We start from the raw sequence: 144,179 nt of genomic DNA on the forward strand, positions 1-144,179 counted from the left end.
AGTTACTAATTATCGGCTTATTAGTTTATGTAATATCACTTATAAGATTATATCATAAATCTTTTCTAATAGATAAAAGCCCATCCCTTATTCTTTAATTCATGCTACGCAAGCTGTATTTTTTTTTTGTCATTCTATCATTGAATTTATTTTAATTGCTCAAGAAATTATGTATCTTTTGATGTATGCTTTTAGGACTAAGAGTTTAATGGCTTTTTTTTGGCACAATTCAATGGCCCTTAAATTGGATATATAAAAAGTTTTTGGTTGTGTTAATTAGATTTTTTTGTCTCGTGCGCTATGATATTTGGGTGTTCACCCTCATTTTATTTAATAGATTTTTTTTGTATTATTAATACAATATTTTCTTCTTTTTAATGGTATGCTAATTTTTTGGTTTCCTATTATGATAGGTTGCATCAAAATTACTCATTATCTTCTTATTTTATGTTTTAATATTTTTTCTACTCTTCTTCAATTAGCTATTCAGCATCAAATTTTTTGTTCCTACCACCCATCTAGTACCAACCCCACTTTAACTCATATCTTTTTTGCTTATCACTATTTTCTCATTGCTCGGGCAATTGTTTCTGATTGTTTAGCTTTTAAGCTTATTCTAGATCTATATTGTAGACTCCCCAGGCAAGCAATTAATATATGACAAGTCTGACATCGCTTTTAGTTTTTTTTGACAAGCAAAGGAGCATAGAGCTTTCATTAATAAGATAGTTAACAAAGATACAGGCCTACACACTTTAGTCTATATAAAGTAAAACAGATACATGAGAAGATAAAGATAATCAACTAACCCAACAAACCCAAGTCAAGACAGCAAGTGGCAATTCATGCATGAATCAGAAAGAAGTAGAAATAATATTTTCAACCAGCAAAAGTAGAAAGCCACAAATAGCAAAGCAAGTCTCCGCAAAAGAAAGCTGGTTAGGTAAATAACTTTAAAGAGCACCAAAAGGTAGGGCACTAGTAGAGCCAAAATTTTACTCTCCTTTCCCACAACAAAACTTTGCATCATCTTACACAATAAGGAGAAGTTGTTCATGAATAGGATCACCAGGATCTCAAGTGAAAGGGCCATTTAAAGTAGACTTGACAATAAAATCTGCAGCTTTGTTTACATTTCTTCGAACATGAGATAAAGTAAAACTCTGACAATTAGATTTTCAATAAAGAATATCTTGAAGAACAGGAATATTAGAGGGCTTATGTAAAGAACTGTTGGCTATAGTTATAATAACTGCTAGTGCATCACCTTCCAACCAAATTGAGGAAGCATTTTTAGCTTTTGGCAAGCAACATGTAAACCCAACCAAGCTGCTTATAATTCTGCAAAGAAGACAGTTGAAGTATAGAGAGTCTTATCATCAGCTTTAATGATTTTACCCCTACAATCTCTGATTATATAACCAGCAGCAGCTTTATTTTTTGAGAGAGCAGCATCAAAGTTTACTTTCAATACTTCTGTGGGAGGGGGCAGCCAAGAGCAAGAGTCAGTTTGAAAGCTATCCTCACTTGACAGCATACAATTACCCCAATATCAGAATGGAGGATTGAAAGATACAGATATGCTAGTTATATGTTAAGGAATAAGATAATAGGGAGCTCTTCAAATTAACTGGATTGGGAAAGAAATAGCAGATTGAAAAATTCTTTCATTTTCGACAGTCCATATCAGCCAAGCCGCTATAGCAATAAGAGCCTCATGATCATTAACAAGAATTTTTTAGTAGAGATATAGCTTAGCAAATTAGACAGAGAAGAAAGAATATAAGAAATAGTAGTGTAAGTGGTTAGATGTTGCCAAAAGCTAGCAGCATAAGGACAGCCAACCAAAACATGATTTAGATCCTCAGTGATATTATGGCATTGATCACACATGCTAGTAGATGGATCAATAATACTTTTTCTAAAAAGATATAGCTTACAAGGCAATTTATTCCACTGTAATTTTCATTGAAAAATTTTAATTCAGGGTGCAACTCTCAAATTTCAAATCCATTTGAAGGATGGTGGAGATGTAGAAAGATTTGTAGAGTTAAAAAAAATGATAAAAATCTTTGATTAAGATCTATTTTGACATGGTGGGGCCCCAAGCAAGCTGATCAGGCTGGGGATGAAATGCAATTGGCACATTATGCACCTGGGTCATTATTTCAGCATTAAACAGAGTCTGAAGAATACTGAAGTTTCATCCTCGAGATGAATTCAAAGGTCACTTACTTAAAGATCAACCATCTGTGAATCCATATTTATGAATGTGGGCAAAGCTGAAAGAGGAATAGTTGATAGCCATGGATCATTCAATACATTAACCGATGAACCAGTCCCAATGTACCAGATGAAGTTATTTTGAATGTGGAAACTGTAACTACAAATTTTCTCCCAAATTTGGGAGCATCTTCGAGGTTTGGAGTAAGAAATCCAAGAGCTAGTGAAAGAATATTTAGCTGAAAATACACGGGCCTAAAGAGAGTTTGGATGCAAAACAAGTTGAGCAGCTAGTTTACACAAGTAAGCTTTTCGGATGTTATAAATGGATTTAATACCCAAGCCACCTTAATTGCGAGGCATACAAACATTTTTTTCAAAAAACAAGATGTAAACCGTGATGATTAGCATCATGTCCCCAAAGGAAAGACCTATACTCCTTATCGATCTTATTCAATAAGCCAACTGAAATATGGATACAAGACATGCTGTAAAGGGATATAGAGGATAAACCAATCTTAAGCAAGGTAGCCCTACACAATATAGATAGAGCCTTCCATTGTCAGTTAACAATTCTTTTCGATATCCTCTCATGAATAAAAAAAAGGTCACGAGCAGATAGAGGGCCACCAGAAAGAGATACTCCCAAATATTTTCAAATCCCATTATATTCAGAAATAGAGATAATGCTTCTAATCTAAGCTTTTATGAAATTTGGGATTGAGGGGCTAATTTAAATAAATGACTTAAAAAGATTGATAGCTTGTTCTGATAGAGTGCAATAAGTATCAATTATAGCTTTAAGACAACAAACATCACTCACAGTGGCATTGGCAACAAGCAAGCAATCATCTGCAAAAAGAACATGGGTCATATTAGGGTCCCCTCTTGGCAATTTAAAATCTTTAAGAAGACTGCAGCTCACAGCATAGTTGAGAAATCTAGATAGAATCTTTGAGCAAATTATAAACAGATAATGAGATAAGGGGCATCCTTGTCGGAGTCCTCTAATGGGCTGAAACCAAGAGGTAGCTACACCATTGATCAAAAGAGCAAACTCAGGATTCATGATGCATAATTTTAGCCAAGTAATAAAGATTGGATGAAGATCAAGTTGGGTCAAAATCTGAAAAAGAAAAGGCCAGTGAACACGATCGAAAACCTTTTCCATATCCAACTTCATAAGAAGAAATCCTCTAGTAGAAGGAGCTTTTTGAAGGGAGTGCATAATTTTCTTGAGCCACCAGAATATTTTCAGCAATATTACAATCAGGAACAAAAGCTCCTTGCTTACGCGATATGATATGGAAAAGAAGAGGCTTTAACCTATTAGCCAAAACTTTCACCGCAATCTAATAAACAGTATGGCACAAGCTTATAGGATGACAATCCGTGACGGCAGTAGGATTATTATTCTTGAGAATGAGAGCTATGAATGTGCGTTTCCAAGCATTGGGCATCATTAAATGAGAAAAGAAATATTGAATGGTTTGAATAACATCGCTTTTAGTTCGTCTGATGCTTCTCAAACGATAAATTCATCATCTTATATCTATTCATTCAAAAGCTAACACTTAGATGTAGCTTGGTATGCCTATTACTAGTCACACTTTGAGACATTCTGACTTTACTCATCTGATAGGTAGGATAGACGCCAAATTTGAAAGCTAGCAATCAAAGGATCTTTTCTTTATAGGAAGAGCAACCTTGCTGCAATCAGTGCTGACTTCTCTCCCACTCTATATGATAGCTTCTCTTTATATTCCTTCTTCCATCTTGTAAAAGATTGAGAAGCAGTTTTCAGCCTTTCTTTGGGGCCATTCTATTGATCGTCGTGGCTTGCACTTGATTTCTTAGCATATAGTTTGTGCACCAAAGTCCACTACGGTTCTTGGTATTCATTTGTTCCACTTAAAGTAGCAATACATGTTGGGGAAGCTTGCTTCTCGGCTTATCTTGCACCCCCAATCTCTTTGGGCCCAATTGGCCAGCTCTAAATATCATTTTTTTTGAGTTTTGGGGTCACTATATTCCACCATGCAGATCTTCTTCCATTTGGTGTAAAATTGTTACCAATGCTGCTCCTATCGCATACCACTTTCAATGGGCTCTTTTAGATGGGTCTTAAGTCAATTTTATGATGGATCCATGGATATCTTCTCTTCCAATAACAAATCAGCCAACTTATTTCAATATTCAAGCTGATGTTCAGGGGAAGCAGCTCTCTGCTTTTATTACACAATCTCACTCTTGGAACATCGATGCCCTTTAAACTGTGTTCTTGGATGAAATAATGTCTATCATATCCAATATTTCCATCTCTGCTGGGTCCGGACCTGATCAGTTATGTTGGAGCACTACTGGGGCACGCAAGGTTACCTTGCATGACATCTCAGCTGCATTGTCCCCCTCTACTTCTGTCTCGGCCTCAGATCCACTGTATTTGGCGGCTTTCCATTCCTATGAATTCTAAATCCTTTTTGTTGGAAACTGCTTTGGTCCAGACTTCCAACTAGGGAATATTTGGTATGCCAACATGCCTTGCCGCAGTAGTTAGTGTCTATTGTGACTTATGTCATGGTCGGCAGGAAGAATTAGAGCATGCATTCATTACCTGCCACTTCCCATTCCGATGCTAGCCGTTTGTTGCACATCTTATGCAATATAGCCTTAGCCTCAGCTCTTTGCCGGCACTAGTCGATACTTTCACTGGTGCCTTAAGCAGAGAAACGAGTTAAGGTTATGTTGGCATATACTTGCGGCTGATTTGGTTGGCACGCTGTTAGGGTAGATCCTCGGCCCTTACCCGACTATCCTTCTTCCTCGCCTCCCGACCGATCAAGCACGTCGTGCCGACTAGTTTGCTGTGGTCCGACCCGACTTGGATTGGTGGGTCATGCCCCGATCGGCGCCAAGATCGACGATACTTCACCAACTAAAGGCAATGGGCTTAGCCAAGTCGGTACCAAGCCGACTTGGATCGACATGCAGTGTACATACGATCTTCGGCTAGCTAACGACATTCGATGCATAGCCGACTACTTCCTCGATGTCCTACCGACTATTCAGTCAAGCAGCACTAGTTCGCAGAGTCACTCATCTGACTTTTGGACCTCCGGCCACGGGCATCAGTCGAGCAGCCGAATACTGAACATGTCTGCCATGCTATCCCATCAGATCACATCAAGTCATGTCGCCCAAAAGCCATATCCTGGGCTGGCTGCGCGCTATGATGGAAAGCCACGAGCTCATTAATTATGCCACATGTGCGGTAGCGTCCGCCGCTGCGGTCACCTGCACGCCGAAGATAAGGTACACCCTCCATCAGGATCATTTAAGGATGCCCCATGCACCTCCGTGCGATGGGACATGCTCGGAATGATCGTCCATCCTTCCGTCATTGACTTTGTTCCCTCTATAAATAGAGATAAGCGGAGACTCCTCCAGATATATATGTCTCACGCGCTCACGCTTGAGATCCTAACGCCAAAACTCTGCTCCACTCTCTATCGAGCAATATCTCTAATTTGTACGTCAGAGGATCCGACGAGATTTTTCTTGCAGGTCTCACACCCACAGCATCGAATGGAGTTCATCATCGGCACTCGCCACCATCCCTTGCTTTCACTCTCGACTTCTTGGACTATGCACCCATCTTCGGCAATTAGACATCCTCTTCGGGTTTTTTGCCGTCCGATACTTAGGTGCAGCGGCTCGGCCCTCGGCCGAGCACCCCACTGGAGACGGGCCGCAACACAAGCGGTGAACGCATCTTTTAAGGTACAGTATCTACTCGTAATCCCTTGTTTGGGCAAACAACTGCTCTGTTTCCTTCACGATGGCCCCCATATGCGGCGCTCTCAAGCTTTAACAATCGGTATATAGGGGTGCTGGGGTTTCTCCAATTCCGTTTCCTCATCTTCACCATCAGGTAGGTTTGTTTGCCAGATGGCTTTCCCCTCCCCTCGGTCTTGTTAAAGGTTAACTTTGATGGTTCAGTTAAGCTGGGAAGAGCGTTAGCAGGTTATGTAATTCGAAATTATCGTGGTACACCTTTGTATCCTGCATCTATCAGACTAAATTATACCTCTGTTCCTCTTATCGAATTGGTTGGTGCTCGAGCTGGACTCAAAGCTGCTACACTCACTTTTGAAAAGGATCAGATTTTGCCGGAAGGAGATTCTGCCACTGTTATTGCTTGGATTGTCTCGCCTTCTTCCTCCAAGTGTACACGGCATCTACTCTTTCATGTGATATTTAGCATTCGTCTCAAGCTCTTATTGTTTTCTCAGCTGGTCATGTGTTCCGTGAAGCTTACCATGGTTGCTGATTGGAGTGCTGGGTGTGCTTAGGACCATGAAGTTCCTTTTGATCCCTTGCACCCACTCTCGTTTGAATTGCAATATCTTTTGCAGGCTGGTTCGTCAAGTACTGCATGTTATCGCACTTTCTGTCCTATTCCTTGTTTTTCTTTTTCACTCCTACAGGCCTACCTCTTGGATACATTCTTCTGCATGCTCTCTCAGACTGACCGATCAGACGGTTCCTAGTTCTCAGCCTCACTGTGCCATGCGGGTCCTTCTATTATGTTTTCACCAACTTTTAAGCTGGATGCCGGCTGCTGCTTTTCTACGCATACTTTAATGCCTATAATCTTGTATTTGTCCTGCGTTGCTCCATTACTCTTCACTCATCATGTATCAGGTCTCAGCATCCAGGAATACGTGCATGGTTCAGGTGCTGGTTACAACACCTTCTCTCATGTTGCCCTGGCAACACCATCTATCATTCTGTTTCAGTACCCCTATGCCGCACGGCGTTCTGCTTCAGGACTTCTGATTTGTCGCATTCTCATGTCCATCCTGCTTCATCAGTCGCATCGTCATGCCTGTACTGGATTGCTGTTTGGCTGATTCAATACTCCGACCTCAGCAAGCATCGGATCCTTGGCGCAGCTCTCAGCCTATCACTTTCTTACTTACACTTATTTGGGCATCTTCTTGGGCCTCTCTTCAATATCATGCTCATCCGTGGATCAATTTTGTTGCTACTTTCCTGTTCCCTAGTTTGTGTACTAAATTGTTCACTTTGTTGAGTTTACTTTCTCATCTTTGGGTCCAATGGCATATGTTCTATGTAATTTTTTCTTCCTTGTGCTTTTGCAAGGGTCTTAATTTGCGCTTATCGGTAACGGACGTATGCTCCCTTACCTTTTTGGTTGTAAAAGCTCTGTTGCCTTTTTTTATTAATACAGCTTATGCTCCTTGTTCTTTACCCAACCACCAAAAAAAAAGAAACAAACTGCAGTCATAGTTAATGAAAATATTTGATTTTAAGATGCATATTTTAGCTGATTTGAATGCCAAACATAATGAAAGGGTACAAATTTTAGTTGTAAATGAAACCGGCCATAGCCATATGTGGATACCGTAGTGACGATACAAGGGTGACGCTCTCTTCAAAAAATACACTGGATTCCCCAGGATCCTCTTCTCACCAAATGGAATGGATTCCCTCAAGGTACAGCAGCCCAAAGGACAAGCAGCGTGCCATCACTTCCGCATTACAGTCCTACCCAGTAAGAACGGCCATTGCTGTTGTGAACAGATGATGGAGAAGGTGATGTCACGCACCACTCATACCAGACCTAAAAGCGAGGGAAACAAAGGGTGGTTAGAATTCAAGCAGAAAATGATTTTTAAAAATCAAACCCCAAATGAAAATAACAATAACAATAACAATAACAATAATAAACCTTTGTAGCAGCACAGCATCGCCAAAAGTGGACTTCTATGGGAGATCCCATAGGCACATGCAGAGGCGTCCGTAGCGGGAAAAAGATTGGGAACCTGAACAACAGGAAGGGAATCATCATTGAAGGCAGTATTGTTATAACAATCTCAAGGAGCCGATGAGATCCAAGCAATACCAGCTAAACATATTTGGTGTAGCCATAGATGGTTCGATACCGAGATGAACATCTTTATATAAGGTAGCATCAAAATAACCAGCAAACCCTGGTAAGAGAACGATGGACATAAGACGAATGAAAGCAGAGCGTGGATGATATATAGATCTTGGTTCAAATGCCTGAGCGCAAAAGCATAACATATGAGCATGATGCATGATCATGTATATGTGCAAGACAGAAAGTAACATTCTTTCTATAGTTTCTGCTTGATTTCCTAATTTTCATGAGAGTTGCTACGTATAAAGCTACTTCAGAGTTTGAAATGGCATCCAATACCACATGGCCACCGCTTGAGGGGAAAGACGGGGGCTTGGGGGGAAAGAAGTAGATGCACCATGCTAGAAAAGAGAGAATGGGAAATTTTGGCTGCATACCGTGCACCATAGCTGATCCTGTATCCAAGGGTATCTCAAAACGCAGCTTTTTGTACCTCTGGTTGCTCTTCTTTACGGAATATTCCGGATGTTTAAATGAGAACAACTGATAAAGTACAAACAATTTGAAGACGTTAAATCTGAAGGAAGAAAAGATCTAAATTAAGCAAGCAGACTTGAATAGTGGAACGATTAACTTTAATCAGATCACCATCATAAAATCAACATGAATCCGCAACATGATCACTATGCATATCTGAAAAGGCAACAGAATAAAAAATTCTAACTCCTCACAGGTTGAGAAGGAGCAAGCCTTGCTACTCTGTGTAATTTGACCACGTATGCAGTTTCATAATGTGCAAGATCTCTGTGTGATTTAACCTGCAACAGAAAAGCCCATACCAACCCAGTGACTTACTAATTCACGTAGAAAGGGTGATTTTGAGCTTATAGATGGCATACATCATTGTACAACTTTGCTGCTGTTACCGGCTGAATAAAACTTGTATATCTGGCCAGACAATCCATAGATTATTAACAAGTTTTGTGAGCCAAATGTTTGGCAAAGGAAACCTAAGCTAAAAGAGTAAGGTGCTTGTATTGTAAAAAGAGGGCATACGACGATGGAATAGAAATGCCATCTGGTTTTAAAAATCTTTGTGCTCCATCAAGACACTCGGGAGAAAGTTCATTGTCACCAAAGGAACCCAGCAACTCACTCACCTAATTAAACAAGGCAAACCATATCAATACTTACAAATGAATAATGAAATATCTGGGCAGAATACTAGTCAGGTAGCTCACATACCAAGATATCCGCTTTCTCAGGGGCATCCCAGCAACGCATGTCACTTGAAACTATGGTGACCATGACCTCCCAGCCTTCCAATTTAATCAGGCTCTGTCCAAAGAATATAATGAATCAATAGTTAAATATATATACTTTACCAATGAGACTACCTGAGCACAAAACTGCTATCAGAAGGAAGAAAAACCTACCACCTTTCAACTATTGATCACCTGTGATGTTTTCTATGGCTTACTAAATTTGAATTTCTCAATATTGTAAATGGTATAAAGACTTCTATTGAATGCATGCATAAGCAGATATCCTTATGAAGGTTGGGCCAATTTAACTGAATTCAGGGAATTAGGATCATAACTTGTACAAATGCTAAATACAAAGGAATTTGAGACATATCCTTGCATCTGTGCACTTCCCCATGCCACTGTCTCATTCTTGTGAAAACTAATGAAATGATTTGAATTCATTAGTTAGTGACCCAGAATAAGAACCAACAACTCACATGCAGTGTCACCACAGCATTTGGATTCTTCTCCACAGCATAAACTTTCAACTTGCGACCTGTTTCTTCCGCTGCCTGCATATCCTCCAATTTAGGAGGCATAAGATGATGCTCAGAAATTTGCCAGTATGGTCAACTCCATATTAAGATTTAGTTCCATGGCACATATTATGATAATAGTAACAATATGATTATCCTAACTAATTTAACCTGTCAAGACCACTAATGATGCATAAGCATGGTAATGTCCTGTGTACTACCAGCACATGAATGCATGTATAAAATGTAGACGCACCAATTCTCATGAATTAAGAAAATAACAAGAAAAGGCATGTTTAGATAAGTTTTGAAACATCCGCTGAAGGTTTTTCCCCCCTTTTTTTTCAAAGAGATGGACTGGGGGCTACTGAAACTCAAACAAAATTAGTATTAGTGGCCCCTCCATCAATACATGCTATGTGAAAGATGGGCTTTTCTGGGTAATGTTTAATTGTTGTGCATAAAAGAACAGAAAATCTTGGGCACTGATATGACCAATGAAGTTCTCCAATAAATATAACTTAATTAGAAAAAAAAAGCTAAAAGCTTTCTTTTTATACAATTTTGGGGCAGAGAGGGCACTTTCAAAAGACGCTTCACCTGCACATTTGTAAGGTGGATATTGAGAGCAATTCAGTCTTGGTGAAGTGCGAAACCACATGCACTGTCAGTTTCAAGGAATCCTACTAGAGCAGAGTAACATAATTTATTGTGTTAGAGATCATATGTGATGTCTATACCTGACATAGTGGGAAGGACTGATTTATGCATATCATGTTGCAATTAAGTGTTTTCTCCTCCACACCTTTTTCTTAACCTGTTAGAGCACAACAATGGTTCATAGTTTTAATATGTCTATGCAATAATGCATGGATCGTGAAGGCTACATTCCTGGTGGGCTACTTCCTCTTGTTGGCAGAAAGGCTCCCTGACTATGGTTACCCAAAGAACAGGTTTTCTTTTGTCCTTGAAATGACAGTGTGTTGAGAAATCAAAGTTCTATCTGTTGTGAGACAGATGATGGTGAGTGATCAAATTTTTAGCCTTTGTTTATCTTGAATGATATTGCGCATCGTCTACCAGGATGGTAAGCTCTTGGAGTAAGAAGCATGGAACAATTTTGGATATTAGAAATAGAAAAAGCAAACTAATGCATTAAGGGTTTAGTATCTTTTTTTCATAGTCGCAAAAGGCATGACACTTTAATTTCGATAGAGATGAACACATACAAGTGATTGGATTCCTTTCACTTGTTTGTTCTTCATAGTAAGTTGGGCTGAAAATTGAAAATCTCGTGCACTACGAATGCTTAAAGTCAACCATGGCTGCTTTTCTGGAAATATAGGACCCTCCAGTTTTAATAATGTGATCTGGGACCATTATATTGGTGTTCTCCAAATATATGGATGAAAATCTTAAATAAAGCAGAATACTTATAAAAATCTACCAACATTTCACAAATTGTTTCATACACCATTCATAGTGTACTAGGATTTGTGGCTAAACGAGAGGGCCTTGGAACAATGGTAAGATTGCTCCCTTGTGACCTAGTGTCATAATTCAGAACACAGAAATAGCCTCTCTACATGCAAGGGTAAGACTGCATACATCTGACCCTCCCTAAACTCCATAGTGGCAGGAGCCTCATGCATTAGGATGCCCTTTTTTTTGGCTAAAAGAGGTTTTCACATCAAAGCTTGGATTAGGTATAATATCGCTAGAAGGCATGGAGTCTTTTACTCATCCAAGAAACAAGTACATTAACAAGGAATAGGAGTCGAACAATCTAAAAATAAGGTAATGGAGAACTTATTGAGAATAATACGACCCTTTAAGGGCTCTAAGAAGGATTCATAAAACTGATCCCAAACAGTCGTGAGTTAGGAATCTGAAGGCTTCATATTTATGGTTCTCTCATCTTTTGCAACCTCCCCCCCTCTTTAATAAGATCTGCCAATTATACAAAACATAATTGAGCTATTGGCACTATCCAACCTGCACAATCAACTACACAGACAAGTCAACGTTTGTTAACATGCCAGTTAGTACTAACAACTTCCAAAAAATGGAAAAACCATCAGTACTAACTGGCATGTTAAAGTACGATACCACCAGTACACATAAGTACATACCAATACAGACTGGTACAGTCAACACATACTGGTCAGCATTCAGGCACCTGCACCGGTGCTGGTATCATGCCGGAATTTTTGTGAAACCATGATATGCACATAACAATTAGTAGGCTGCGAGAGTGTGGTATCCGAAGTTTTCCAAATGGTCCCATTTCAACTCTTTCTTAAGATTCGAAACCTTCATCAAATATCATCACTACAAAAGACAACAGGACAAACCTGCAAAGATGCTCTCACTAATGGTCCTCGTCCAGCTCCTACCACCATTAGTACCTTTTTGCAGAAAGATGAGAACATGTCAATTCTAAGGAATTAAAGGAGTGTTAGAATAAAGCTAGTAAGTCTTATTGCATCCATGCTGATCATTATACCATTGCAGTAATAAATTTTTGAATCACACATCCCACACTCATTGACATCAGAAAAAGTGAAGAGACTGAACTGCCTAACTCACCGTCCTCGTTGTTAAAGCTTCCTCATCTGGGACTCTGTCAAGCAAAGCTTTACAAATTGCTCTTTGGTACTGTCCAAGTAAAACAAACAATGTAAGCTCTGGAAAGTGTCACATTAGGTGAGCAAGTTTATAAAGTGAGGAGAAGTAGTTACTCAATATAGAATATAGACTGGGTCATTTGCTAATAAATCTGACTAAATGTTTAATTATAAGCTTATATATTATAAATCTGGCTTAAAAAATCGTACATCCTGGGTTACTATTAGCATGGTATATAGAAGAGCACTTTTCAAAATAAAATAATATTTGACGAACATAAGCACCAAGAAATTTTGAAATACTTGTAGTTTACACAATTAATCAACAAGGGAAGCCTGACAATAACTAAAGCCATAGCTGACAAACCTTATGCCATGCAATTCAGGGGCTTAATAGAAAGTTTCAGAAAATAACTACCACAATGATGAAACAGACCTGGTTATATTTAACTGTGTCTTTCTCAAATGTCTCATAAGTTTGGGCCTCCAGATTATCCATAAGAGGCTGCTCCAAATAGACATGTCAACAACAAGGTTACACTTTTTAGTATAGGATTTTACTGTAGCGAAAGGCAAGAGCAGCATTAACAAGATCCAGAAACAGAGTGAAGCTTTTAGCTAATAGCTTAAGACTGAAGATACAGCAGAATCAAGTTACCTGTAAAGGAGACTGCAAGAAATCCCTGTAACCGAGCTGCAATAATAATTGTATTTACAAGTCAAAAAGAAATGTGAGTAGCAGAAATAAGACTAAATCACCATAATTCTAAAAGGAAAGCTACCTCAAAACGCTCTTGCTCAGGCAGCGGATCAATCCTTTGGTATAGGTATGCAACATAATCCAGGTAAGGCCTCAACAGATGCCGGCCAGGCATGTCTGAACCACATATATATACAAGACTTCAGAAACTCTATCTAGTTAATAATTGTGTGAGAAGCAAAACAATTAACAACTCCAAGCAGCACAAAGCATAGGTCATTTGTATATTCCAATTGGCTAGAACCCACCACCTGCATACCTTACCTTCAATATGATTATCATGACTGTTAGAAGACAAATCTTCATAACCTTCCTGAGGTACATTATGAACCAAGCTCCCAGAAATTACTATCTGAAACATCAAAAAGCATAATAACATGATTAGAGGAAGTATGGACAAATACATTCCATGGATGAAGTGGACAATATCAGCTTTCAGATATTAAAAACATAAAACAAAAACTACTCAAAAATTATTACATCCAAGAAAACTTAGTTGATAAACAAATTAGCAAACATCACCAATACAGCAAAACACATCAAAAAACAAAAAAAGAATATCAATATAAGAAAATTTACCTGAACAGAATGATTAAAAAGCCCCATAATCAATTTCTGATGTCGCTTAGATAGACAAGGGTATCCTCTCGCATTTGTTAAGAAGGACTATTAAATCAAAAATGCCATTTATCAGAACTTTAAAATGTCCACAGAACTGCACAAAAAAATTCTAAATTTACATGTCCAAATTTTGAAAATATTCACATTGGTATGAATTATGGCCGCTCGAACTGGCTCCCCGAACCAACGTGCAAGAGAGTTAACAGATGGCAGTGTACTCCTGATGAGCAAGTATTGAAACAATTAAACATTTTTTGTTTTTTGAAGCAATTGAAACATAGTGTTCAACTTTCAGCCCTGTAACCTTTACCTGGCACTGGGGAACTTGCATGGAGAAAAAGGAGAAAAAGCTAATAAAAGTGAATAGAATACATAGTGGCACTTTTCACTTACAAAACATCAACAGCTACGCACAGCTGAGTGTGATGCTCACATAGCAATCGAAATGAATTCCACAATTCCCATGCATCAAACAATCTTCCACTCTGCAGGAAGCAGCAAATGACAATGTATATTTGATTTACTTGCCAATATATTTTTAGTGGTCAACTTCACCTCAGTACAATGCTTTAAATGATATGTTAGTGCCAAATATCAGTCACCATAAGGCTGACAAGCTAATAGAGTTCTTCTAAAGAAAATATCCACTTAGGCCATTTTTGGATCCTCCGACAACTTGTCCATGAAATTAACCAAATGTGGCTAAAGATTTAAAAGTTTTGAGTAGGAGATATGCAATGAGGAGGGAGAGTTTTGACAAGATAAGAATTTTAAGTCATATAAACAGAGACAATATAAATCACCTTTAGAGAGGAACATAGTAACCAATATTCTGGGGAAAGGAACCTAGTAAACAATATTTTGGGGAACAGGGACAATATAAATCACCTTTTGAGAGAAACCTAATAACAAATATTTTTGGGCTTACACAATTTGGGGACTTTCCCAAAGCATAAGCGACCTGCTCGAAGATCTTATCAGACTGATAAAATCTTCCAGTATCCAAACAGCCCTTTAACAGCCACGATCAAATAGCTAAAAGCCTAAAACTGACATAACATCATGTAAAGCACAGACGATCAAACTGTCATATAGCCAAGTAACCTGATACTACACTTACTTGAAGATCATTGTTAGCATTCACAGAATCATCATCCATGAGTTCAGACTTCTCCAATGGTACCCTAAGCCACAACTTTAAAAGGAAAAGGATCATAAGAAATGATACATCTCAAGAAATGATATATAATTAATTATAAGAATAGTACCCTCATAATGCAAATATGAGATTGGGCTGCAGGAGGATACCTGCATATTGTTTATACCTTGCAAGATCTGATTCACGCATCTTGCATAATTACCACAAGAAGCACTCCTAGGTGGAGGAAGAAGACAAGCCTGCAATATACATTTCAAGATACAAGGTTTATCAGATTTACTTGAGATATAGTCTGCAGGTAGGCTGAGTGAAAAATTATAACCCCAGCTCCCACCTGCAGAGGCAAACAGGAGGGGGAGTGAAAAATTATAGACCAAACCAATGTGTTGCATGTTAATTCAGTCCAATGATATGAGAAAACAATCCACATTTCAGTTTGAGCACAAACAGGAGACTGAAACAAAACACTAATTGAAAGACACATAAACACATAACCCTTGATCTGATAGAAGGAATCATTTCACGAAGTCCATATCACAGTTTTATAACCTAAAAGTCCTCCATGACAATTTTATAAAGATAATAGAGATAGACGATATAGTATTTGTAGAAAATTAGGAGTTACCAGTAAATCCCTTTCAATTTCATTTTTTAGTATGGCATAGAAATTAGTGACCTATTCAATAACAAATTAACACATTCCATTTCAATATTGTGCATGTATAAGACTCAGCTAAGAAGCCTAAGATTGATAAAGAAATTGACATACCAAGCAAATGCATTTTCTCTATCAGGTAATTTGAGTGAACCACTGTCTAGGAACTCTAGGAATCCAATGTAATGCCTTTATGCTTCATTGATTCTTATAGAACTAAGATGAGATAAACGAATATTTCAAAGTTCAGAGCAAGAAGGCAAGCAACCTACACTCATATAGACATAATGGTAAATTACATAGAACAGGCATCTGTGTGTGCCTGCATACATGAACATCCAGGGAGTGACAGAAATAGATAAATGGAAGAAGGAAATTAAGCACTACTTCAACAAGCTACTTAAAACGTACAAGCAAATGCACGCAGCTAATGCTAAAGATTTTAGACATAAGACAAATCAACTTTAGCATTGATTAGGAGCTAATATGCCTTCCTCACGTGATTGTTTAAGATTCGCTATGGTATATTCCATTATTAATCTAGATAAGCTTAAGTTTTGCACTGACCAACAAATCACTGTGGTTTAGATTTGGGGGATCCAAGGCTCTTATTGTGCACAGAGACATGGAAATCCCAGCTTGAGGAGAGCCTTCCCTATGGACATTGACCCGGAGTACAACAATATCCAGATCCCTTTTATCAAGGTTTAGCATGCTTTGAAAAGGAACAAATCTAATTAGGGCTATTATGGGAATTGAAAAGTTGGGAAATATAGCTGCATTTGTGTAGTGTTAGTATTTTAACTTCAAATGCAAACTGGAACTATGATAAAAACATAAAATATGTGAAATCAGTTCAAAAACCTGCAAGGAGAGATGTGATGCCCATGCAATCTCTTGCTTCAAAGTAATTTCAGAATCCAGCCGAAGTTCTTCATCTTCTGAATCTAAGTCAATCCATGAGCTAATCTTTCCTGAGCAAAACAAGGAACACTTTGGTCAAGCTTACAAAAAGAACCACAATGGACTAGGTTGCAGCACAGGTTAAAATGATGCATAAAGCTAGAAAAAACAAGTAATACTTAATAACTCAGAAAACTTGGCCCTTAAAATACTGAGCCTACCCCCTCCCCTTCTCTCTCTTTCTAAGTGGAGTGCATGACAACTCCATAGCAAAAAAGAAGAGTTCTAGTACCAATACAACATTAATGATTGCAGGAAAAGGACATTAAATTTTTTGCACATAAGTTTGAGAAGATAGAGCTAAGATTTACCATACTTGAACTAAAAATAAACAAGATCTTCTGGTGTTGATGACAAATTGCCACTGCAATGAAAAGATAAGCAGTTCACGAAAAAAAAAATAGAAGGGGACAACCTATAGCCCAGAAAGTTCCATCCAGCCACAACAGAGTCTTAAGAAGAAAAAATATTCGACAATGATATTCTCAGTAGATATTGGATGTCCATTAAATTCTTTGCAGTCATCACAGATACTCCTCATACTCATAGCATAATGCACTTGTTCTCTTAGCTCATAGTCTAGTATCACTGCAAAGTTGATATCTGAAGCACAGGTTGGAAGGTCTCTCTCTGGGTGCAGGGTTTGGCTTCAGGAGTGCAGAAATATGGCGGGTTTTTTTAAGAAAAAGGAAAAGAAAAAGAGCAGCACATAATGGAAAACATGACCAACACAATTTAAAATTCTCAGCATGGTAACATAGCTCTTCCCCTCCTAAATCCTTCATTTAAGATTTGATTAACAAAGAGGTACTTAGAAATTTTCCTTCACAGAATGAACTCGGTGTCATATATTGCATAAAAATTATCAATCATGTACAGTGACCGAACAATGAATATTTTCATGGTAAAGAACACAAAAATTGGACTTAGTATAGTTGTGAACATAGTAGATTCTACACTGAAAATGGTCAGAAGATTCCAGGAGTAGCAGCAGGATTCTAGAGCTGATAATGGATATTCCAGCAACTGAAGCATACAAAAGATAATATCTATTTTTATGAAGTTGTTCGGTGGCCTGATGATATGATGGTAGGCTAAAATTCAGATCCACCCTTTTCGCTGTTCTCTAAAGGAGGTTAGCTGAAAAAAGAAGAAAGTCAAAAGTGGTCTACAAGTGACCGGTTTATATTGTAATAAAATATAAGAAGAAAGGATATATTGGGAGGACATGGTAGAAAAAAGATGAGTGGGGGGGAAAAAAAAAAGCGATTTGACTTGAACTAGATGATCAAAATAGACAGCAGAAGTGCAGAACCCTCCTGATTGATGTCAAATGGGAGCTAAGATGCAGTCAGGAACAGAAACAAAAGAGTGGTTCCCCAAAGCAAATAGTTGAGTTTACATACTCATTAAATGAATATCATAGCAGTAGCACAGAAATTAAAAGTCCCTCAGCATTACTCTTGAAAATAGTACAACTAGTTTATATATTATGGTACATTACCAGAATAACAGCCACTCCCATAGTAATTAAGGCTTGATACAGGTTAGGATTCACACAACAAGGGAAAATTAGCAGAGCATTGTGATATAGTCCATTACAAGCTCATAAGGACCAGCAAGGACATTATAATTGTGACTGTATAATGATAACATACATACTATATAATACATTCAACCTTTTGAATATTCTTGGTGATACAAAAGATCCCAACCAAATGCCTCACTATTAGCACGGACATTACAATTGTGACTGTATAAGGATAATATACTACTGCCATAATTCGACCATAAGGGTCAAACCGTATGAACTTATGTGACCATAACATGGCCATATTGGTCAAACATTAAAATTGTGGCCATAATACTAGACACAATTTACAACCTATGCATTGTCAAAAATATGGCCATTAAATGAGCAGGTTACCAATTCTCCAAAAGGGAAACTTACCCGTAACCATCAACAATCATCAAGGCTGTCCCAAATATTTGGGGTCAGCTTTAGAATCCTCATTTGCCAAGCACTCAAAACAAGAGGTGCCATAGTTTCCAAGAATACGGAATGGGTACCCATTTCATTGTTCGACATGCTCTTACGACAATATTAGGGGTGGTAATTTTTTCCGATCCAGTAGGTATCCGACCCGACCCAAATGGGACGGTTTTTACCCGATCTGATTAAAAAGCGGGGCGGATATGGGTTTTAGAAAAAAAAATACCCGAAGCAGGTTCGGATTGGGTATGGATAATGCTATATCCCGCCAGATATATTCTTTATTTAAATTTAAACCCCCCACACCCCCCCCACTTTCTCTCTCTCTCTCTCGTCTATATCAAACCCGCCCCCACCTCTCTCTCTCTGTCTCTCGTGTTTACATCAAACCTGCACCCCTCTAACCCCCCACCCTCTCTCTCTCTCTCTCGCCCTCACTTGGTGGCCAGCGGCCCCCCTGGCCCCTTGCCCTCTCTCTCTCTCTCGCAGCAGCAGCAACCGCCGATGAGGCCTCACTCCCTCCCCACCCCCTCCGACCCCCCGCCCTCTCGCTCTCACTCGGCGGCTGACGGGTCCTCACTCCACCCCACCCCTAGTGGCGGCCCGATTGGTCCATACCCCTCCTCCCTGACCCCTAGCAGCGTCAGACCAGTGTCAGAACCCTAGCCATTGTCTAAGCTTCCCTATTCAACCGCTCCAAGCCTCCCACCCAATCAAGACTCCTGAGGACGGAAAAACCAAAGAAAAAATAGGGGAAAACATAGGAAAAATCAATGAAAAACAAAGAAAAGATAGAAAAAATTAACAGATAAGACCTTTTCCGAGATTGATCATTTTTTTCCTTTTCAATTCTTTTTTTTTCATTTCATTCTCTTTTTCCGAGATATGTGGGGAAGGAGAGCACCTGAGGGAGATCGAAGGGGTTTTTAGGTTCTAGTTGGAGTTTTTTTCTCGAGCATCTGGGATTTTATGCCAGTTGCGGCGGTATGAGTTGGTCCCTTGAGGTTTTGAGAGCTTAATCTTGGTGGAAGCATGATATTTTGTAGGGCTTGGGAATGGCCGAATGGGGCTGCCGGTGGTGGTGGGCGGCCGCGAAGATGGAGAAGGGAGAAGGGGAGATCGATCTGGATATATCCGACCCGAGCCGAGATGGATAAGCAACCGATATGGATATAGGTTTTTTCTGTCAGGGTAGATACGGATACTGGTCGACCCGACCCATATCCGACCCATTGCCACCCCTAGATGGTATGACAACCTCCACTTTCTTCATCCAAGTACGGACTACCATCAATAGTTCCAAACTTGAAGCCAATCCATGTGAATGACGATGTTATTATGGTTATTGAAAGAATTCATTTTAAGTGAACTTTGCCAAGAATCTAGAACATATTAACATCAATATATCAATTCAAGATGATATGGATGATGTGCAAACATTTAAATTAGAATCTAGATATGAATTTAATGGAGCTAAATTTTTCAATAACCACAATTATATACAGTGATACATACCAACAACATGACTGCTCCACTGTGAGGGGCCAAGAATTAAGTCCGATGCTGCAACAGGAAGAACTGAACTTCCATTGGCTTCCTTTTTCACTGAACTAGGTCTATAACTAGGATCAATCTGCATTAGGTTGCAAGAGAGTAAACATAAACAAGGGCACCTCAAATGCAATGAAGATCAATATCTACTTGTCTCTACTGTATGCAGGGCCAACTCTTGAAGCCAATTTGCAAAACACCATTCAACCACTAACCACACTCCTTTGCATTTTTAAGGTTTCATGGGGCACTTTCTAGGAAGGTGAAACTGCACATTTTTTTTGCAAGTTTTCAAATTAGAAAAGAAAACCATCTGTGTGAGCAATCCTAGATCTTCACGTGTTGGAAAAGGATCACTGAAGTATTTTTCTGATCTTTCAACAAAAATTACATGATGCACCTGACAGAAAAGGAAATTATGTTTTCCTAAAATACTGAAACAGCAGTATTATTGGTGGCTACCGACCATTCCACAGATGATAGCCAAATTGGTCATATGTGATTGGGTAATTGGCCACCATGAAACTTAGAGAGGCATGAGATGAAAACATGACAACCAATATTTGGATTCCTGCACCACTAGTCACATTATGTGACTGCCTAATGGCATGCTCTGTATTGTCAGAGACCAGCTCGCATTAGCGTTTGAATAATTGTGGACTCACTAACATTTAAGTTCTTTCCCACTTTAATGACAACTGGTTGAAAGAAATATTTATCCTTCTGGAAAGAAAGAACATTTTTTTAAAAGGCACACCAATATTTTGTTAGGTTCCATAAAATATGATCTCCTGATATTACGAATCTCAATTATGTGGGTTCTGCCATTAAGTGGCTCATGCATTAAGTATACATCAGATTCACAGGCATATGTATACTATGCAGGCTTCATCAGCAGAAAACAAAAAAGTATAGGGTAAACTTTTATCTAAAATTTGTTGATTTTTTGGCAATGTGAAACAATAACATGCGCCAAGATGACCATACGTGCCTCTTTCAATTTCAAATGGAATAGGACCAATTTCATCCGCTTTCAACCAAAACCAGTTGGATTATGTCCAGTGCATACACAATCAGGACATGGTGATGGCTAGCGTTATTGTTGATTTATCATTATTGTAACTATATCCAGTTGTCATAGTATTACAGTGCCAGCCATTACATTTCAACATAACTATCTATTCCATTGCAAAACCGCTAAAGAAAATCTTTCAGTATCATAAGACCATAAGATACAGATGAAGCAGAATGTATGCTAAAACATGCACCGTATTTAACATGCTCTTTTTATATTTTCCAGTTCTCATTACTTATTATAGCTTTCAAATGCTGATATTCTAGTTCTGACTCATCATGGTGACTGTTAAATAGATTAATGCCAGGAGCTCAGAAAACCAAAATAAAGGAGGCAGCTAGGTATTGCAGAAAGCGCGGCAACAGAATAAGATCTAATAAAGAATCGCTTTAATGCATAAAGCACTCAATCAGAGCGGCGGCAGCGGCGGCCCAAAGAGGAACTCTTTTCGAACAACTAATCGTGAACATTCAAGAAAACAACACCGAGATCTATGTTCTATACTCAGGAACCAACCAAGCACTAGAAACATATAAACAAAAAATGATATAGAATGAACGCATACTACAATCGACTACATTAGCCACCAATGAGAATCTGAAATGAAATCGGAGATTTAATTCCTTGCAAACGAAGACCACAAAGTAAACGAGGGCATCTGATGGAAAGCCAAACCAGTTTTCCCTAAACTTTGATGCTGACACTGAGGTACCGTAAGTGTGCTTATTGACCAGCCACAGAAGAAAGGATAGCCAGCTTTGCTTTGCAACTATGTGATTAGCTAATGCACCGCCAGATAATTCCATTCTCAAGCATATCCACAGCCAGAGCTCTTAAGAGACCACTCTCGACATATAAACGATGCAAGCCGATGCGTCATTGTGTTCCATAACCAACCAAACTCAAGAAGGTTTTACACATCACACAAGAAATGATTCGGATGCTAATATAGCGGCAAGATATGGAACCAAACTTTATGAACATCCAAAGCGAATCGAAGAAACTTCGGACTATGTGAAAATTAAAAGAGGCAAGAAACACTTGTTAAATTACGAGAAGAGCTGGATAGATACTACGAACCAGTGGAGCCATGACGAAATCGAAGCCACCTGAAAGATTGAGGGTCAAGACCTGAGGCATGTCATAGTCGAATTCTGTCTCCACTCCGCAGTACCGCGAGTCGCTTTTGTCTCCCAACCTCTGCCCGAGCGGCATTGTTAGAGAAGCAAAAGAGACCAGATGTTCTTGGCCGGCAAAAAGATGCCTTGGATGTATATGTATATATAAAAGAGGGATTTTTTTTCCCCTTTTTTTGGTTTTTGCCCCTCCGATCAAGCAACTACTTTATTCTTGGAAGCGTTTCAGGGGTTCTTGGAAGGGGGAGGGAGAGAGAGGCGAGTTCCTAAAGGCAGTAGAAGGACAAGAAACCCTCCATCTCTGGTACGGAGCCGGGATCGAGCGGAAAGCGGCAGGAACAGAGAAGACGACTCGAGAGACGAGGGGAGGGTTTGCGTAGGGTTTTTCCTCTCTCACATTAAATAATACCAGCAAGGGACGCGATCCTTTCAACTTAAAAGAATAAATTACAAAAACAAACGAACAAATTGAAAATAAAATAAAATAAAATAAATATATAAAATATATTTTATAACTTTTTTTTTAGAAAAATAGTGAGAAATTATGGATGAGAGATGGGTAGATTAAAAAAATAATAAAAGTACAAGCATATTTTAATCGTATTGTTTTAAATATATTCATGAAAAAAAATTTTAAGGTACTGTTTAGCATTATTTTTATTTTTTTATTTTAAAAATAAAAAAATAAAAAATTAATTTTTAATTTATTAAATTTTAAAAATATAAATATATTTGATATATTTAATTATTTTAATAATTAGGCATGATGATAGCCATCAAAGAAGGTGATAGTTTGTGGCATATGTAACGGAGATGATGGCACTGTTGGTGGTGATTGTGACAGCAATAGGGTGAAGGTGGCAATAATAGCAATATTGATAGGACATAAATAATATAATAAAGATAATATTGATGATAATAGATATCTGCTATATGACAGAGGTAAAGATCATGATGCCAATAATATTGTGAAGGTAGTGACGATGGAGATGATAATTATAGTGATGATGGAGGCAATGATTTTTTTATTAAATAATAATAAATTATTTTTTTGTAAGTCTTACTTGTATGGTCATAAGTCATAAGTCATCGAGAGTTTCGATGTGATATAGACTCATTTTCATAAATTTACTAGAGCTCAATGTCACTTTATTCATCTTCAAAAGATGGATATTTATTCTAGGGATTTGCAAATTGTTCACCACTAAAATAACCCATTTTTGATGCTCGATATGATATATCGTTGTTTTGGAAACACTTAGAGGTGAAGACGTATAACATTTCATTCTCCCTTTGTGCGGCATATTTAGTGGTGGAGATGGTTGTTGCTAATATCAACAAGAGTTTCATATTTAATTAATCATACTTTGACACAATTTTTATTATTTTATTTTTTAAATTATACAAACAAGGGACACGATCCTTTCAACTTAAAAGAATAAATTTAAAAAAATAAATAAATTAAAAATAAAATAAAATAAATATATAAAATATATATATTATCACTAATTTTTAAAAAAAAATAATGGAGAATTATGGATGAGAGATGGATAGATTAAAAAAATAATAAAAGCACATGTGTACATTAGTCATATTGTCTTAAAAATATTCATGAAAAGAAAAATTAAGGTGCTGTTTAGCATCATTTTTATTTTTTTATTTTAAAAATAAAAAATAAAAAAATAAATTTTATTTTTATTTAATTTTAAAAATATAAATATATCCGATATACTCAATTATTTTAATAATTAGGCATGATGATAGCCACGAAAGATGACGATAGTTTGTGGCATAGGTAATGGAGATGATGGCACTGTTGGTGGTGATTGCGGTGGCAATATAGTGAAGGTGGCAACAATAGGATTGGTAGGACATCAACAATATAACAAAGATAATAATGATGATAATGGATATCTGCTATATGGTAGAAGTAATGATCATGATGGCAATAATATTGTAAAGCCAGTAGTGATGGAGATGACAATTATAGTGGTCGTGGAGGCAACGGAATTTTTTTTCATTAAACAATGATAAATCATCCTTTCGCAAGCCTTACTTGTACGATCACAAGTCGAAAGCCATTGAGAGCTCCAATGTGATATGGACTCATTTCATAAATTTACTAGAGCTCGATGTCACTTTATTCATCTTCAGAAGATGGGTATTTATTCTAGGGATTTGCAAATTGTTCACCACTAGAATAACCCATTTATGATGCTCGATCTAATATATCGTTATCTTGGGAATACTCAAAGGTCGAGACGTATAACATTTCATTCTCCCTTTATGCAGTATATTTAGTGGTGGAGATGGTTGTTGCTGGTTGTTGGTGTATTAAACCGGCCTCGAGACATGTGGCATAATCATACGAGATCAAATCTTAAAGCACGAGATTCCAGCATACTAATTTATCTGTAAAGCAGATTCAGCTCAATATTTTATCAAGCTAAATAAAAGATGCCCTTATACTCTCCGGACGACGTTTCTGCTGACAGAAATATTCAGATTGGATATATGTCGATCTAAATCCTGATTTTCTCTATTTTGAAATGTTATGGCATCCTTATTTCATTCCGATCTTCTATCAAGGTAAGCTATTATTATGACGGATTTGGCTATTCTGTAAACACCCATAGTGATTTCCTCAACCAAACCATAACTAACTATGATCTCATGTTCAACTTATATGCACAGTTGTACGCAACTCACTTATAGATGGCTCTCTAACTACCTAACAAACTCTCCTAATGATCTAACAAACTCTGAAATGGCCTCATCATCTCCTCTATAAATAGAAGGTCAAGGATCCTCCATCGGTAAGTGCAACTCTCAAAAATTAGAAAAAACTCTGTCAGTAAAAAATTAAATCAAACTCTTGGCTTCTTTTGAGTTCTTCTCCAGTTCAATTCAATTTTTCTTGCTCTTCCACTCTTTTCCACCTCTGTTCTCAAGATTCGAACTGACTTAAGTATCAGAAGGTTAAGAACCGAAAGATTTCTATCCAGTTTTTTGATTGGTTTTTATAGATTGGATGAGTTTTTGTTAGATCGTAAGGATTGCTCCAGCCCAATCTCACTCAAGTCGATTTACTTTACTCTAGATTTCGAGCCCTGAAGCAATAGATTGGGGCTAAAAAAAGGGGTCCTGATTTCTTTTGTGGGAAAGATGGTCAAGACACGAGCTCAGCATCCCTCTCCCTCTGCTCCAAAAAAAGAAGTACCAAAGGCGCCACCACAATAGCCGATTGTTGTTAATCCTTAACAATTCAGCCTTCTTGTTTAGCAAGTCCAAGTCCTGACAGCAGCTGTTTAACAGCTTCAAAAGAGAGAAAAGCAACCATCGAAAGAAGTTTCTCCCTTAAATGCTTTGTCTCAACACAGCCCTCAACTAGCCCATCAAGATAAACACCATATTGATGAGGCTGACAGTGAATTTGCTTCCAATTCTTTGAAAGTTTAAAGAGGGGGTGATCTGGAGCACAAGATCTTGAAAGGCATATGATGGAGCTCCAGGTAGGGGGTCAATCTCAGAATAAAGATAGTTTCAATCTTCAATCTCTTTTCTCTCATGAAAACTTGAGTGAACCTATTTCAAATCGATTCAAGATGTTCGCCATCGAGTCTTTTGATAGTTCTGCTGATCCACTAGATCATATTGAGAGTTATAGGGCCCTCATGGCTTTACAAGAGGCTTCAAAATCCTATTATGTATTGCTTTTTCTGCAACCCTCAAGAAGGCAGTGAAGATTTGGTTTTTTGAACTCTCACAGGAGTCCATCTGTTGCTCCAAGAATTGATTTTAATAATTGCAAACCATTTAAGGAGACTACTAATGAGTTTCTTATCTTTGAAGAATATTTTTATGATGTTTTAGGTAGTCCAAAAGATTGAGTTTGAAAAGCTTCATCAAGTATGCCAAAATTAAAGTGTCTACAAGTTGAAGAAATTTTTGAAGCCTTTTGAGAGTGTCAAATTGATTGGAATCCATGTGAGACCATTTGAAAGTATTCTGATAAGTTTCGAACTTTAAATGCATGAAAAATTAGATTGCAATAATATGGGATGACCCATCTGGGTTTTTCTTTTCATTGAGTAGCCGGCACATTTTTTTTTGACTCATGGCACGCAGTGAGATGATCCACTTTAGATGACCCATACAGTAGGATGACCCACCTGGGACGACCCCTGAGATCCTGAGAACAAAATAGAAGGTTTAGTTTTCAGATTGGCCAAATGAGGTGTCCCATGGGATTTTTCAGTCACAGTGAGATGACCCACTTGGAACGATCCATTCTGAGCAAGTTCGTAACGACTAGTTTTCAGCTCATTTTTGATGCATTTAATGTGCATTAAACACTCTCCAATGGCTCAAAACCAACTCGAAGACATTCTCAAGGATAAATGATGACTATAAATGATCTCTTGAAGTAGGAAATCACAAGTTAAAAAATATGCATTCAAGTTTAAATCCGAGAAAAGCTCTATCTGCCCTAAAAAGAGAAAATAAGTATTTAATCACTTCACCAACCACTCTCCAGCTGCAATTAAGTGTGCAATTCATTGAGGATATTTAGCAAAAGCTTCTTTCCCTTAAGTATTATATTTCTATTACGTTTATTGCATTTATTAAAGGAGATAGTGTGCTGAATTTTCTGTACCCTATTTTTCTCATATTGTTTTTGGGTTTTTGAGTTTTAGAGGATTTCAAAACTCGATTGGGTTGATCCGAATCCTGAATCGAATTGTTGAGAATTAGTTTATACCCAAAAAATAAGTATTCTTTTTTAGATAGTAAGGGTCGGATGGGTCCGACATGGTGTAATCTTTGTAATCTGTTTAGTGGATTGAATTCTCAAGTAGAGACTTGAAGAGTGGATGTAGGTACAAGGTTGGCACCGAATCACTATAAATTTTTTGTGTTTGTTGTGCTTGCCTCTCTTTATTTTTTTTTATGCCTTATACTTACAATCTTATCATTTGTGTTTGAATTTATTTTTATTAAAAATCAATCCTCTCCACTCAAACACTTTAGCACATTATTTTAGTGCACTAATCTTTAAAATTTTAAAAAGATTCAATTCACCCCCCTCTTGGGCTCCATAATTGGGCAACAAGTGGTATCAGAGCTCGGTGCTCTAATTCTTACTTGATTTTACCATCAAGAGCTAAAGATCAATGGCAGCTCAATTTGGCATATCCCTAACCGAGGGACAATCCACAAATCGATCTCTACTTTTCAATGGGTCAAACTACACCTATTGAAAAGCTTGGATGAGAATTTTTATTCAACACTTGACTATGACATATAGAGTGTCATAGTAAATGGACCTCACACACTAAATTGATTGATGGTGTGTCTCTCCCTAATTGGAAGGTAAATGCAATGAACTTGATAAGAAAATAGCTCAGCTCAATGCTAAAATCATGAATATTTTAATTGTGCTTTGGATACTAATAAATTTAATCGTATTTTCACATGCAACTCAGCTAAAAAAATTTGAGATAGATTAAAAGTCATACACGAAGGCACAAATCAAGTAAAAGAATCTAAGATCAATATACTTGTGCACAACTATGAACTGTTTAAAATGAAACCTGAAAAATTAATAACTCAAATATTCACTCATTTTACTGACATCATAAATGGTTTAAAAAGTCTTGACAAATATTATTCTAACAGTGATCTTGTGAGAAAAGTGCTCAGATCCTTACCAAGATCATGGGAGGCAAAAGTCACTACAATCCAAGAGGCCAAAAATTTGAATACTCTACCATTGGAGGAGCTGTTTGGATCTCTCATGACTCACGAACTGATCATAAAGCAACACACTGAGGAGGAAATCAAAGGAAAGAGGACCATAGCTCTCAAGTCAACAACTCAGGAAGAAGAAGACACAAAAAAATCAGACAATAGTGAGGAAGATGAGAACTTGGCCCTGATTATCAGAAAATTTAGATGCTTCATGAGGAGAAAAAGATGAAGAACCAAGAGAAGACCACCAGTCAAGGAAGAGCCAAGCAAAGAAAAAGAAAAAGAACAGTCCATCATCTGCTATAAATACAAGAAGCTGGACCACTTCAGATCAGAATGCCCCCTGCTCAAGAAAGGCCAAAAGAAGTTCAAGAAGAAGAAAGCCATGATGGCTACATGGGGCGATAGTGATGACTCCACCACTGATGAAAAATCTCATGAAAAAGCCAACCTGTGCCTTATGACACATGAAAATGAGGTAACACCCGAAACTCAAAATGAATTTACTTATAATGAACTGTTAGAAGCTTTTCATAAACTTTTGAATGACCTAAAAGAATTAAGAATAAAAAATAAAAATTTGAAATAAAAAAACTATGCATTAGCTAAGGAAAAAGAAGAAGTTGATAAGAAAAATAAAGAATTACAACTAAAGAATCTGTCTCTAATAAAAGAAAAAGATGAACTTTTTAATCAAAATAAAATTCTTGTAAGAAAAATCAAAAATTAAAGAAAGAGGTAACCAAGTTAAAGTCTATAGTTGATAAATTTATATTAAGTTCAAACAAACTTCAGATGATTATTGACAGTCAAAAAGCTGTATATGATAAAGTCAGACTTGACTATATAACACTCTAAGAAAGCAAAAATTTTTGAAAAATATTTTTGTCAATGCATCTACAAGAAAACTGTCAAATATTACTTATTTTAGATATGGCAAGGTAGGGCATAAAGCTTATTCATGTTTATCAAATAAATTTGATACTAAAAATATTAAAAAAATATGAGTTCCAAAAGGAACCATTGTGATTAACTCCAAAGGATCCAAGTTAGCTTGAGTACCTAAGGTTAAAAATTAATTTCATATGTGCAGATGTATCTTGTATCGTAAGCAACAAAACAAAAGTGGTATCTCGACAGCGAATGCTCAAGACACATGACTAGTGATGAATCTCAATTCATCACATTGAAAACCAAGAATGGAGGGATGGTCATCTTTGAAGATAATGACAAAGGAAAGATCATCGGTATTGGTAACATTGGTATCACTCTCTCTACTTATATTGAAAATGTATTACTTATAGATGGTCTTAAGCATAATCTTTTAAGTATTAGTCAATTATGTGATAAAGGTTATAAAGTAATTTCTGAATCATCTATATGTATTGTAACTAGTCTCATTGATGTTAGCATTAAATTCATTGGACATAGACATGGCAATGTATACATAGTTGATTTGGATGATCTATCCTTACAAAATATGCAATGTCTTGTAGCCATGAATGCTAAAATTAATGAGGCTAGTTGGCTTTGGCACCATAGACTTGCACATATTAGTATGTACACACTTTCTAAAATCATTAAAAAAGATTTGGTTTTTGGTTTGTCAAAAATTAATTTTGATAAAAATAAAATTTGTGATGCATGTCACTTAGGTAAACAAACAAGAGTTTTCTTTAAATCTAAAAATATTATTTTGACTTCTAAAACTTCTAGAACTCTTACATATGGATTTATTTGATCCTACAAGGATACATAATTTAGGAGAAAAAAGATATAATTTTATAATTATTGATAATTTTTTGTATTTTACTTAGATTTTATTTTTAACTTCTAAGGACGAAGTATTTTCTACATTCTCTAAGTTTTGTCGAAAGATTTCGAATGAAAAATATTTATCAATTGTTTCTATTCGAAGTGACCATGGCACTGAATTTAAAAATAAAGATTTTAAAAAATTTTGTGATGAAAAGGGCATAGATCATAACTTCTCAGCACCTAGAATACCATAACAAAATAAAATTGTTGAAAGAAAAAATAAAACTCTAAAAGAAATGGCCCGTACCATGCTATGTGAAAGTAAACTCCCAAAATATTTTTGGGCAAAGGCAATTAACACAGCATATTACATTTTAAACCATGCTTTAATAAGATCTATTTTAAAAAAAATATCTTATGAATTATAAAAAGGTAGAAAACCTAATATAGGTTATTTTCATATTTTTGATTGTCGGTGTTTTATTTTGAATAATGACAAAAATAGCTTAGATAAATTTGATGCTAAATCTGATGAAGCTATCTTTCTTGGCTATTCCACTTTTAGCAAAGCTTTTAGAATATTCAATAAAAGAATACTAGTAGTGGAAGAGTCAATTCATGTTGTTTTTGATGAAACTAATAATCTTCCATCAAAAAAGAGAGAGGGTACTGATGATGCAGATATCATAGAAGATGGAATAAAAAAACTCACCCTCAATGACTCAAATGAGCAAAACAAAGATCAATTGGATGAAAGCATCAATGATCAGAATATTCAAGAACAACCTCAAGATACATGTAATCTTTCAAAAAATGGAGATATGTCCACAATCACTGTAAAAAATTAATAATTGATGATTCGATACAAGGAGTAAGAACTAGATCTTCACTTAGAGATGTTTGTAATTATATAGCTTTTGTGTCACATCTAGAACCTAAAATAATAGATAAAGCTAAAAAAGATCATAACTGAATAATTACCATGCAAGAAGAGCTAAACCATTTTTAAAAAAATAACGTATGGACACTAGTTGCTAGACTTAAAAATCATTCCATAATAGGAACTAAATGGATATATAGGAACAAATTAGATGAAGATAAAAATGTAATAAGAAACAAAGCAAGATTAGTTGCTAAAGGATACAATTAACAAGAAAGAATTGATTTTGATGAAATATTTATTCCTGTTACTAGACTAGAAGCAATAAGAATGCTACTTGCTTTTGTTTATTTTTTGAACTTTAAATTGTTTCAAATGGATGTTAAAAGTGCTTTTCTTAATGATTATATTGCTGAAGAAGTATATGTAGAATAACCTTCTAAGTTTAAAAATCATAAATTTTCAGATCATGTGTTTAAGTTAAACAAAATTTTATATGGATTAAAACAAGCACCTAGGGTATGGTATGAAAGATTAAGTAAGTTTTTATTAAAAAATAATTTTTCAAGAGAAAATATTGATACTACTCTTTTTATAAAAAGAAAAGACAAAGAAATTCTAGTTATACAAATATATATTGATGATATTATATTTGGATCTCATAATGAAGATTTATGTCAAGAGTTTGTCAAGCTCATGCAAGGAGAGTTCGAGATGAGCATGATGGGAGAACTCATTTTCTTCCTCGAACTCCAGATTAAATAAATGAAAGAAAGGATCTCCATCACTCAAAGTAAGTACACAAGATAACTATTAAAGAAATTTAGAATGGAGAGCTCAAAAATTATAAGTACACCTATAACTCCTTTCTATAAATTAGAAAAAGATGAACATAATAAAAATATTGATCCAAAGCTCTATAGAGGTATGATAGGCTCTTTATTGTATCTTACTGCTAGTAGACCTGATATATGTTCAGTGTATACATGTGTGCTAGATATCAATCTAATTCTAAGAAATCTCACTTAAATACTATTAAGAAGATTTTTAGATATTTAAAAGGAATACAAAACCTAGATCTTTGATTTTCAAAACAATCTTCTATGAACATAATAGGTTATTCAGATGCAGACTTTGCTAGATGTAAACTAGATAGAAAAAGTACTAATGGAACTTGCTAATTTCTAGGAGTAAACTTAATCTTTTGATTTAGCAAGAAATAAAATTCAGTGGTATTATCTACGATCGAGACCGAATACATTACAGCTGGAAGTTGCTGTGCTCAAATTCTATAAATTAAGCAACAACTTATAAATTTTGGTATTGAACTTAAAAACATCCCCATAAAATATGATAATACTAGTGCCATCAATTTGACCAAAAATTCAATTCAACACTCTAGGTCAAAATACATTAAAATTAGACATCATTTCATAAGAGAACATGTTCAAAATAATGACATGACACTTGAATACATAAACACTGAAAAATAACTAGCTGATATTTTCATCAAAATATTAAATAAAAATAAATTTTATAAAATTAAAGAAAATTGGATATCTTAGATCCTTCTGTTTGAATTTCAATCATAATTTCACTCTCAAAATCTTTCTAAAACTTTTTGATATCATTATCTTAATTTTGGAAGCCATCTATCTTTTTTTGAGATTTTTTTAAGATAATTAAAAATTATCAGTGCTATTCAGATATCTTCTTGAATTTTTTTTATTGAAATATTCAATCAAAAATTATATCAAAATTTATCTGAACTTCTCATGATCATCTCAACTCGATATGATCAATTTTAAATTTTTTTTTGAATTTTTTTTATTTTTTAATCTTTTTCTAATTGTCTGAACCTTTCCTGAATAGGATGACCCATGTGGGACATCCCAATTGATCGGATAAATGATTTTCATGTGAGCCAATCCTCATCCTGTTCCATTAAAAGGGCCTCTGGGATGTCTCAAATCTCAAAACCCTTCATCTCCCTCTCGTCCCAAATCTAGAAATCGCATTCTAAATCTCCCAAAAATCCTAAAATCCCACAAAACCATGGATCACTCTCTTCAAATTTTTTTATCTCACGACTCACTCTCTTGATTTCCTCAAATTCTAAACCCTAACCCATAGAATCCATGAGGAACTCTCCAAAATCATCTTCTCCTCTTAGTTTCACTTCAATCCACATCCTTCTCCACCCTCTTGACCATTATCCATCCTCTCCTTGGGACATGGCCTCCAAAATGAGAATGCCACAAAGAAGGAAGTCGGTTAGATCCTTGGAGGCAGAGGAAAGGAGGAAGAAGGCAGCACATGAGCCGACCCAAGAATCTCCACCAGTCACTCCAAGTAAGATTCCCCTATCTGCAAGGAAGGTTGCTTTGGGTAGAAACGTAGACTTCAAATTTTTGAGACATGATGATTTTTCTATTAGAGAAAAACTAATTAAGCAAGGGTGGAAGTCTTTCTTAAGTTTGTCTGAACCGGTATATATTGATTTGGTCAAAGAGTTTTATTCAAATTTGATTTTCTCTTATGGTGTTTTGAGGTCTACTATGAAGAGAGTCCAAATCATTTTGAATGCATCTAGGCTACGTAGATTCCTTCAGATGCCTTATGACAGTAGTTGCCTAGATGAGCTATCCAAAAAAAAAATTGAACTGAGAACTATTCTTGGGAGAGATAATGTGGAAGAGTTTCTGAAAATTGAAGCCAAGAATCTGAGTGTGGAGAAGAGGCTGCTCCACCACAAGGTGTCTACGATTTTTTTTTCCAGAGGAGGAAGATATGAGTTGATGACTGATAGAGATATTTATCTGATGCACCATGTAGTTTCTGAGACTCCCCTGAATCTACCTTTCCTGATGATCGATGCCATGAGGGAGGTCTTGAACAGATCCAAGGCTTTCTTGCCATACGGCATGGCTCTCACTGTGATTTTTAGAGAGTTTAGAGTGAGTTTTGAGGAAGAGATTGTTTGTAGACTGTCATACACCGATACCTACAATAACCACTCCCTTCGGCGCATGGGGTTTGTCAAAGTTGATGGTCGTTGGGCCAAGATCCGTACAGCTACAGTTGAGGAGGAGGAGCATGCTGAGGGGAAGGGTCCATTTTTTTCTGTGCCCAAACCGAGTCCAGTTGATCATCATGTTTCAGAGTCTGAGGTAGGACCCTCAATCAAAGTACCCCCATTGAGCCGTACCGTGTCTACTTTTAGCTTGGGGGATATTGATATGGGACAGCTAACTGAGAGAGTGGTAGAGATTTTATCTGTTCAGCTGCAGCGGTTTCAGGATCAGCTTCTTCAGCAGTCTCATCAGTTCTAACAGCAGATTCTACAGCAAGTACAGTAGCAGCAGCTACAACAGCAGCCACAGTAGTTTCATCCAACTCCTTCGAGTGACTTCTCTGTTCCATCTTTGGATTCGTCCATTGTGCCACATATTTTCTCTTTGATGGAGCTCCTGTCTGACTTGAGTATTAGATTGAAGGGTGTGGAGAGCTCCCTTCTCAGATTCAATGGTAAGATTTTCGATATAGAGAGGGAGGTCAGACGGATTGTAGTCTCTCTTTGTTGGAGTGGGCACATCGACTTGTTCTACACCGTAGATAGATGATCTAACTGAGAGATAGAGAGACTCCACAGCCAGCTTCATTCTTTTCTTGAGCTGATTCAGACAGACATCAGAGACTCTAGAGACTTTGTATCTGCTGATCTAAATGGGCACCAACTTACAGTGAGGGAGATCTTATCCCAGTTCGATGCCATTAGGACTCAGCTTCAGTCTAGGACCTCTGCATCTAGTGAGCCAGCCTTTGTTCAGCCCATTGCATTCCGTTCTCTGGCATCTTTCTCTCAGACCAGATCCTTCGATCGAGGATGAGGCTGATCATATTTCGTCTATCTTAATCTTGTGCTCGATGTCCAATCTCACTGATTTCATCATTTTGTATTAGGTTACTTAGTTATATTTTGTAGATTAGATGTATGAGAGCTTTTTGCTCATTATGACTCTTGTAATCTCTCTTTTTGGTGCTAATGAATGAGATTATTATCATTTTATTTGGCTCATTTCTCTTTCAGATGAATGAATGGATGAATACCTATTGTACTTGAATGAATGCACTATTACATTGATACCTGATATGCAATCATGAAAAATCTTACTCCCTTTAGTTCATTTTTTTTGATGATGTCAAAAAGGGAGAGAATGGTATCATCATAGAGAAAGTAGTGTATTGTCTATCTAAATTTTTTAAATTTACATGCTCTTTTAAATTTTTTGCTCTGATATAGTATTTTGCACTGATACACCTCTGATACGTTTATTTTTTACTCTGATACATCTATTTTTATCCTCATTTTGATACTATTTAAAAAATTACTCTGATACATCTATTTTTCTTGAGTACTCTGATATTTTTGATAATTTTATTTTTATATAAATATCAAAATATCTCGATACATTCATTTTTGATTTTACAAAATACTTCAAATTCTTCTCTTTTAATTCTCGATTTCATTCTTGCTTTAATATCAAAACAAGAAAAAGAGAAAGAAATATTTCTTTCATATTTATTGCTCTGATACTAAAAATAAAGAATAAAATTTTTTTATGAACCATTTTTGCTTCAATAAAAAAAAAATTATAAATTGAATATCCTTTATATAAGAAAGGGAAAGATCTTTTTCAAAATGGTCAAAATGATTATTTTATCTGTTTCATACAAGAAAGGGGAGGATTTTAATTGAGTAAAAATAATCCTTAGAAAAACTCTAATACCTTCATAAATTAGTTTCAGCAAAATGAATTGAAATATTAAAATTACTGAAAATATGTATCTTATGATTCTTCATGTTTAATCTTTGGCATATTTTTACAAGTGCTCCACAAACTTAAATTCTTTGAGCTTTATAGATTTATCTTATGAACACTCGAATATTTTGTCATCATCAAAAAGGAAGAGATTGTTGCTCCAAGAATTGATTTTGATGATTGCAAACCATTTGAGGAGATTACTAATGAGTTTTTTATTTTTGAAAAATATTTTTATAATATTTCAAGTAGTCCAAAAAATTAGATTTGAAAAGCTTCATCAAGTGTGCCAAAATTGAAGTTTCTGCAAGTTGGAGAAGTTTTCGAAGCCTTTTAAGAGTGTCAAATTGATTTGAATCCATGTGAGAGCATTTGAAAGTATTCTGATAAGTTTTGAATCTTAAATGCATGAAAAATTGGATTGCAACAATATGGGACAATATATCTGGGTCATTCCTTTTCATTGAGTAGCTGGCTCGTTTCTTTTTGACTCATGGCATGCAGTGGGATGACCCATGCAATAGGATGACTCACCTGGGATAACTCCTAAGACTCTGAGACCAAAATAAAAATTTTAATTTTTAGACTGGCCAAATGAGGCATCCCATGGAACTTTCCGGTCACAATAGAATGACTCATTCTGGGCGAGTTCGTAACGGTTAGTTTTCAGTCTATTTTTTATGCATTTAATGCATATTAAACACTCTCCAACGGTTCTAAACCAACTCTAAGACATTTTCAAGGATAAATGGTGACTATAAATACTCTCTTAAAGTGAAAAATCATAAGTTAAAAAGCAAGCATTCAAGTTCAAATCCGAGAAAAGCTCATCAGCCCTAAAGAGAGAAAAGAAGCATTTAGTCACTTCACCAACCACTCTCCAACTGCAATCAAGTGTAGAATTCATTGAAGGTATTTAGCAAAAGCTTCTTTTTCTTAAGTATTGTATTTCTATTGCATTTATTGTGTTTATTAAAGAAGATGTGTGCGGAATTTTCTGTACCCTATTTTTCTATATTGTTTTTAGATTTTTGAGTTTTGGGAGATTCTAAAATTTGATTGGGTTGATCCAAACCCTGAATCAAATTATTGAGGATTGGCTTGTACCCAAAAAATAAATGTTCTTACTTGGATAGCAAGGGTTGGAGGTATCCGACGTGGTGTAATTCTTGTAATCCATTTAGTGGATTGAATTTTCAAGTAGGGACTTGAGGAGTGGATGTAGGTGCAAGATTGACACCGAACCACTATAAATTCTATGTATTTATTGTGCTTGCCTCTCTTTACTTGTTCTTTATCTCTTATACTTGTAATCTTATCATTTGTGTTTGAATTTATTTTTATTGAAAATCAACTCTCTCCACTCAAATACTTTAGCACATTATTTTAGTGCACTAATCTTTAAAATTTTAAAAAGATCCAATTCATCCTCCCACTTGAGCTCCAAAACTGGACAACACCATCTCTTCTTTTAAGCGGCTTAGAAGATTGTTTGTCACTTATTTTGACACTAACATATCTCATTTGAGGCATGTGAATAGTCTCTTCTCTATTCAACAGCAAGAAGGAGAAGATCTCTGGAAGTACGTGGCTCATCTCAATACGGCTATCCTGGAGGTAAAAAATTTTAATAAATCAGTTGCCATATCTGCTTTGAAAAGAAAGCTTCGGAGCAACCATCTGATTTTTTCTCTGAATAAAAACTTTTCGAATACCTATAATGAGATACTTGACTGAATGCGCAAGTATGCCCAGGTCGAGGAGGAAGAAGCTATCTTAAGGCAGGTAAAAAAGGATAAGAATGAAAAAAATGGCCAAGAGAGAGTGATGAGTGGATTAAAAATTCAAATCAACCTCAAAAAAATCTGAGATCAAGAAGTCCACCTCGACATTTTAATTCATATGCCCCTCTATCTGCTCTCCAAGCTGAGATTCTGATGGACATTGAAGAGGAGAGATATCTTCGAAGGCCTGATCCTTTGAGGGCTCCATCAGAGAAAAGAGACAAGTGAAAGTATTGCTGCTTCATAGAGATCATGGCCATGACACCGAGGAATGCAGACAGCTATGAAATGAGATAGAAACTCTGATGCGTCGGGTTACCTCAGTAAATATGTTAGACCAATCAAATTTGAAGAATACAGGCCTCCAGCAAAAGAAACTTCTGATGATTACAACCGACCAACTGCTGGTGTTATCAATATGATATCCAACGTCCTGTCTGACACTGATGACCCATCCCCCAAGATACAGAGAACTGAAGATATTTTTTTTTTGAAAATGATGTAAAGAAAATCCAAACCCCTCATAATGATGCTTCGTTATCTCTATGATGATAGCAAAATATGATGTAAAAAAATTCTTGTTGATAATAAAAGTTCTGTCAATATATTGTTCTATGATATTTTTTGACAAATAAATCTAGCCAGACAGCTTAGATGGATCAGTACTCTCCTCATTGGGTTCTCAAAAAATCTGATGGCTGCTGAAAGAAAAATCACTCTACCAATTACAGTGGGATAGGAATCCAGACAGTCAACAGTATAGCTCACTTTTTTGATAGTCAGAGTTTTATCTGCTTATAATGCTATCCTCCATCGATCCGATCTTAATGCTCTTAGGGCCATTATCTCTACTTACCATCTATTGGTGTATTTTCTGACTAAGGAAGGGATTGGTGAAATACGTGATGACCAGACAGTAGCTCGATAGTATTTTATAATTTTTACTAAAATAAACCAATCAGTAGAAACTATGCCAGTAGATGTACCAGATATGTTGGATGAGGTCAAAAAAATCTGAGGTAAACCGACGGAAAAGCTTGAAGCCATTTCTTTAGAAGATGATTCAAACAAAATGATCCAAATTGGTGTGAATCTTAAACCTGATTTAAGAGAGAGACTGATTAAGTTTCTACGAATAAATACTGACGTCTTTGCTTGATCAACTTCTGATATGTCTAGCATCCCAGCCGATGTGATTATTCATAAATTAAATGTAGATTCAAATTTCAAGCCGGTTCAATAAAAAAAAAAAGTTTTTTCTTAAAAAGATAAAAAGCCATTGATAAAGAAGTTAATAAGCTTTTAAAAGCAAGATTCATCAGGAAAGCTCATTATCCAAAGTGGATAACCAATATTGTTATGGTCAAGAAGGCTAACGGTAAATAAAGGATATCAATTGACTATAAAAATCTCAATAAAATTTGCTCGAAAGATAATTTTTCTCTGTCAAAAATTGATCAGCTTGTAGATGCTACCTTTGATCACAAACTTCTCAGCTTTATGGATGCTTTCTCAAACTACAATCAAATACTAATGGCTCCAGAAGATGAAGAAAATACTACCTTTATCATCAAAAGAGATTTGTATTATTACAAAATAATGCCTTTTGATCTTAAAAATATAGGTGCTATATTCCAGCATCTCGTCAACAAAATTTTCAAACAAAAAATTGACTGAAATATGAAGGTCTATATTGATGACATGATAGAAAAAAGCATCGAAAAAGATTGGCATATTACCGACCTGAAGAAAGCATTTGGAGAACTTAGAAGGTACCAGATGAAGCTCAATCCTAACAAATATATTTTTGGAGTTAGCTCAAGTAAGTTTCTTGACTTTCTTATTAATCAAAGAGGAATAAAAGCTAATCCTGAAAAGATTAGAGCTTTATAAGAAATAAAATACCTAGCTTCTATTAAAAAAATCCGACAGCTCATCGAGTGAGTAGTAGTCCTCAGTCAATTTATTTTCAGATCAGCAGAAAGATACCTTCCATTTCTTAAATTATTCAAAAATATCAAAAATTTCAGCTGGACAAAAGAATGTTAGACTGCTTTTGAAGATCAGAAGAAATATCTTGGCTCTCCACCTCTTTTTTTTAAGTCGATCGAAGTAAAAAACTATGCATGTATATTTCTGTCTCACCTTTTGCAGTTAGCTCGGTTTTTATCTAAAAAAAAAGAATTTAGAGACCTATCTACTACACCAGCAAACTATTATGCGATGCAAAAATCTGATATAAAAAGATTGAAAAAATGATATATACTTTGATCGTGGCAGCACGGAGACTTAGACCTTATTTTCAAGCCTATACTGTAGCAATATTGATAGATCAGCCACTCAAATCAATTTTACAAAGAGTTGATACTTCAGGTCAGATCGTCAAATGGGTCATTGAACTCAGTGAATTTGATATCCACTACCGACCTCGAACCGCAGTTAAAGGTCAGGTATTAGCTGATTTTGTCGTAGAATGTACTGTCCCGGATGATGGATCAATCCCGGCAAGTCCTAAAAGTGATGATTCATTCTAGATTTTTCATGTAGATGGAGATTCAAATTTTCAAAAAAGTGACGTCGATTTGATTCTGGCTAGTCTTGAAGGATTCGCAATTAAGCAGGCCCTGAGGTTCAATTTTAACACTTCAAATAATGGTGCTGAATATGAAGCCCTAACGGTGGGTCTCAAGATGGCAAAAGAGCTTGAGGTTAGAAAATTAAAGATTTTCACAGACTCACAACTTATGGTCAGTCAAGTCCAAGGTCAATTTGAAGCCAAAAATTTTATGATGGTCTGTTATCTATAGAATGTCAAAAAACTATCCAAAAATTTTGAGAAGCTTGAAGTGCTCCACATTCCTAAATCGAAAAATATCCAGACTGACGCTCTATCGCACCTCATCCTTTGAATTTTTTCGAACTAAACTAGAAGGTACTAATTGAACAGTTGGACAGATCTAGTATAAAGTGCTCTCCATGTTCTAGATCCGTTATGAACTGAGTTGGATTGATCGCCTCGTGGATTATATATTTAAAGGAGTTATAGCCAATGATCTGATTAAGGCCAGAAGTATTAAAAGACAAGCTCCGTGGTATGTTCTCCAAGAAAGCCATTTATATAAAAAATCTTATTCTCTTCCTTTACTTCATTGCTTGATACCATATAAAGTTGATTATGTACTTCGAGAAGTGCATGAGGGTATATGTGGAAACCATCTGAGAGGCAGGTCGCTAGCTTATAAAATAATTTGACAGAATTACTACAAGCCAACTATTCAAAAAGATGCAGCTGATCTTGTCAATAAATGCGACGAATGCTAAAGGTATGCTAATATCCAATATCAATCTACTGCTGAGCTTATTTCTATTACTGCCCCTTGGCCTTTCGTAATTTAAGGGATAGATATATTAGGGCCTTTCCTAGTGGCAGTAGGTCAAAAAAAAATTTAATAGTAGCTATCGATTATTTCACAAAATGAATAGAAGCAGAACCATTAACCCAAATCACAGAGAAAAAAATACAAGATTTTGTCTAAAAATCTATAATCTATCAGTTTGGTTTACCTCGGATCATCGTCATTGATAATGGCTAGTAGTTTGACAATCCTAAGTTCAAGAAATTCTACTCGAAGTTTCATATTGATTATCGATTTACTTCTGTTGGGCATCCACAGTTGAATGGTGAGGCTAAAGTAACCAATAGAACTATCTTTCATGGTTTGAAGACAAGGCTCACTAATGCAAAAAGTTTATGAGCTGAAGAGCTGCAGAGTGTACCGTGGGCATATCGAACCACACATCAGATTTTGACAAAAGAAACTCCTTTCAGACTCACTTATAGGACTGAAGCTGTGATCTCAGTGGAGATTGGCTTATTGTCTGACAGAGTCAGAAATATTTATGAGGCAACCAACTCTGATCGATTGAGGATCGATCTGGATCTTCTTGATGAAGTAAGGGAATAAGATCAGAATGATGATTTATAAGTAGAGGATCACTAAGTATTACAATGTCCGAATGAAGATGAAGTCATTTCAGAAGGGTGACCTCGTTCTGAGATGAGCTGAAGTTTTAAAGCCTATTGAGCAAGGTAAATTGACTCCTAATTAGAAAGGATCTTATCGAGTCACTGATGTAGTTCGCCTAAGGTTTATAAAATTGAGAATTTAGACAGATCTGTTATTCCCTGCACTTAAAATTCTGAAAATCTCAGAAAATATTTTAATAAAAGTGTTCTAACGAGCTCTTTCTTATACATCATGTTCTCTCATGTATCAAAATTCGATCCTTAAAGTAGTAAAGCCCCATAGGGCACGACATATTAATCCAGATTTTAGTTTGATAAAACCCCGTAGGCATGATATATCAATCCTGATTTTAGTCCAATAAAATCTCACAGGATATGATATATCAATCTGGATTCCAGTCTGGTAAAGTCCTGTAGGGCATGATATCTCAATCCGGATTTCAGTCCAGTAAAACCCCGTAGGTTATGATATATCAATCTAAATTTCAGTCCGGTAAAATCTTATAGGGCACAATATATCAATCTGGATTTTAGTCAAGTAAAACCTCATAGGGCATGATATATCAATCCAAATTCTAATCTAATAAAGCCCTATAGGATATGATATATCAATCTGAATTTCAGTTCGATAAAGCCTTATAGGGCATGCTATATCTATCTGGATTTTAGTTCGGTAAAACTCCTTAAGGCACGATATCTCAATCTGGATTTTAATCTGTTAAAGCTCCGTAGGGCACAATATATCAATCTAGATTTCAGTTCGATAGAGCCCTAAAGGGCATAAATATTTATCCAGATTTTAGTTTGATAAAGCCTCGAAGGGCATAAATGTTTATCTGAATTTCAGTCCGGTAAAGCTCCGAAAAGCATGAATATTTGTCCAGATTTAGATTCGATAAAGCTCCCAAAGGCATACATATTCCTCCAAATTTCAGTCCGAAAGAGTCCAGAGGACTTGATCCCCCCATTGACCGATGACTTGTGCTGGATACAAGACTAGAGGGATTTTACATCAGTTTCTTACCAACATAATGTTACATTGATCTCTAGAGCAGGATTATCTTTGGGTTCTCTTAAAAAATATCGATTTTTGAATCAAATTTTAAAATAAAGGTATGTCCAACCCTTATTTTAATTAATAAATGATGGATGAATTTAAGGTCATTAGTCTTTGATTTTATTGAATTAGTTATCAGCTTTCGGTTCCATTGATTTACAAAGATACGTATGATTATTTCATCCTGACAAGTGATGAGATTTGCTAGACTACATGACTCGAGTATGCTTCAAAAACTATCCTTTATATTGATATTTAAAGAAGTTACAAAAATAAGAACCCACATCAGGTTTATATATTTCAAAAAAAAGAAAAGAAGAAAAAACAAGACAATCTGTATTAGATCGGTACATCCCGAGAAGGAAAAAAAGAACTTCTATTGAATGGCCATCGACGCATCGAAGCTTCCCTTAGTTGGTTCCTCCTTGGGCGGCTCCGGCTTCCTGATGTCAATGTCAACAGGTTCCGTGGCTGGGGCTGGCTCCGGTTTCTTGCCGGCCTCGACGACTTCAGTCTCCGTTGGGAGTACCACAGGTATAGACTCCGCAGCAATAGCTTTAGTTGTTTTTGCCTCGATAGGAGACTAACCAGATTCCTTTGCTGGCTCCTCTGTCGCTTCGGAGGGTGATTTCAGATCTTCCTTCATGTCCAACTCGACGGCCACCTTTGGAGTGACCTTAGAAATGTCTATCTCGGGATATAGCTTCTTGATCAGATTGTGACACTGACTGAAGATGTAGTTATACATACCCTCGGAGCTTTCGGATACTTCATCCTCGAACTCCTCAGAAGCCTTATACAGTTCCACTGCCTTGGTTACTTTGTCATGCTCTTTCTAGATTTGTCTATTCAAGGCCTCGATGGCCTTCTCATGAGCTTCATTGGTCTTTTCTATCTCTTTAAGCATCGGCTCTAGTTCTTTATTTTTCTTAGTAATAGTGTGCAGGTCAAAGATCTTCTTCTCTTGCTTATTTATTTTTTGCTGAAGATCTAATAAGTTTTGGTTCTTCTCCTTCAAGGTCTTTAGCTTCTCCTCGAATTGATGTTTGAGTCCGATAGCGAGCTCGGACTCCTATCTCTTTTTCTCTTGAAGGATGATTAAATTGGTATCCATGGCCTCATTATTCTTAAGTAGGTAGACCATGTTCTCATACATGACTTTAAAGTCAACAGTGACTTGCAGGACAAAAGATTCAATTTGGTCATTCACCGAAGCAAAAAAAAAAAGAAAAAAAAAAAGACATGCTTACATGCATGAGTTGTTCAAATCCATGGTTGACGATCTCCTCTGGTTTATTCTTGCGACGCACCTCTAGATCGACAGTCGGCATGATAGATTCGAGGAGATCTCGATCTAGTCGGGTCGCTCTAGGAGTGACATTCTTGTTATGGCATCCCCCTCAGCGAAACTTGATGGCGCCCTGGAGAGTGTGGTCGGTTTATACCCAGACTCTTTGGAGGGCGGTGCAGGTCGGGCATTATTGTTCTCAATCTTCACTATGGTGGGTTGATAATGTGGTTCCAATGATAGTGCCCGAGGAGAGTTCTGTGGTCTCCGAAAAACCTCACTTCTTTTTGAATTGGCTTCGAAAGGAGTCGCTGATGATGATCGGAATGGCATCGGGGCAGGAAGAGGTTTACATCTTTAACTCTTTTGGGCACAGGGACAGTGGCAAATGATTTTGATTGATCCTTCTTTTTTCTCTTCTCCATCTTTGTCGGATTGAACCTCATTTCTATAGCATATACACGTTTTAGAACATTGAAGACAAAAAAGAAAGAAGTTAAAAAAATAAAACACTCTGATTTTACCTCAAGAAAAGTACAGATTGATTCCGACGTCATACAATGCCTTATCATTTATTAAAGTAGAGAGCTTGGGTGTTTTGATGGTGATCAGAGTTCAATGAGCCACCTCATCTTCGGAGAAAATTTCATCATGGGAGTTATGTTTGGTGTCCAAACGGCCCCAGGAGGTCCTAAAATCTCATAGAATGAAAATTTAGACAAAAAAAAATGACCTTTTCAACCATGAATGGAAGAAGGAAGGCTAGGTCTGAATTTACAGTCCTTCTGAGATGAGAAGTACTACCAGCCTTTCTCACTTGGATGTCTTTTTAAAAGGACTAGAGATCTAAACAAGGAGATCCTAAGGTCTATATGAAGAAAGTCGCAAATGATGATGAATACTATAATCATTCTAATTGCATTTGGGGTTATTTGAGTAGAGTGGATCCTATAGAAATTAAAGACATTACAGAAAAAAAGATGCAACGAAAACTGTAGGTCAGACTAAAGAGACTCATCATAGAAGGCTATGCAGCCCTCAGGAGGTTCAGAGACTCGACCTTCTCGATCCGGTACTAGCATTTTATATTCATCAGGTATGTTATACTTGTTTATAAGGACTGTGAGATTCTCCTCGATCAAGATAGATCTCTCTGTCTCTGGATTGAGGTAGTCTGTGAGATCATGCATGAAAGATTCTATGCTATGGTTCGAACTTTTCTCACCTAACAAGTCAGTTTCAGGATCTTCTTGGAGTGCATTTCCTACCTCTATGGCCAATAGGGGTTGGGTCGACCTAATCTATGATTCATCTATGGCCTCCTTCTCCTTTCTACTTCTGTGAGACATGTTTCTCGAAAGAAAAGTATAAAAAAAAAATAAGGAGACTCGAAAGAGGAAAAGGGGCTACCCTATGGTTGAAAGAGAGTGAATGAGGAAGGACTAGTACCTAAAAAAGACAAATGAAATCCTCCCAAGAGATGAGATAGACTCCTCCTCTCTCACTCTGACGAAGCTCCTCACTATCTTTGGTGATCGTTCAGCATTGAGAAGCTTCTAAAAATATTTCAGTAGCACCTCTGTAAGATAACAGAAAAAATGAATAGTGAACAAGAAGCAAAAAAAAAGCTTTTTATAGGCAAAATCGACAGCCAAGATTAATTGGTCACCTTATCGATTTGTGCCACCTGATGTCAATCCAACACTCATTCATATGGCGGTTAGATGCACCGTCCCTCAGATTCTGCCACATCAGATCGATCCATGCCCAAGCTGATAAGCCAACCGAATGTTGACATTTGTTGCATTCTTATTTGATATTTTTAAATGGTCCGTCCAAGCAATGATGAGGAAAGATATGATAGATTATTTTTTAAAAGGTCAAGTCCCTTCATTTTCAACCAAACAATTAATTTTTATGCTCTCAAGGTGTGACGTATTTGTTCCAGATAGCGACGACATCAGTCCAAAAAATTTTGAGGTAAAATATAGAAATAGAATCTCCTGATCGATTTAATACCAAACCAAAAGTCGAATACGGAGATAAGATCTCCTGACCGATAAAAATCAGATCGAAAATTCAAGCACGAAGATAAGATCTTCTAGTCGGTAAAAAATTGAGTTAAAAATCAAGTGTGGAGATAAGATCTCCTGACCGATGAAAATTGGATCGAAAATTCAAGAGACGAGATAAAATCTCTTAGTCGGTCAACGACCAAAATAAGGCAAATGCAGAGAGAAAATCTTCTGGATGGTAAATATCTAGGTCAGAAAAGGTTAATTTAGAAATAAAACATCCCGACTGATGAAATCCAGTCTTTTGGTGAATACCTCCTAAGTTGATGAAAACTCTATGAAGATACTCTTACTTCCTAGTCCGATCAAAAAATTATTATCTCGGATATAGAAAGTAAGAGGCAAAGTGTTGGTGCATTAAACCGACCTCAAGATATATGGCATCATCATACGAGATCAAATTTTAAAGCATCAGATCCCAACATATCAATTTACCTGTAAAGTGGATTAAGCTCAATATTTTATCGAGCTAAATAAAAGACACCCTTATACTCTCCGGATGATGTCTCTGCTAACAAAAATATTCAGGTCGGATATATGCTGACCTGAACCCTGATCTTATTTATCTTGGAATGTTATGGCATCCTTATTTCATCTCGATCTTCTATCAAGGTGAGTTATTATTATGACAGACTTGGCTATTCTGCAAACGTCCACAATAATTTTTTCAACCAGGCCACAGTTGGTCATGATCTCATATCCAGCTCATATGCATAGCTGTACGTCAACTCACTTACAGGTGACTCTCTAACCGTCTAACAGACTCTCCTAACGACCTAACAAACTTTGGAATGGTCTCATCATTTTCTTTATAAATAGAGGGTCAGGGATCCTCTATCGGTAAGTCCAATTCTCGAAAACTAGGAGAAACTCTGTCAATAGAAAATCAAGCCAGACTCTTGGCTCTTATTAAGTTCTCCTCTAGTTTCATTCAATTTCTTTTGCTCTTCCACTCTTTTCTACCTCTGTTCTCAAGTCTCGAACTGACTTAAACATCAGAGGGTTAAGAACTAGAGGATCTTTATCCGATTTCTTGACTGATTTTGTAGATTGGAGAAGTTTTCGTCAGATCGCAAAGATTGCTTCAGCCTAATCTCACTCAAATTGATTCATTCTACTCCAGATTTTGAGTCCTGAAGCAACACCCGTATTAACAGGAGTTTCATATTTAATTAATCATACTTTGACATGATTTCTATTATTTTATTTTTTAAAATAAAAATAATAAATAAAGATGATGCCAAGTAGATCGTAAAAAAAAATTGGTAACTAAAAGTCACGTATTCCTCTCTCATTTAATAAAATAATATAAATAATGTAAATTCTAACATTACTCATAAACTATCTAGGATATTAATTACACAAGCTGAAGTCAGCAATCAATTCTTGTTGCAACAGACTTTTTGTGGATGCAACATGGTTCCAATACCAAATGGAGTGCTTGCGGTAACACTCAAGACAAGAAATCACAAAAGAAAATTAACTAACCAAGGTTGTTTTGGTTTAATGTGTTCTCTACAGGCTTTCAACAATCAAGAGGTTGAATAAGTGACGTCCTGCAGACTTAAAAACCTACCATAATATTGTGCACATTCAGCCATTGTTGAATTACAAAAACACCCTTTAAATTTAGGTCATTTGTATCTAGATCTCAAAAGTTTAGAAAATATCAATCACATCCCAAAACTTTAAAATTGTTATAATATAGCCCGGTGTTTTGTTTCTATTAGAGAACATTATCATGTGAGGGTTATTTGATAACTTGATTTTTATAAAATTTCATAACTATACTTCTCACTAACTTACCAAAGGGACCTTGTTTGGATGGGAATTGAAAGGAAGGGGAGGAAAGTAATATTTTGAGATCTATGCAAATAGATAAATAACAAAGGATAGAGTACTTAAAGATCTATCTAAATATATAGACAACAATAGATGAAGCACTTTGAGATCCATGCAAGTAGATGAATAGCAAATAATGGAATGCTTTGAGAACTGTACAAATGGATAGATGATGGAGGATGAAGCACTTTCAGATTTATGTAAGTAGATGGATCACAAAGGATGAAGCGCTTTACAATTCATGTAAGCGGATGAATTATGAAGGATGAAGTGTTTCAAGATTTGTGCAAGCAAATATATAATATAAAATAAAGTGCTTTGAGATCTATGCAGGCTAATCGATGATAGAGGATGAAGTACTTTGAGATTTATGCAAACAGATAGATAATAGAGGATGGAGTGCTTTAAGATTTATATAAGCAAATAGATAATAGAGAATAAATAATATAGGATGAAGTACTTTAAAATCTATACAGACAGATGGATGATAGAGGATGGATTGCTTTGAGATTTATGTAAATGAATAAATGATAGAGGATGAAGTGCTTTAATATTTGTGCAAATAGATGAAAGATCAAGGATAAAGTGTTTTAAGATCCATGTAATGTAGATGATGATAGAGAATGGAGTGGTTCAAGATTTATGTAGATGAATAGATGATAGGGAACTAAGTGCTTTGAGATTTGTGCAAATGAATAAATCATAGGTGAAGCACTTTGAGATCTGTGCAAGTGGATGGATGACAAAGAATAGAAAATTTTTTTAAGCTATGTGCGTCTAGATGGATGATTGAGATTAGAGTACTTTAAGATCTATGAAAATAAATAAATTATAAAGACTTAGATGCTGTAGGATATGCGCAAATAGATGAATGATAAAGAATGGAGCGCTTTGAATTATGTGTAGATAGATGAATGATAAAGGACCTCTCTGAAGCAAGGATATTTTTATTTTTTTTTCTTTTCCTTAATAGTGTTAAGATCCAAATAGATGGTTAGACCATATTGCAATAAATTTGAAATTTTGATAGCTAATTGATACTTTTAAACTTTTAAGATCTAAGTGTAAAAGATTTTGCTATAATGCTCCTTTATAATATTTTATTATAAAAAATATTTAAGATATTATACATTATCTTTTTTATATATTTTTTTATTTTTTAAATATTTTATTATTATTATTTTTTCTTTCCTCCCCCATAACTCCACCTCTCTTTGCTCGCGGCTTCTCTGCACGCACCCATCCCCCAACACCACCCGCTTACGGCTCCATCTACCTCTGCCACGACTTCTCCATGGCTCCTTTCTTCTTTCTCCTCCGTCTACCCGTGGCTCCTTTGCAACTGCCCTGCCCCCCTGCCCGTGGCTCCTTCATCTCCTTTTGCTTGCGGCCTCTCCACACCCCCTACCACCTATGGCTCCTCCACCACCCCCTACCTGTGGCTCCACCCTCGGTTGGCCCCCCGGCACACCCATGGGTCCTTTGCCTATGATCTCTCTAACCCATGCCCATGACTTCTCCACCCTTGGTCTCCTCGGAACCCTTGGCTTCTCTGCCTTTGGTGGCCCATGGTAGGGCTGAGCATGGGTCGGGTTCGATCGGATTGAAAGAAAAATTTCATCCGATCGAATGCAATTGGATCGAAGAAAATTCAATCCGCTGCCGATCATTTATCATGTATAAACCATTTGAAACCAAAGTAAACGGTTTGTAGCGGGTTCAGGTGGATTATATCAGTTTGGACTTCAATATTGATATAATGTTGATTTTAAGTCCAATGTTGGTCCATTTAAGCTTTTTTTTTTTGATCAATTTAATACAAAAAAAGTCTAAACCTTATAAGTTACAAATTTTGAACTTATTTTTGAATCTGTATAAAATAAAACAAAAAAAAAGATTTACTCATCCGAAAGTAATTACATCTGAAAGCTTTCACTTTAGAATTGTCTCAAATGATGTGCTTCTATCAACAATTCATCATTAATATTCCTATAAATCTAAATGGGTGATGGAATATTTTTTAGAATAAAGTATTGAAGTCTAAACGATGCTGTCCCAAAATAAAAGTGAGTTTGTAAAATACTACATAAGTTGGGTCGGTTTCATATGAGTTAAAAGTATAGGAACCAAATCTGATCGTAAATAATCAATTTTTTACAAACCCCAACTCGATTTCATCCGATTTATGTATTTCAACTGATCAAAATCGATGTTTATTGGGTCGATTGAGTGTGTTTCTTCAAGTTTCAGTCATTTGCACTGCCCTAGCCCATGGAGAGGCTTTTTGAAAAAAAAAATTGAAGTTCAATTTAATTATGAAACTTACCGTCAATTTTAATATTGAAATAATCTTAATTTTTGAAATATTTACCGCACTAGCTATATACATTAGCACTTAAACTTATTGAAATCCAAATGGTCTATTTTTAATTCAATGGTTAGAAATAGATAAATAGTAAAAAGACTAAAATATCTTTTAGAGCATCATAGCAAAATCTAAGTGTAAATGGCCCAAATCTAAAAGAATATCTCTATAATTTTTTCAAAATATAAAAGGTCCACCCAGTCCAATGGCTACATATAAAAATTAGTGATTAGTTAAATGATACGCAAGACTGCAGTTAGCACATCTAACTCCCATACATCCGTACCAATCCCTGACCACCACATTGAGCTAATGGGTTAGCAATGTTGAGGCCGATAATATATAGCAACTATTTTTATTAGCCTTGGGGCTAGGGTATGCTTAACTCTAGCTTGACCTAGTTTGACATTCGAATCCTGTCTTTGAACTCAAATCTAACCTATTACTGGATTAGGTCGATACAAAGGATTTTAGATCCAATAAGTCATTAGGATCAGGTTGGGGTAAGACAAGAAACCAGACCTAATCTCAAATATTGAATTTGCAATTCAAGTTGAGTAGCTAACTATTCTTTTATTATTGAAATATAATATTTAATAATTAAATACAAAATTATTAAAAAATAAAAAACAAAAAGAGACAACTGAAAATTATTTTTTTCTTCAAAAATTTAATTTCATGTAAGCAATTGATCATTCTCAAGTTTAAGCTATGATTTTTAAAATATGTTGATATACTTGAGGCATTACATATAAGAACCCACCAAAATAAACAAAAAAATAAATATTTAAATATAAATGAACGAAAATAGATGAAAGAAGATCTGGTTGTTGAGTGGAAAAAGAGGAATTAATTTAAATAAAAATTCATTCAATGAATCAGGAAAGATGATTAGAGTAAAAGAAAGAACTTCGTTTGATTCCAACTTTTGGATTGGATGGGATTAGGTTAGGGTCAAGTGGGGCCTATTTTTCTTCGTAGACCCAAATGATATACAAGTCAGGGAGTCGGGTTGAGAAATACAAAACTCAGACCTGATCTGAAATTTAGATCGTGTCAAATTTTTGAAACTTACTCAACTAACAGATCTTCAAATACGGATGCAATAGGCCATGGGCAGACTTGACCCATGCAACCTCATGAACTATTTTCTTGATTTTCAAGATAGTAGCTCTGCATTGCAAAGAGAGGTGCAGGTGTGAAGAAACATGAAGTCTGCCCCTAACCACGTCATTGTTCCACCTCTATAGTATTTGCAATGGATACTTTCAAATTATAATGCACTATCATTATACTAAATTCTGGTAAAAGCGGGGGCCGACAAGAACGGTCCCCATCGATATTCTTGTTTTTTACAAGCTTGTTTACCCTTTAGATTGGTCGAGAGTATTAGCTGGTGAAATTGATATTTGTAAAATTCAATTGCGGGGGCTGTAATCCTTCCAAAGGTAGGATACATGACCAGACATCCAACAAATTGAGACCAAGCTCAACCATATCAAAGATAACCTCCACTAGCTGCACAATTCAATAGCTCAAAAACATTTTTAAGACGATAAGTTTTTGCACTTTGGAATTTTTTTTACTTAATTTTGGTTTTTCTAATTTATGCTATAATTTTTATTCGGATTTATTTCATTTAGTTATATTTCTATATTTGATATTCCTAATTATCTTTTCTTGCTTATTACATATTATTTCAGCTAAAAAAAATAAAGAAATAAACTATAGTAAACAATTATTTGACTTATTTTGATTATCATTATTTTTTTAGACATGCAAATTTACTATTATGAATTTTGTTAAAAAGGTCCTATTGAGGGACAAATTTGCAAAATCACAATTTTCTTCCTCGCTTATCTTCTAATGTTTTTCATTTTTGAGCTTTCAAAAACCAAACACTACTTAAAAAGTCTCAATGTTCTCAAATTCAAGCATTAATCATTGAAAAACCTCCAAATGCAGCCTTCATATTATAATAACATAAGCAACAGCCTTTTTTAAAATAAAACAACACTTTCTTTTTAAAAGAGAAATGAAACTTTCTTTCAAAACTCAAATTTTGAAGAAAAAACAATCCCCAAAAGGGCATATACTACCTAACGAATAATGATCTTTTTCCAATGGATGGTAACTTTAAAAATAACATGCACTGGAGAGATGACGGCCGCCATGATGATTCGTATCAGCTCCAGTGCACCTGCCCACAGCCTAGGAACCCAGATTACACCACTTGCAGACGTCCAATATTATGTAAACCATGAGAACCAGAAATGTCGTAGCTGGATGTAATCCATGCAACCTGAAAAAAGAACCACCCTGATCAAAGCATGCCACACCCAAACTGACTCCGACATACTCAAGAATCACAAAAGAGCAATTCCCTATTCTCTCTCATCGATCCACCAACCCACCAACTACGACTTGTTTTCTCTACCCAAAAAAACCTATAACTTGTTCAAAACTAGCATTCAACCATTCGTCCAAATTACAAAAGCCAAACATGTATCTGTGCCAGATTAATTAGAAACCAAACGTCCCAACTTGCAAGAATTCAACATAAATTTGCCCAGATTCGTATCCGCAAAAGAGCAATTATTCTTGCATGCATGGTCAAACTGAAGAAACAGTTCTTTTTCGACAGTGATGTATGCAATGGTCGCTACCACTTGACAACTGATAGGGTTGGTTATGCAAGAGGGATTAGGCCAGAAAAAGGATGAAAAAACAAAGCGGCCCAAATTGGACGAGAATACTTCCTCATAAATATAAGAAAGATAAGCAGACACGAGGAAAATGTCATTAGTCAACTCGGCTTACTTGTCAACATCTAACACCTTCAAAACCATCAGCATAAAATCAGCTCAGGAAAAAAATAATAATAATAAAGATGTATAGTCAGGGCCTACACAAAATTTCAGAAAACTGTCATCTACTCATCTTGATCTGCAGACATACAACTTTGCTACCGTTGTAGCTTTATATAGCCCTCAATTGATCTTGGGTTTTGGCCTCCTTGGTCTTAGAACAAACCAGAGAATTGCAAAAACCACCAAAAATGCAGGGATCGTGGTCAGGTCAAATTCTACATCCACTTTCTTTTCTCGAGTGCAATGAATAGGATGCAGCGTGGCAATGGTGGAATTCACAACATCTGTAAACCTGCAAAAAGTAAGCAGTTCAAAGCAAATATCAATCTCGTTCCGCAATAACCACTACTACTACTTCCCCACTAAGGGTCTGTTTGGATAGTTGGGCGAAATTCACAATCCAACTATCATAAACATTGGATGATAGGCTGAGTTAGGCTTATGTTTACAACTATCCTGGACTACATTTTCACTGGGCTGGCCCGAATCCCATATGAAGAAAAAAGATCAGCTAAGGTCATTTTTTTTTTCCACCATGGAATTTGGACCAGCCCACTCAAAATATGGTCTAGGATAGTTGTAAACACAGACCCAGCCCAGCCTATAATTCAATATTTTTAGTAGTTGTACTAGTCCAACCCACGAATCCTATAGGATTCTCAGCCCAACTATCCAAATAGACCCTAAGAGTATCAAGCTTCCTGAGGGCATAATGCATGAAAGTAACATACAAACAACTCAAGACCAACGGAACTGATGTATGCATGTTATCAATAAATGAATCTAAGCCTTATCATCATCTCCAACCAGAAGTACACGCAGACATGGGACCAAGATGGCGGTAGCCATAAAAAATAACCACATGCAAAGGGGATGGGGAAAACAGAAGATCACTCTGAGCAAGCAAAAAATACTATGCAGAGAATTCACAAAGTTCCATCAAGACAGGTCAGAAAGCTGACAATCTAGTAAGTAGCAGCTGAACCCAAAAAACCTAATAAATTGAATGGTCAAAAGAAACTATCACTCTTCAACCAAAATCAACTTTGAAGCACAAAAACCATGTATCACCAATCTGCGATACATAACCTTGATACTCAAGTTTTTGAACTGCATGTTTCCGAATTTGGATACCATGAGTCCCCAACATCATCAAGACCAATACATGAAGGCAACCTATTGTTGGTACTCTTTTACAGCACTCGTAACTGACTAATACCCCTTTCAAAGGCCAATACACAAAGTCCCCTTCCAAGGTCCTTCCAATGCCCACATCCGTCTCTAGGTAGGTCAATCATGGTGTTTTCCCAAATCCACCTTGAACAAAACTCAACTTCCTGTATCCATGTTGAATGTTCAAAGCAACATCTACCATCAAAACAGAACAAAAGCCCTTGACATGGCGTTTAACACACCACTAGATCATGACGTGTGTCTCCTTTCCTAGTTGGGATTGGTACCCAAGGTGAAAAGGCAGAAAAGAAAAAAATGGTGAAAAGAAGAACAAGTGGAGTTGCTGGTCCCCATCTGCTTCCTCTGGCCCACAGTGGAGACAACAGACAGACATAGGGCCTGTTTGGAAAAATCCTGCTGCATCCAGCAGGATTATAAAAAAATTTAAAAAAGAATCTCTGAGATGTCCTTCTTTTAATATGGTTGATGTTAATGTTGCATGAATAGTAGAAGAGGAGCCAGGTTGGACGCTACCATGGTCAGGGTTGTTAGTGGGTTAAGCAGAGCAATATAAGACCATGCTCAAATCCATGGCTTCGGAAGAGGTCCTGAACTCTAACTGAACCAAGTATTGATCTAGCAGAATAAGGTTGAATTCGATGACCCCAAACAAATCCAATTAGCACTGGCTAGAAGTATTCCCATTAAATTAGATACATAGGGACTTGACCAACCCAACTAATCAAGATCTAGGTCTACATCATAGACTTGACAAAACAAAATTAGCTTGGATTGGTGCAAGATGGATCTAGGACTGACCTGCATCCTAGTTATACGGTGTTAGATTATCCTAACTCCAAATTAAGATTCAAAAATAGGGCATACAAGCTTGAACGAGGACCAGAGTTGCCTAAAAATAAGCCAACTTGACCTTGATTAGCTTGTATTTGACAGGTCTAAATTGGTGTTGGGTCATGTGGAATCAAATAAGCTATCACTCATTGAGTCAGGTTTGTTGGGCAGGTATTTCCAAATACCGGACCATCCCAAACACTAATATGACCCTTTTTTTTAGCATATCTTAAAAGGTTTGGGATGGGTTTGAGATTTAAAATTAAAACCCGAACGGGTTTGGGATTTGCCCGTTGGGTACCTACCATCTGAACCCGCTTACATATAAAGACCATAGAAAGCCCTAGCCAACGTCCAAGCTTCCCTATTTGGCTGCTTCAAGCCTCCCACCTCATTAAGACTCCTGAGGACAGAAAAAACAGAGGAAAAAACGGGGGAAAACAAAGGAAAAAATCGAAAGGTGAGACCTTTTCCCACAGGAGTTGATCATCTTTTTTTTTTTTCCCCTTCCTTTTTTTAATTTCATTCTCTTTCTTTGGAGATCTGTGGGAAAGGAGAGCACCTGAGGGAGATTGGAGGGATTTCTTAGGTTCCCGTTGAGGTTTTTTTCTCTAGCATATGGGATTTTGTAGGAGTTGTGGCGGTGTGAGTTGGTCCCTTGAGGTTTTGAGAGCTTAATTGGTAGAAGCATGATATTTTGTTTGATTGGGGGGATATTTGACCGAAAGGCTCCAAGCCTCCCACCCAATTGAGACCCCTGAGGATGGAAAAAATACAGGAAAAACAGTGGGAGAACAACGAAAAATCATGGAAAACAGAGGGAAAATGGAAAAAATTGAAAGGTAAGACCTTTTCCACATAGATTCATCATTTTATCGCTTCCTTTTCTTTTCATTTCATTCTCTCAGGCTGGTACGGGGCAGGTATACCAATTTTTAATGGGACGGGTTTGGGGAAGGGTTCGGATAGTTAGATTTTAAGCAGATTTGGACATGGGTAGGGCAAATTTTGCGGGTACTGTACCCATTGCCATCCCTATTTGAGCCAAGGGTAGGCTTTGGTCAAGGAGCCTCAAAAGTATGCCAAGTCAGGAGGGTCAAGATAGAAAAGGTTACTATTTTAGCTTGACCCAACTTACCCCATACAATCATTGTGACACATAATGATGACTATACAAATGTAATACTTTTGTATACAGCTCAGCTCAACTCAATTATGCCATAATTCCAAACTACGGGCAACTACATGAATTCTTTTCCTCCATTCCACACTATTTTGAGCCACATGCTGAAAGATGTAGCCATATTAAGTCATTACTCTTCCATCCCACGTGATTTTCAGTCTACCTCTACCCCTCCTATCTTTTATATATATCAAATCACTCCTTCGTACTGACACATCCCTCGGTCTATATTATATATGTCCAAACTCTTTCCTTTTACATATATCAAATCAGTCCTTCGTAGTAACACATCGCTCGGTCTATATTGTATATGTCCAAACTATTTGAATCATCCTCTCAATTTGTCCTCAATTTGTGCTACCTCCACCTTTCTACGAATGGCCACATCTCTCATTCTATCTTTTCTTATAATACCATATATCCATCTCAACATTCTCATTTCGACCACACTCATCTTGTGCATATGTTCTTTTCTAACTATCCAACATCCTATACAATGATGTAGAATTGGTTGTATAGATATCCTATAAATTTTTTTCATCAATTTGTCAACTATCCTACGATCATATGATGCACTTCTCTATTTTATCTAGATTGCACAGTCCTATGGATAACATCCTTTTTAAACTTTCCTTATGAATAATCAATACTAAATGTCCAAAACAATCACTCTTAGAAACGTCATGATCCTCAAGTTTCACTTCATTTCTATTTCTAATTCTACCAAGCTGAATTCAATATATTCCCTCTTGAACCTACCTAACCTCAAAACCTTTAGATTGTAACAAAATCCTCCATAATTCCAATTTACAATTTACTCCAATCCTAGTGTCATCCACTTACATTATACCATCTGCATATAGCATGAATCAAGAAATATCATCCTAAACATGCCTAATAAGCTCACCCATAACTAGCACAAAAAGGTAGACTACAAATCCCACAAGTGAAAACTATTGCAATTGGAAACTTGCTAGTATCACCATCAGTAGCTCTTACACTAGTAATCAACCATTGTAGATGTCCTGAACCATATTTATATATCAAAAGAAACTCCTCTTTTTTCTAATACCCACCATAGCATTTCTCTAAAAACTCTATCATATGCTCTCTCTCCCTCTAAATCAATAAAAGCTACATGAAGATCTTGTCTCTTCTCTATATTTCTTCATTAACCTCCAAAGGAAAAAATAGCTTCTATAGTCGACATTCCATGTATAAAACCAAATTACTTCTCTGATACTTTTGTGCCACACCAATCTATGCTCAACCACTCTCTCACAAAATTTCATAGTCTAACTCCTCAGTTTGGTACCAAGATTGAACAATTTAAAATATCATCTTTATTCTTAAAAATTGGTACCATAATGCTCTTCATCCAAACGGCATCTTCTTGGTCTTAAAAATCTAATTAAACAGATCAGGCAACCAAGTTACTCCGACATCACCTAAACACTTATAATGCTCCATAGAGATTCCAACAGGTCTAACCACTTTCCTGTTTTCATCTTTTTCATATCCTAATTCCACATGCATACTTAATATTTTTATCCTCAACAGAACTAGTATGGTATCTTAAATCATTTACATGACTTCTATTACATAGCTTATCAAAATAACTCCATCTTTCAATAATCTCATCCTCCTTAATCAATTTTGTTTTAATTTTTATTGTTAATGCACTTAATCTGAGTCTAGTCTCTAGTCTTCCTTTCTCCTAGTCATGTAATCTTATAAAATATTTTTCTCCCCATCCCTATCTTGTAATACAACTATTAATACACTTCGAATCCAACCACCTTAACTTCTGTCTTAGCCACCTTATAGCTTTCATGCAATTCTCTATTCTTATATTTAGGTAATCTTCTATCGCACTTTCTTTTAGCTTTAACTGCTAAACTTTCTCATTTCACCATCAAGTTTTCTTTCGATCCTTTTCTCTCTAATTCTCCTAATACCTTTATAGCCACTTTCTTAACACTATTAGTCATCTCTTCCCATATGGTATTGATTTTCCCATCTAGACCTTATTTTCTTTCCTTCAACATTCTATCCTTAAAAGTCATTTGCTTCTTTGGCAAATTTCACCATCCAATCCCCGTGTTCTTATTTTCTTGGGTCCTCTTTTTTCATTTTCTAGTACACATCCAAAACTGACTATCTATGTTGGGTGGTTAAACTCTCACCTAACATAATCCTACAATCTTTATACAAAATTTGATTAGTTTTTTGTAAGGAAGAAACTTATCTAACTACTATCATGCCCACTGTTAAAAGTTATCAAGTAAGAGTCCTTTTTAAAGCAACTAATCGCTAGAACTAGGTAATATGCCATCGTGAACTCCAAAATGACATTCCTTTCTTGTTTCTATGTCCGAAATCATAACCTCCATGCACCTTTTTAAAATCTATGTTTTATTTTTTCACACGCCCATCCCAATCTACTCTGATAAATATCTTTTCTCCATAAGGAATCTCTTGATTCAACCCATCTAAGTGCAAAGATGTTTCCAAAATACAACAATACATAAGAGGCAAATCATAAATAAATCCACAATATATCTATCATCAATTGATATCATGCCAAAAGGTGACTAAAAAAGCATGACATAAGGATGCAATTAATCATAATAAATCAATATGAACCCTAAGGTCAAGTCATTGTTTCACGATGATCGTGCTACTTATGTTTCTTAACTATGTTTTATATTTTATGCTTACTCAGTACACATACTCAATACGCTAGTGAGACTATCAGTTAAGAAATGAAAGCATTGGATTCTTTGAGACTTGCTTGTAGGATCCAGAGTTCTCTTATAAGAAACAGATGCATACCCAACAAGAGAACCTTAATTAGACAAGAAGAACAGGTGACAACAGTTATTTGGTCATATGAAATCTCAAAATGGCAGATATTATCAAACATGAAACATAATAGAAGAAGATATCTTCCATTGGTGGTCAACAGTTATTTGGTTATATGAAATCTGAAAATGGCAGATATTATCAAACATAAAACATAATAGAAGAAGATATCTTCCATTGGTGGACGATCATAAACTGCCTATTAGCTAAATGACTAGAGCCCTATACAATCCAAATGAATAAATCGGTTATCAAAACCAAGGCACAAAATCATTTTCTTCTAGAGGTCACAGTTATGCTCTCTGAATTTCTGTATCTATTCTTTTTTAAAAAAAAAATCTAAATAACTCATAGAAGCCAAGAGAATTGCTTAATATCAATTATTTTAAAGCAAGTATGTAGTCAAGCTGACCCGCGGGAAGCATCCTCAAGCAAGGATAGAAGCTTCACAGCATCACCATAACGCAGCCCGGCAGAGATTGTCGAAATCTACAATGACCACAAATAAATCAAAGTAAAATAAAGACAGAAGAAGGATACAGGCAAAGATTGTTTGAGCAGTATGTACTTACTCTCCTCCATAAACTAACAATTGAATTGTACTTTTCCACCAGTAATCGCTCCTGAGTTTTGAATAGCTTAAAACCCTGTGCGGCTAGTTTTCGTTAAGCTTGTCTACATTTTCAATGCAATGAAGAGGTAGGCCCCATACGACTCCAAAGAATGGTAAATTAAACAACACAATATGAATGCAATTTCAATATCAACATGTGGAAATTAATCTAGAAAGTTGAGCATGACATCATAAAGCCTAACAAAATTTTATAGATGGAATGCTATGTTCTCCAAGAAAACTCATATGTTGTGATCGAAGATAAAAGGAAAATGCCTAGGCCCCTCTTGGTATTGTTGTAGGTAGTAGATCTTTATCTATAGAGCTTGGGAAAGTAGAGCTTTCGCTGGTAGAGCTTTTAATAAAAATATATTTGTTATTTGGTAACTATATTTTTGAAGTGCCGTGGAACTTTAATGTCTATTTTATAACCAAACTAAGAAAGTGCTTTTAGTATTAGGAAATGGCAATAAAGAATACTGCATAGCACTTACAATTGTCTAACTATTTGAACCATCAAAAATTATTATTATAAAGCATTTTTCTTTTATAAATTATTAATTTTAATATTTTAAAAAAATATAATAATATTTACGATATTACTATATTATAATAACATTATTATAATATACTATATGATATTATTATTGTAAGATAATATTATAACAATATTATATTATCTATTATTATCATATGATAATATTACATTATCATAATATGATTATAAGAATATAGTAATCATGAAAATAACATTTATAACATAATATTGAATTATATTATTGCATTGTATTATACTACTCTATTGTATAATATTATAAAATATTATTAATTTAGAAATTACTTTTATTTTAATCTAAATAACATAACAAATAATATAATTATTTTTTATGGGTGATTACCAAGTAAAAAGAATATCAAAAGATTAAAACTCAATCTTTAACTACAAGATTATGGCAATAAAAATACACAATTAAATAACCATGGCAACAAAAGTATTCTAAATTATTTTTAAAAAAATGCCATTGTGGAGATTCGAATCAAAGTCTCTTGCATAAGCTTTTGAAAAACAGCTTCCTAAATCCTAATGCAACACAGCTACAACTTTTGCCCAAAAGCTCCAAATTGGAGCTTTTTCCTAGTAGACCTTTTTCATCTTTCATAGGAAGTAGAAAGCTGTTTCAAAATTTTTACCAAACACTTCAAAATCACCCAAAAAAGATTCTGACCATAAAAGAAGCGCTTTTTGCCCTCCAAAATCAATACGAACATTAATTTCTTTATGGCAGTTTTGAAAGAGAAATGCACTCAAATACAAACAAACAGAAAAATAGAATCTGACTACCCCTGTTTAATTTAAATAATAATGATCATCATATATAGTTAATAAGGGCTTAAATTAAAGGGAAGATAGTTCTGAAGCATCAGCATTGTCTCCAAACCACCAAGCACCTCTACCAAACTCTGAAGTCAGACCTCATGCTTGGGGTTCAGAATGATAAGAACTTAAAATTTCAGAGGACAACTGATGAAAGAATCAAATTAATATGTTCAAGAAAATGTTACTGTCATTTTAACAATTAAATATTATAATCTGATTAATATTTGAAGAAATATTGCCATTTTGCACAACAAAAACCAGTTTGAGGCAAGGTTTTAAAACTTGGTTTCAGTTTCAGTCTCAGTCCCTGAGGTAGAGTTTTGGTCCAGAGAGTTGTCTCCAAGTTTCAATCATAAAAGTAACAAGAAATCTAAAAAATAATAAAAAAAATATTTTTGTTTAAACAAGGCAAGTTATGTCACATCAATTAATTATTTTTTAAGGTATCTAGGATCATTATTTGCATACTTTGGGTAGTTTGAGACTGGACTGCATTGAAGCTCAATGCATTCTACCCACATAACAAAGCTTCAACGAAAATAATACAAAACTGCCAGACCTAATCGAAACTAGCCAAAACTGACCAAACCTCACTAAACAAAAAAAATCTTGGTCAGCTTTGGAAGGTTTCAGCAGAAACCAATCCATCTTGGCCCAAACTTTATGCCTTGGCTTGAGGTGTATGCATTTCTTGGCAAAAGAAAGAGCCTTAAAAATTGACTGCGAGAGAGGGGGGAGGTGGGGCAGAACCTAGGACTATACACTTTACCACAAATTGAAGTACAAGTTTTTATTCTTCAGGAAGCATTTCTCAGCGCCATGATAAAGACCAGAGGAAGAGGGCCTGCTCTATAAACTCATAATTAAGCAGCAACATCCCCAAAGTTGAATATGGCTAGCCGTAAATCTAAGCTTTTCCTTTTGTCAAATTTTCGACATCACCTGTATATCCTTCTTAGTACAATTCTATCAATTAATCATCATTTGATATTCTGACATGTAAAAAACTTGTTGGCAAAGCAAAAATTTCAAACAAGCTTGCAGAATCTAAACACTGTGGAAGGAAAGAAGAGACACTAAAATAATGTATATTTTGAGCTTAGTCAGACAGAAGCACTGCAATTTATAGGTTACAGCTCTCAAAGGAATATGCACTCCAAGCATGGGACCAGATTATAAAGCCAATTATACTAAAATCAAATTTCTAAACTTGGGAAGCACAAGTGGCTTTTGCATGTTGAAAAAGTGGACTTAATGCTGTACTTTTGATATTGCATCTTCATAAATCTTTAATTTTTTACATGCATCATACAAGTAACAACCAACCCAGCCTTAAAGATCAAGATATATCCATCCAGGGCTCATTCTTCAAACCTGTTATTACATGTTCCTATTGTCACATGTTCCTAAGAGGACTGCATAGCACATCCTGACTAGGCTCAGAAACTTATCATAACATTTTCCCAATTGAAGGGGCTCTAGTTCAATTTATTTAGCAGTAGAATGAATAGTGGAACAGAGATAAGGATACTCGTACGCTCCATAACCAGACGGTGAATAGCTGCATTAACAGCTTGTATAGACTCCTCAAGAGCAGTGATGATATAGCTCCGAGCAATCACGTCTGACTGAAACTGTGAAAGATGCCAGCCTTGAGAAGTGATTGACAGAGGATTGCAGCCAACAGACCATGTCCAATCCTATTACATCAATCAAGGTACACGTAGCATAATGCATGAAAATATTAGAAAAAGTATTAAATAGGAAAAATGTAAAATGTCATTTCTTAAGTAGTATCTACAAAGAGGTGATTTGATGCTAAGTGTGGGCATGTGTTGTGAGAAGACTTTTATGAACTTCTACAGCAAACAACAGTCAATGGTACAGAGCCCACTGCAAAAGCCCCATGCTAAAGATACTCATAGGCCTCCTACACTAGATCAACAACATAAAATGTCTGGAAGACCCATGATTTTGTGTCCATATGTAAATTTAAAGATTTAAAGAAGAAATACAAAGTGGACTGAAGTCAGATAACTCATGATCTAGTGTCCATATGTAAATTTAAAGATTTAAGAAAGAAATACGAAGTGGACTGATGCCGGATAATCCTCTATAAATGAACACTTCAGTGAATGAATACTTACCCAGAACAAGTGCAGGTAAGAGGTTTATTCAAGATTTTGTGCCAACTGAACCATTGTTTTCAATTTTGATCCTGATCTGATTAGTCTTAATAGCCATACAAACGATGTAAAGCCAAAATCAGGTTAAAATGATAAGAAAAATGTCTTCAGAGTTTCTCGATATTTTTTTTTCCTTATCACACCTGTCAACCGGGGGAGATAAAAATAGGGAGGTGCCTAGACAAACCTCAATAGCAGTTTCATGGGCTTGACTGTAAACCAGGTGGAGAGGAAGCAAACCAGCTAGATGCTCAGCAGTAGCAGTGATGGCTGCTTTTACAGGCCTCCTATGAAAAAAAACAGCAAAATCATAATTAGTATCACTATACCATAATACAAGCACCAATGCATTTAATATGACCAGCGGCAAGCTGGTAAGATGGCAGAAATACAAATATCACCAAATGCAAAGTTTAAAAATGAAAATTTTCAGTGAAATTTAGACTCATTAGAGCGACCTGAGAGCTTTTGAAAAAAATACAGGCAAACTCAGCTGGATTGTTTTTTCCCTTTTAGTGAAGTCTTGAGACCAACATACTCATGTCTAGATTGTGGCAAAAAATTAGAAATTTTAAATTTCATGGTGGTAAAACACTGGAATTCAGATTTGAAAAATGAAGAGAAATATGAAAAAAGCATGATAGAGAATAAATGCTTCACTCTTTTCAAAAAAGATAAGTTCAATGAAAAATATCTGAAGTCTATCCAAGAAAGAAATTTGTCTGCAGCAAATGAAAAGAATTCCTCCAGTGCATGGTGTTAGGAGCATTAGCAGAGAGAACCTAATATAACACAGATCATATGTACCAGTGACATGTTTTAACTGTAGCAACTATTGATCTTCACATACTATTAAGCGGTGAACATGCCATGCATATAAATATATAATGGCTAAATAATAAAGTTATTCCTCTGTGAAATTTATAGTCTAAGATTGACACATGTTGATGTGCATATATTGATCAACAAAATGGCTAGACATTCTATGACTAAAATGCTAACCTCAAGTCCCATAGAAGTGACCTCCCATTGCACTGCAAGTGGCTCTCCCAAGATGATGTCTCAGACTGGACAACTATAATCATGTCAGGAAGTGCCTTTGCTTGATAATGTTTGTCCACCAATAATGGATCATTATGTATGAACCAGAATATTGGAACTTCTAGTGTCGACCTGGCATTCAGGTGTGTTCCTACATAGAGTACAACATTTTACAAAATAAATAAAAGAGTGAAACTAAGCTTAGTTTATTCCCCAACTGTATGAAAATTGCCTTTCTGACCATTCTGATAGATTCAGCTCAAAATCATCACTGCAAGCAAGGTTTAACAAAACACTGAAATCTGATATGTAAATTAAACCCTGGTAACCAGATTAACTCCAGGTTTAAAAATTGGACCAAACAATCCAACTTGGATGCTTCATATAGGCATGTCTGCCCAGTCTGACCAACAACATGTCAGATATTTAGCAAGATCAGGGACCTGGACAAAATCACAGGCCCCAAACCCCATTGTCAGGTTTCCTTCAGCCTGAACAAACCTTGGGCCTGTGTCAGAAAGCTAAGGGATTAGGTATTGGAGGTACCTTTAAGTGAACCATGAACATTTAGCCTCTGAAGTTGACGTTGAAGAATGGAGGAATCCAGATAGGCACGAACAGTTGACCTATAAGTGCCATTGACCAGCAAAAGAGGGACAGCAGCTGCACGTCGGGCCACTGAGAAGGCCATTGTCAGAGCAGGTTCCTCAGAAAGTGATAGCCTGATGATTGACAGACATGAACATGACAAGATGCATACAGATACAATAAAAATACTCCATTCTCACAAGGGAAAGACTTTGGAAGGCAGATCAGCAAACGATGCTGAATTATGGGGAGCTTCAAATTCTCATTGGTAACCCAAACCTAGAAGAATTGAAATACACACCAGTGTTGGCTAAACATGATCTTTTGAGAAGGTAGCTTCAAAGAAGAAAGGCCATCCATCAAAGACTTTAGGTTCACAGGCAACTTTTTGACATCCCTCACTTTCTGGAAAATAACAGCAGTGTGAAGGAATTGCCAAACACAACAATCCAATAAAAACTCAGCAGATAGTAGGATACCTCCTGTGTGATGAAATAGATCTGAAATGATATCTTCTCGTAGTAATGGTATGCCCTGTCAGCGATTGAGGGGGCAATTACATGCCTCATAGAACCCCATAATGTAGCCCCAAGATGGGCAAGAAATGAATCACGAGCAACTGTGTAATTGTGATATTCCTGCATGGCAAATAGTGCCAAAATGGTTATCCAAATTACATGCCACAAAAACCAAACCAAATGAAAAAATGACACTTGGTACTCATCCATAAAAACTTCTTTTGTGATATCCCTGAAAGATGACAAACCATCCTACCATAGATAGATTTGACTGCTAATAAATATGACATGACAGCAAGTATATAATGCTAACCTCATAAGTATCACGGAACAAATTCCAATTTTCCATTCGCTTTAATGCATCAAGAGCTTTTCTCTTATGTGTCTCATCATATTCCTCACTGTTGTATCCCTCCAGCTCATTTTTCAAATCACGCATCCTCTCATCAAGCTCTGAAGTAACAGAAGTAAAAAGCTCACCATGACAGCAATAAAAAGTGACAGGGGAGCCTATGAAGTTTGAGGATATTTTGTACTAAAACAGTTAGGTCCTATTTGCTGACTAATCAAAGTATTTAACAACAACTGCTTATATGACTTCAATTTTCCACATATAAATACAAGATATAATTCTACATTTGTTGTTCAAAGTCAAGCTCAAAAGTTGATTAAGATCAAAACTGCAAAAACTGCATTTCACATGCATTTATCAGGATTTTAGCTTCACAATGGTTTAACTTTCAGATGCATATCAGCAAAATGGATTCACATTTATACATAATTTTTCTTAACTACAAATAAACGACATTAGCTTTCCAAGCAAAAGAAAATTGCAGATTCAAAAATATAAGAACATAGATGAAAATGAATATGGAAGCATACCTTCACACAGAGCCAGCTTGACCCTTCTTCCCTTGCAATGTTTAAAAGCAAAAATTTCATAAATATCAATTTCTGCTAAAAGGATATCAATGGCTTGATGATCCTGCAGCAACATTTTGATAAGTGGGCATTGTGCAGATAGAGTGTAAGTATAAGCATGATCTCAAAATCATACTTCCTACCTAGTCTAAGCTCAGACTCTATATAATGTCATATATAGAAACAAATTACAAATATGCTGAAAAAATAATATATATACACGCGCGCGCGTGAACAAAAAGAATAAAAGGAAAAGAAAGAACTCATCCAAAAATAGCAAACAGGCAATACATCTTAAGTAAGAATCTACAGTATCCATGAAACCCAAATCACTTTAATAAAGACTACCCTCTAAGACAAATATCAAAATCTTATGCGCTTAGAATCCTAATAAAACTGTCTCTGTCAGAAGGAAAGAGAGGATGATGACAACCTTTAACTGGATAATAGCAAGGCATGCACCGATAGTGTTATCAGATAGAAAAATACCATTACAATTTTAAGAAAAAAATTATGATGATTGTAAGACTATCTTTATTGTTAGAATCGATAAATTTTGCTATCCCAAGAACAATGTCTTAACTGTTGTGTTGGCTTAGCACTGACCTGTCATGTCATACTGGTCAGCATCATGCATTTACTCCTCAGAGGAGAACACATAGGCATGGTATAAAAATGCTCAGGCAGAAATGTCATAGATAATAGGGCAGAAAAGATTGGCATGATCATGCTTAGGGAAGGTTACCGCTGACACCACGTGTGAAAAGTGAGAAAAAAACCATTAAAGATGATTTCGATATGCACAACTTAGGCTAAAGAGTATCATAGCGAGCAGGGCATCAAAGCAGTTCGAAAGTAAGAAAAGGAAGAGACAAAAGATAGAGTGATGAGTGATAAAGAATGAACTTAAAGGCATTCTTCATTTTGCAATGCTTGAACCTCAATAGGAAGCAATCATGAGATGGGTTCTGAGTCAAACTAATTTCAATAGGATAAGCCTGCAGTTCATGTTACATGCACACTAAAAAGCCAGAATTGGCAATACATAAATTCCTACGGGGTCGACAGATTTTCCTTATCAACTCAACAAGTGAAAGAATCTTTTGATGTCGCCGGGGGGGGGGGGGGGCGCACGCGTAGCCTCAGCAAAATGGAAGCTAACTCAGGAGATCAATTAAGGTCAAAATCATAACAAGCAGATAACTAATTATTAAAAAAAAAAGGGCTGCTTGATCCTTTAAGTGCAGTTGAGTGTAACTTAAAAAATGGCTCCCCAATTAAGAGGGAACTTTGTGCTATATAAATGCAAAGCATCACTCCAAGAATTGATTTTTCCAAGAAACAATCCATCATAGAGAAAAAGATACTCACATTACCAAATGATGAAAATCTTTCTCTGATTGCATCTTGCAATTTATCTTCAGCTTCATCTTCCGTAATTTCTGAGCAGTATAGAAAATATTTATAAACATGGTCATTTGTGGGATAGAGAAATAAATGTCATTTATATATGACTCACTGGAGAGGCTAATGCACAAATATATATGCTATAATGAGTGAACTGCTGGCGATCGGGTATTAACTCTTTAAGTAAGTTCAAGGTATGCTGAACCGGTACCACCGGCCATATCGGCCGGCCGGCGGTATGATTCGGTACAGTTTCATACCATACCGAATAGACGAAGGCAAGCGGACCCGAACCGAAAGAAAAAAAGAGAGAGAGAAAGAGAGAAAGAAAAAAAGGGAGGGGAAGGAGCCGACGGGGCCGCCGGACAGCCTCCGACTGGCCGTCGTGGTCGCCGGAGGGCGCAGTCCATGCATGCGGCGCTGCGGGCGTGAAACAAGGGCGTCGCTCCTGTTTCGCAAATTTTTTTTAAAAACCTAGTTTTAAGTGAAGTCGGCAAATAGTTTGCTGACTTCACGATTTTTGTATTCTTGTTTTAAAAATTCTTAAGTCGGCAACTAAGTTGCCGATTTCATAAGTTTAAAACCAAAACAAAAAACAAAAAATCAAAACAGACGGTCGTCTGTTTCGAAAAAGAAGAAGGGGGCGGAGCCGCGGAGGATCTCCGCATGCTCGACCGCCCTCAGGCCGTCAGCGTCGGCTCGTCGGCCACCGGGGCCCTCGCGACGGAGGCGCCGTCCATCCGATAGGTCCCTCGCCTCCCCTTCGAGCGCTCTCTCTCTCTTTCTCGCTCTCTTGAAAGTCCTATCGGGCGATACGGGGCTCGGAAGCCCTCCGACGGCCGCAGCCAGCGACCGCTAGCCTCCGACGGCTCCCACCTCCCTCCCTCTCCTCCTCTCTCTCTCTCTTTCTCACTTTTCCTCTTTTTTCCTTCCATACCGCCCGTGTACCAAATTTACCGATCGAATCGTGCCGATTCCCCACCGGTCCAGTACGATACGGTGCGTACCGGCCGGTTCAGCACGGTATGAAAAACCTTGAGTAAGTTATTACCGAGCCATTCAGCTATTACATATGTTGCGGGCCAATTTTAAAGTCCATGTTCATATTTAACAATTATGGTATTTGGAACCGTAAGGTTGACAGAAAGGTCAACCTGTCACCTACAAGTGGTCACTCTTCAAGACAGGGAACAGATCCATGAGGACCTATGGTCTGTCCATGCAGTCCCCCTTCCAGATCATCCTCTCTTTTGTTCTCACTCCTCATCCAGTTCCTCATTTTCCTTACCAAGCTTTTCTTTCTCATCTCTATCTTTATTGTATTATTTCACTTCCATAACTTCAGGATCTGGATCTAAAAGGTCTGTGGGTTCTGTACCAAACCCATAGATTTTAAACCCTGAGACGTAGCAGAACGACCTTGATTGAAATCATTTTCTAGTCCTTCTTTATCACCTCAGACTTCTTCTTTATCACTTTCAACAAGAGAAATGTCCACTTGCAGCCCATAACCAGCCAAGAGGTAAATTGCTGTTAGTGTACCCGTGCAGATCATAATCTGTAGCATCTACAAAAGAGGTGTCTTTACTTGAGTCATCCTTAGACATGCTACACATCTGAAAATTAATGTTGTAATTGCAGAATATGCTTTCATCAAATTGTTATACACTTATTGAAGCTAACCATAGGTAATTTGACATAGCCATATACAATATGCATCTCCAAGCAATAGAACCTTGTATTGCAGCTGAAAGTTGCACAAATTCTTATCAGACTAAACATTACCATACTGGACTTTTCAAACTATAAATATGAGGTAATGATGGTAGTGATCAATACATGAAATAAGATATTAGAAGTATTAAATTTTATGTTATTTAATTTATAATAGTTTGAATTTGATGCTTCGTAATCGCTTTTGCAAGTAATTAGAAGCTTGGATCCATTTGATCAACTAAACTCTAAATTGGCCCAGATTCAAGTGAACCCGCAAGAAGGATTAATTTTAGCATTTTAGCCACTTTAAAAGCAAGTGGGACCAAGATCAAATACTCAAGCACACTGAATAGGCAGTGGGGTCGAAAAAGAATTAATTTACAGCTTCTTTTGGGTGTTTGAAACAAAAGGTGATGGATGGTTAAATAGTCAAACCGAGGAAGAAAACAAGCTGCGCATTTCATGACTTGGTCAACAGGAGCTATGAATTTAAAAGGAAGGAAAGGGAGTGAAAGTTGAAGTGGGCCACAGCAATGATGTTTGAATTTAAATGGGATTGGTCAATACATGAACGTGGTGCATGGGGAGCAGTGGTGCATTGCCATTTAAGTGTTTTGTGGAATTAAATGCTAAATGCGGATTACGTGGAAGCCTAGTTGAATGAATGGAAGTGGAAGCGGGTGTGTGGGACACATGGAATGTATGGAGTGGGGACAGAGCACGGGACTTGCATGGGATTTGCTGGCTGTTGGAGCTAGAGCTGGAAGTGGGCCGGGGCCGGGGCCGGGTCGGGTTTTACCCCCACTTGAGCCCGGCCCGATTTTTTTTTCGGGCTACGGGCCGAGCTTAGGCCCGAAATTTTCTAAAAGACTCAGGCTCGAGCCCGACCCGAGCCTGAGCCCAAGCCCGAGCCCGGCCTGAACCCGATTGGGCCAGGCCACAATCCACGGCATGCAGGGAAAGGGGTTCGGGGTTCTGCATGAATGCCCACAATCAACGGGCAGAGGGGTGCCGGTGGGGGGGTGGTGCAGGGGTAGCCGCAGGGGGCCGTGGAGGGCCGTGCAGACAGGCGAGGGCCGCGGGGGTGCGGCGCAAATGCTGGAGCTAGGGCCGGGGGAGGACCGAGAGGGTTTGTCCCTCTAAATCTCGAGCTGAAACTTGCGGACGGGGAGGGCAGCATTAGACCCAAATTTGACGGCGTCAGTGTGGACAGCTGATGGTTGGGCGGCTGTGGCAGAAAAGCAAAGGACGAAGGGGAAGACGTAGCCGTCGGGAGGGACGACAGCAGAGCGCATGGCGGCGTAGCCGGCGAGGCAGCGAAGGTGGTCACCAAAGCGGGAGAAGAGAGCGAGGATAGGGGTCCAAGCGAAGATGGAGGGGCGGGGGAGGGTGGAGAAGAGGCAGAGGGCAGAAGGGAGGTCACCGGTATTGGCGTAGAGCTAAAGAAGCTTGGTGGCGCAGAAGGGGGCGGGGGCGAGGCCACGGAGGAGAAGTTGCGGGTGGAGCTGGGCTATCTGGGGGAGGGATCCGATGGTGGAGAGAGGTTGGAGGAGGGATTCGAGGGAGGAGAAGGTGGCAACGGCGGCGGTAGTTCTCCATTTCATTTGGGATCGATCAGAAACATCGATGCAGGAGTCCCGAGCATGAAACCTATTCGGCTCAGGGAGGGTAACTCATAAAAATTAAGAAGAGCCATGGAACCGGGCTCGGGCTAACGGACTGATATTCGGATTGGGTTCGGGCCGAAAATGATGGGATGAACTTCAGGCCAAGCCCAGGTCGGACCAAGGGTATATCCAAAATCGGTCCGAAAGATAAATGGGCTCTATAATTTAGCCCAAACCCGACCTGAATTATTTCGGACCTAGCCCGAAGCCCGGCCCGAGCCCACTTCCAGCCCTAGTTGGAGCCCGATGCAGAATAGGGAACGAGCGATTGGCTGTTGGAATAGGACATGAAATGGAACGAAATCACGTAACGAATGCGCATGAGATTTGTTGGTTGTTGTTTTCACACGAAGTAGGTGGAATAGGCGTTGGAGCATGAAGCGGAAGTGGGCTGAATGGCACGGAACGCAGGAGAAGTTTGACACAGAAACAGATGCGTCTGGGACATGGTTTGGAGCTCTATTTAAAGGGAGACTGCGGAGACCGAAGATTTTAATCCTTCCACCCCACCATCCGTCTCTACGCCTCAACCCTCCACCTAAAAATCATTTCCACTGCCATTTTTTCATCTCTCCATCTCCCACTACTCCACGCCTCACCTAGGCTAGCCATCCAAACACCCAAAAGCCTCCACAATTCATCACACACCACCCCCTTGTCCATCTCCAAACCTCCAAAGCTTTCTTCTTCTCCACAAAAACCTCTCCTCCAGCTCTTAATCCCTACTCCAAGATGTTGGAAGGAAGTTCTCAGAGCTCCAGGATGAAGAATTCAGCGAGAAGCATCCCTATGGACGGCTAGTCGTTACGTCTCGAAAAATCACTGTAACCTTTTTAGACAGTGTTTTTATTGTGAAATCTTTTGTATTTTTCTCTTAACATGCAATAAAGATTTGTTGTCCTTGCTATATCTTTTGAATCTTTTTGTTTCTTGCATAAGATTTTAATTTGGAATAGTTTATGACCTTTGGGACGAGTCATGATCTACGGATATAGTTCGTGCTCTTGGGATAGATTATTTTTAGATTAAATTTCTTTTATCCTATCTAAATCAATTTTGACTAATCTATAACTTTAAGAGACGGACCGTGATCCAACAGGTACGGGCCGTGTTCTCTAAGATAAGTTATATCTCTATTGATTAGATACTAAATCAAAAGTATATTAAGAAGGATACCAGCTGTCTATCAAGAATAGTGAGATCCTGAGAAGTCTTTCCGTATTTGAACCTATCCTTAAATTAATTCTCTTTATTTACTTACTTTCTTATTAATCTAAATACTCTTTTAATCAATCTTTATTCTACTATTTAACCTAAAATTTAATCCCTCGAACGTAACTAATGCGATCCCTATGGATACGATTTCGACTCACACCATCTACATAATAGTGAGTTAGAATTATTTTTGATCGCCTACGACAGCGATCAAATTTTGACGCCATTGCTGGGGATTGCAGCATAGTTGCTTTTGAGTTTTTAGTGCTTTCTAACTTGTCTAATTTACTTAATCAAACTTACATTCTTGCAAAAATTTTTTAAAAAAAAATCTACACTGACACCTCATAAGCCATTTAGAAAACTAGAGACCTAACCATAAAATTTAAAAAGAGAAACAAATTAATTTAAATTAGTCTTGATCATGTGTTAATCTCGAAGCTTGGACATCTTGGTTTGTTACATCTCATCTCCATAATTAACCTTAAGGGCATTAACCCATTAATCAATAAGGTGGGGATTTAATCACCCTTCCTTAGCCCAAAAACCACATCCTTCATTCTACATTACCCATACCTAACTTAAAATTAATCAGATGTTGACCACTAAGGTGTTCGAGCTCACTAGGATAAGGCATCCGAAAGAGTTGGATCGGGTCAGGATTGGCTAGTTGACTGGTGTCTAGAAAAGGAGTTCAGGGACAAGAGCACGAAGAAAAGTGGTTACTTAATTAGATCCGTAGCGAAAGCACGAAAACCTCCCACCGATCTTATCCTTATCTGGCTAGTTAGCTAGTTGGTTTCTGATTTGGAGGGCTCCAAGACGGTCTTGGCAGTTAGAAGCTGTCTAGAATTAGAGTAACCTAAAATAGAAGTTTACTTAAGTGTTTGACAAATCAAAAAAAAAATCCTATAAAAACTGAAATTTTCTGTGTTTGTTCTAAGATATTATTGTAGGGTGTATGCTTGATCGTAGATCATTACGACCCGACATTCAACCACTAGATTCTGAAATCGAAAGAACCCTTAGAACCAACAAGCCTAGAAACATGGACCACAATCAAGAGAATGATCTACCTAGGCAGTTGAAAGAGTACTTTACTCCTTCTAAATACACCTACTCTCCCTGTATACAGGCACCTCTTGTAGAGGCTGCCCAATACGAAATCAAGTCCAACATTATTAAGATGCTACCATCTTTTTATGGACTTAGTAATGAGGATCCTTATAAGCACTTGATGAATTTTTTTAGATTTGTTCTGCAGTGAAAATCCAGAAATTCTCTAACGACGCCCTTAGGTTGAAACTTTTCCCATTTTTACTTAAGGACAAATCCAAATATTGATTGAACTCTTTAGATTCGATAACCATCTCAACTTGGGACCAACTTCAGCCAGAATTTCTCAAGAAGTACTTCTCCATAGGAAAAACCAATCAGATTAGAAAAACGATAACCAGTTTTTCCCAAATAGATGAAAAAATATTCCACGAAACATGGGAGAGGCAAAAGGACCTAATTCAAAAATGCCCACATCATGCAGTTCCAAAATGGCAACTAGTCCAGTGTTTCTATGATCACCTATCAGAGAAACACAGGCAAATGGTCGATGCCCTATGCGGAGGGACCTTCCTGCTAAAAAGTGAGGATGAGGCATGACAGTTATTCGACACACTGAGTAAAAACTCCCAACACCATATATCTGCCTCATGTCACGATAGGCTCATCACCCCTTAGAAAAAGGGTGCAATCTATGAAATTGGTAAGTACATAGATATCCACAGCAAAGTGGGTTGTCCCAGAAGATGGATCACATACTGAATATGGAACACTTCCCTGCTCCACCCATGCATGTGCGCAACAAGAAGTTTGCGCAATCTGTTCTAGCCCTACCCATTATATAATTGAATGTCCAGCTGCAGCCCAATTTTCTGAGTTTGTGCAAGAGCAAGTGCACCAAGCTCAATCTCAAATGGCTCACAGACCAGAAAACAATCCGTATTCAAACACATACAACCCAAGCTGGCGAAACCATCCTAATGTCTTGTGGAAACCACAGCCACCTATTACACCGATTCCACCAAGACCTAATTATCAAGAAACCAACTTTAGGAACACACCCTACCCGCAATACCAAAATATTCTCCAACCTTCTCCAAGTAATCATAGCTCAGCCTTTGAAGAGAAGGTTCTACAAGCTTTAGCAAGGATAGAATGAACTCCCAAACACTCCACTCACACACAATCCATCAAGTTAGAAACCCAAATTGGACTAGCGACAGCCTTTGGTAGGAGGGAAGGAGGTAAACTGCCCAGTCAATCTGAGAGCAACCCAAAGAGACAGTATATGGCTAAAAGTTCAAACACCCCAGATACCTTTTCCGAACATGCAAAGTCAGTTATGACTCTCAGGAACAGGAAGGTGGTCGAACAACCTAGAAAAATTTCTGAAACCATTGACACTTTGACTACACTTAAACCGACTGAAGAGGACCTGACACAAGGGGATAAACCAACATCATCAGCACCATCATATGTGCCCAAGGTACCATTTTCTAGTGCATTAGAATCCCCCGCTCTTTTTAACAAGAAGGGAGAACGAATGGACGAGATGATGGAATTGTTTAAACAAGTCCGCATTAACCTCCCCCTTCTTGATGCAATTAAACAAGTTCCTGCCTACGCCAAATTTCTAAAAGATTTGTGCACACAAAAATGCAAAAATAGATCATAAATCCCTAAGAAAGTTTGTCTCACCGAGCAAACAAGCTCAGTATTTCAACACACTACCCCTCCCGAGCTTAAGGACCCAGGTGCCCCTCTTATCTCATGTTATTGGGGACCTGTATATAGAGAAAGCTTTGCTAGACTTGGGGGCAAGTGTAAATCTCCTGCCTAGCTCCATATACGAACTCTTTGGGTTTGGCGAGCTTGAACCCATGACAGTCACCTTGCAATTAGCTGACAGATCTATCAAGGTACCGCGTGGCATGCTAGAGGATGTACTCGTCAAGATAGATGAATTTTACTTCCCAGTTGACTTTCTAGTCCTTGATATGGAATATTCTGGTACACCAAGACAAAATCCCATAATTTTAGGGCAACCCGACGCACGTATACGCACACACACGTGCGAGTCCCGTAGAGAATCTTTCGGTCGGAGAAAAGAAACAAAAAGAAAAATTAGGTTCCATTCATAAGGTCTGCTTCGCAGCTTTCTAGCTACAGCGAACGCATGCATCAATTGTAGGACGGGTGCCATGGACGTTTTATTTGAGAACAAGAAGCTGAGATTGAATATATTCAACGCTTCTCAAAGACCTTAAACCAATGATTGTTTCAAAATAGATATATTAGAGAACCTGATAGAAGAAGCGAGGGTCGCAACCCCATATCAAGATCCATTGCAAGCTTGTTTGGCTCAATTTAGGGTAGATGACTCTCATTTAAAAGGGGACGTTAATGAAGTAAGAACCCTATTAGACATGCCCCTCTCTAAAATGACCCCACCATGGATCATTAAGTATGAGCCTTTACCTGATTTATCAACCACTACACAATAGTGCCCTCTTTAGAAACCGCTCCTACGCTAGAACTGAAACCACTTCAGGTCACACTCAAGTATGCTTTCCTTGGACCCAATGATACCCTTCCGGTGATCATTGCCTCAAACTTGACCCCTAATCAGAAAACATGGCTCATAAGGATTCTAAAAGAGCACAAGGAAGCCATTGGGTGGTCAATTGTCGATCTGAAAGGCATTAACCCCTCCATCTGCATGCACCGCATCTACTATGAGAAAAATGCCAAACCACATAGAGACATGCAGAGGAGACTAAACTCTAATGTGCGGGAGGTAGCTAAGAAAGAAGTCGTCAAGTGGTTAGATGCAGGAATCATCTATCCAATATCAGATAGTAAATGGGTCAGCCCTACTCAAATAGTACCTAAAAAATTATGTATTACTGTGATAGAAAATAAGGTAAACTACTCGCTACCCGCACAACATCTAACTGGCGGGTATGTATCGATTACCATAAGCTGAACTCTGTCACTAAGAAAGATCACTTCCCATTACCATTCATTGATCAAATCCTAGAATGGCTGGCAGGTTAACTTCTTCTGCTTCCTAGATGGCTATTCAGGATATAATCAAATACCCGTCTTTTCTGACGATCAAAAAACCACCACCTTCACCTGCCCCTTTGGCACGTCTTTTCGATGCATGCCCTTTGGCCTCTGTAATGCACCCGCTACATTCCAGCGGTGTGTACTACCATATTCTCCGATATGGTGGATAAGTTCTTAGAAGTTTTTATAGACGACTTCTCTGTATTTGGTACCACATTTGAGGATTGTCTCCAGAACCTATCTAAAGTGTTAGAACGATGTAAAGAGACAAATCTTGTCCTAAGTTGGGAAAATAGTCATTTTATGGTTCGAGAAGAGATCATACTAGACCATATTATTTCTGAAAGGGAGATCGAAGTAGATAAGGCCAAAGTAGAGGTAATATCAACACTACCACCCCCGACCTCGGTTCGATAGATACGATCTTTTCTAGGTCATGCCGGATTTTACAGATGCTTCATCAAAGATTTCAGCAAAATCACTAGACCCTTGTGCAATTTATTGGTCAAAGACACACCATTCATTTTTTATGAAGAATGCTTACAAGCCTTCCACACACTCCGCACCGCCCTGACTGTAGCACCAATAATCAAACCACCGAACTGGTCTTTCCCATTTGAAATCATATGTGACTCATCCTACTTCACAATAAGTGCGGTTTTAGGCCAACGAATTAATAAGCCACACGTGATTTATTATGCTAGTAAGACTCTATCCGACGCTCAGTTGAATTATACCACAATGGAAAAAAAATTACTAGCTATAGTATTCGTCTTAGACAAATTTCGATCATACCTTCTAGGGGCTAAGGTTCTAGTGTATTCTGATCGCACAGCCTTAAGGCATTTACTCTCCAAAAAAGATACTAAGCCGCGACTGATTAGATGAATCCTTCTTTTGCAAGAATTCGACTTAGAAATCCAAGATAAGAAAGAATCTAAAAATGTGGTAGCTGACCACCTTTCTAGAATCATATTCGAACACCCAGAAAACACCGACGGGGCCATGGACCAGTTCCCGGATGAGCAACTCCTCACTGTATCTGCCAATCCCACTCCGTGGTTTGCCCACATTGTCAATTATCTAGCCACAGGACAGATCCCTCTCCATTGGTCAAAACAGGAGAAGGATCAATTCTTCTCACAAGTTAAACACTACTTTTGGAAGGAACCTGAACTGTTCAAATACTGCCCCGACCAGATAATATCCGTCGATGTGTCCCTGAAAGTGAGTTTCAAAGCATTTTCACATTCTGTCACTCTCTAGCATGTGGGGGACATTTCAGTGGGAAGAAGACTGCAGCAAAAGTGCTGCAAAGCAGGTTCTACTGGCCAACACTGTTCAAAAATGCATACGAGTTTGGCCGTAACTGCCCAAGATGCCAACAGATAGGAAACATATTCAGGAAGGATATAATGCCACTAACCCCAATTTTAATTTTAGAAATTTTTGATGTTTGGAGAATAGATTTCATGGGACCATTCCCAGTTCCTCGTGGATTCGAAAATATTCTAGTGGCTGTAGATTACATCTCTAAATGGGTGGAGGCGATCGCAACCAGGACCAATAATCATCAAGTCGTGATCAAATTTATACAAAGATATATCTTTAATCGTTTTGGCTTCCCACGAGCAATTATTAGTGATGGGGGCACTCACTTCACGAACCGGCACTTTGAAGCACTAATGAAGAAAAATAACATTACACACAAAGTAGCCACCCCATACACCCCCAAACCAGTAGTCAAGTAGAAGTCTCAAATAGGGAGATAAAATATATCTTAGAAAAGACGGTTAAGTCCAATAAAAAAGATTGGGTCCTTCGATTAGATGATACATTATGAGCCTACCGTACTACTTTCAAAACTCCTATTGGCATGTCACCCTATAGATTGATCTTTGAGAAAGCATGCCATTTATCGATTGAATTAGAACATCACACATTTTGGGCCATAAAGAAATTTAACTAAGATATGAAGAGTGTGGATTCTAATAGGAGGCTCCAACTAAACGAACTAGAGCTACAAAATGATGCATACAAAAGCTCATGCATCTATAAGGCTCAAACAAAAGCTTTTCATGATAAGTACATTTTCAGAAAATCATTCGAACCCAATCAAAAAGTATGGATTTTTAACTCACGATTACGCCTCTTCCCCGATAAACTGCGCTCTCGTTGGGATGGACCTTTTACTGTCACCCAAGCATTCTCCCACGCACCAATCGAAATCTAGGATCCCCAAAATGAAAATATATTCAAGGTAAATGGTCAACGCCTAAGGCCATATATAGATGGAATTCAAAACAAAAAACTAATCGATACCATCTACTTGGTGGATCCACAATACGACCAACAATGAGCTGCTTGGGTCTAGCTGAAAACCTTAAACTTAGCGCTTGTTAGGAGGCAACGCAGTATTTTATCTTTCAAATTATCCAATTTTTTTTATTTTGTAGGAATCTAATAAAGACGACTAATCCAATTGGAGAGAGCACATCATCAACATCCAATGAGAATCTGATGGAGTACAAAAAAAACCTGCAAATAACAACAAATCAGGTGGTATCCCTCCTTGGTGAATATTTTTGTTTTTCTTTTCTTCATTGGGGACAATGAAAATTAAGTTGGAGGGGAGAATAACTAACTTTAACTTTAACTGAGTTCTCAAGTATAATTAAAAATAATTAGCTTTATGTACCCAAACTTTGTTTTGATTAAAAAGTTAATTAAGCACTCTAATTAATGATTAACAGTCTAGATAATTTTAGAGATATCGAGGGATAAATTATTAAGAAAACCTAATGAATGGTAGGATTTAGACCAGACCAAATTTTAAGAGTGATTCCAGAACCATCTTCTTATCGATCTCAACGAAAAATCTGCTTCATGGGATTTAGGTGGAAAGATCGAGGTATGTAAAAAGTTTCCCTTAGTGATGACATTAAAAAGGAGAGAGAGATTTTAGCATTGTCTCACTGAGTCACCGGGTCCCTTCGCCTAAGTAAGTGTTGTGGTTTGTGTTAAAAAAATAGGGATGCAAAAAACCGATTACAAGGATTAAAAAAAAAGAGAGAAAAAAAAATAGTAGACAATAAGGGGGGACTAAATTGTAAGAAGATAATAAACCCAGCTCACATCTAATTAGAGGACTTAAAAAATAAAGTGAGGAGTTGGTAAAAGAAGATCTCTAAAAAATTTCTATGGCTAATACTCAACCTCTAACTGGATCAAATTAATAATCCAACGATGTATCTCTTTAATAGTCTGGCTAGGTATTAGCTGCCTTTAGGAATGTCTAACCTAACTTTCAATTCAAGACTAAGTCGGTACTCTGATTTTTCTATTTTACTCGACGACGAGCAAAAGTTCAAATTGAGAGATGTGATCAATACATGAAATAGGATATTAGAAGTATAAAATTTTATGTTATTTAATTTATAATAGTTTGAATTTGATGCTTCGTAATCGTTTTTGCAGGTAATTAGAAGCTTGGATCCTTTAGATCAACTAAACTCTAAATTGACCTAGATTTAAGTGAACCCGCAAGAAGGATTAATTTTAGCATTTTAGCCACTTTAAAAGCAAATAGGACCAAGATCAAATACTCAAGCACACTGAATGGGCAGTGGGGCTGAAAAAAATTAATTTACAGCTTCTTTTGGGTGTTTGAAACAAAAGGTGATGGATGGTCAAATAGTCAAACCGAGGAAGGAAACAAGCTGGGCATTTCATGACTTGGTCAACGGGAGCTTTGAATTTAAAAGGAAAGGGAGTGAAAGTTGAAGTGGGCCACAGCAAAGATGTTTGAATTTAAATGGAACTGGTGAATACATGAACGTGGTGCATGGGGACCAGTGGTGCATTGCCACTTAAGTGTTTTGTAGAATTAAATGCTAAACGTGGATTACGTGGAAGCCTGGTTGAATGAATGGAAGTGAAAGTAGGTGTGTGGGATGCGTGGAATGTATGTAGTGGGGACAGAGCACAGGACTCGCATGGGATTTGCTGGCTGTTGGAGCTCGACACTGAATAGGGAATGAGCGATTGGCTGTCGGAATAGGATGCAGAATGAAATGGAATCGCACAACAAATGCGCGTGAGATTTGTTGGTGGTTGTTTTCACGCAGAGCGGATGGAATAGGCATTGGAGCATGAAGCAGAAGCGGGCTGAACGGCATGGAACGCAGGACAAGTTTGATGCGGAAACAAATGCGTCTAGGACACAGTTTGGAGCTTTATTTAAAGGGAGACTACGGAGACCGAAGATTCTAATTCTTCCACCCGGCCACCATCCATCTCTACGCCTCAACCCTCCACCTAGAAACCATTTCCACTGCCATTTTTCCATCTCTTCTCCTTCTCCTACTCCTCCACGCCTCATCCAGGCTAGCCATCCAGACACCCAAAAGTCTCCATAATTCATCACACGCCACCTCCTTGTCCATCTCCAAACCTCCAAAGCCTTCTTCTCCAAAAAAATCTTTCCTCCGGCTCTTGATCCCTACTCCAAGATGTTGGAAGGAAGTTCTTAGAGCTCCAGAATGAAGGATTCGACGAGAAGCATCCCCATAGACGGCTAGTCGTCGCATCTCGCGAAATCACTGTAATCTTTTTAGACAGTATTTTTATTATGAAATCCTTTGTACTTTTCTCTTAACATGCAATAAAGATTTGTTATCCTTGCTATATCTTTTGAATCTTTATGTTTCTTGCATAAGATTTTAACCTGAAATAGTTTATGACCCTTGGGACCAGTCATGATCTACGGGTACGGTTCATGCTCTTGAGATAGATTATTTTTAGATTAAATTTCTTTTATCGTATCTAAATCAATTTTGACTAACCTATAACTTTAAGAGACGGGCCGTAATCCAACGGATATGGGCCGTACTCTCTAAGATAAGTTATATCTCTATTAATTAGATACTAAATCAAAAGCATATTAAGAAGAATACCAGCTGTCTATCAAAAATAGTGAGATCCTGAGAACTCTTTCCATATTTGAACCTATCCTTAAATTAATTCTCTTTATTTACTTGCTTTCTTATCAATCTAAATAGTCTTTTAATCAGCCTTTATTTTGCTATTTAACCTAAAATTAAATCTCTTGAATGTAACTAACGCGATCCCTGTGGATACGATTTCGACTTACACTATCAACATAGTAATGAGTGAGAATTATTTTTGACTGTCTACGACAGCAATCAGATCGTATAAAGTCAAAAAATAGAACTCGTGATATAACATTCCGGAAAGCAGACCCTCAGGCTTAAAACAACCAGCAGAAATGTGTGATTTTGAAAGACAGGGCAAGTAGCAGCCATACCTGCAACTGCACCAATAGTTTTCCCAACATTTGGTAAACTCAGTTCAGTACGGACACCTTCTCCACCAACGGATGGACCCCAGGAAAATGGTCCTGCAGTCAGATCAATGAATGCCCACCTGAAACAGAAATAATACCGAATAATTAATCACTGAAATTAGATTTGGAGATGTACATGAGGATTTGAGTGAGGTACTGAACCTATCTCTGCCTATCCATGTATCTGTAAGACACTCAGGATGGAGACCCTTTAAATCCCCAGATTTTAGCTCTTTTTCGAAAAGAAGATTTATATGATCCTGTTTCTCATGTAACATCTACAAAAATTCAGGCAAAGAATAAGTCCTTTTATTGAGTGAATTCTCAATTTTGACAATTCTAACAGTTCTATGAAGCTTGGAGTCCCAAATCAAAAGACAAGATACCTGAACAGCTTTGTTATAAACAATCTCAGCATAATCCTTTCCATCATTCACTTTCTCGGCACTGGTCAAGGCATCTAAACACCTCTTCGACCATTCCGTCTGATGAATCCCCAAAAAGAAAAGCAAAAAGAAAGAAAGAAAGAGGGAAAAAAAAAAAGCAATCTCATCACAGCATTTTATGATATGGCGATATACTGGCTACTGATATGATTCAATTCTCTAGAACTTTTAAATAAACAATTGGCCAAATCAACATTTTCTCTCAAGACATTGATCAAGCAGAAAATCATAAGGAAAAAGAATCACTGAAATAAATTTGGAGATAGTAAGCATATAATTTGATGACAACATTTCATTTTCCTGTGAAAATACTGGAATTGCAATACAAGGAGAAAAAATGACTGCTTCACCATACCAATAAGAAATTAAGCTCTCCAACCTAAAAGAAATAATACTACGAATGACAACTTACAGTATCAATATCTTCAGTTGTGGTCCACGCAAAAGTTGATGTAGGTCGATTTACATACAAAGGCCTTGGACTCTTACCCCTATCAATTTCTGAAACACAAAAAAGATGAAACTCGCTACCCTCTAAACATGTCTTATATCAAATGAACAGTTAAAAGGAAACAGCTTGAGCGTTTTGGTTCAAAATTTGAAAAGAAAATGCCTTCAAAGCTAAGATATAGGAAATGCATCTAACAACTGTTTTGCTCTTCCCAGAGCATCTACAACTTGATCCTGAAATGAGAGACAAGCAAAATATCTTCATATTTTTCTATGGACATAGATAAAGATGTATGAAGTGCTTTGGTCCTTTTCCCCAGTGCAATGACCACATCAAAAAGAATAGTGAAGTCATTGCACTAGACAAACAACAAAAATGCCCCCATTCTTTATTCCATACCAATCCAAAACATCAGGGCTTTTGGGTCATTTTTAACAGTAGGGAAATGCTCCGGCACCCTGGAAAATTTTGCCTGATAATTGTCAGCTGAGAGGTAAAACAATAATGCACAAACATTAGTGGTGGAAGCACAGGAATTTTTGCAACAGGTAGTTTGCTGCTGCTGTTGTACAGCTACTGCTGTTAAGATCATCTCTATGAAGATTGAGAATTTGTGTAAGCTGACCTGTATTCCATTTATTCACTTGACCAGTTGAATCAAATTTCAATTAAAAAAATATTACAGTTTGCATCAATTCTTAGGCCCATATCTTCCTGGTCATATTAAGACAACAATATTTGAAGATTCATGCTTTAATATGTCGTAGGATGATGTAAACCATGGGCCAGAATTTACATTGGTTGGGGCTGGGCCCCTGGTTTGGCCCGATCGGAGATTTTGCAGACCCTTGTTGCCCAGGCCCAACCCATTTGCCACCGAGTTGGAACCCTAAATCTTGGTTTAGAGCAATAGATCATCCACATATGCAGGTTTTTTGCTTTAGGTAAAGAAACAGGCTATATCTGAGTCAAACCAACTCACGTGCAAAAGTACCTATGTTATTTAGGTAGACAAAGTAGTGATAGGAGCGTGCATAACTCCTTACCTACCTGGTTGTTAATACACAAACTCTTAAGCACAGTCTAAAATCTTGATTTAGAGAACTTACGGCACTTGCTTTTACAAAAATTTGCCAAAATACCAAACATCTGAGTGTAAAACAATATTTATTAAACCAAATTCCAGGACAAGTTTACATGCAAACAAAAGGCCTCAGATCTGCTAAATAATTACCACTTGGACTGTGGCATAATTTGATAGGCCAAACAAAGATTATCTTTCCATCTGAAACAACCCAACGATGTGGGTCCAAGTTACCTAACATAAACAAATTCTGCCACAAACACCATTTGCAGGAATTTCCTACTAGGTTGTAGAGGATTTTGAACTGCAAACAAAAAGCGCCTAAATGAACAATCATAAGTGAAAATCTTTATGGGACATGTAATTAGGGGGTAGTAATTGGTTGGGTTGGGTTAGGGTTAGGTCAAGTTATGTTCGAGTCAATAAACTCTCAATCCATACCTGACCCATTTATAATCATACTGGAAAATGTAAATCCATACCCAAACCATTTATTTTACATTAACCCATACCCACCCACCAACCCAGTTAAGTTTTCACTCATCATTCATACATATAACTGAAAAACAAAACAAGATATTGCATGCAAAGATCACAAATAACCAAAAAAAAAAAGCTTCAAATATATCATCATAATCACAATAAATTTAGGAGATTAGGATATATGTCAATCACAAACTAATAAGGATGAGCAAAAATGCAATCCCCTATCACAAAATCCCATGAGGCACCCTGCCCATCACTCTCTATAACCCAGTTTTATTCTTCATTTTCAGTGAATTGAAACACACGGAAAAATAATTAGAGTACTATCAACTCCATTGGATTTGGGAGCCAGTTGTTTCCCACCAGATCATCCTATGTGACCCATCGAGTCTGGAGACTAAACAAACCCACCCATTTATATACGGGTTGATTTCCAGATGACCTAGAACCAACTCAAGTTGAGAAAGAACCACCAAACCCATTATTCTGGGCAGTTTCTTGAAGGTCAGATTTTGCCACCCACCTACATGCGATGCAGATATTCTGGTCTTTTGGAGTTAATTTTTTCAATCTTGAGAAAGTCTTAAGAGCTTGAATTCACATTTCTGAGGTTTGGGGTATATTGGCTTCAGGTCTGTCACACATCCCAGGATTTTCAGTTGATGATGTCATTTTCATTGTAATCTTCCAAAAGCTTGCAAGCTTCTTGGGGTTCCTTGGGAATAGGCAGGAGTTCTCAGTTCAAATTCCAGTGCAAAGGTACATAACAAGATAAACAACTTCATATGATTTTTCCATCAAGAACAATATAAGAGAAATGTACTTACCAAGAGAACTGCCAGTGACACTTTCTGATTGGAGAATTTTGGCTTGCAGGGTTTTATTCTGATAAACAAATCAAGAATCAAGAACTGAATATAAGAAGCAAAACAACATAAAACTAATACTTTTTCTATTATGGCTAATAAACATGCATTATTTGGGCAAATTATTTTATTGCAAAATGCTTGAGTCAATCTGTTCAAAATACAAATCATGTGTCTAAATTTTTCATTGTCAAGTCTATGTAAGAGAAAATAATAGCTCAAAAATGAGAGCACATCATCAAGACTAGCAAAAAAAAATATAAGAGAATAGTAAATAATACATTGGATACTTTTAGAACCACACGCTTAAAAATTCAATTAAAATGATTATACTAGAAAAAAAAAAAAGGTTAAGCAAAGATAATGTGTTTTTTTTTTTTTTGGGGGTACAAAAAGATAATGTGTTTTATTAAGAAAAAGTGGAACACAAATGGTATAATAGAATTTTGCAAATAAGCTCCAAAAAAGGCCCTTGAGATTAGACCCTCAACCATACACCAAAATTTTTTGTCAATAGCCATATACTTGTACCTAGCTAAAATATTTTTCAGCAGCTTCTTATTTAACAACACCATCCAGCACACATATTTTTAAGCAGCTTATTTAGCAAGACCATCTGGTACCATATTTTCCTCGCCTCTACGACGGACAGCCTCTCCAGCATCCACAGTATAATATGGACCAGCATTTCCTAATCAACTTAGCATCAACAACAATTCAAAGTCTCTTTAGACTTGTATAAGTAACATAATCCCAGCTTATAGAGAAATGATCGGTGGTAGCTTGTTTCCCCTTGATAACCAGAGACATATTCCCAAACCACCCCCCAAAACCCTGGATTTTCAAATTAATTATTATTTGATTTAATAAACCCATGTATCAATTGAAACCACCAAGCTATACCAGTTTCCAGTTCACTTTCCCCACACTCGCCACTTCCTCCCACTTACAGCTAAATAATGTCACCAAAAAGGCCTCTCTTAACTCCTGGTGCTACCAAAACCGAGACTCTAATTTCATGAAAGAGCATCTTCCAGGGTTTGGTGACCACCAAAATTCACAAGAACAAAGTACATTGCATAACATGTATGGAAATTAAAGTTCAAAAATTAGTGGACTTAAAATACTCACAAGTAAAACAAGTCTAGATAGAGTCATGCAGCTTTTCTAACCAATTCCTTTCTTCCAGGTTTAAAAATTCATGTCAGCTCCCAGCGAGTATGTGGAGTTTCAATTTCAACACTTTTAGAAGTTTAGCTCCAAGTTACGGAGTTCTAATAAAAAAGTCAAAAAAAAACAAAGATGTTTAAAAATAGAAGAAAATAAAAGAAGCCAAAAAAAAAAGGCAACCACACAACGATTTTGAGCATTTTGTGATAAATAAATTCTTCTCATGTGTACTTGTGAGACAGTTTTAGGTTGAAGTTGGTACGTAAATAAAATTCATAAATATCAAATATATGAACATCCATGTACATATTTACTTTCTGGAGATCAGTTGTCCGAAAAATTAATAAATTTATCAGTTATGAAATTTCTTAGTGCCTAGTGAGGTTCAAATATTTTGATCACTTCTGACATAAATATATTGAATTTGGGCTTTTCTTTCTCATTATTGTGATGATAAGTGATAATTTAATTAAACACATGTAGATCCAGAATGGTATCTTTAGCTTATATGAAAATATATGAGTTCCTATTTAGAATGTACAAATTTAGTTGATCATACTAGTCTTCACACAAATACTCTAGTAAGGGCCTATTTGAAATCCTCAACCCATCAGCATTAATGCTTATCATCTATAACTGAAGAAAAAGAAAGACCATCAAAAATTTCCTCGTACTCAAATATGTAAAGAAATGATCCCCACAGGGCAGAAAAGAAAATAATAAAGTTCACAAAAGGAAAGAAAAGGCATTTATGGCTGGTTTCCATCAGTTTCAGCTGAAATTGGACAGAGATTAACCAAAATACAAAAGTGGGAGTTAATTTTGATTTGGCCTTGGGCAAAACTTAGAACCTTCGTTTCTCCCTCTCCCCTCTCTCCTTCGCTCCTTCATGTTCATCCCTTCTTTCTCACTCTTAGTTCTTTAAAGGACCAGAGATTCCACAAAAGAACAGCAAAGCTATGTAGTGGGAACTAGCAAGTATTCAAGCTTATATTCTCATGTGCCATCAATTGGCAAGCTTACCACTCCTTGTATCTCTACGTTGCTCCCAGTTATGAGAACTTAATTTAGCTCCTAGAGGAGCATCATTATTTGCTAGCTAAAAAGCAGGGATATGGCAACTCAAACCTATGCTATTTCATTCTTGAAGCTTTCAAACTTTTTGGCACATGGAGACTCGTGATTCCAAGAAACAGTGAGGTCAGCTCAGGAATTATAACAGTTCAAACCATATGATAAATATTGTTAAAAAATGAAGGAAAAAAAGATCGATGGTCATTTAGCAAATTGTTGCAGCTAACTACTAGCCTGATGGCTGAGAGCAGGATAGGATATCATTAAACTTGATCGACTACTTTGATGTATGTGTTCTACTTTCATATAAGGCTACTGTTCCACTCATATGGCAGACATTATGATGAAGACAGAACGACAGTCATCAACATAAAAGAGGTACACAATAATTTTCACAGATAGTGCAGTATCTACGTGAGCGAAAAAATCAGATTTTATGTATACATTAAAAAAAACATGGTGAATCTATTGAGCAAAAATTGTCAACACTTATATCCTAGAAATATGACATTCACATGTTCTGCATATCTCAAAAGGAATCTGCAAGTCTATTCATCAGGAACTATCAACACTCATAGCCTATGTAAGATGCAAAAAATACAATGTGGTACCTCCTTGAGAAAGCTGATCTCTGACTCAGACAAGCCTCTCCTACAAAAAGGCAAAAGGACTCTTCAGGTTTCATAAAGTTTGATACTGCATTATTGCAGATAGTCAGAAAAAGAATAAGCTACCAAAGCAGAAAATAACAAAAGAAAATATAGTGGTTAAAAAAACCTTGCCCAATAAGATTTTAAGATCCTGAGAGGAGATATAGATTAATGCATACAAAAACAATATATAGATCAGGAAAAAAAAAAGTCAGATATATCCTCTTGCCCAAGGTTAGCAACAACAGTTTCGGTACCTGAACCAAGCACAATTTGGTACAGTTTGGTATGGGCATGTTCATGGTACCGACACTTAATATCCCCCAATACTATGTATCAGTTCACTACTGGTATGCCTGGTACAAGGTGGTATGTTCCAGTTTGGCTGACCATCCTCTTACCTATGTCAATACCTCAGGTATCAAGATCCTAAGAATTTATCAGAAGGTATTAAATAAAAAGAAATGTAGAGAATGATCTATATTTCCTGCCTGAGATAACTAATGCTAGTCTCCATTTGCTTCAATCCTTCCTCATATTTCTGGCTGGTCTCCTGTATCTTAATTGCTTGGATAAATATAAATTTATGCTGCACATGCTACTAAGTTACTTCTCCTTACACTCAGCACCACAGATGACAACCACCACAGGGCAGAGAAAAAAATTACCTCTACAAGGATCTTTTCAAGAAGAATCCTATTCTTCAGAACCAAATTCCAGAACAAGCAAGAAATTCAAGAAGATTCACTCCAAACCATGGTTTGCCGAATCATGTCAAACTGGCCAACTCGGGCCATCCCAAACCAGACTGGTCAGGGATCGGCATGATTCGTGCTATTAACACGAGGAGGTCGATTCAGCTACTAAACCGCCCATGGCCTGCTTGTATTCTTTTCCTCCCATGCACCCCCTCCCCCGCCTGTGCTCCGATAGGTCCCTTCCTCCCACCTCTCTCTCTCTCTCTCTCTCTCTCTCTCTCTCTCTCTCGGGTTAGAATTAGGGTTTTCCTTTCGTTCCTCTCCCCTCAACCCCACCCTCTTCCCCCTCTTTTGCTCTTCAGTGCTGCCATTGTTCCCCACGTCAAAGCTCAAAGTAACTCTCAAGATTAGTCCTTTTCTTCCTCCACCTTTCTTTCTTTCTTTAGCCACCCCCCCCCCTTCTCTCTCTCTCTCTCGCACGCGCCCTCCCCCAACCCCCCCTCCCTTTCTCCCACTCCCCCTCCCTCTCTAGCTCTCCCTATGTTGGTACCGACCCTCCAGCCGTTATGCCCTTCAGTACTGGTTCCATGAACCTTACTCCAAACAATTCTCGACATAACAGAAATAAGAAAATAATATGCATAACGGAATCAAGAAGCCATTGTACCTAAAAATTAAATATTCTCAAATTGCTCTAATAGTTTTTTTTTTTCATTTTAATCAGTTTGGTTTGCAACAAGACAACATGAAAGCATGAGCAAGTGCAATATTGCAGTTTGCAGCATTTCTTGAAAACAAAAAAGAAACTCTAGAATATTCTGCCCAACTACTACTTTAAAAGGCCCACAACCACAAGAATGTCCGCCTAATTGTTGTAGACCTTGAATAAAAACAACATAAAAAGACCAAAATATCCTAAGCAAACTTTTCTTCATTGACTCACATGAAATTAGAAGCATTAAGGTACCCTTGGTGAAGCCATTAGATTCTACATGGAACTTTAACTACATGGAACATCTTAACAATTTCATCCGAGTGCTCGCTTGATTAGAGAATAGGAAGACCATGTTAAGTGCAAAAGCACTTTCAATTTCAGATAATGAATGCAATGAACATCAATGTGTGGGTCAGAAACAACATAAGATTTGATGTAACTTTATAACATAGGAATAAGCAATTCCCAATCATAACATTCAGAGAAATCAATGGAAGAGAAGGTGCACTAGTTAGATGACTCATGAATTCTGCAAGGAGTCAAGCTTTTTATGCTTGAACTACAGACAGGAAACTCCTGTCTTCGCCAAAAGTTCAGAAGATATTTGATTCTCAAGTCTTGTTGTAGGCTGTGCTACAACTAATGACTACAAGTTTATCCCTTACTGCAGAGGGATGACTGTTTCAATAGAACCTACCTGCATCATATAATAAACAAATAAATAGAAAAACCCTTACAAACACTCACCGATAACCATAGTGAACCCGTCTATCATTATGCTTTGGATTGAGAACAAAAATATTGTATGCATCCTCAATCTGAAGATACTCGATGAGAGTTGCAAAAAGATACTCCATCCTATCAATGTCAACTTGCCAAAGAACTTCTTCATCCTCCCTGGGGAAAAAAGAAAGAAAAAGAAAAAGGATAAATGGCAAACTAGGTGCAACCATAAACCAGCAAATCATGATCTACAACATGAATTCTGTGAAACAAAGAAAGTTTAACAGAGCTCCAAAGTTGCACTAAAAGAACTGAAGAGTGTTGCACATAGGCATCAAGCATACAGAATGCAACAAGAGGATAAAAATGATGTGTATACGCAGCGAATTATGACATCGACATCAGTACTTCATACATCGATTCAGTACTTCATATATCAACATCAGAACTTCATATACCGATATCAGAACTTCAAATGTATGCAAACCTCAAATATCAATGATTGACCATGACAACAGCAAAAACTCAAGACTTGAACTGACTAAAAATTTGAGATCCACCAATGCCATTGCGTCCAGAGGATCAACCTTCAGCCTAAATATGGTGTCACATGAATCTGCCAAGCAATGTTGTTTGGCACTGACTTGTAAACCATAGATGGGTTATATGGGATTAGATCACGGATCAAATTGCAAATCCTAATTAAAAGTGATTAAAAAATTGAAAATATAAAAGAAACGTGAAACTTAAGAAAAATGAGTCAATTATAAAGTAGATTAATAAAGAATAAAAATCCATAGTTCATACTTATATGAAGTCTAGTTTCCACAAATCATAAGCCCATATAAAGCATGTCTACTGTAGCAATATCATGCCAAATTATTCATTATAACTCTATATTACCTGTCAAATCAATTATCCTTTTAGATGGAATATTCAGGAAAGAAAAGATTTAACAAATGGTTGTAAACTTTCCTCTTGCTTTTAACTCATGAATTCCAAAATCTCTCTTTAGTTCTTAGAAGTCAAAAAGATCTAACAAGCTTTCTAATTTACATGCTGAAGTCTTGTTGGTGAAACAAGTAACTCTATAAAAATAAATAATAAAACAAACAGACTTCCATGTGATTTAATATGTACATGACATGATCAAGTCTTATCTCAAGATATAAGGGATTGTGTGATCCATAATACAGCTGTAAGTCTTATGATCCTAATAGATCCTGATCCAAGGACAATACACAGATAGTTTAGCATCATTTTGATCGGAATTCTGATATCCAAATCATTGATATAAGATTTTAAAAATAATGGCACCAAAGTATTAACAGCACGTAGAGTCATCATTAAGATGCAACAGCGAAGTTATAATATCTAAAACACTTCTTGTAGGAAGTCAGGATACTCTTGTTTTCTAATCACCTCAGGTTATTTGTGCTAATGCCTAGCATATGCAGTGCACATGATCAAGTCAAGAAGAATTTGATTGATGAATGTGATCACATCATGAATAGTACCAGATTAGGTCTATATTTAAGTGATATATGGATGGTAACACCACTCCCCTCCTCTGGCACTTGCGTGAGCATATGAAGTTACTGTCACTTGGTCCAAATTATTTGCCCCATATTATTCAATTATTGCCACATGGCATCAACAAGTTCTATAGCAAATACGAATGCATGTTCAGACTTGGTCAAAGTACTAGACAGATGAAATTCAGAAATGCAGGCTATCCGTGTTCGAATTTATAATTACATATATTACCTGGAATCTGAAATATCTTCTTTACGCGATAGAGCTTTTATGGCATAATTGAAAACAGAAGTAACTTTTTCTCCCATATGTATAGCATGCACAGAAAAGCTGCACTCACGATGGAACACCATAATAAAGTTAAAAAAGAGCAACTAGTTGCCTGATAACTGACCAAGAGGAAAAAAAAAAGCAATGAAAATTCTTGACATCAAATAACTGAATAATCCATGGTATTGTGCAACTAAAGAGTGAGAGGTCAAGGAATAATCACTTGTAGTTTACGTGACTGATGAGAGGAAGATGATGATGTTGAACTTTCTCGATGCTAATCTTGTAAAAAGGTGTAAGAACCTCCCCAATTGGAGGCACTCGTGTATGTTCAAAAATGTGGTCAATCTTGGTGAACCACCGTTCAAGTTCCTCAGGTCCCAGCTTAAACTCTAAGAGCAGTCATCATATACATCAAAATTGGAAAAAAAAAAATATCCATTTGATATCAGTACATATATAGATAGACAAAAAGACACATACCATGGTTCCCTTTTCCTTCAAATCCTATGAAGATGAAATTCACTGGGATAGGGAGGTATATAGAATCAACCTCTGAAAGCTTCAAATAATTTGCAATATTACCTAGAGATATTACCAGAGAAAATAAAACATAAGCACAGATCATGAAACTTTGGTTCTGAACCAAAATGGCGATATTAGTTTTCTCTAAATGCAATCTCCATATATATAAGACTATTACAATGCAACTTTGTCTATGAAATATAACCAGTCCAACATAAAGCAGTTTCTATGGATGTTTGCAGTATAACAAAGCCAAATCAGAGTGTAAGCTATAGTCACTGATCATATTTATCTACCACCTAGCATGCATAACAAGTCCTCGAAAGCAATGAACGAGTTTATCCACCTCTCTGGTGTAAGGCATGCATGCTTGCCACTTTTTAGCACATGGTCCTTTCTTTTTCTTTGATCAAGTGACGGGATCCGAGGTCAGCCTACACTAGAAAAGGTGATCAATGCTGAAGATAAGACAGAATATCTCATCTTACAATTGTCAATAGATTGATAAGAAAGTTATCACCTAATTCAGGGGTAACTGATATCTCTCAAGCTCGATGAGCAAGTAGAGTATAAACAAAATTGCTTAGTTTAATCCAGTTTTAAAACCATACCTGTTTGGGCATGGATATAAAACACATAATTGATGCAAATTTAGCTAGAGATATAAATCAGTGTGTAAGTTCTGGTCTGCATACAGAGTACAATATACAAATATCAACATATGGTGATGGTGGATACAGATTTGAACATACAAGGCAGCTTGGTATCCACAATCATTAAGTTTCAAGCACCAGTTAGAATATCTAGCCTCAGGTTTATAGGTAAACATTACATCATATTGATGTGGAACCAGATCCACATAAACATCATAACTAGCTACCATATTCCCTCACCTTTCCCTCTTATCCTCGGTTCTCTCCATTCAGCTGTTTTCATGCTTCCTTGAAGTCAGATTCCTCAATCGAAAAAATAAAACTGAAGTTCCTAAGCAATTTTGATCCACGATAGTCTAACTGAACCAACTTACAATAAATTTTGAATTAACGAACATGCTGTTAGATGTATGTCCTAAAAGTCAATTGTTGGCTGACACATTGTTCATTCTATGACACAAATTTGTATTTACACTATTGATTTAATCAATAAAAGATAATTTTTTTTTTCATTCAAGTATTATGTGTCCTTGAATCGTCCTTGGAATTGATGTTACGATACATATTCTCAACTATTGAGAATTAGAGGCATGTATGATCAATTCCTAAATTGCTCCCGGTCATAAGATAGTCATGGAAACGGTGACCCATTCAGATAGATCGGTGCACGGTTCACTTCCTTCGAGATAGATGAGTCTCTAATCTATAGTGTAGAGACATTGAGCAGCAAGTGCGGATGGTTGTTAGAGAACAACTAGTACTGAACGTGACCATACGAAAGATCATATGGATTTCTATTCAATCGTCGGTGATCATCTCGATGCTGTAATTGTGTGACTGATCCTTTGACCTGCAGCATCACAGTTGCTCACAATAAGACAGCTGTAGTTTGACTACACATAAATATTGACTCAATTATAATTTTTGTAGTGGATGTTGGCTTCAATTGGTTGAGTTGTGAGAGCAACATGTACATCTAGATAGAATCTATCGATCTTGATAGAAAAGAGTAGTCCTATGAAATTTAAAAAACTGAGTCCACAAGTCTATGGCCATAGCAGTGTGATTGATGGAAAGAAGTTTTCATTTGAAATCACTATTGGACTGAAACTGATCGAATCTATCATATGACTGATGATGAGGTTTGACGATTTATTCATAACCTGCCATTTAGTCGGAACTCACGATAGCGGGACTGTATTATATATTAACTACACCTAGAGGTTCTATTTCGATTCTGCTGGGTTACCATTATATATTGCTAGATGTCACTGATGGATTGTGAGAGCTCAATAGGATCATTCTGGATCAATAATCCTTATCGAATTAGAATGAAACTGTTCCGACCTATTGAAAGAGATTTTAGTAATACCTATGATAGAGATCGTGGTATGTCTCACTACCAGACAGAATTGAACCTATGGGGTCACACATTAAAGAAAAAAGACTTGAATTGATTAAAATTGGACTTATGAAGTATCAATTTATATGGATTTACAAAAATTCTATTAGATTCATATTAATCTTGCTAGCACTTGGGTGAACCCAATTCTCTTGTGATTGGTTTGCTATAATGATAAGCTTTAACCAATTCTTACACTTGATTTGAACCTAATTGAATTTGATTCAATGGCCTCCAATAGTTGAATGCTTAATTTATGGCTTGGATTAAATCAAGAAAGAATTTTTTGATTTTATTCATCTTGATTTGATCAAGAACACTTAAACTGAATTTATGAAATCATATGGGCTGATTTGAGAGCATTTAATTGGGTCCCATATGATGGGACGCCTAGCATTGGGTGTGGGAGTGGGTTAAGGATGGGTGGCACCCCTTTTAATTGGTCCAAGAGATTTTAAATTAGGACTTCTAATATGATTAGGAGGAGGAATCCTAATTTGATTAGAACACCCTTATGTTGTCTATTTAAAAGACTCTAGCCCTCCTCTCTTTATATCACATATTCTCTCATCCAAAGATTACCGTACCGGATTGAACCGTCCGGTACGGGACATGTCGAACCGTCCCTACGAAGAACCGAGACAGTTCCGGCATGCAAAACGGCACATGCCGGTGCCGGAGAAGAAAAAGAGAAAAAGAGAGAGAAATAGAGAGAGAGGGAGGGAGGAAGAAAAAGAGGGAGAAAAATCCGCCGGAGGGGCCGTCGAAGGGCAGCCGTGGCCGTCGGGCGACGGAAAGAGCTCCCGCGGCTCCATGCGGGGAACAGAGGCGATCCGTCCCTGTTTCTCGGAGCTTTTTTTTAAAAAAACCTTTTCAAAATGAAGTCAGTATGGGTTTTGCCGACTTCACTTTGAAAAGGCTTTTTTAAAAAAAAGCTCGGAGAAACAGGGGCGGATCGCCCCTGTTCCCCACGCGGAGCCGCGGGAGCCCTTTCCGCCGTCCGACGGTCACGGCTGCCCTCCGGCGAATTCTCCTCCCTCTTTTTCTTCCTCCCTCCCTCTCTCTCTCTATTTCTCTCTCTTTCTCTCTTTTTCTTCCCCGATTCATCCGTGTTTTCCTTCGTCGGTTCGCCTCGGTTCGGAACGGAACAGAGGCATACCGTACCGTACCGCCGACCGATCCGACCATCGGTACCGATTCCGCCAACCTTGCTCTCATCCTTGCCGCCACCCTTACTGTGCCCAACGCCTCCCATCCTCTTCCTCTCTCTAGCCCACGCCCTCTCTCTCTAGGCATCCTCTCTTGAATCTAGGAGAGAGGTGGGCAGCATCCTCTTCCTTGGTGTCAAGGGTTAGCGCCAAGACTTTTGATTTCTTTTTCTTCCTCTCAAGTTTGTTAGGAGTTTGTTACAACCGCTTCTTGATAGTAGTTCTTCTTAATTAGTTGAGAGATCAAGAAAGATTCTTGACTTCTTCAAGAATCAAAAAAGAAAGATCAAAAAGAATTCAAAGTTTGATCTCTATTCAGGCTTGGTTCAAGCCTATTCAGGCTTTGAGCTCAAGTAAATTGTATTAAGAGGAGCCTATCCAGATCGGCCCCGTGGATATCCATAGAAGCAGGACACTTGTGCTGCTGATTCAGAACCTGCTCAACCCCAGATCCAGGGATTGAATTGGATTCAGCCCCTATTACAGGTTTAAAACAAAGAAAAAGCAATTCAGGTATGTGAATTGATCACAGATTTTTCTTTATTCATGCTAAAATCAGTTTATGTTAATTTCAGCATATGAACTAGATCCATAAGTGCTTTCATATGATGAATGCAAGCTTAGATTTAAATTGTTTTAATCTGATGTTTCACTGTGTTTTGAATTTAGAAAAATTTTTGAAATCCACATGCACTAGCACCTATAGAAAATCCAACACATGCTGAAATGGCATGTGGATCAAATTTGACAATCATCATCATCTACAACACTTTGCATATTCGGTGTATTAACCATCACTAAGAAATTGGCTTAATTTAGTTAACAGCTCATATGTTATGGAACATGGAAGGCATTTTCACTGTAATTTATACTTCATTGCATCTCAAAACTAAATAGTTTTCACCATTATTTTGCTGTCAATCTTCGACCATCTTCCACCAAATACAAATTTGCCCTTTCAATCGAACTTCATACTTCTCACACCACTCATTATGACATTTAACCTAATCACTCATTGACAAAAATCAAGGGAGCATTTGAATCTCATTTATTTTTACAAAACTCCAGACTTCTTACATCACTCATGTGATATTTGATGTAATCACTCAATGATAATGACCAACTTATAGACTAAGATTTGTCATACCAATCAATACCATACGTACCAGTATCAAACCAGTACTAATCCCGCACCATACTGACAGTTAGTACACCTCGGTATCTCGTACCATACCATTTACCAACAATGCGATAGGATGGTACCAACATAGGGTCTGGCACTAAGACGGCGAACCTAGGCCATCTCATGAGTGCAATGGCCCCCACTAAAAAATGAAAAGTAAATGTTCCTTCTATAGATTCAAAAAATAACTATCAAAATTTTATGTATAGCAATAATATATTCCTTTTCAAGATAATTACTAATAGTTATACTTGCCAAAACATAAAATGATTCATGTTTTAGTGTATAGAAATCGTATGGAATTTTTTGGTCTCCTTTTACTCGTAATGTTCGTTCATAAATGAATGAGTCCTTCCTATTCCCATAATTCATACATTTTAGTGATTAAAGATCACATATGCAGTGTTTTCTAAAATTTTCTTTTTGACTCATCAATGAATCCACTACCACCGCATGGTAATTTTGTTTCATGCAATGAATTAATTGGTATTTTTCTTTTTTATGCGAATCAAACTTAACTGAGTTTTTATTTTGAATCATAGAATGTTGATTGATTCTATTTCATCATTTTATGGTACTAATTGAAAGCATTTTGTCCACAACCTATAGGCTATCATTGTACCTATACACCATATCAAACATTTCCTCACCTCTTTTACCACTATGGTTATAATTGTGATCTCCAATGCTTGATTATAAGATTCATGTGAAAGAATGACTTACATTCACTTGGTGCATCATAGATTTCCATAACTGCCTTCCAAGCACTACAACAACTGTTTCAGCATTTGGAGTACTTCAATGATTAATACTTTGAACAAAAGCAGAGAATTTCCACCAAAATGGAATTTGTTCTCAGATTCCAAGAAATATCTAGTTATTCTACTTATGTTTTATAATTAGGAAGTTTGTGCTATGCTTGACTGTTAAAAAAGGGTCATTCTAAAGTTTATCCTGGGAATAGTTTCCACATGTAATGTCATTGAAACAAATTATGAGGTGCTGTCTGTGGTAAATGTGAAGAGATAAAGAGATGAAAGGGAATTGAGACCAAATGTGGTGTAGTGGAAGGTGCAGAAGAAAGGAAGTCATACGATCTTCAGGAATCAACCAAAGAATGAGACTCCATTTCTGAGAAGAACATGGGTGGAGTATACTGGTGGTAGCTTTGAAGTGGGAGTGAGGTGGGGTTGCTTCTGGAACCCCATTAAGCTGATAAATTTTAGTTATAAGCAGGCCTTCCTGTATGCTACTTGTTGCTTATCAGCTACACAGCCTGGATACTCGTACTTTGATCCTTATATATTCTTAATGGCATTCAAAAGCAGAGAAAAACAAAATTGAATCTTTGCAAATTGGCATGGATACAACATCATTCAATACTTTAGAACAAGTAAAGCCCTGATGCACTACAGGAAGTAATTACCTGCCTTTGTGTAGTTGAACACTGCCATTTTCCCGGAGTCAGAAGATATCGAACTTTCCAAATCATCAAAATCTGAAAATGTTATAGCATGTCATCCAGCAGAAACAACATGATTAACTGTTCAACTAAAAGAGGCAAGATACAACTTCAGGAGTGTAATCTTGCGATTTCTCAGAAAAAAAGAAAAAAGAAAAAAAAAGAAAAAGAAAATTTGATTTCACATTATGTTAGAGTTTTGTGGGGACCAGTGTTTTTCGAGGCTAAGACAAAAGCATATGCAGATCTAAAGCATGCCTTCTCTGTTTATCAAAAAAAGGATCTTCTCTTGTTTTGTTCTTTGATGAAAGGGAGGAGATGTACGGCATCTTACCACCACGAATCACATCTTCGCTCCAGAATTTACTCTTCCCTTTAAGGTTGAACAACGAAAAGACTGACGATTTCCCACTTTTGCGAATCCCCAATGGAGCCGCATCCACCTCCGCCGCGATTGTTAGGAACTGAATAACATCAATGAGGACAAACAATCTAACACTTCGCATAACAAGCGCGTATATATGGATTAGTAGCCGATTACAACGAAATCTCAAATTACCGGGGCGATTACCCCTGACGGAACCTAATCCTCGTCGTTCTTGACCAGGAGGAAAAAAGAAAGAAAGAAACAACACGAGCAAAAACTCCAATTCTGTTTCTTTTCCCCCGGAGCAGATGGGATAGCACAGAAAGATTTCAGAAGAAAGGCTGTAGGCGGTAGAGAAGATCGCAGTGGGGTAGGGTAGAGACAGAACGCTTACCAGGAGGAGGATCAAGAAGCCGCCGATCGCGAGAGGAGTGGATTTGGGAGAGGAGGAGGAGGAGAGGGCGCGACCGAGAGAGCTCCTGTAGGTTATGGAGGAGGGATTCATCGCAAGAGACATCGCCGGCGGAGAGAGATTTTAGAAACCCGGGGTACGAGGAGACGGTAGCGGATGACTTGCTGTGGAGTCGGGGTTTTGGTAATAAGAAAGGACTTCGGGCCGCTGCCCACTTCTGCGGTAATAACCGAACAAACACCACTGGGATGGTAATCGGACCAATCGGAACGTCAGCGGATCGGATCAATATAAATTAGATCGAAGAATCATCGATTCAAATTCAATTTATTTATTAAATAAATTATAAATTTTAATCTGAATCTAATTTATTTATTAAATAAATAATTTATTTTATTTTATTTAATTTATTTATTAAATAAATTAAATTAGATTAAACGAATTAAACAGATTGAACAGATTAAACAGGTTAAACAGATCGGATTAAATGGATCAGAAACTGGTTAAACAGATTTTAAACAGATTAAACGGATCTTAAATGGATTAAACAGATCAAACATGTCAGGTTAAATAGGTCAGAAATAGATTAAATAGATTAAATAGATTATTTAACTCAACTCGATCTGAATATTAAACAGGTTAAACGAGTTAAACGGATCAAATATCTAAAATCCAAATCCGATCCAATTATTAAACGGGTTAAATGGATTGATCTACTTATGACCCAAATCCGTTTAGCCTAAATCCAAATCTATTTATAGCAGGTCGAATATGGGTCGGATTGACGAATCAGATCAAATTTTGCCAACCCTATTACACCACAGTAAATCATATGAGGTGGGATTATTTTTATGCCATATTTTCATTTTCTTTTGCCTTAAAGAATAAATCCAAAAATTACATAACAATAAATTTTTTTTATTAATAAAATCCATTCACCTTATCAATTCAAAAAAAAAAAAAAATCATGCGTGAAGGAAGAATATTTACGGAGAGAGACCGTCCACATACTTTCTTCTTCCTTATTTCTGATCTCTAAGTCTTTTTCTCCTCTTATAAATATAAAAACATCGATCCTTTTACTAATAATTACATCCAATACATACCTACAAATAAATTAATATATAGTTTTCTGAATATAGTATTCACTAATACATAGTATATGGCCAACTAATATATATCTCGCAAAATATTCATATGAAATCCCAATACACAGCTATAGATAAATTGATACATGATTCCTAAAAATATGATGCTCGCCAATATATAATACATAACCAAATGATATACACTTGATCACTTACTGATATATACTATAAGCTTTTTTGATATACACATGGCTACGACAATATATACCCACAGATAAATTGATACATAGTTTTTGAAATATGATGCATGAATATATAGTATATAGTCAATTGATACATAGCTAAAAAAATATTTATCCAATATCTCAATATACATCTCTAGATAAATCGATATATAATTTTTAGAATATGACGCTCATTAGTACACAATATATGAGCAAATGATACATACTTGATGGTTTATTGATGCGTACTCTAAGCTTTTTTGATACACATCTAGTAGCGATCCAATATATAACTATAAATAGATTGATACATAATTTTTTGAATATGATGTTCACTAGTTCACATTATATGGCCGATGGATATATGTAGAAAAATATTTATCCGACGTTCCAATACATACCTCTAGATAAATCGATATATAATTTCTAAAATATGATAGCCGTCAATATATTGCCAAACGATACACAGTTGATGGTTTATTAATACATATTATAAATTTTTTTAATATATACCTATCAATGACTTAATACATGGCCTACAAGTAAATCAGTACATAGTTTTCTGTGTTTATCGATACATAGTATATGGCCAATTGATATACACTTATCAAAATATTCATTCGATATCTCAATATATATCTCTAGACAAATTAAGACCTAATTTTCAGAATATGATGGTCACCAAAAATAGTACATGACAAAACGATATACAGGAGATGGCTTACTAATACATATTGTAAGCTTTTTTAATATATATAAGCTTGTAGGCATGTATTCACTAATTTGTTATTAAAAAATATATCGAGCTTTCATATTTGAGGATTACAACCTGTAATACCCAAGCCCAAACAATCTGAGTCTGATTCAACAACAAAAAAAGAAATAGCCCAAAAATAAATTTAGCATAAATTTTAAAGCAAGAAAAAAAAGAATATGATGAAGAAGACTCCCGATGAGAGTATTCTTCCACTTGATCTTATCAGAAAGAAAGTCGATTCTGAAGGAGATTTGGCCTCTCCTCCTCTCTATTTAGGGACTTTGACCTTCCCCCACCATCCCATGCCAGAAAATTCAAAACTTGTCAAAGATCATTGGGGATTTTCTCTTCTCTTTTTCTTCCCGGAAGTTCATCTTTATACTCATCAGAATCTAAGCTCAATCACCATTAGAAAACTAAGTAAGAGACAGGCAAAATTTGATCCACCCTCTCCTCCCTCTTCCACAATCATTAGAGTCTTGATTCTAATCGACAATTGTTGGATTTTTTTTGGAATAAGCCGAACCATGCTTTCCCCTTTTTCTTTCCATTGCTTTCCTTTGATTTTTCGATGCTTTTCATCGCTATTGATCACTGGGAAGAGAACCATCGGCTACCCCACCATGGCCCCGACCACTGTCGACCACAAACCCCATCGAGTCCCCTATTTCGGGCAAAGAGGAGAAAAGTGAAGTTAAAGAAAGAGGGGAAAAAGAAAAGAAAAAAGAAAGAAACAAAAAAAAAGAGAAGGAAGAGAAACTCTCTTTTCCCTCTCCCCTCTCTCTTCCCTAATTTTTCTCTCCTCTCTCTCTTCAGTTTCTCTCCTTGACATACACTCTCTCTAGAAAGTTTTACTCTCCCTCTCTATTTTTCTTTCTCTATGATGTTGGATTTAATAAAGTGATCTCAACAATTTGATTGAACCTAGTGAAGTAGGGCCTTAATCCATGGTCACCAAGTTGGTAGCGTGCCGACCCTATCTTGACCTTTGTTGAACTATTGGAATTTGGACCCTTTGATTTCTACTGACTTGGACTAACCATGATCAAATAAATCTTAATCAGACTGATCGGATGACGTTGTTAGATGCCGGACAACGTCATCCAAACAGTTTTATTCTATCTTATTAATTTCTTTCCCTTTTGGCATTCTCTCTATACTTGATTTATGAATCCAGTGAAAGGTTTAAGCCCTGTTTCTTTGAATTTAAATTGATCTAATAGAGAGACTTTGAATCATAATATTTATGGATAGCTCGGCATCATCTAAGCTTTTGTTAAGCATCATGAAATATAGTTTTTATTGGTCTTCATCAGATCTATATCTTAAGTGATCTTGATTAAATAAAATTATTTGATTGAACTAACTTCTAATCATTTGGTGACAGACTGATCTCTGTCTTGACTCATGTCGAATACTATTGATTTGATTGTCCTTGATCTCTATCAAACTATTATATCTTAGTATGATCATTGATCAAATGAAGTTAGATGATGCAGACCATTAGATATGACTACTTATAAATCAAGTCATTCTTAATTATCTATATTCTTTTTAATTAGTGAACTCAATTCTATATAAATGTATAGTCTTCTTGATGAAAAGATGTTCAATAGTAGGATACTGCGATGTGAGTATAAATTGAAGATTAAAAAAAAAAAATTATGAAATTATATGAATTTATTAGAGTACGTGTGAGGTAAATAATGAATTATCTTTTCGAGATATTTCATAATTTATTTTAAAAATAAATAATTATTCTTTAATTTATATATGATTTTGAAATTATATTTGAATAGAGAGTGTTTGCAAATGCTGAGATTTTTTGAAAATTTATGATGTATTGATTTATTACGAAACATGCATATGCTGACTGCAATTATGACATATATATTACTTTACCAAAGTATTTTTATATGCATTAGATTTGAGCTCTCAATCTATATTCCTCTATATCTTACCAGTGGGGGTTATACATTGGTTCTTTGGATATTGCCAATGGATGCCGTATATTGATTCTTTGGATCCTACTAATGGAGATTATGTATTGATACTCTAATTACTATTGAGCTTTGGACCTGCCACAGAGTGCAAATATAGTCATGGTCAAAGGCGGTTAAGTTATATGTGATTTGTTGCAAATTGGATTTATGATTGTGTATGTATTTGAATATTTGGAAAGATTTGATTTGCATCATTTTGCATAAAATATATCCATATATTTATTCATAGCATTTGATTTTGAATATTATATCTTATGATAATATCTGAAATATCTAGTTAAGATATTTATTATTTATTGAATTATCGAGCTCATTATCTCTCTTTCTCTTTTAAATTCAGATATTTAATTATGGAATTGGTTGTTGCTTAGGGGTAATATTAGAAGCAAGATTTGATGGTATCAATATAGTTGGATTGAATATATTGTTATTAATTTTTTGAAGTTTTAGTGGAGATTGATTTAATGTAAGACTTTTGAATTTGGTTATCACTTGGATTAATTAATTACTTAAATTTTGACTTTGAGTTATTTAGACTAATTTCATCACGATGTATGGATATCATGTTTGGAATGCCTTGTATACTTGTAAAAAATATTTTTCATGAGCAGGATGATTGCCATGATTCTTGACTCGTGATCTTGAGTCAAGAGCAACCCTCTTATGTTCCATTAAAAAATTAATACATATGCGCTTCCTAATGTAGCTCTCTCACAATCTCTTGACCATGATTTCATGCAGTCGGAACATGACGAACTTTATATGCTATGTTGCATATCATATTCAGTTATTCAGGAATGATTGCAACTTTAAAAACACTGCAAAAATATCAAGTTGATCTAGTTAAAAGCTTCTTTCTATCGAGGTCAATGCCTTCAAAAGCTCATTGATGGCGGAAAAAAAAATCTGTGACTCATCATCATACATCCTCCTAAATAATTTTCTTTTTTTGGGAGCCATCATTCACTTGATTCTTCAAAATTAACCTTGCTGGAAATGTGACGGATAGGAGAGCCGTTGATATGTCATTAGAAGCCATAAATGCTCTCTCCATACGGCAGGTAGCATTTGGATATTTGATATAACCATTTCCATGGTTAAGTTGTGCTGCATATGGGAAGGGTTGATTTATACCACTAGGACCCTCAGAGCATCCCACATTGCATAAGCCCACCCATTGCCACACACACTCAACATGGCATAAGCCCACCCATTGCCACACACACACACACACTCTCAGAGATTCGATCAAGGTTTCATGATCCACACCTCAAGCGCAGGACTTGATGCATATCTCTTGAGTTTGATTGATGGGGACAAAAAGAGCATCCAGCCAGGAAAATTGGAGCGGCACTGGTGTATCGCTACTTATAATGGGTATCAACTTAAATCTTGGGACAGCAAACACCGGAGCTTTAATTCGGGCCAAGAATGTCGAGTATGAGGACAAGAAGGGGTGCGTACGTCTTGAAGCCTTCAGCCAGTCTTGACTCTTGATGCTTCAAGGACTGCCCCTAGCGGTGAGCTATGTATGCATGAGAATCCAGACAGCACGGGTCTCGGGTACAACTGTACAAGACTTCATGTGGTGATTCGGATGCACGAGGGAACATTTCATATACACTCAACGGTTAAAGGACGACGAACCTCCTTAATGTCCAGGATTTTAAAATCAGAAAGCAGTGGCGAGGGCATATACAAGCAAGGACCGAAGACATTAAGGCGCCAACTCTAATAAGACACTAGAAGCCTCCCACGTCATTTAAAAACAAACCAACCAAATCTGCACCCATTTTAAGACACAGGTAAAGGTCCAACAAAACCTCATACCTTCGATTCATTGCATGTCTCAAGTGACAAATCATCCATGCTGGCAACAAGTTCATCAACCTTTTCTTGGCTCAGAGCTGTGCTGGGATCATCTAGAGGTTGTGACAGATCCTGCAGGCTGCCTCCTGTGAGAAGTTTCTTCAGCTGTTTGATGAGCTCATCATCATCCTCCTCATCTGGAGACTGTGTCTTGAGATCCCAGACCTTGAAAATATTCTCCCGAGACTCGATATTCTCTTGAAAATCCACTGAAGCTTCCACATCTGCAGCCCCATCTCTCTGTATATCTCCAGCCAAGTGATGCCCTTTGACATGAATCAACGTTGGTTCTGCCTCCTCACCTGTATAAGCGCATTCATCCTTGCTCTCTTTCAGCTCATCTGGTGTTCCATCGACATTGGCAGCAGAGGGGGTCTCATAAGATGTCGGATAAGCACTTAGGGTGTCAAGCAGCGCATCTCTCAGTTCACTCCATTTATCATCCGAGAGTTCCGGATTGGATACCAGACAGGAGTCCACCCAAGCAGCCTCCTCCGGTGAGAGCTCCTCTGCCTTGTCATCCGATTTAGTGGATAGAGAAAGCATCGTAGAGATGGCATCAGAGAGCTCAATCACCTCATCAGATCCACTGGGTTCAGAAAGCAGGGCAGAGATATCATCCCCTTCCTCTGCCATAAAGCTACATTAAACATCGGTAATTGTTAGTATAAAGAGAGCATTATGACAGTGAGGTATCAATCTGTCAGCTTGCAGACTGAAGCTAGAGAGGTCATAACCAGGACTATCAACCAGAACAAGATTGAGAAAGAAGAAGAAGAAGAAGAAGAAGAAGAAGAAGAAGAAGAAGGAGAAGGAGAGAGAGAAGATGAAGAAAGAAAAAAAAAAAAGAAAACCACTGAACAAGACAAAACATCAGCATAAACATGAAAAATAACAGTGAGAATTTTCGACAATCAGGGATTCAGCATTCCATGGCTGCAATCGTTTAGAAAGAACATATATACACATGCATGCATGCACAAACAATAAACATGAACAATATGGATTGCAATGTGAAGCATAATGCTCATTACAATGAGTCAAATAAAGGAAGAATAGGATGATGAAGAAATGAAAGGGATCTAATGGCATGTCTTTCCGGAGGCGAACATTGTAGCTGACTGGGTGATAGCCTATGTAGCAGAGCGCTCGGGAGGTTGCCTTTGGTTAGGGGTGGGATTGGTCTTTGGGACACTCCGGACATTTTGTGTTTTTGACTCTCTTGGATCTATTCACACAAGCATTGTTTGAATGCATCGTTTTTTACCAAAAAAAAAAGAGAGACTAATGGCAGAAGAGAAGAGCTTTCATATTCTTTGTATTTTCCTTTTTTTCTTTTCCTTTTTCTAGAAATAATTTTTGAGAGAAGATGCACTTCCAATTGGTAGTAGGAGGAGTTTGTCCTGGTTTTGTCAGGTTTGTGAAAACCCTAAATCAAAGAGATGCAATTATTTTTATCCAAACCCATCAGAACCCCAATGTGGAGAAAAATTTGTCCCAGAAATTGCCTTCTAGGGTTTGTTATTCAGATGGGTAGATTGCCAGGACATGCATTGGAGATGCAACAATATATTTTTTATCACTAGATGATCATGTACAAGACAAAAGCCTCTGAGACGCAGAAAAAGAAAACTGTAATCCACATACATGCACATTCACAATCAAAATTCACCGAAAGAATGCAGGTATCACTGTACCAGAATTCTTTGGTGGTATACCGCGTGATAACATCTCCAAGTGAATACATGAAGCATAATTTATAAACGAAAAAAAAAAAAAAAAAAAAAAAAAAAAAAAAAAAAAAAAAAAAAAAAAAAAAAAAAAAAAAAAAAAAAAAAAAAAAAAAAAAAAAAAAAAAAAAAAAAAAAAAAAAAAAAAAAAAAAAAAAAAAAAAAAAAAAAAAAAAAAAAAAAAAAAAAAAAAAAAATTATAAACTTTGGTGACGCTACAAGAAGGGTGCGTAAGCCAGCACTTGGGACCAACAAAGATGCTACATTTTCTATGAACAGATAAGTGCAGCAAAATAACAAACACCTGGTGCGCGAAAAGTAGACTACAATATAACAATGCCAAGAGAATGGATCAGCAACAAGCAGCAAGAGATGCAGCTGATCCAACCCATACAGATAGACAAGAGAGGGGAATGAGAAGGAGAGAAGAAAAAAGGGAAGAAATCTAGTAGAACGGCACGAGGTATATAAACGTAATTACGCAGGGCGAGACATAATTGATTTTCTTACAAAGAAAAGATGAATATGTATATATAATTCCTTAAAGGAAAAGATGATTGTTTTTTTTTCTAAAAGATGATTGTTTTTATAAAAAGTCTTCTGTTTATTTTTTTTTCTAAAAAAAGAAAAGGAAGAGAGAGGAAAAAAAAAAAAAAAAAACTGAGACAAGAAAGAAATCTCGATACCTGCTGGAAGATTACCGCTGTCACTCTTTTTTTTTTTTTTGGGTACAAAACCGCTGTCACTTCAGGGCGCACGAGAAATCTCGATACCAGCTCGATGGTTGCAGCGCTTGTCCAGGGCGCACGGCACCAGCGACGAAATAAATAGGCCAACAAAGCGGAGGAGTCGATACATAGGCCAACAAATGGTGGACTCAAGTGCCTATCACAAAGTAAAATAATAAGCAGACTGGGCCCAGCTTGACATCTATCATCGCCATTGGATGATAAACAAACGAGCGATTCAGAAGCAAGCTCGGCGCGAACCAAAACCCTAGAGTCTAAACCCCTCAACCCCAGCAAGGCAAGGCAGACTGAGCAGTGAACAGCGGGACGGGCCATCGGGCCTCTCTTAGGTCACTGAATCTGGTATCCTCCTCTTCCCCCACGCAGCTCGATGCTAATAATTAATCAGAAAAAAAGAAAAGGGTAGCCACCTCGCGGCCTTTGGAGGAGGAAGCCGGGTGCTTGGGATGGGGCGTCCGGCGGCGGTGAAGGCGTGGCGGATCATCCCGCGGCCGATCCTGGAGAGCGTGCTCAACAATCACGCGCAGCACCACCGCGTGCCGAAGCCCATCCTCCTCCTCCACGGGCCCCGCGGCGTCGGCAAGACCTCCCTTCTCCTCCACCGCCTCCTCCCCGACTGGAACAACGGCCCCCACCTCTCCGCCTACGTCGACTTCGCCTCCGACGATGCCGCTTCGGCACTCTCCTCCTATCCCGCCACTACCTCCACCCCCTGGTGGTCCGCCTCCTCCTCCTCACCGCCGCGGCCCCTCGGCCCCCTGTGTGCCAGTCTGGAGCGCGAGCTGGAGAGCCTGGTGGACCGCGGGGTCCACCTCGGTGCCATCGGCAGCCGGGACGTCTTCGCCGCCCTCGACAGGTGGCACGGCCTACACGCCGCCCTCCGCCGCGTCATCGGCCCTGGCCTTCGCCTCTCCTCCCGGCGGGACGAGTCCGCGGCCGCTCTCTGGGCCAAGGCCGTTCTCGCGTTCTCGGCGAGGATCGGCCCAGGGGAGATCGATGTCGCGGCGTCTGGTGGTGGAGGGTCGCTCCGGAGGAGGTACTCAATGGAAGAGGTGGCGTACGTGAGGGAGGCGATGGTGGCGCTAAGGCTGGCCAAGGAGGTGATCGGGATGCATCAGGAGTGGAGGAGGGAGGCGGTGCGCCATCTCAACCGCACCGGAGGCTTCTCCAGGCCTCTCGCGAACTCCGCCACTGCTTGGCCCTGCCTTCTCCTCGAGATCCTTTCCGAGGCTGCACAGGTCGACTTCTTCCAGGTCTGCTGCGCTGCCCAAAGAAATAAGATCTAAAAAATTCCCAAACTTCCGATTTCAAAACCCTAACCCCTCTGGGTGCAGCCAAAGCTGGTTATAAACAACATTGATGGGCTTCGAAAGGCCACGTCGACAGAAGATGATTCAACTGTGTCTGCCGCGATGTACCACGACAGCTTCATATGGAGATTGATAGCCCTTGGTGTGAATGAGGGATGCTTGCCCGTCATTCTTGTGACATCAGATAGGTAACATCCTAACACTGTTATTTAGCCCTTTTTTCCCCCCAAGAGCAATTTGGATTGTTTTAACAGGACCTGCTGGATCTGAGTTTGGCCTTATGCAGTTGAGTTCATTATCATTCGATTAAACTGTGCAAGTTTCATGATTAACAGTCTACTCTAGGCTGTTAATTGTTCATAGTGAGATTGACAAGTCCTTGTCTAATGCTAGGAAAGCAACATCGGAATTTGCATTTTGCAGTTAGATTTTTTTTTTTTTTCCTTCATTTTTTTTGGGTAGGCAAGGAAGGGTAAACCCATCAGTTACATCCTCAAAAAATAGCATTCTTGAGTCTTGTCCATCTGCTGAACCTTATATGTCACAGACTCCAGATAATTCCACACTCTATACAAATCTTGTGTCCTAGTGTACACTATGTTTGGCAGAATATCAGCCACATGTTCCCCACACACAGGGTCTGAGTTGCTAAAAGCTCTACATGACCATCTCTGACACCCAGTAGGTCCTGAATGCAAGGATGCTTTGAAGATCTCCTTCCGTTTATCCATTTAATATGAATGGCAGATCAACCTTCTGTCCATACTCTTGCGTATGGCTGATCGATGGCATGATAATTCCTTCCCAAATGCAGGCTTTAACCCTCTTTCATGATTTTTTTTTTTGGTTAACAGTGACATTTTTTTGTTCATTCTCTTCCAAAGAAGTGATCATTTTCTTTCATTGCATCTGAATGTTTATATCTTTATCTGGCATGTATCTTTAACTTTCTTCTAAATTTTCAGTTACTATTCCTATCAAGCATTCATCGATTTTGGATTTCCAGACATATTTATCTCACGTGAGGTATCTTTTCCTGGCTTGTTTCTTGGCTTTCTGTTTGCTATATTAAACAAGGAATGGCTTTCTGTACAACTAATTATCTTAGCGAATCATTGCATCCATAGTTTTTTCCCCTCTAACTTGCATATTAACTTATCCATGATCCAAAGACCTTTGGATGGAGGCCTCAGGAAGCTAAGCTGCACATGGTTTCAGATTTCTTCAGTGAGCCTGAGGTAGTAGTAGTCTTTTTTATCTAGGCAGTAGTCCTTATTTGGTTCTTGGTTACCCATATCCATGCTTTGATTTTAAAATGGTCCTTGTTGAATTTATAGTGGAAAGTGATTGATGAAGTTCTTGGCCCAAATCCACGACATCTTTCTGAACTGTATGCACTTAAGGGAAGCACCCATTACCAGGAGTAAGTCACTTGTCTGCTTTTGCTTATGCTGTCTAACTAATTGAGATGTGCATGTCTTCTTTTAAACCTTTTTTTAAACTAGTTGCTTTATGTGTTCTTTTTCAATCTAAATACAAGATACAAGCAACATAACTGTAGAAGGAAGATGAATGTTTTGTCTTCTATGAACCGAAAGTTTAAGATCAAGAACTAGGCATAGAATGAAATGCAAGATCTGAGTTTCTTTCAATAGCCATCACTTTGTTATATGTTCATTATATTTTATTACTTTAATGTAATTGTGACTCTGTTTTATTATTTCAAGTAATTGCTAGTTCTGGACTTCAAGGTTGTTTTATATATTTTTCTTTTCTGGCTCTGGCATCATTTCTGTTTTTCTGAATAAATTTCTGTTTCACAGAAATGATAAAAAGTCCAATTTAAACAAAATATTACATATTTAAGGGAAGAAATGACAAAAAAAAAAAAAGTTATGCCCAACTGAAATGCAGTGTCTGTGCCTGCATTTCTATCAACTTAAACTACACAATAACTAAGAGCCTGTTTGAATGCCTCAAGAGAACATGCCATTTAAAGTGGATCGTGGGAATGAGCTAGCATGGAGTTGGCATGAGAGAGAGCATCTTTTGCCTAATCAGAGAAAGTTTTGATCTAGAAATCCTCAAAATATGGGATAATGAAAGTCGTTTTTTAAAAAGAACAGAGGATCCTAACGTTTCAGAATTGTTTGATATGCAATTCCCCTGTTCCATTGATCTTAATCTACCATTGCTGGCTTTTCTCTTAAATATTTGCATCTGCATGGGACTTCTTCCTGGATAACTTGTCTGGGCATCCAGACAGCCCCCAGAGTGTTAGTTAACGCTTGATCATGGTATCCCATGAACTATGTTGTTTTGGCAGGAATTATTTATCAAGCAAAATTTCTATTTTTCCGGTAAATGGTAATTCTACTGCTTTTCCCAACATGTAAGCAGTATGATACCAACATTGTATAATCAACCTTGCAATAGACTAAAATCTTTCCTTCTTATTCACAGTCTCATGCAGAATAGCAGAAGCAGTTTTGAGGACATTGTTGATGCCTACTTGGCATATTTACAGGTGAGAAGTCCTTGCATTACTTACCCTACTATAAATTTGATAGTATCTTGTCTGATAGATCATCTTGTTTTTTGTGATGTTCTTATGTAGATGCATGTGACTTAGTAGGTATCGATGTCATATCCCATTATGTGACTTAGTAGGTATCGATGTCATATCCCATTAAAGGTAAACTAATATGTATTGCAATAAATTTATTTGCATATATTGATGTAGGCACCTTGAAGCTTAGCTATGAGAAAAATAGCTATATTATGGCACAATGCAATAATACTGACTCGAATTTCTTTAGGCCTTATTGATGGGCAGATCCATATAACTAAAGTATTTTATGATTTTTCTTCTAGAAAATTTTAATATATCACCATTAGTTAGTAATCAAATAATATGTTCAACCCAGTTCATAAATATTATAGGAATAATTTGTTTTTCGTGACATTCTTTTGTCAACATATATAAATGAACTGATTAACTTGGTGTAGGATGTCCAAATCACATCTTTGAAATATAGTGTTGACATCATGTCTTTGAATTTGGCAGCATATTTTTGAGCTATTACTCTATAGTATTCTTGGAAATTAACTACCTCATCGTGAAAGTTTAGTAAGGATACAGACATTTTTTTGAGAAATTAACCATAAAAGGGTGGCCATCTCTTGGCCTAAGGTGCCATGCTCTAATCATCTTCAGAATTTATGGCCATGAAGAACACCAGTTTACCAAGAGAGAGAGAGTTTTTATCTTTTCTGGACTGCCCATGGGCTTCTTAGTCATTGCTGTTGAGATCACCCTCTATAAAATTATAATGTCCATCCTTATAATTGAGTGTCTAGGAGTGCCATGGTATATATGAGAGAAAAGCTAGTTGACATTCGCATGCATGATTTGGTGTTATGTTGAGAACAACATTTTCTGATATATGGTTGGACTTGAGATGATTATCTGCCAAAGGTCCCTTGTCAGAAGCCTACGATAGATTTCATGATAACCATGTTTTAGATAGTCAGTCATCTCTAATACCTTAGATGAGATCTCAAAGCTTATTAGTTGATGAATGTTGAAGTCTTAGAAGAGTAGAACTCAGGTTTGATATTCAATTCTCCTTCAATTGGGTTGTGAAACTGTTGATGCAGCAATTTTGTTAAGTCTGTGCGTCACCAAGTGGTTTATCGATTAAAAACCTGTAAATGGAACTTCAACATTTTTCTCAAAAGGATAAAAGAAAAATATATTTTTATCTGTCTTTGTGATCTAATTTAGATATGTGTGTGCATCACCCAGTGGCTTATCAATTAAAAAATCTGTAAATAGACCTTCATCCTTTTTCTCAGAAAGATAAAAGAAAAATATATTTTCGTTCACCTTTGTGATTTAATTTAGCAGTTTGAAGTTTCCCAATGACTACTGCAATAATCAACAATTGAAGTGTCTGCAATGGCTTAAAACCCTTTTGATCCTCTTTTGTTCTTGTCGAAATAGCTCCATTTTGTTCCCATTGTCATATTGTTATTCTATGCTTCTGTAACTTGGAAAGTTTGATATTTTTGTAACTTAGTAAAAGAAAATCTCCATGGATTTTGTGTTTACTTGATTCTACAAATTCATAGAAAAAACTATTTTTATTTATTTTTTCTTGTGCTTTGTTAGGTGACTGTGGTGAACCCAGCCATGGAATCAGCATTAGTTATCCTGCAAAAATTTTCCTCTGATGCACGTGCCAGGAAAATTCCAGAGACTCGATTGTTTTTTGGTGCTCCTTGGAGGCATCCACCTCGTACTGATGATCCCGTTGCATCCTTGAAGTGGGCAAAGGTTCAACTTATGGACTTTGTCCAATCTTTTGTGAATGCTGAATTTGGGGTAGGTTTTCTCATCATGCATCAAATTTTATAGTGCAATATCTAGTCACCATGAGACAATTTATAAATAATTATGGCAAAAGGTGGAGCCTCTGGACTTTTCCTTGAATTATTTGTTTCTGTTTTATCCTGTTGATGTATGTGTGCGCGTGATGACAACTAGAGACATGCAATTTTGATGCTCATTCTTTGGCCTCGGAAATAGCGATCAAGCTAATTTATTGAATGTAAAAGAGTTTACACAGAGAGATGCTCACCTCCCTTTCTAGTGTGAGCATGTGTTTCATGAAATACAGACACTTCTGGTATTGAAAATTTGTAACTTTTGTCATCAGTGGCTGTCCAAATGCTTTTGTTAGCTATTCATTTTCACATGCTTGTAGAAGTCTTTGAGTTTGCAGACACAGACATCCTTTCCTTGTCTGCCTAGCAGCTTAAGTAGTCCCTTGGTTTTCTGTAACATTGTCCTTTGATAGATGTCTTTTCCAAACATTTTAGCTGTGGCATGCAAGTTGGTTCTTACTGTTGACATTGCTTCAAAGTCAATTGGTTCAGTGCCCCATTCCGTTCCCTCTCCCTTGTCTTGTATGATGTGCTGGAGATGGAAGGCAAATAGATGTTTGTCTGAGGAATCCTTCGAGGCCATTCTATGGGACAGTGAAGTATATACTACAGGAGTCATTTGCTTACCTTAAACCTCAAAATTCTGGAATTCCCATCTAATTGGCTCGTTGGAGATTGTTTTGTTGCCAAATCTTTGCAAAGTAGTAAAGGTGTACTCTGATGATTTCTGCTAAGAGGAGGCATATGTGTGAAATTATGTGTAGTGACTCAGAGGCCTTAGGCTGTAAGTGGTGTATATATGCAGCTTCCCTTATTCTAAAATTTTGAGTTTCAGGGATTTATTATAATTTTAACCTTTTTCAGATAAGAGGAAAGTGTATTAAGAGACCTCTTCATCTTGTTAGTGTGAAAACAGTATTCACTAGTAAAGAGTCATTATAGCATGCCATCAAGCTGAATTTGTTAATGTTTCTCTTAAATTTTGGTTATAGAAACAATTATTTTTATCTGCTGTCTCCCGTAGGTGAATTATCTAGGTGATGATAGCCTTGAAATACTGGATGATCCATCTGCAGTTGCCATGCTGGAGGTAGCGGGTCTAATCAATTGCATAACCTGATTTGCTAATTGTTTTTCGCTAACTGTACATCTTAACCATTCCATGTAATTTAACATTTTCGTGTCTGTGGTTAGGTTGGTCTACTCTATGCACAGAGGGATCCATCTTTCATTCGTCCAATATCTCGAGGTATTCAGAGGTGCCTTGTCAGATGGTGAGTTGCTTACTTGTTTATTGCCATCCATTGATATACTCTGTCATTACATTGATTGGCAAATTCCTGTTGCTGGTGCTTAGGCTTGTTCAGCAAAGGATGCAACTGAGCCTTCAAGAATTTTTACTGTATTTATGGCAACGGATCATACGTGGGCGAAGCTATCGCCATTTGATGAAAGAGATAGGCTATAAATAGGCTGTAGAGGTATTTAATAAAGTTTCTGTGATTAGCTTTTGTTTATTTGCTGCAACTATCACTCATCAATTTATTTTTCTTTCAGGTAATATCTGAAAAAGAATATAAGCAAACCAGCCATCCATTGTCTTGGTCTCAAAAGTATTGTTCCCTTCATTTCTGCTGCCATTAAATTGTGTGCTTATGCATGGTCTCTCAGACAGATGCCCGACAGAGGCTTATTCTTGCAAAGTTAGCTCAACCCATTTACCAGGATGGCATGTAAGTTCTGTTCCAAATGTTTATTACATGGTATTCTGGGTCACTTGAGAGAGGGCAAGAGAAGAAAGTAGTCAAGATATCAAAAATGTCTGTCTTTCCCTTATGATAGTATACTGGCTTGGTGCAGATGTTGCTATTTTATTCCTTTTTATCAAAAGATTCTAGTCAGTTTCCATGTACATGTTCAGGTTAATATTTGCCATTTAATGTAAAGCTTAACTTTCAGGATGAAGGTCCTGTGTTCTAACTGGAGATGATGCCATATGTGTTTGGCTTGCTTGAATTGGGAATTATTTGAACATGATTTAATTTTCGTAACCTTGGACCTCATCAGCTTAGTTTTTAACATATTCACCTTGTTCATGTACCTCCAAGAAGTTAGATACAAGTTATCGGGCCTTTTCTTTTCCTTCTCAACAATTTCATGGTTCTGTGAAAGTTTTGAAGTAGAAGAATGTTATTCCAGGAAGCACTCATCAAATCTTGTTCGTTGTATGCAGAAGATACGCAGTGGCAGAACCTGTAGATTGGTGCTGAGACTGCTGTAAGTCATAGCTCTCTCTCGTTCTGTGTGTGTGTGTGTTGGTGCTGTGCTTTTACACTAAATTCTTCAGAAGTTCTCAACGCTACTGATATTATCTCTGAGCAATATCATACTCCTATTTCCACCATTTGCAGTAAATGGCAGCATCTAGTAAAGGAATAGAGTGCATTTTATATTTGTCCATTCTTGAAACACTGTAGCTGCTCATCTGGAGATCAAGCATTGATTTCGGGAATTGATTTGCATAAAATAGTTGTCAAATTGTATGGTAGTAAGAAGGCATGTGCATGCAATAAATTTAAAGAATAAGTTCAACACCAACATTTGAGACTATGATTAATTTGTTTAGGAATCATGGAGGATTTAGCAGCTTTTGATGATTTAACACTTTAAGATTATTATTTATTATGTTACGTAATTCATAGTCAAGAATAGCAGTTAGCTGCTGCACTACAAATATTTCTTCTCAAAGCGCTTCTTCCTGGAGAAAAGGCAAAGGTGACAGGGTGTAGCTAGATGTGGTGATTGATGTTGCCCTAGGTGAGAAGCTCTAGGATATGCTTGAACTGAATCCTTTGAATGACAAGATATTCCACCTAATTTAATGAATGGATCAGCATGGAGAGGAATTGACATATTTGCTTACAAGATATTCCACCTAATTTAGTGGACGGATTAGTATGGAGAGGAATTAAAATATTTGCTACTTGTTGACAAAGATAGACAAGCATCCATATTGTTTAAATATTTCCAAATGCACTGGGTATCTTATAATTTCTGGCCCTAATTGAGAGTCTCTCTCTCCTCCCCCTCTCCCTCTCTCTCTCTATCATACACATGCAAAAAAAAAAAAATCTCATTTCCAAATGAATGCTTCATAAGTTGCAATGGTCATATCCTTTTTATGGTCTGTATGGCATTCATGTTTATGTGTTGGCTTTGATGCGTCTGGTGGTTTATCCACTAATATATGGCGAGTCTCTGACATATGGAATTGGTGGTGCAGATCCACATTTTGCCTGAATGTGGGCAGAGTGATGCTTTTCATCAATGCGGTACAGCAGCAAAAAGCTGCAGGGATGACATTGCTTTCATAAAACATATAAGTTTGTGTCAACATTATTGAAATTTCCTCATAATTTTGGAAATGTTCAATCCTAACTTGTTTCCAATGATTTGATTTTGTTGATGCTTTAGTGTCAACATCTTATGATAGCGGGGGGACACTTTAACCATGAAATTGTAAAATACTGTTTGGAAATCATATATTTATTCGTTGTATGTTGTCTTATTAAAGAATATGGAGTTCGACGATTCAGTTATTATAAATGGCACTTCTTGTAGCATATTACTTTTGAAATGGAAAAAATTTCAAAATTGAGGAATATAGTTGTGTACATGTAGTAGTTGAGGTGGTGGTGCCTATTGTTACTACATTTCCAGCTTGTATCCCAACTAAATCTGCTGTTCAATTGGCAACTAGCATGTGAAGGGCCGCAGGCTTTTAGTGATTGTTTCAATGCAGAGGCTTGTTTGGTTGGAAGGAGCTGGCTTGTGGAACAGCAATAGAATTGTATGACTTATTCCAGCTGCTTGGTTAGGGAAGGTTTCATTTTTATTCCAATTGGATGGGGGAATAGGGATGTCTCAGTTTTCCAACATCCAATTCGTACTTGGTATTTAAATTCTATTTAGATTTTGATTCTAGTCATGATTTTTATTCTGATACTGACTCCAATAGCCTGCCAAGTGCACCTTAATTGAGTCAATTCTCAAGCGAATTCTCCGGCTCCATGTAGCGAGAAGTGGCTTTGACTCGCGGGCTACAACAGAGCTCAACTTCGAAAGGGTTGAAAACGGTTTGGCTGGTTGGATTTTAAATGGTTTTTTAAAATCAAACAGACATTTTAGTTTAAGAAGTTTTTAAAATTAAATATTTAATTAAATATAATTAATTTTTTTGATTCGATTTGTATCGGTTCGTTTATTCATGTAATTTTTTCAAGTATTTGAACGATTTTTTGGTTTGAGCAGACTGATCGATTTAATTTCTATTGTTTATTTTTTTATTATTATTTATAATCAAGTTCAATTTGATCTAAATTTGATTGAAATAGGATTAAATCAATATTTTAGATTTTTAATTTATATAAAGTACATAATTTAATTTTGAATATATATATATATATATATATATATATATATATATATATATATATATATATATATATATATATATATATATATATGTAACATAAGTGTATACATAAATATATAAAATATATAATATAGATGTATATATAAATATATAAAATGATAGTATTTTAATTTTGGTTTGTTGGTTTGGTTCGGTTTCAATGGATCATATAAATCAACAAATTAATAGTCAAATTGAAATATCGATTTTTTTATTTTATTCAATCGAATTAAACCAGTTAAACCATCGAACAATTATATTTGATTTAGTTTGGATTGGATGGTTTAGACAATTTAATCAAAATTTTTTATATCTCTGAGCTGCTGCAACAACTGTAGGTTGGATGCAAGATTATCATGTGAGTGGGGTGGGTATAACACCTCCTTGTTACCATAAATGCGGCTCAATTCTTTGCGGGTATTTAGAAAGATTTTTTATCTATTTATGATTAATTTTAAAAAAATTATCAAAATAATATCGAGCTCAAACTATTTATGAAAATATTACTCAGAAAAAAGTCGCCTTTTCAAAGGGCGACTTTCTTTGCCAACTCACCAACCATATCTTTCTGTGTCTTATTCTCTTTCTGTTTTTTATTTACATTTCTTTTCTATGTGTTAATTTTCTGTGTCTTATTTCTTTTCTATGTCTTATTACATTTCCTTTCTGTATAACTCACCAATCAAGTCTTTTTGTTCCTCTTTCTGTGTCTTATTTTTTATGTCTTATTTCCTTTTTGTGTTTTATTTACATTTCCTTTCTGTGTGTCTTATTTTCTGTCTTATTTCCTTTCTGTATCTTATTTACATTTCTTTTCAAGTTAATCTCTTCATTTATTTTACTTTTCATTAACTTTAAAATATAAATATAAATAAACAAATACCTCCCTATTTGAAATTAATAAAAATATTAAAAAAATTAAATCCTTAAGAATAAAAAGTCAAAATTTGGGTTTTAGTTCAAATTTTTTTCAAACCTGCAATTTTTAAAACTTTCCTTTTTCAGAACGAATAGGTTAAAGGGTCTTAAAATTTATTAAAAATCATTTTGTGACTCACTAACATTCAAGGATCAATTACCGTCAATTTTGATTTCAAAAAATATATATTTTATATAGCCCTCCATATAGGTGCTAGTTTCCTGATTTAGAAAACTTTCAGAATTCGTAATGGCAGATAGTCAAAAATTATGCCCAACTGGCTTCAACAAATTTTGGCAAAGTAAGTTTAATTCAAAGTAGTTTTATTAATACTAGACATAGATCGGCGTCTTCCATGAGTTACACGTTGTTGGAGCTACGTTCATCCATGCCTCTGTGAGTATGAACAATCTACACTAGGGGTGGCAATCGGGTCGGATTGGGTCATAAACGGGTCAGATCATAAATGGATCGGGTTAGAAAATCATCAACCCAAACTCGACCTGTTTATTAAACTGGTCAAAAATTCAAACCTGAACCCTACCTGTTTATTAAATAGGTAACCCGATCCAACCCGACCCATTTAACTCGTTTATTAAATAGGTCAAATTAGGTTAAACGGATTAAACAGATTAAATGGATCGGATTAAATGGGTTAGAAATAGGTTAAATGGATCTTAAATGGGTTAAACGGGTGAAACAGATCAGATTAAATAGGTCAGAAATAGGTTAAACAGGTTAAATGAGTTATCTGACTCAACCCGACCTGAATATTAAACGGATTAAACGGGTTAGATATTTAAAACCCAATCCGACTTACTTATTAAACAGGTTAAACGGGTTGATACGTTTATGATCTAAATCCGTTTAGTTTAAATCCAAACCTGTTTATGGTGGGTTGAATACGGATCGGATTGACAGGTCGGATCATATTTTGTCAGTCTTAATCTGCACCAAGTGATTAACTACATTTTAATCAGTCAATCAATGATGTGATCGTTAGTCGCTATTTTTTCTTGGCAAATTTGCTTGCTTTCTTACTCAGGGTGTAGCTGCTCCACTATTGGTCAGGATCCATCTACAATGGTTTTGCTGGGTAGGACATATTAAGAGTCAATCAATGAATCAATTAATTAATTGCCCAATAAGATCATCATGTTAGCAACTACTCACGATCGATTCAATATTAAAATCACAATGATGCGATGATGGGAGAAGGTATTAGGGTGAAAAGATCACAAATATAATTATATATGTGATAAATTCTATCTTCTATATACTAATTAAAACAAATAATAGCTCAACAATATCAAATTCAATAAATATAAATAAAATCAAGCACAAGGACACCGAATTTGTGTTGTGACTTTTCACTATATAAAATAATAAGATTATTGCAGATATTCTCTAAGGTAACTAGAAGCTATACAAATATAACTTCAAGATTAAATCTTGATTTTCATAAAAAATATTCATTTCAATAAGGTAGATTTCAATGATAAATAGGGACAGATTTCATCAAACATGTGGATACTTGAAACAATTACTTGAGAAAGCTTTTCAAAAATCAAAACCGTTCAATTTGTAGCTCTCGATCTCGGAAACAACATATTGAAATTTCATCAAAATCGGGATACAATCAACTATTTGAGCTTCTTACAAAGTAGTCTCAAAATCTTTTATTTTTCTTCTTTTCCTATTCTCGTCGCCCTTTTTCATGCTGTGTTTCACTGATTTTTTCATTCCACTACTATTTCACATGTTGCCTCAGTTGATTTTCATACACAGCACAAAAGGTTTTCACATCTTCTCAAGCTCTGTTTCCCATATTAAATAGACACTTAATAGAGTACTTTTTGGACTCTTCTTCCCTCACTTTTTTTTTTAAAATTTTTAATAGAATATGAGTCCCACGTGAAGAGAGACAATAAATCTTCCCCTCTCGACTCATATGGGATGTTCCACCAACTCAAATATGTGGTTCTTATGCAGAGATTTTATCTTCACTGCATGGTTTTTAACTATTTTTCTTTCTGTGCATGTGACATAGCCTTCTGAAAATATTCAGACTTTTCTCCGTCAGTCACTATCACATACTCGTGCGGAGGATATCTTTGAGAAGACTGACGCTCTTTAGTAGACCTTCTTAATTGATGTTTTGCCATTTGTTTGTGTGGAAGCTTTGCTCACCATACTCATCGGATACACTGTCATCATGTGTAGGCTCATCATTCATTATTTCACCATCTATTTAGTTTGTCTATCATCAACATCTGCTCTTGCTTGAGATGTAGGAGGTGGATCAACAAATAACTCTATAGTAGACTCTGACTTATTTGCTTTCTTCATGTCCTTAATAGTTCGATCCTCAATGAATATTATATCTCGACTTCTGACCAGCTTCTTCTCTACTGGATCTTATAGCCTGTATCCAAACTGCTCATATCCATATCCAAAAAAGATGCACTCCTTTGACTTGCTGTTAAGCTTTGACCACTCATCTTTAGGAATATGAATAAAGATCCTGCATCCAAATACTCTAAAATGGTCATAAGCAACTGATTTTTCTGTCCATACTTTCTCAGAAACATCATTGTCAAGGGCATATAAAGGAGAGGGATTAATCAAGTCAATCGTAGTTCTCAAATAGCTTTACCTTAGAAAGAGCTAGGTAACTTCGAATGAGAAAGCATACATCAAACCCTTTAAATAATGCTACGGTTCATCCTCTCTGTCACTCCATTCCGCTAAAGTGTCTTTGGGATATTCTTCTCCAATCTAATGCCATGCTATTTATATTATTTCTCAAATAGACTTCGATATTCACCATCATTATCTGTTCGGATACATTTTAGTTTTCTTTCATTCTCTCTTTTAATATTAGTATGAAATTTTTTAAAGACATTGAATATCTAGTCTTTAGATCTCAAAATAAAAGCCTACAACTTTCGAGAATAGTCATCAATAAAAAAGCAACAAAATACAGTGCACCACCAAATATCTTTGTGGTTATGGAGCATACATCAGTATGAATTAAATCTAACACATGTGATCTCCTATGTGAGGGGAGCTTATGAAATGAAATCTTAAAGGAAGCAGATTATGTAAGGAGAGTCTGTGAGGGAAGCTTGCCATGTAAATAGTGAGTGCAAGATCTCAAATATGTACCTTTTAAAAGAAGTAGATTATGTTTGGATAGAGCATCAAGTTTTCTCTCACTTAGATGGCCAAGTCATCGATGCTATAAGTCGGTAGAGGTCTCTTCAACTGTATTTATCTTTTCACTATACACTTTATCTTGTAATTTGAAAAAATCATCTTTTTTGCCTTTGCTATAGCCAAAAAATCTTTGGTGAGCTTTCATTTTCCTTCGTCAAAGCAAATAGAGTAGCTCTCATTATCTAGGACACAGGCAGAAATCAAGTGCAATCGGATATCAGAAACATGCCTCATATTTTTCAATAGCAATATGTACCCGATGTTGGTTGCCAAGCAAATATCTCCCATGCCAACAATCTGAGCCACTGCATCATTTTCCATCCTGACATACCTAAAATCACCTTTGGAGTAGGATGAGAAGAAGTCTCTTCAAGATGTAACATGGTATGAGGTAGCTGAATCAATTACTCAATTGGATTTCTAGCATATGAGATTAATACACTCATCATCATCATAAGCAATCATGACCTCATCATCAAATGTAACAGTAATTATATTTTGTATTTCTTCTTTCTTTCCACTATTCTTATTCTGATCTCTCTTGTACTTTCTGTACTCTCTCTGAAAATATCCTGACTTGTTACATTAGTAGCAAGTAATACCTTTTCTGAACTTTGACCGACCTTTGAATTTCTCCTTATCTTTCTTGTTATGGGACTCACTATCCTTTTTGCTGTAGGAGGATCTATTTTTGCTTCTCCCCCTTTACTCTATAACCCATGCCTGAGAATCTGTATCTGTCAAACCCTATTTCTTTTATCTGTTTGCTTCATTCAATATACTATCTTTCATCATAGTTAGGATAACTTTGTCATTGACAGTGGAATTACTCAGCATCACCATGAATATCTCCCAACTATTTGGTAAGGAACTCAGCAAGATCAATGCCTGCACCTCATCATCAAGAAAAAGTTTCATCATAGCCAACTGATTTAGGATCTCTTAAAAATTATTCAAGTACTTTGAAGCATTCTGCCCATCCTTGCACTTCAGGTTTTTAAGTTTTCTAATCAAGTAGGCTTTATTCTATGCCTTCTTCCACTGATATAGATCCTCCAGTTTCTTCCAAACCTGATAAGCATCTATCTCTATAGTAACATCATAAATTATACTCACATTAATCTACTATCTGATCGTAGCCATAGCTTTTTGTTTAACTTTTTATTCCACTCATCAGCCTTTACATTATCTGAGATTTTTTTCTACAATTCAATCGGCTTAAATAAATCTCGACAATATAATAAACCCTCTGTCATCATCCTCCACAAAAAGTAATTTGATGAATTTAATTTAATTATTCTGAATTTATCCTTCATTTTAGCTAGCATAAACCATATTGATTGTCTAACCTTGCTCTGACACTAGTTGTTGGGGTGAAAGGACCACAAATACTATTATACCTAGGATAAATTCTATCCCTCTATATACTAATTAAAATAAATAATAATTTAATAATATCAAATCCAACGAATATAAATATAACCAAGCACAAGAATACTAAATTTGTGTTGTAAATATTTCATTATATAAAATAATGAGATTAGTACAGGCCTTCTCTAAAGCAACTAGAAACTATATAAATATATCTTCAAGACTAAATCTTGATTTCTATAAAATATATTCATCATTAATAGGATAGATTTTAATGATTAACAGGGACAAATCTTACCAAATGTGTGGATGTTTGAAACAATTATTGAAAAAGATTTTTCAAAGATCAAAACCATTCAACTTGTAGCTCTTGATGTCAAAAACAACATACTAAAATTTTATCAAAATCGGAATATACAATCAACCATCTGATCTTCTGACAAAGTAGTCTCAAAATCTTTTATTTTTTTTCTTTCCCTGTTCTCATCACCCATTTTCATGCCATCCTTCGCTGGTTTTTCTGTGTTGCTGCTGTTTCATTCGTTGTCTCAATTGGTTTTCATACATAGCACAAAAGGTTTTCATGCCCTCCCCAGCTTTGTTTTCATATTAAATAGACACTTAATAGAGTCTCTTTTGGACTCTTCTTCCCCCTCTTTTTTTATTTTTAATAGAATATGAGTCCCACATGAAGAGGGATCATTCAACAGAAGGGGAGGGTGACCGACCTACTTGAGCTAGTACTTGGAGCACCACTGGTCGAGGCAATGGTTGGAAAGCAGCATGGTGGCAGCACCCATGCGGAGGAAGTAGGTGGGGATGAACATGCGGAGATCATTTTTGGCATACCAGGTGAAGGTGACAATCTCTATGCTGACCACCAGCGCATAAGATCTCGGATGCATGTGCAAGAGGTCCATAGCCACCTCCACCATGACCACCCCGACGGTGCACCCTATCTCCCCGAGGTTGAAGCTCCGAATGTCCTCTTGCAGCTTGTAGTGGTTGACAAATATGACCGAGAGGGATGGATTGGTGCTCAGCACGCCGCAATTCACCATTAGGATCTCATGCATTCTCCCTCGATTGGGTCCCGATGGCTGCCATGAGGTCATTGACGGCCCCCTACATCACCAGAGATGCCTCGCTCGACCTTCTCGAAGGGTGATGTCCCTCGCCGATAGAAACATAGACCCGAGAAGGGGGGGACTTATCATCAATGTCGAAGGCCATGAGCATGCAATGCTGGAACTCGATCACTGTCGTATCAAAGTTGCGTGATTTCTCCACCAGCAATATAAATTCTACCTTGTTGGTATGTAGAATTTAATTGCTAGTCCCTCTTTTGACATCGCTCATTGACTAAAATTCTAACTCACGATCCCTCCTTTTAGGTTTATCATAATAGGATATCCTTTGGCACCATTTAACTTTAAAAAATATCTAAATTATCCTTTGACGCTGACTCCTTTTTTGGAAACATTTCTTATTCCCTCATTTTCAGATTTTTTGGACGTCCTATTCCATGATTTCTTGATTTTTTTGGATGTCCTATTACATCATAAAATCTTGTTGGTTAGGATTGGAATAATAGGGTTTAAACTTGTCCGTTTAGGTGTTCTTGGCCTTCCCTTTTTGATGAAGTTACCCTATTTAGAAATTCTGCTTAGCCTGATTGAATCTTATTTTATTCATGTTGAAATTTTCATGATACTAAGATTCAAGTATGTATTTAGTCTCTCCTTCACGATAAAAATCTTTCTTCCTTGGTTAAGATTGGAAATAACAAGGTTTAAAAGTTGTCCTGTTGAGGTATTCTTGGCCTTCTCCTTTTGATGAAGCTATCCCATTTAGAAATTCTGTTTAGTCTCGTAGAATTCCATTTCATTCACACTGAAATTTTCATGATACTAAGATTCAGACATGTTTTAAGTCTCTTCTTCATGATAAAAATCTTTCTTCTTGTTTCATTGACTTGCTCAAGTCCTAAAGATCTTTCCTTTTTAAAAGATTTCATCTAGGTTTTTAACAGTCATAGATTATAAGGATATTGAAAATCTTATTTTTATGGCTGTATGCTCTTATGGTATCGAAGCCTATATCATTTCAATTTTATAAGATAAAATTTTTGATTATATTTTCAATGAAATAGTGGAGAGATGAAAGTATTTACCTCTTATAATGATCGATATAAAATTCTATATTCTTAACAATTTGAGAATGCTCATTATACTCATGGTAGATAAGGATGTTAGAAATATATACGAAATATATTTAAAATTAAAAATTATAATAATTGATATGGTTGTATATCATTCTATATCGATGACTGAATTGCCTAATGTGATAATCAACATGAGATAATACAAAATCTATTTATAGTTTATTTTAGTATTCTTTTTTTAATTAGATTGAATCATCTAATGTAATAATCAATATGAGGTGATCCTTTTATATTGTAGGGATTACGGCCCATCCCAAAATGCTGAACTTGTACATTGTTCCAAAAATTGTCAGAAGAGCAATTTATCTCATTTTTCCTCGTTTGGCTGCTTGAGTAATTTTATTCAAGTAGTTGAAGAAACAAGAGCTATCATTGAAGATGAATCAAGTCCAAAGAACACGTTGGATGCTTGGAAAAAACTTTATAGAGAGTGTAAGTCAAGAATTCAAGGATGTCGAAATCTTTCATGATATAATTCTTAATTTCTATATACAAGTTGCAGAGATTTTATATTTGTGAAGAATGATCGTCAATATATAACCATTGACTGTGTATATAAAGGATGTGAATGACGCATTCATACTTCTTGCCTTAGAAATCAAGATAGGTTTGTAATTAAAATAATAAACAATGAACATACATGCAGAGTAGGGTTGCAAGATAGATCTCATCCTAAAGCTTTAAAGTATTAGATTTTAAATATTATGAAGGAGAAAATTCAAGATATGCCTTTGTATAAGTCAAGTGATATTGTAAAATATATTCATCGTGAATTTGGTATGGAATTGCCATATTATTAAGTTTGGTATGAGAAAGAGGTGCTATCAAGGAGCTCTATGGTTAGAGGTCAGTATTTTATGAATAGATAGGATGGTATTATGATGCCATTTTTGAGACCAACCCTAGCAGCATAGCAGAGTATGAAACCTTCGAAAATCAATTTAGACATCTATTCATTTCATTTAAAGTCTCAGATTTCATAAAAGATTGTAGACCTCTGATATTCATAGATACAATATTTATTAAGCATAAGGATGGAAGAGTTTTACTTGATGCTACAGGCAATGATGCGAATGATGATATATTCTCCATAATATATGCTGTTGTTGATATAGAGAACGATGATAATTGAGACTATTTTGTCAGATTTTGAAAGGAGCCTTAGAGTCTTGTGTTGACTATCATAGACAACCATTTATAATTATGACAAATAAACATCAGAGGCTTATGAAAGTAGTGCTGAAATACTTTATTGATAGCTACTATTCTTATTGCATCTGTTATGTCATAGATAATTTTAAAAATCAGATGCAGTATCATTTTCTAAATTTTTAAGTTGCATCTTTAAAATAGCTGAATATGTTAACATACAAGTACCATATACGTTAACATTTCATTTCATATAATAATAAGAAAATCATATATGTTATTATAAATTAATGAAAAATACCTCCACTGCTTCACTATTATGAGATATAGTAGGATTCACTTCAGCTGGGTGGGGCTTTTTATCTATAAAAGAATGCTTTGCCCTTACCTAATAATACAGATTATTTAGATCAGAAATAATATCATACCCAAATTTTTATATTATAACTACAACATCATACTCACCTTAGTAGGATCTACATTCATGCTTATAATATCATCTATCGTTATTAAACTCTTATCGTGGAGCATCTTCTCGATGCATGAAAGCTCCTATTGAAAGTAAGAATTTGTGTATCCTCCGTTGGGACATCCTCGATGGGTTGAGGATCCTCTAAGTGAAAACCATGACTAATCAAGGACCTCTCAACCATGCCATACATATCTCTAAAGCATTAATTGGATGTCATCTGGACTGGCTAGATGATGGAACTTGAAAAATCATAAAAAATCTTAAAAATTATATGCAGTAAGTAATGTGCAGTGAGGAGCTATATGGGTTCCTATATAGTAAAATTTTAAGTATGCCATTTAAATATAGTGTGCCAAACAGTATACTGGTACATAACAGCTATGTGCCGAATGAAAATAAGTATATGCCACATGAAGACAATTACATACTATAAAGAATAAAAAAGAATGTAGCCGAATATCAAATATCTGCAAAGGCATTATAAGTGTATGCAAGGTGGACTTTACTGTGTGCCGGCACATAACATGTGTGTGTCAAATAGAAAATAATATGTAAATTATGTAAGTAATATGAAGTACAAAAAAATAAAAAAATCAGATTTTTTGTATGTGCTGTCCTTATGTTGGAATCGCCTGCTGTGGCCTTTTTTGTGAGAGGATGTGCACCTCATCCTCCTTAGATTTTATCCTCTGGATCACCTGTTAAGGATAAAAAAAAATTTAGTTATGCTTCAATTGAAATATATATGATGTTAGATACAAAAGCTAAAATCTCAAATCTTTTAATTTCTTTATAGCTTCGGTAATCGCCTCCATCTTGCGAGGGAATGGGACGTTGCTCCAACGAAAGAGACGAGGATAGATGAATGGTGGTCTGTGGTTTCCAAGTAGATTGTTGGCATGCTCAACAGTCTATGCCTATACAAATAAAGCAATATAAGCATTATACTTTAGAAAAATCTAACTATGTACTATACCAAAATAATATTAGATTAACTATGTATAATAATAAATTAACTATGTATCATAATAAATTAACTATATACCATATCAAAATAATATTATACTAACTATATACCATTATAGATTAACTATACTAGGCACTATGCACTACAGTGAAAATGGTAAAAGACGACGCTATAAAAAGTATTTTACGGCGCTAATAAGCGTCGTCAATAAGCTTTACGATGCTTCAAAAAGCGTCGCCTATGTAAGAGTGGAGACGAAAAATGCCGACATTTTTTAAAAGCATCGCAATATTTTCTAACGACGCTTTAAAGCGTCGTAAAATTAAATTTTAACAATGCTTTTTAGCGTCGTTAATGACAACACGTCCTTCACTCTACCAAGATACTTTTCGAAGCGTCGGTAGTTAAGTCATTAGCGATGCTTATAAGCATCGTTAAACAGTGTATTAACGACGCTTATAAGCGTCGTTAAATTTTTTAACAGAAAAAAAGATATATAGGTTTTATATACAAAAAAAAAGAATACATACATTTTTGTACAAAATTATATCAATTATTCAAATATAAACCTGTATAATCACCACTATTCACACCAAAAACAAACTTCCATAGCAAATTTAACCAAACCAAAAGATATTATTTTATATAAATAAAAATAAAGTACTAATCATCCATTATAATCAAGAGTAATATAAATAAATATAAAAATATAATAAAAATAAAATAATATCAATCTGCAGGCGGATGGTCGTCGCTGTCTCCACGTGATGTGCCACTGTCTCGATAGGTGCCTGATGTACCAGGAGCCTACAAGAAACATATCAAAAGCATGATTTGCATATCTATAAATAAAAATATATAGATCATTAAATTAATATAAAAATATATATTTAATAATATGTGTTTACCTGAAATGGGCCATACATCTCTAATAAAGATGTAAGCCGATCAATCTGTCCCCTCATGGCCTGCATCTCGGCACGGCTCTGTCGCATCTCCTCTATCTCAGCAGCACGACTCTGTCTAATCTCCTGTATCTCCATCTCAAGTCTGCGGACGTGTGAATCCTGAGCATTTGCTGCAGCATGCTGCGTATATCTACTAACCTCAGATAACTGAGTGAGGGTGACTCCTACTCCATAATCCCTCACTCGGTTGTAGCGTTTTGGTCCCATCAACTCTGTGAACACCTCGGCCTCGATACGGCTCTGCTGCGTAGATGCTGCGGACTCGTCGTCACGCTCCGCAATGAGAGATGTAGCCCTCTCCTATATTTATTTTGAAAACAAGAGTTATACATTAATAGCTAACAAAATTAAATTAAAATTATTACAAAAAATAGAATATTAATAATGCCATACATATAAATCTCTCGACTCATCTCGAACAAAAGTACCATCCTGATGAGTATGAGTCATCCGGTAAAACTCCACTTTACCGGGTTTCTTCCCATGCTCATCCACCTACACAAATAATTTCAATGTTAAGCAAACAGTTATAATAATTTAAAAAAATATATGAGTATCATGATACAGACATGGTCTACGATACATAATGATATTAGTTATATAAATATTTCAACATAAAAATTAAAAGTTAATTATGAAAGTTTAAGGAACATACAAACTCCTGTCAGAGTCGTGCATAACTCTTCGACCCCGATGTATGAGGAACAGACTGAGCTACTCGTGCAGCTCTACCAATAGCAAATAAGTCTGTAAAATAAAGTAAAAAATTTATTATATATATAATATATAATATACAATATAAATCAGTATTTTTATAAAATATTTAAAAGAAAAGATAATGAGCAGATAATATACCTGTGTCCTCTCGGAAAACCAATAATGAACCAACTCCATCCACTGATGAGGAGGTACATCAGGAGGACAATTCCTAGCAATCTCCTCCTCTTTCATACCCTGTCTCATATTGTCCCTCTTCAATTGTGCTCTATATTCTTTCCATTTGCGGTTGAGAGACTTCATTACAAAATCATGAGTGGATGGAGGGAGAACAAACTTGCTCTATAAAAAAAAAGTTAAATAAAATAAATTATATAAGTGATTAACAATTAATATACAGTATGAACATCAATTCATTACCTCTATAACTCAGAGGAGCTCAACTTTGTACGTTGGAAGCATGTCATTCCATTTTGCATAGCCCAACTGACATAGCTGAGGCCTCCGAGCAATAGTCCCCAAAAATGAAGTCAATAAGCAGACAGCTTTCTTAATTGGCTGACCTAGCTGATTGCACTCCACAATAATTCTCTCACCCTCACGCATCTGCCACATATCTCGTACTACTGTGGGTCCACATCTGGGGCATACTCTCCCAGATCCGTCTGCAAAAAATACATAAAAGTAATGATATCATAAATATACATAAAATGAAATAAAAATAAAATTACATGAAATACAATATATACCCTATACGTGTATCTCATCATCTGGTTGATGAACAGGAGGATCGTGCTGTGCTGATGATGAAGAAGGATAGGGCTTGGATGCTGTACAGCTGAACTGGCCTCAGGCTGCTGTGCTGAAGAAGACGTACCGGTCACTGTCTGTGAAAACTGGAACTGCACACCAGCATATCGTCCCCTGTGACGCATGATGTCACCTAGCATTTATATAAATAAAAGGTAGAATCAGTTAATATATGGAGTAAAATAACACAATAATTAATGCAAATTATATACATCATAAATAATTATTACCAGTAACAATCAAGCAGTAGTGTTTCCTTCAAATTCTGTCCTAACCAACGTCGTCGTAGCATTTAAATCATCAGCTGGCATAAAATTGTAGGGCATACATTGTGTATAAGTGTCATCGTCATCATCCTCCACTTGGTTTTCCATATCATATAAGTCTCTAGATTTTGTTTTGATGACAGTAAATCAATCTTTATTTTTTGCGTCTTGTACATAAAATACTTGACGAGCTTGAGATGAAAAAATGAATGGATCATCCTTCAATAACACACCAGTGTGTATCAACCTTGAAAAATTTACAAGTGTAAATCCATTTACATCTTGTTTCAAACCTCTTGGTGAGTTTATGTCTACCCAATCACATCTAAACAATACTACTTTAAATTTTTCATAATAATCCAACTCATAGATATCTTTAAGTGCACCATAATAGGATTTTCCATCCGCTTCCACCATAACACCGCTATTCTGTATTTTTTTAAATTTCTCCCGTTCTCTAGTATGAAATTTAAAGCCATTAATTATGAAACCGTTATATCTATTCACAATCTTGTTAGGTCATCGAGCAAGAGCTATTAGTTCATCTGAATTATTTCTCTCCATCATCTTTGATACCTAAAAAAAATAATATGAAGTGCTGTTGAGTTATCTGATATTAAATATATATCAAAAATTAATATATCTCATAATTAAATATAAATCACACCTGATTCGAAAGCCACATAGGGAATAACTCGACCAACCATCGCTGTTCAATCCTTGCATTAGGACGAATGTTATGATTGGCTCGTCTCTGATAAATTAAAAATTCACTGCATAAAATATAAATATATCATTTAGAACATTATATCTAATATAAAATTTAAATCTTGATGTTATGCCTTAAATATACTAACCTGCGATGGTCAGATATTATGTCACTATGAAGTAACACATAACAGTGTGCTTGTGCTAAGGATTTTTGATCAAGTACAATACTTTCAGCTCTTCCCAAGAATTTTTCAGCAGTTGAGAACTTATACAGTTCTGCATTCTCCACAAAGTCATTATGCCATTGAGGTTGACTAAAAATAGTCTCTACACCTTGAAGATATCTTGAACAAAATATCGAACATTCATCCGCAATATATTCTTCAACAATCGAGCCCTCGGGATAGGCTCTATTTCGCACATAATCTTTAAGACGTACAAGATACCTTGAAGAATTAAATATTTATTAAAATATCAGTATGCTGTTGTTTCTAATAAAATTATCAAAATATTTAAGGTTTGCAATAATACCTCTCAATAGGATACATCCATCTATAATGTACCGGTCCACCAACTTTAACTTCTGAAGCTAGGTGAATGAGCAGATGTACCATAATAGTGAAAAATCTAGGAGGAAAAATCTTTTTTATTTGGCAAAGTATAATTGCAATATCGGATTCTAACTGATCAAATTTCCGAAGATCAATAACTTTTGAACATAATGCCTTAAAGAATGAGAATAATCGAAGTACAATTGCAACAACTTGTTTCGGCAATGATGATCTTAAAGCTATTGGAAAGATATCTTGCATCAATATGTGACCATCATGACTTTTAAAATTTGAAAGTTTTCGATCCTTTAGATGCACACATCGTGAAATATTTGATGCATATCCATCAGGTACTTTGATACTTTTCAAAACTCCCAAAAAATTATCCTTTTCTCGAGCAGACAATGCGTAACATGCAGGAGGCACATAAATTCTATCATTAGCAAGCATTTTAGGATGAAGCTCCTGTCGGATACCCATTTCTTTTAAATCAAGATGCACCTTCATATTATTTTTGCTCTTTCCATTAAGGTTTAAAAATATTCTAAGTAAATTATCACAAACATTCTTCTCTATATGCATGACATCAAGATTGTGCCGAATAAGATTATGTTTCCAATAAGGTAAGTCAAATAAGGTACTTCATTTTTTTCATAAATATTTACTGGACTGTTGTGTAGATGCTATCTGTGTGTCTTCCTCATTTTCATCCTCGAAATAATTGTTTGGATCTTGAAACACCTCTGTATCTATAGTACTGATACTGACTTCTACTGGTAACCCTTCATGCATTGAGCTTTCAACATCATCCCTTCTTCTTTTTTTAGAGGACTTTGAGTGCTTACCATAGCTGTAATTGATGCCATCCATTTGTCTATGAATATCAGTTCCAGAAGGTGGAATAGGGGCACACCCAATTCTATAGTACCATCAAACAAATCTTTTTGAAATCGAAACGGATGATTTGCTTCCAACCATCGATGATGTCCCATGTAACAAAATTTACCTCCATGTTTTAATCAAATTGAATGTGTTGAATCTTCACAACAAGGACATGCGACCCGTCCCTTTGTACTCCAGCCAGATAAATTGGTATATGCTGGAAAATCATTAATAGTCTATAACAAAGCTGCCCGTAGTTTAAATGTTTGGCCGTTGGAAGCGTCAAATGCATCAATACCCTCCCATAACTGTTTCAATTCCTCTATTAAAGGCTGTAAAAAAATATCAATATCATTGTCTGGATCCTTATCTCTTGGAATAACCATTGATAAGATAAGTGATGATTGTTTCATGCACATCCACGGTGGTAAATTGTAAGGTATCAAAACGACTGGCCAAGCGCTGTAGGTAGAACTCAGTGTCCGAAACGGATTGAAGCCATCAGAAGCTAAGCCAAACCTAACACTGCGAACATCAGAGGCAAAATCAGGATGCCTATCATCAAATACTTTCCATTGAAGACTATCTGCTGGATGTCTCAACATTCCATCCTTTGTACATCCTTCGTCATGCCATCTCATTGATGAAGCTGTTTTTGATGATGCATAGATCTTTTTTAATCTAGGTATAAGAGGAAAGTAACGCAATACCTTCGTCGGTTTCTTTTTACTCTACGTTGCATCCAATTCATTCAGTACATCATCTCGATCTTCTTTTTGTATTATCCATCTTGAAGATCCACATACATTGCATGACTCTTGATTAGCATTTTCACCTCGATATAACATACAATCTTTCGGACAACTATGAATCTTTTCATATCCAAGATCTAATTCCTTTACTACTTTCTTGGCTTCATAATACGATGGTGGTAAACGAGTACTTTCTGGAAATGCATCCTTTAATAACTTGAGCAGCATGGTAAAACTCTTCCCAGACCATCCATTCAAATATTTTAAATAGAATAAATGTACAAGAAAAAAAATCTTAGAAAATTTCATACAACCCGGATATAATTCTTCATCTGCATCTTTCATTAAGGTGTGATAACGAGCTATCTCATCATTAGATATATGTATAGGCTCCTCAACATGCATACGTTCCGTATGCGTACATCTATCAAACATTCTAACTGTTTCTTGTATACTACTGGATTCTCCTAAATTTTGAACACCAAGTCTAAAAGCATCTGTGATCAAACCCCTTATATCATCATCTCTTGCAGAATTGTCTTGTAGGCTAGTGGATCCAAAATGAGTCAGGGATTGGTTACATGATGATGGCAACATAGATTCTCCATAAAAAATTCAGTCGGTATAACCTCTTAAAAAATCATTTCATACCAAATGTTCTTCAACAATTTATGGATCTAAAGAAGAACTATTTACACATTTCTGACATGGACATAAAATCTTTCCATTCAAACTACTTTTCTCCATACTAAATTTAATGAGGTCATGAACTCCATCTAAATATTCTTTACTATTCCTTAGTTTATTTATCCAACTTTTGTCCATTGTAGGATAAAAATGACCAAACTTGCAACTTATCTAAAAATAAGAAAAATTATACAATCTATATTAATGCAATGAGTAAAAAATATCAGTCATTTCATAAAATTCAAAAAAATAATAGCTATTGTAGTTCATTATATAACTTGAAGACTCAAAAATACATCTAGATATGATATGGTTTACATAGTAAATACTTGCTATCATCAACTAATAGGTAAAGAAGATCCTATCCCATTCAGAAAATGCATTAATTCTATAGGTCAATTATAGTAATCAAATGATATGCAACAAGAGTCGAAAAAATTTTCGACAGTATTTTCTTTTAGTTCTCCCGTATAGGGAGAACAAAAGAAAAATACTGTCCGAAATTATTTTCGAACCCTCAGCATACCATTTGATTATTGTAATGACCTATAGAATTACTCACATTTTTCAAACTGTCCATACTGGACAATCAATTGACTAATATACATAATTCTTTTATCCATACAAAAATAAATAAATGTACGGATACAATAGAATATGTACATTAATCAAAAGACGGGTCTATGGTTCGATGTATGTATGCAATAGAATATGTACATTAATGTTTCATTTGGATGTTGTTTTGTTGGTGTATGTAACGGGTTAAACAGATTCAATTTTGGGTTGGGTTAATAGCTCCGGTAGTTATAAATCCAACTATTTTTTAAACAGATAAAATAGCTTAGGTTGGTTATATAAACAAGTTACTCATTTAATAAATAGATTAAATGAGTAGGATCAGCTAACTTATTTATTAAATGGGGTTGGTTCAGATTTCAAAATCTGACATATTTAATCAACTGATCAGATTTAGATTTAGACATTTCTAACCCGGCCCATTTTTGATCCAATCCGTTTATGATCGGGCTCGATCTGATTGCCACCCCTATTTCTCAGTGGGATAATTGTGGCATAGAAAAAGAGGTCAATTTAGTATCAAGTATTGTGGAGAGAGCTTGGTAAAGTAATTTTTCTCAACATTCCTTCTCTTATAATAGGTGGTTTTAATGTTGTTCTCTCCATGCATGATGACAGGGGTGGTAGGGACTTCAAAATCTCTTGGAAAGTGCATCAATTTCATAATTTTGTGGCTAATCAAGAGTTTCATGAACTTGGCTTCTTTGGTCCCCCTTGGTGTAGCAATCACCTAGGGCTTGCTAGGTCAGGGCAGCTTGACCATGCTTTAAATAACTCTAGTTGGTTACAATTCTTTTCTAATACTATGGGGTCCCATATTGATCACAATGCCTTCAATGCCCCCTTGTTGCTTCATCTTGACTCTGGTAGGCATAGATGTTCTAAACATTTGTCTTTTGAGATTTTTCCAAGGGAGTATCCTCCGGCAAGGGACGTTATTGCCCATGCTTGGAGTAGAAATGCTAGGAATTCTGCTATGTACAAGATTAATCACAAACTCTTTATGGTTGTATCATCTTTTAGAGTGAAACAAGCACAATCCGGGGAGGCTTGAGAATATGCTTGGACTTTGTTGCTCCAAGGTGGGACTCAATCGAGGATCATGGTCTGCTCAGGAGGATAAGATCCTCGCCGATTACATAAAAGCCCATGGCGAAGGCAAATGGAGAGACCTCCCAAAGAGAGCAGGTGAGGAGTACTAAACCTTATGTGGCTCTTCTCTGCGGCAGTCCTAAGGAACATTAATTGATTCATTCAAAATCTTAATTTTCTGCACCATTTCTTCTTAATATCTATAAGTATTCCCATAAATTTGGTCTATTTCTTCTAGGAGATCTCCCCTTACGCTGGCATCAGTTGCTGGCTTTGGCTCGAGGAGGATTTTTCATCATATAAATTGATTGATACTCTAGGTGTCACTAGATCATGACTCCTATCTTTGTTGAATCACAAATTTACACCATATAAAACCCCTCTCTCTGTCCAAATTATCCTTCTAATTTAGCCTTGAAATATTCATTATGCTTATAAAGTTGTAAGCATTTTCCACTCCATAGGGATAATAAGATAAGGTAACATCCTTCTAGTTCAATTGCTACAGTTAGTATAATCTACCAACCATGCTTTCAGCTAAAGAATGGCATCAGGTAAAAGTTTCTTATTGAAAACATATAGAAAAGAAAAGAATTAGTTCTAGTTCAATTGCTACAGTTAGTATGGTCTACCAACCATGCGTTCGGCTAAACAATTGGATATATTTTTTTCTTTTTTGATTCTCTTAATCTATTTATTTTGTTAGGCGATGTTGATGTAACATTGAAAATGTGATCACTGTCAGGTTATTATTATACTATTATTTATACTGAAGTTGATTGATTTTGATTATTTGGTTTTAAAACATTGTAAATGGTGCAAGGCTGATGGATAATTCTTTACCAATCATTATTATGGGCGACAAATTGTCCAAAATTTTCTCAAAATATCCTTTAAATGTAGTCACATATTCCCATTTCCTGCTTTATAATTGAGTGTTATTAGTTCATCTCATCTTGTTTAACAGTTTATTAACTATAAATGAACCGGCCATGCTCTATCTAGTACACTCACACCAAATTTTATATGCATTCAGCTAAATTCTGATTTACCATAATATTCTGATCATTTATCCACCTCCAGATTGGAGAGGATGCTACTTTAGTTCAATCTAGGCCAATTTTCATAGTTGTCGCTTGGAAGTATATTACTTTTATATTGTCTGCATTTTATTGTCTTGATGAATGTTAGAAACACGTCTTTAATAAATTACTTATTGTATGTCCACATAAAGAATTCTTCCACATTTGCCGTTTTGATGAATGTAAAAAGTCCATTTACTGTTTTGATGAATATTAAAATTTTATTTGACAGAAGTTCAATAGTCTACAATCCGATAAAATCAAATTAAATCGAACTGATTTTTTTGATTCGATCGAAATAGATTTTTAAAAAATTAATTCAAATTATTTTAATTTGAAAATTGATTTCAAATCAATAGGATCCAAACCATGCATGTCTCTGCTTGCTGATTGGATCGTATTCATTCACCCGACTGAGGAACAAGCTGAGTGAATGTAGACACTGTAAAAATTCCAAGGAGTGGATAATTCACCGGGTGCGTCTGATGGTAGTAATACAGAGGGCATAACACTGGAACAAAAATAAGATAGATATCCTCCAGGTATATGCCAGAAATTTTCAAGAAAATCGAGAAAAAAAAAATCTATAAACCCATATGATTCTACAAATTTCAAGAAATTAAGGAAAGAAGAAAAGGAAAAGAAGGGGAGTACTAATGAAGGGGAGAATGATAACAAAGATGTAGAGGCCGAGACTGGTGCCAGACGAGACAAAGAAGTGGGAGATTGGGCGAACAGTGACGACGACGGCAACGACAGCGAGTGCAGCATGGACGGACGCGGCAGTAGAGGGGAGCGGTGGATGGCGGTGCGGCATGGACAGTGGGTGCGGCGCCGACGGCGAAGAATCGATGGAGATGGAGATGGAGGAATAGGTGGGAGGGGGCGGCGGCAGATAGATTAGGGCATGGAAGAATGGGGGTATTAATCGAACCTAACGATGCTTTTTAGCGTCGTTAAGTAATGACGCAAAAAAGCGTCGGCATTTTCTGTATTTAATGATGCTTTTGCTATAAGCGTCGGTGTTGAAAATGATGAAATTTTATGACGCTTTTAAGCATCGTTGAATCACGATACTTTTTAAAAGCGTCGGCAGGTCTGTGTGACTTACCGACGCTTCTAAAAAGCATCGGCAAAAAATGGTCGGCAACCCCCCCTTTTACTGTAGTGATGATAGATTAACTATGTACCAATATAGATTAACTGTATACTATCATAGATTAACTATGTACTAATATAGATTAACTGTATATCATAATAAATTACTATGTACCATACTAAAATAATGATAGATTAACTATATACTATAATAGGTTAACTCTGCACTATGATAGATTAATAGTATACTAATATAGATTAACTGTGTACTATAATAGATTAACGGTATATCAATATAGATTAACTGTGTACCATAATTAATTAACTATATATCAATATAGAATTAATTATGTACCAATATAGATTAACTATGTATCATAATAAATTAACTATGTACCATAATAGATTAACTATGTACTAATATATATTAACTATACACCAATATAGATTAACTGTGTACCATAATAAATTAACTATGTATTAATAAAAATTAACTATGTATCAATATAAATTAACTGTATATCATAATAGATTAACTGTGTACCATAATAAATTAATTATATACCATAATAGATTAATTGTGTATCATTCTATATTAACTATGTACCAATGCTAGACTAATTATGTACCATATTAAAGTAATTGATACTATTAGATTGACTATCCAATAATTAAATTAAAAATAAACATAGACACGCTTACCATCAGAGCCACCGTACATCCGTCTATATACCCAACAGAGTCTCTTCCGATCGTGTTCCTTATGCACACACACTCTGCTAGAATAGGGATCTACTGTCGAAGAAAAGAAAAAATTACAAGACCCCAACTATATGATCCTAGACAATCCAAATCATTAAGATATATAAATAATACCTTAAGAATATAGTAGTAAATAGTTGGAAAGAGAATAGTTATAAAAAGATAAAGAATTTAATACTTAGTAAAGTCCTCCACATCTTGCAATCCAGACTTTCCAATAAGAGATATTAATTTATTTTGAACTAAGTTCTTAGTAGTCTTTTTGTGGTCATCATTAAAAAATCGGATAACGAGGTCCAACTGAACCCTCCCCTCCCAATACAATTCAACCTCATCATCCGTAGCCCTCAAACCAAGGATGAGGGCAATGTTGGTCTCCGCAAAAACCATGTCTTACCAAACTTAAAGCTCTTCTTTTCATCATCTTAAAAAGAGAGCAATGCATCTAATAATGGCCAGCTCTAGTTGATATATCGAAGCTAGACCAAATGGCCAAATAGAGTCGCAGCCATCCTTGCCTTCTTTTTCTCAGACATGGACTTCGTAAGTATGCCTATAATCTCAACGTAATGGTTGAAATAGTATTTTTCATTCATCATATTCGTCAAATCAATACATAATTCTTTGGCTCTCCTTGAACTAGCCATCGTAACACTACATCACATATCAAATTTAAATGATAAATATTAGATTAGATTATCATAAAAGCTAATTTTGACTAACAAAATCAAATTACATATGAATATAGTTGAAACTCAAGTTGTATGTGTGGGATTTTGGGCTAAGCTCCAGTAAATCAGAGCTTGCTCGTGTTTGGCATGTTTACTATCCTACTAGATAGTGCTTAGGCTAAAGCTTCAAGTGCTTGCTTCACTTACTAGTGCCGAGTTGGCAATTGGATAACTAGTTGGGTGGTCCCTTCTGACAACATTAGGCTAAGTTACTTCACAACCTTATGTAATTTCATATTTTCATAAACTTACTATAGTTTTGTGTATGTATAGTGGGCATGCAAATTTTCTTCTATCAGACTTATATGAGATGGAGAATGTACATTTTTTTTTTCTGAAGCATTGATACTTCATTAAAAAAAGATTTGTAAGTTTTAAAACAGTTTCAAATTTTTAGAAAAGAGGACAAATAGTTGCATGGATTTGGTACTTTCATTGTTTGGATAGTTTTTTTGGTAGCATTGCTTTTTGCATTATTTTTTTCTTTTCTAAATAATAGTTTGACAAGCACACAATACAGTCCCATTCATAAGTAAGAGAATCACTGCTCTAATAATGCATCGATTGAAATTGCTAAAATCCATGAAGAGAGAAGAGAGGGGAAAAAGAGAGAAGAGGGAAGAGAGAAGAGAGGGAGAGAGAGAAGATTATCGGTGGGCCTCATCTCCACCCATATCCACCAACTTTGTCGTCATTGCCGTCGAAGAGAAGGCCATGGAATAATGTTGTAGCCCCTACCGCCGATAGCGTGAGTAAAATCATGTTAAAATAGATCGTTGGAGCACTTGTCTGGAAGAGGAAAGTAGGGAGACAAAAATTTGGAGAGACTACCGTATTTGATTTGGGAGTATTTTGGTCTCATGAGGGACTTAAAATTAAATCTCTATTTCTAATGGACTGAGAGTTACAGTTTTAGTCAACAAGATTTAAACGTTGAAGTCCGATCCCCTAATCTTCCATCGATGAATACATAAATGTATCGGCCCTCACCTCGGTAGGTGGCGCTTAATTTGCTATGTTGGTTAGACTTAATTTGCTTGTCCTGTGTCACAAATTTGGCATACTAATGCGCCTCAGAAAAGAAAAAAAAAAAAAAAAAAGGAGAAAAAAAGCATGATGCCCCATATATATTTGGATTACATAGCCTTTTCACCCATTCACAATACGTACTGGTCTGTCTAGATTTGGTGAAACTTAGAGGGCTCCGAGATCCATCTCGCTTTGCCCTCAGAATACGGAATGTGCATACATCATGGCTCTTTATCATATAGAGTCGTGAGGAATGTTATTTTTTGACATTTAAGAATGATAAATACGTACCCACACAATGTAAAGGTGAAACATTGTCCCTCACTTATTTGATGATAATTATCTTCGACACATAATCTTAGTCAAGAGAGAACAAATTAATTAGGAAGAACAAAGAGAACGAGGGGAAAAAAGGGCATCAACTTTCATTACCTTGAGTTCTTTTGGTGGTCGAAAACAAGCAAAATCAACAGGATATATTGGACGGGGGATTAAATCCAGAATAACAAACATAAGTAGGAGTACTAAGCCTAGGAGGAGGACTAACTTCATCAAATCGTCCACAAACCAATCTCTCCAATTTAGGATTGTAATCTCAACCTGTGATACAAGAACAAGGACTGGAGAAAGAAGAAAACAAAATCCAGAGTCTCATGAGATAATTGTAGCTGAGCTTAGCCTACTTTCCATCGATACAGTTCTTGAAATTCGAGCTGTGCCTTCGAAATGGGATATAGAATGGCATGGCATATACGTTGGCTAGGAACATCCACCATATGGTTTGCCATCTCTACAGATTGGATGATGCTTCGCGATGAAATTAAATAGGTCCCATGTACCATATGAAATAAGAACAAGACAAGAGTAGATGGTAAAGATTTCTAGGTCGCATATATATATATATATATATGTATGTATGTATGTATGTATGTATATATATATATATGTATGTATGTATGTATATGTATGAATGTATATGTATATATATATATATGTGTGTGTGTATGTAGTGTGTGTGCATGTATGTATGTATATATGTGTGTGTGTATGTAGTGTGTGTGCATGTATGTATGTATAGAAAGACTAATAGCGTCGTTGGTTGGCTGACAATATATATGGCTAATCATGCGAGAACTAATTTTTGGGTTACTTCATTAAAGTTTTTTTAGATTTTTTGCATATTTTATTTTCTGATTCACGTGGATGTGCTTTAACTAGATTGGTTTACTAAATTTAAATTTATTAAAAAAAAAGTACACATAAATATTATCTTATCCATTTATCTTGGGATAAAAAATATTTCTCACTTAAAACAAATTATAGTAGGTGCACCCGCTGAAACCAGACTGCTTATTGCATCATCCTGTTACTGCAGTTTGATGTATCTCTGAGTCTTAATGCCCAAAACTAGGATATTAGAATCAGAAAAAATGAATGGGATTAACGCAACAAGGACTGTGGTGCTTTTACTCTTTTTACTTGCTGCCAAGTGGATATTTGGTTGTACTAATAGTGGATATTGGTTATCTATACTGTAGAAAATATTTTTATGAAAAAAATCTTAAAAAAATGATTTCTTTTTGGTTTATATCTCTTAAAATTTTTTATTTTATTAATATGCCCTTGTAATCTTATATCCTTGGCAAATGCCCTTCTAGATACCTTTTTTCATCAATGCCCTTAATGTTTACTGTTGGGATATACCGACCGATTTTGATGCCGACTCACCGACGGGTCACGATGCCGACCCATCCTTGATGCCGACTCACCGACGGATCATGATGCCGACTCATCCTCTCACGCCGACTCACTGTCGGGCCCGCCTGACCAGTGCCCCAACTCTGCCGACCGACGACTACCGACACCGACCGACCGAGTATACGTCGGACGGGCAGACCCTCTCCGCTCTCGACTGGTTGAACTGCAGAGCCCGGTATCCGACTCTCGCAAGGCGCCCGACTAGCCAGACTGGGGAGCCTAATATCCGACTCTCGCAAGGCGCCCGACTAGCCAGACTGGGGAGCCTAATATCCGACTCTCGCAGCACCCCCGACTATCCGTTGGAGGGTACCTAGGTTGTCACCCGACATCCTTCAACCAGGCCCCGACATACAGTCGATCGACTCCTTCAAACGCCGTACGACCACCAGAGGCTGTCTGTCCTGACAGCGGCGTGCGGCTTAGCCACCCTGAGGCGTTGTCCTACCTAAGACATGGGTCAACCCTAGCGATTTGACAGCCCCACGGTGATTTGACAGTCCCACGACGATTTGGCAATCCTCGACGATTTGACAATTCTCCTATTGCCGGCGCCATTAATGATGGCGCCATGCTTCGCCCCACTATAAAACGGGGAAGGCAACAGTGCTGAAGAGGTCCCTTCGAAACCCCCAACTCTCTCTCTCTCGCTGAGCTCCTTGATTCTTTTCTACTGTTGCCTAGTCTCCTCTCTGACTTGACTATCGGAGGGTCCCCGTCGGAGACACCTCCGGTCAGTGTGGACTTCTTTTGCAGGCGCTCGTTCCCGGCGACCAGGCGACGAGGGGATTGGCCGCAACAGGTTTGGCGCGCCAGGAAGGGGGAACGGCAAGCTAAGGACAGGGATTGCGACCCCCCAGAGAACTTGAGACGTCCTTTCGAGATGACAAGAACCAGAGCTCAGCGGTCGAGGATCACCGGATCGGTGAGGCACTCTTCCCGTCGGGAAGAAGCCTCTCCCCCACCCTCCATGGCGGAACCTAGCTCTCCGCGTCCTGTGGTGACCACGGAGGTGCAGATCGCGGCGATTGTGCGACAGATGACCGTGCTGACGGACACGGTCAAGAGCCTTCAACAGCAACCAACTCAGTTGCCGCAATCACCGGCGGAGCAACCGACGGCGCACCCGATGCCCTCCAGGAGCAGCCGCCGGCGCCCGCGTCGGTCTCCGTCTCCTCCTCAGGAGCAACTGTTACAGCACTCCCACCGAGAGGAGGAGAGGCGGCCGCGGCTTGATACCCATCAGCCTCGACGACCGACTCCTTCCCAGCTGGAATGGGCAAGAAAAGAGAAGCGGCCGCGAACGCCATCCGCCTCCCTCTCAGAGTCATCAGGAGACTCCACTCCCGGGTCTCTCAGCACCGACGGGCCGACGACTACGAACGCAGGTTCGAAGAAATCGACCGTCGGCTTGCCCAGCTGCAGGTGGACGGGCAGAAGTCCTCGAACGACGTCGAATTCCAGACCGTCCAACCTCTGTCCCGACTTATCCTCGACGAGCCGATTCCTAGTCGGTTTAAGATGCCCCACGTGGAGCCTTACGATGGCTCCACCGACCCAGT

General features: G+C 36.7%; 4 protein-coding genes and 1 non-coding gene across 8 annotated transcripts; 1 reads left to right on the forward strand and 4 right to left on the reverse strand.

Annotated features, from left to right (window-relative positions):
- Nucleotides 1–7,536: 7,536 nt before the first annotated feature.
- LOC105049252 (protein arginine N-methyltransferase 5) lies at nt 7,537–22,761 on the reverse strand. The gene is made up of 23 exons (XM_010928839.3): nt 22,399–22,761; nt 20,208–20,325; nt 16,601–16,710; nt 15,231–15,320; nt 15,043–15,117; nt 14,316–14,407; nt 14,067–14,142; nt 13,881–13,967; nt 13,566–13,653; nt 13,324–13,418; nt 13,200–13,235; nt 12,978–13,046; nt 12,504–12,572; nt 12,269–12,322; nt 9,876–9,950; nt 9,377–9,469; nt 9,188–9,291; nt 9,031–9,079; nt 8,863–8,949; nt 8,569–8,674; nt 8,153–8,240; nt 7,979–8,072; nt 7,537–7,870 (listed from the first exon to the last, which is right to left on the reverse strand). The coding sequence occupies exons 1-23, from the start codon at nt 22,531–22,533 to the stop codon at nt 7,787–7,789; spliced, it is 1,974 nt and encodes a 657-aa protein (XP_010927141.1). The 5' UTR covers nt 22,534–22,761; the 3' UTR covers nt 7,537–7,786.
- A 29,364-nt stretch (nt 22,762–52,125) lies between these two features.
- Nucleotides 52,126–99,373, reverse strand: LOC105049253 (uncharacterized). 3 transcript variants are annotated; one of them, XR_832775.4, is made up of 26 exons: nt 99,154–99,370; nt 98,727–98,856; nt 98,357–98,428; nt 92,443–92,544; nt 92,183–92,351; nt 91,921–92,019; nt 90,178–90,327; nt 87,979–88,018; nt 85,085–85,142; nt 82,649–82,737; nt 82,177–82,275; nt 81,953–82,068; nt 81,752–81,870; nt 67,664–67,734; nt 66,254–66,356; nt 65,685–65,824; nt 65,333–65,491; nt 65,155–65,258; nt 64,812–64,987; nt 64,227–64,416; nt 63,412–63,511; nt 62,570–62,738; nt 59,620–59,702; nt 59,460–59,536; nt 53,014–53,266; nt 52,126–52,406 (listed from the first exon to the last, which is right to left on the reverse strand). XR_832775.4 is itself a non-coding variant. In XM_010928840.4 (25 exons), the coding sequence occupies exons 1-25, from the start codon at nt 99,274–99,276 to the stop codon at nt 53,095–53,097; spliced, it is 2,910 nt and encodes a 969-aa protein (XP_010927142.2). In that variant the 5' UTR covers nt 99,277–99,370; the 3' UTR covers nt 52,847–53,094. The 3 variants fall into 3 exon arrangements, 2 of the variants coding, with proteins under 2 accessions (XP_010927142.2, XP_073117422.1); XM_010928840.4 differs by lacking the exon at nt 52,126–52,406 and having other exon boundaries at nt 52,847–53,266; XM_073261321.1 differs by lacking the exons at nt 52,126–52,406; nt 53,014–53,266; nt 59,460–59,536 and having other exon boundaries at nt 59,688–59,722; nt 99,154–99,373.
- Nucleotides 73,733–73,838, reverse strand: LOC114914402 (small nucleolar RNA R71). Its single transcript, XR_003801450.1, has one exon. It is a non-coding gene; the product is annotated as a small nucleolar RNA R71 (small nucleolar RNA).
- A 5,501-nt stretch (nt 99,374–104,874) lies between the features above and the next one.
- On the reverse strand, nt 104,875–107,671 carry LOC105049254 (uncharacterized). Of its 2 annotated transcripts, none has more exons than XM_010928845.4 (2): nt 107,529–107,671; nt 104,875–105,752 (listed from the first exon to the last, which is right to left on the reverse strand). In XM_010928845.4, the coding sequence occupies exon 2, from the start codon at nt 105,746–105,748 to the stop codon at nt 105,068–105,070; it is 681 nt and encodes a 226-aa protein (XP_010927147.1). In that variant the 5' UTR covers nt 105,749–105,752; nt 107,529–107,671; the 3' UTR covers nt 104,875–105,067. The 2 variants fall into 2 exon arrangements, with proteins under 2 accessions (XP_010927147.1, XP_010927149.1); XM_010928847.4 differs by lacking the exon at nt 107,529–107,671 and adding an exon at nt 107,147–107,281.
- A 160-nt stretch (nt 107,672–107,831) lies between these two features.
- Nucleotides 107,832–116,908, forward strand: LOC105049256 (uncharacterized). Its single transcript, XM_010928848.4, has 13 exons — nt 107,832–108,844; nt 108,926–109,089; nt 109,867–109,927; nt 110,074–110,139; nt 110,239–110,324; nt 111,365–111,428; nt 113,076–113,288; nt 114,375–114,440; nt 114,545–114,624; nt 114,708–114,831; nt 114,908–115,083; nt 115,584–115,627; nt 116,634–116,908. Exons 1-10 carry the CDS (start codon nt 108,038–108,040, stop codon nt 114,820–114,822), a joined length of 1,722 nt encoding a protein of 573 aa, XP_010927150.1. The 5' UTR covers nt 107,832–108,037; the 3' UTR covers nt 114,823–114,831; nt 114,908–115,083; nt 115,584–115,627; nt 116,634–116,908.
- Nucleotides 116,909–144,179: the final 27,271 nt, after the last annotated feature.

Source organism: Elaeis guineensis, chromosome 7, assembly GCF_000442705.2.
Source record: "Elaeis guineensis isolate ETL-2024a chromosome 7, EG11, whole genome shotgun sequence".
Taxonomy (NCBI): Eukaryota; Viridiplantae; Streptophyta; class Magnoliopsida; order Arecales; family Arecaceae; genus Elaeis; species Elaeis guineensis.

What these genes read in the sequence shown, in the direction of transcription:
- LOC105049252 (XM_010928839.3), bottom strand. Translation starts at nt 22,533, where the DNA reads ATGCCGCTCGGGCAGAGGTTGGGAGACAAAAGCGACTCGCGGTACTGC. An exon ending in GGCATTTCTATTCCATCGTC is followed by an intron (nt 9,080 to 9,187) that starts GTATGCCCTCTT and finishes TTGTCTGGCCAG; the next exon opens with ATATACAAGTTTTATTCAGC. An exon ending in ACACCAAATATGTTTAGCTG is followed by an intron (nt 8,073 to 8,152) that starts GTATTGCTTGGA and finishes CCTGTTGTTCAG; the next exon opens with GTTCCCAATCTTTTTCCCGC.
- LOC105049253 (XM_010928840.4), bottom strand. Translation starts at nt 99,276, where the DNA reads ATGTCTCTTGCGATGAATCCCTCCTCCATAACCTACAGGAGCTCTCTC. An exon ending in GCTTCTTGATCCTCCTCCTG is followed by an intron (nt 98,857 to 99,153) that starts GTAAGCGTTCTG and finishes GATGTTATTCAG; the next exon opens with TTCCTAACAATCGCGGCGGA. An exon ending in TTTATAACAAAGCTGTTCAG is followed by an intron (nt 82,069 to 82,176) that starts GTATCTTGTCTT and finishes GAATTTTTGTAG; the next exon opens with ATGTTACATGAGAAACAGGA.
- LOC105049254 (XM_010928845.4), bottom strand. Translation starts at nt 105,748, where the DNA reads ATGGCAGAGGAAGGGGATGATATCTCTGCCCTGCTTTCTGAACCCAGT.
- LOC105049256 (XM_010928848.4), top strand. Translation starts at nt 108,038, where the DNA reads ATGGGGCGTCCGGCGGCGGTGAAGGCGTGGCGGATCATCCCGCGGCCG. An exon ending in ATTTCTTCAGTGAGCCTGAG is followed by an intron (nt 110,140 to 110,238) that starts GTAGTAGTAGTC and finishes TTGAATTTATAG; the next exon opens with TGGAAAGTGATTGATGAAGT. An exon ending in TTGTGAATGCTGAATTTGGG is followed by an intron (nt 113,289 to 114,374) that starts GTAGGTTTTCTC and finishes TGTCTCCCGTAG; the next exon opens with GTGAATTATCTAGGTGATGA.